Source organism: Lissotriton vulgaris, chromosome 6 (assembly GCF_964263255.1).
Source record: "Lissotriton vulgaris chromosome 6, aLisVul1.2, whole genome shotgun sequence".
NCBI classification, from domain to species: domain Eukaryota; kingdom Metazoa; phylum Chordata; class Amphibia; order Caudata; family Salamandridae; genus Lissotriton; species Lissotriton vulgaris.
This window is the reverse complement of record NC_141694.1, coordinates 1,679,106,549-1,679,250,727: the sequence shown is the minus strand read 5'-3', so window position 1 is coordinate 1,679,250,727 and position 144,179 is coordinate 1,679,106,549. Positions and strand designations below refer to the sequence as shown.

Sequence of the window (144,179 nt, the reverse complement as noted above, 5' to 3'; positions counted from 1 at the left end):
GGTTCTATCCGTGTGGAGGGAGTCCCGTGCAGGTGGCATGAAAGGTTATTCTCAGAACCGTTGCAGGCTCCGTGTAGATTAATACCCTGGCACAGAAGTGTACCACTTAGTGAATTTTTACAATTTTTCCCACTAAGGAATACTTCTTTTCCCTTATTCCAACATTTGTGTGTATATGGTAAAGTCCATGTTGACGTAATGTATTCTTTACCCAACCTTTCATACAGGCCTTCTGGTATAGTGTAGACAATACTGAAACTGGAAAATTGTCACTGGAATCATGATGGTACCATGAATTATCCATTCAATTACAGGTTTCTCAGAAACTGTCAATGGTAATCTTTTTTTATTTTATAAATGCTCAGCACCGTATAGTCTGCTCCTCTTTGTGCCAAAGAGATTTGTTTATCTGTAAGGTTAAACCCAATAAACAATGACGTTGTGTTGATAAGCCTCCATGGCACGAAGCCTGAACGCAGATTTTGCAGTGTCCAGCCTAGCTGCAGTATAGAACGTAATTGAGACTGGCCGTGTTGTAACATTCGCAAGTCCTGTTCCATTAGGTCTATAGCAGAAGATACAATGCTGTCCAGGGAATATATTCTGGAGGACAGAGTAGTTAACCCATTGTCCACTACAGAGAGCGTTTTCTCCAAGTTAATACGATCAATTTCTCGTAATATTTCTGCAGTTTCTAATTGTATTAATTTCCGAGCTTTTTTGTACGTAGCATATATACCGGTGTATATGAAACTTTTTTGCCGTGGTTTGCGAGGTCCCAAGAAGTAATCTCGCAAATCATTGCTTTCTTTAAGTAAAGTCAAGTGTTGTTTAATTTCTGGAAGTGTAGAAGTTTTCAGCCATTCAAGGCATAGTTTCCCTACACTATATGTTGTTACTATCCCTGGATGTTGTCTCTGGGAGTATCTTGGATCTGGCCTGTTAAGAATTAAACCCTGTGTTTTGTTCAGGAATCTATCTGGACAGGTATTGGTGTCTGTGGGCCAGATTAACCATTTTAACCAATTAGGACTAGTTCTATTCAATTTGAAAACATATTGTACGTCTATCTCCCCTTCTGTGGTTTTGTTATTTTCAGGTATGGTGTTTGGTATAGATGGTTTATTTAGATCTTATATTTTTGCTAATCCCAGACAAGATATTTGTTGCACAGTGTCATTTAAAAACATTATTTGTTCAGGTATAATACAGGCTCTGAATAAAGCTTCCAAACCTTGCACCTGCCATTCTTTTATGCCCCAGACAGTTTTTGTCTCTAAATTGTCTTTCCAGAAGTTGTAACCTAATGTGGACAACTTGGCATTAAAGTCTATAGAAAAAAATGTGTTTAGTATTGGTCAACATTGTTTTCATTCCTGTCTTATTCATGTTTTTGAAATAAAACGTTTCTGGATCTGTAACATTAAATCCTGAGAAATAAGGAAACTTTTTAATAAATATTTTGGAGCTGCCTTTTGGTGGCGTTGGACAATGTTCCCATTGATTATATTTTAAAACATTTCTAGAGTTTGCAGATCTGTGCAAATGATGACCAAAATGATTAAAACAAAACATTTGTTCATAGTCTGATGACCCTTCTAAATAGTCATGTTCAGTATATTTCGCAGACATTTCTAAATCTGACATATTATTAATTGTCTCAGAGTCCTAATCATCAGAGAATGTGCTGGGTGTTACAACGTCATTCAAAGAAACCTTGAACTGATGTAGAATCCTCAGCATCTCTACCGGGCCATAGATATCATAATCAGTTCTATCCCACACTATACCATCTGGTATAGGGACGGCTGTGATGTTTACTGATGACAGTTCTCTTTTTAGGTCTCGCCTGTCGATGCGCATGCGCATCGAGCTTGCGAGACTATGGGGGCTTATCCACTCTTGAACCAACTTGCAAGGAATCGTGGCGATTCCTTGCAGTGCCCGTGACTTTTAAGCAAAAGCGCGTGCACATCAGTTCCCTCCCTCCCCTTATCTCTCTTCACTCCGTCTTGTTTGTTTATTTTTTTACCCGCTCCGCCCCCTCCCCTGGCCGCCGTGTCGCATTTCTCCTCCCCCCTCCCCTTATCTGCCTTCCCTCCGTCTTTTTTTTTTTTTACCCGCTCCGCCCCATCCCCCAGCTCACATCTCCACACAGTGATTCCTCTCAGCGGGAACTCTCTTGCCAGAGCGTTCGGCGGCCTCCCGCCTAGTGTGCGCTCAGCTGTTGGGCCTCAGCGAACGTTCTACCCGCTGTCTTCCTTCTGAGACTGAGTTTTTACCCGTGCAGAGCGGTGTTCTGCACACAGCGGGAGCTCTGTTTTTCAGATTTCTTCAAAGGCAGTCACGAGTTCTTAGGCCACATAATCTTATCTATTTCTCCTCGCAGCTGGAGCATATTTCTTCAAGTGGCAGTCACGAGTTCCTGAGCCACAGAATCATTATCGATTTCTTCGACCTGCAGCACGGTCAAGTTACCTTACTCATGTAATTGCCTGCCAGTTCTACATCGCTGACAGGCACAGCTCATTCTAGAGTGGATAGTTCTTACTTGGCTGGCTATTCTGACACTTGTTTGTATTCTTAGAGGCTCTCTTTAGGTCTCGTGACCTATCATTGCGCACCGCTCTTCCGCAGTACTGCAACCTACACCCTCCCTCACCCTCACCCTCAACCCCTCACCCTCACCCTCAACCCCTCACCCTCACTCACCCTCAACCCCTCACCCTCACTCACCCTCACCCTCATTCACCCTCACTCACCCTCAACCCCTCACCCTCACTCACCCTCACTCACCCTCAACCCCTCACCCTCACTCACTCTCACCCTCACTCACCCTCACTCACCCTCACTCACCCTCAACCCCTCACCCTCACTCAACCCCTCACCCTCACTCACCCTCAACCCCTCACCCTCAACCCCTCACTCACCCTCACTCTCACTCATCCTCACTCACCCTCAACCCCTCACCCTCACTCACCCTCACCCTCACTCACCCTCACCCACCCTCAACCCCTCACCCTAACTCACCCTCAATCACCCTCAACCCCTCACCCTCACTCACCCTCACTCACCCTCAACCCCTCACCCTCAACCCCTCACCCTCACTCACCCTCAACCCCTCACCCACCTTCACTCACACTCACCCTCACTCACCCTCACTCACCCTCACTCACCCTCACCCACCTCAACCCCTCACCCTCACTCACCCTCAACCCCTCACCCTCACTCACCCTCACCCTCACTCACCCTCAACCCCTCACCCACCCTCAACCCCTCACCCTCACTCACCCTCAACCCCTCACCCTCACCCACCTTCACTCACACTCACCCTCACTCACCCTCACCCTCACTCACCCTCACTCACCCTCACTCACCCTCACTCACCCTCACCCTCACCCTCACTCACCCTCACTCACCCTCAACCCCTCACCCTAACTCACCCTCACTCACCCTCAACCCCTCACCCTCACTCACCCTCAACCTCACTCACCCTCAACCCCTCACCCTCACTCACCCTCAACCCCTCACCCTCACTCACCCTCACTCACCTTCACTCACCCTCACTCACCCTCACTCACCCTCACTCACCCTCACCCACCCTCACCCACCCTCAACCTCACTCACCCTCACTCACCCTCAACCCCTCGCCCTCACTCACCCTCAACCCCTCACCCTCACTCACCCTCAACCCCTCACCCTCACTCACCCCCACTCACCCTCAACCCCTCATCCCCTCACCCTCACTCACCCTCACCCTCACTCACCCTCACCCTCACTCACCCTCAACCCCTCACCCTCAACCCCTCACCCTCACTCACCCTCACTCACCCTCACTCACCCTCACTCACCCTCACTCACCCTCAACCCCTCAACCCCTCACCCTCAACCCCTCACTCACCCTCACTCACCCTCACTCACCCTCAACCCCTCACCCTCAACCCCTCACTCACCCTCACTCACCCTCAACCCCTCAGCCTCACCCTCAACCCCTCAGCCTCACCCTCAACCCCTCAGCCTCACCCTCACTCACCCTCACCCTCACTCACCCTCAACCCCTCACCCTCACTCACCCTCAACCCCTCACCCTCACTCACCCTCACCCTCAACCCCTCACCCTCACTCACCCTCAACCCCTCCCCCTCGACCCCTCCCCCTCGACCCCTCCCCCTCGACCCCTCCCCCTCGACCCCTCCCCCTCGACCCCTCACCCTCGACCCCTCACCCTCGACCCCTCACCCTCACTCACTCACCCTCACTCACCCTCAACCCCTCACCCTCACTCACCCTCAACCCCTCACCCTCACTCACCCTCACTCACCCTCACTCACCCTCAACCCCTCACCCTCACAACACATATTGTGTTACAATAGGTGTCACATTTGCGAAAGATAAAACTATTGGCATTGTAAATAACAAAGCTATTAATTCGCTATTTTCAAAACAAGCACATAAATAAAAAATGTGTCCTTTACAATACCAATAGCTCAAACTTTCCTAATGCGAGACCTATTGCATTGCTGTGCTTCTCTCCCCTGCTGCACTCTCCTGCTCTCTAGAGATGTGGCCTAACGACCAGAGCTGCCATCTAAGTCACGTAAATACAAAACATGTTGCATTCCAAATGCTATAGGTGTCACATTCGCGAAAGTTATAACTATTGGCATTGTAAATGACAAAGCCATCAATTTAGCAATTTTAAAAACCAACAAATAAATACAATATGTCATTTACAAGACCAATAACTCCAACTTTTCTAATGCGAGACCTATTGCATTTCCAATGCTTGTTTCAACATGTGGTGATTTGTGCGGTTTTAGGACCAAGTTGATTTTCTGACTTGCTGAGTCCATTGTACTGTATTTTCCATCTATCATTTGTCCCAGGCTTAAAACCAATATTAGCCAGAGCAGGAGAAAAAATGCACCTAAACCAATCCAAAATTCAGTCCATGGTGAAACCAGATATATTTTTTCAAGTTCATGAAAAAGTTCTTTCTGTGAGTTTTCATTGTTGTTGTATCTTCAGGTTCACTTGGATCCTCAGAAAAGTTATCAAAGTTGATGAAATATCCAGATGCAGTTCTGTCAATTGTTTGAATGGCATCGGGGTTTGTTGAAATCGCTGGAACTGATTTCTCCTTTGTCATGTTAGTGTATTCTGGTGCTACGTCATTGTAGACTGGTGTTTCTGATCGAACAGTTATTTGGGTCTCAAGAGGCACGAGTTCCATTGCTTTATTGCATAGTCCTTCTTTTCTTAGTGCAGGTTTATCAAAGGTGATAAGTCTTTCAGTTTGAACCTCTTGGATTGTAGCAAGATTTGGCTGTCTGCTACATATTTGGAGTCCACTTGCCCTCCTACTTATTATTGGTCACATGTTGTGGTTTTACCAGGTCGATGGACACGACTCTGTTCTCCTTTTTACCAGCAGGGGCGGTAGTACTACTGATCTTGTTCCTTGTATACTTAAGACAGGTGCTGCTTTTCTGTAAGAAGACCCAAATTCCTTCTTCACCGCTATCTTTTCCCTGACTAGATCCCCAATCTTTGGAATCCAGACAGGTCTTGCTGGGACAGGTAGTTTATCTTCAGTGGCTGTTGGCTTTTGGGTTGTGTTACTCAGACGACTTCTTGTTTCATCAAGTCCTGTAAGACAGCCAAACGATCTTTGCTATCTACCACTGAAGTCTGACAATCGAGATCCTTGATCATCATTCTTGTACCAAATAGTAGCTCACAAGGAGTGATTCCCCCCTGAGAATTTCTTGGCAGATTGTTAAGACTACGCTGGACACTTATTAGATGTTTGACCCACCCATCACCCGAACCGAATACCTTTGCTGTTATGGATTGCTTTATGTCACGGTTTTTTCTTTCCACTACCGCATTACCCTCAGCATGGAAGGGACTAAAATACTGCAATGCAACGCCCAAACTAACCATGGCCTCCTTGTAAGCTCGAGAGCTAAACGCAGGACCCTGATCAGAATGTAGCGTGCCAATTGCGTACGTGCTGATAAAGACTCACAAATCCTTTATAAAAGTTCTGGCGTCAGCCGAGCGCTGGGGCCATAACCAAATAAATCTCATCCTAGTAGTTGTGGGACCGCATTTGTCTGTAGAGACGCCTGCGGGTAGATAGCCTAATGCTGTCTAACAGAGGTGTCTAAATCTGGCTGGCTACTCTGTAGTCCGGTGTCTGGGACTGTTCATTACTGCAATCTCTGTTGCAGTCTGGGCAATTAATTGCAAATTCATAGCTCTCTAAGCTCATTCCTGGCCACCAGTAAACTTTGTCTAATTCCAGTATGGAATCTATGATCTTTTGATGTCTTAGACCCTCTCCCATGTGTGCTTCTTGTATCAAGAAAATTCTCTGTTTCCTGTTTGGAATCACTGTGTCACCCACTCCAGGGATTTGACAAAAGGAACGGAGTTTGCATCAATTATGTATGTATTTCCGAGTGGATAGTTTAGAGGTAACGCTGCATGATTGCCATCCATTGAGGCTTTTACTGCTAATAGCGTTTCACCATCTATCGTTCTTTTTGAGCACTTAATTGTAGCTTTGGAAGCCGCTTGCACAGCTGACTTCGCGGCTTCATCAGCCAATGAATTCCCTGCAATGTGAACGCCATCACGTTGATGACTCAGTGTATGTACCACGTGAGTCTTTTGTAGTTCTTTCTGCAAAAGAACTACTTGTTCCCAAAGAAAACTTATGCTTCATTGTGCCACCTTTAGCGTCTTTGAATCCGTTTTTAACCCAGTTCTGCAGATACTTATTGTAAGACTGAACGCAGTAATACGAATCGCACACTAGAAGTGTGGGGAATTTGCGATAGGTATTTTCAAGCGCTATCTTGAAAGCCTGTAGTTAAGCTCGTTGAGCTGTACAGTCTCCGAGTGATTGATTTTTTGTGACCATAGGTCTAAATTTGCCTTCGCGCCAGCAATCTTTAACAATCGCGCATGCAGCACTATAGGCATGTTTACCCCCAATTACGGGTTGTGCTGATCCATCTGTATATATTATACAGCCATAATGTTCAAGAGGAAGAATTTATGGTCGGCAGAGGACATTCGTGTTCATACTGGAGAAATTATTGTGTCTTTAGACTAGGGTCAAAAAAGTATTGAATGTCTGTTGCAGCAAGAGAGTTAACCCATTGTATCCATCTCGGATGTAAAGCTTTAGAATTAGGAATGCTTGCTCTTGTTACTGCCTCTAAGGCAGGTACAGGTGTAACGATCATTATGTGTTTACCCTGCGTGAGAGCGCTCTCTTTTGCTACAGCAGTTTGAACCGCTGTCAGAATTTTCTCTGTAGAAGTGCACTTCATTTCTGCTTGTGTGTACAAGTGTGATTTGTAAGCTATTGGTACAGTTTCTCCCTCATTAAAGGTTAGGTACGCGAAGCCGCATCTTCCTGGAATGATTCGGATTACAAGGTTGCGCACGTTTTCGCGTGTGTCTAGTTTGGTTTTTGCTAACATGTCTGTTTGGACTGAACGCAAAATTTCTGTGTGTGTTTGAGTCCAATGTGTTGGTTTAAAATCAGGTTTGATTAATTTGTAGAGAGATTTAACCCTCTCTGCGTAATTCAGAACGGAAGTTCTTCCAAAATTCAGGAAACCTAGAATTGACTAAGTTTTTCAGTGTCTTTGGAGGTTGGAGCAGTGCACATTTCTCTAGAAAGTTTGCTGCTAGGCTTTTGCCTTCACTTGACAACTCATATCCCAAGAATATGACATTGAGGTGGGCAATTCTTGATTTTTTTTAAATTACATTTATACCCCTCAGAAGCGAACCCAAGTATTATGGTGTTCACTCTTTTCAAGTGTTTTTCCAAGTCGTCATCTGTAAGATAAATGTCATCGACATAAGATAATGCCTCATCATCGTACATTTGGAGTAACTCCGTTACTCTTGCTGAAAACAACCCTGGGCTATTCTTGAATCCTTGGGGGAGACGACAAAATTGTTGCTGTGTCACCAAAATTGAGAAAGAAGTCAAATGCCTGCTTTCTGGTGCAATATTTTGACAGAAAAATCCATTTGAAATATCTAATGTCGTTTTATATTTTTTGCGCACAGTTATTTATCAGTGTTGCACTGTGTGAATTCTGTACCGCAAATGTTTTGCAGCAAGAGTTTAAGTATCTGTAATACAATACTAGACGATCTGAATGGTCTGGTTTGGATATAGGAAACAAAGGATTGTTCATAGACGAGGTGCATGTTTCAATCACCCCTTGGTATTCAAGTTGATATAAAATCTCCCTGACCGGTTTTGTAGCTTCTTGCTTAACTGGGTTCTGCCTTTGTGCAGTTGGCTGGTTTTTAGGTCTCGCCTTTTCCATTGGAAAATGGCGAGAATTCAAGTGCTCGATCCACTAGTCAAACCACTGCAGTTTCGACTGCAGTTTCTTCACAGTGCATGTGAAAAGCGGGAGAATCACGTGACCACAAGCCTCTCGTGAACGAGCCCAGTCAGCCCATTTCCCCACAGGCTTCCCCATTGCATCACCACATCAAAGCCAGCCATCTGTTGTTTCCCCAGCGTGGTGCCGCCAGCAGCTTCACTTCAGGCATCCACTCCCCCCGCCCCCTACTTCACACTTCTCACGGTCACCAGGCTGTGTTTCGCATTCCCCCCCCCCCCTCCTCCCCACTATCATTCTGCTATGCAGATTGTTTCTTTTCTCTTAATTCTAAGAATAATAAGCGCAAACTCGACCAACGTAATAGGAGTGCTTTACTTGTCCTAAAATGCCGTGTTGTCTGTCCCTCGAGCTTGCCGTTTTTTTCCTCCGGGTATCCTCCCTTGTTATAGTAGTGTAGCCACGTGTCTCTTCTTTAAGCAACTTCCGGGCCAGATCACATACATTTGACACTGGTGCACAAAAAAGCGCACATACATGTTTGCACCCCTTATCTGCTTATGTTATATAAATTGGAGCAAACGCACTCTGCAGTCCATATTACATAAAGGCTCCTCCTCGCCTTTCGCCGTTCTGGGTTCTCCATCCCCAACATAACCTCACCCCTCCTCTTTTCGCCGTTCCATCTTTGCTCTGCCTCCATTTGCCCTTTCTCTGCCCTCTGCCTCTCCTTCCCCTCCAGTCCACTCCACCTCAGTCTCTCCTTTCACGTATCCTAAGCCCACCTCCTCTGTTTTTTTCCTAAAACCCCAGCGTGCACTCGGCCTCATGCCAGCATTTCTCCTCCCCTAATTATTCACTGCACGGCTGGCCAGCACATCAAAGGCTGCTGCTCTTCGTGCGTCTCGTCACCCGTCCTCCCTTGTAATTATTTACTTCACTTTAGTTTAACAGTTCTTCTTCCTCATCTCTGGTACACGCAGTTGAGTTTCATTGACCTTTTTTCCTCTTAAACATTAGTATAGCGAGAACAATCCCAGTGATTTTCAAAATGTGGGCACTTAATGTTTTGTTCTCGTCAAAATCCCAATTTGTTTTTAGCTTTTACTGATCTAACAGTTGCTTGTTTTAGCTATAAAGCCAATAAAATGGGCTATTGTGGTAATAATTCCTGTTCTTTACATTATGCCACGGTTTTGGATTTGAGGTTTTCTACAGTGTGGTCCGTCGCATCTAGATGCCAGAACACTTAGTTTACACAGTAATTAAACAAAAAAGTATAAGCAAAGTATAAAATCAGAGCCACACCAGTTATATTTACATTAAATTAATATTCTAGAACCCAGTTTATTGAACTTGGTGTATACCTTCATGTTTTAGTGAAGGAGGAAAGTGTTTTTTAAAGGTCTCGTGCTTTTCTTCCAATAGTTAATTAGTTTTTGTTTGATCTTGGCTTATATAATCAAGAACATTTCAGGAGTTAGATTATCCCTTTCAATGAAGGCAGCACACGCAACGCCACTCAGACACGCAACGCCACTAACACACGCCACTCATCCATGCAACGCCACGCAACGCCACTCACCCACGCAACGCCACTCACCCACGCAACGCCACTCACCCACGCAACGCCACTCACCCACGCAACGCCACTCACCCACGCAACGCCACTCACCCACGCAACGCCACTCACCCACGCAACGCCACTCAGACACGCAACGCCACTCAGACACGCAACGCCACTCAGACACGCAACGCCACTGACACGCAACGCCACTCACCCACGCAACGCCACTCACCCACGCAACGCCACTCACCCACGCAACGCCACTCACCCACGCAACGCCACTCACCCACGCAACGCCACTCACCCACGCAACGCCACTCAGACACGCAACGCCACTCAGACACGCAACGCCACTCAGACACGCAACGCCACTGACACGCAACGCCACTCAGACACGCAACGCCACTCGGACACGCAACGCCACTCGGACACGCAACGCCACTCGGACACGCAACGCCACTCGGACACGCAACGCCACTCGGACACGCAACGCCACTCGGACACGCAACGCCACTCGGACACGCAACGCCACTCGGACACGCAACGCCACTCGGACACGCAACGCCACTCGGACACGCAACGCCACTCGGACACGCAACGCCACTCGGACACGCAACGCCACTCGGACACGCAACGCCACTCGGACACGCAACGCCACTCGGACACGCAACGCCACTCGGACACGCAACGCCACTCGGACACGCAACGCCACTCGGACACGCAACGCCACTCGGACACGCAACGCCACTCGGACACGCAACGCCACTCGGACACGCAACGCCACTCGGACACGCAACGCCACTCGGACACGCAACGCCACTCGGACACGCAACGCCACTCGGACACGCAACGCCACTCGGACACGCAACGCCACTCGGACACGCAACGCCACTCGGACACGCAACGCCACTCGGACACGCAACGCCACTCGGACACGCCACGCCACTCGGACACGCCACGCCACGCGCGCACGCCACTCACGCACGCCACGCCACTCACACACGCCACGCCACTCACACACGCCACGCCACTCACACACGCCACGCCACTCACACACGCCACGCCACTCACACATGCCACGCCACTCACACATGCAAATACTCACACCGTGCCACGCCACTCGGACACGCCACGCCACTCGGACACGCCACGCCACTCGGACACGCCACGCCACTCGGACACGCCACGCCACTCGGACACGCCACGCCACTCGGACACGCCACGCCACTCGGACACGCCACGCCACTCGGGCACGCCACGCCACGCGGCCACGCCACTCACGCACGCCACGCCACTCACGCACGCCACGCCACTCACACACGCCACGCCACTCACACATGCCAGGCCACTCACACATGCAAATACTCACACCGTGCCACTTTTGCCCACACAGCACCACTCACACCCACGCAGTGCCACTTTTACCCACACAGCACCACTCACACCCACGCAGTGCCACTTTTACCCACACAGCACCACTCACACCCACGCAGTGCCACTTTTACCCACACAGCACCACTCACACCCACGCAGCGCCACTTTTACCCACACAGCACCACTTTTACCCACACAGCACCACTCTCACACACGCAACGCCACTTTTACCCACACAGCACCACTCTCACACACGCAACGCCACTTTTACCCACACAGCACCACTCTCACACACGCAACGCCACACTCACCCATGCAATGCCACTCACCCACGCAACAACAATCACACATGCAACGCCACTCACTCAAAGGCACTCACACCCACGCAGTGCCACTTTCACCCACACTGTGCAGTGCACAATAGGTCTCGCAGTAGGAAAGTTGGAGCTATTAGTTTTGTAAATGACAAAGCCCTTTATGTTTTTAAAATGAAAACAAAAATAAAAGGCATTGCTATTTGCAATTGTAATAGCTCCAACTTTCCTACTGCGAGACTAATTTCATTCTAAATGATTACCATGATAACCACCTACGTTTTGTCATGTAACTAAACAAACAAGCACTGGCGTTGCCAATAGGTCTCGCATTAGGAAAGTTTGAGCTATTGGCATTGTAAATGACAAAGCTATTAATTTCGCTATTTTCAAAACCAACACATAAATAACAAAATTGTCATTTACAATACCAATAGCTCAAACTTTCCTAATGCGAGACCTGTTGGCAACGCCAGTGCTTGTTTAACTGGATTGTATGGTGAGGAGAATCCTCATCCCATCCTGCGTGATTTTTATATCATGATGGAGCTTGGGCTACTGCCCATTTTTTGGCATATGTATATTTTTTATGAATTGGAATGTGATTAGAGAAGGCTGGCATAATTATCTCTTCACCATGTGGGCACTCCCTGACAAATTCAGGTGGCCAGTCTTGTTCAGCTAGAAGAATGTCATAGCCCTTAGAAAGTTTATCCCAAAAGAGTGCTCTTATTTTTCCAGTTATGTCCCCCTCCATCCGGAGTGTTACTTCATATAACTTATGGGGTACACTAACCCTGGTGTCTGCAGTTTCAACCTGAATGCAATCATTCAAGTCCACTGTCTCCAGATGATCGTTCAGGATCTTGCGAACTATGGTTACTTGTGCTGCGCTGTCTAGCATTGTCTGAGCCCACTCCCCCTTCTTGAGTTGTGTCCTCAAGATCCTCGGAATGTCTGACCTTTATGCTTGCTACCTTCTTTTTCGAAAATTGCGCCTTTTTATTTTGGTGAACTGGTTCTTTGTCTTTGGACTTGACGCGTTCTTCTTTGTGTTCTGATCGTCCTCTTCTTTCTGATTTCTGCGAGTAAGTCTGAAAAGATCGAGAGGGACGTGTATCATTATCTTGATATCTATCAGGTTTTTTCAAATAATCCCTATTTCTAAGATTATATCTTTTTTCAGAGGGCTCCCTTTGGGGAGACCTGCCTCCCCGTTGGGGAGATCTCCCTCTGGGCTGAGAATATTTTTCTCTAGGAAGAGACTGTTTATTACTCTCCCACTTCTTCTTTGGAGACGTGAGATTATTTTTAAACAACCCCTTTTCTGGATTTTCTGTTAATTCAGGTTTTACTGGTTTTCCACCCAAACTATCTCTACCTAGTTCTTCATAGGATTTTTCAATAATTCCTGCAAATTCATATGGTTGGTCTACTATATCTTTTTTTTTTAACTTCTGGCAGCAGGTTGGATTGTCAATTGAACCAATTGTCTATATGATTTTTTTAACTGTTTTAGTTCAGCTAAAAGTTCTCTATCTGACATTTCTTCAATGTCAGGATGTGGTGTATAGCTGGCTAGTACCGGCCATGTAGCTCATGGTCTACCTAGTGGACCGAGCCTGGTAATGTGATTTTTGATGTTTTAGGGCGCCATTAAACCAGAGCTGATGCTCCTGGTAAGTTAGTGGAATTTCAATGTCCTCAAAAGGAACATATTCCTCTGGAGGTTCCACTGCTTTGTAGTAGTGGAACTCTTTTGTTACTGGATTTGCTTGTGGAAAAGTAATCCAAGAGTAGAATACCTCTGTCTGCCGATATTCATGTGCCTCTATCACAAATATGACCTTACCACCTCTCGATGATACCCCATGTTCTATGAGTTTTATAGTTATGGCTTTTCTTACATTTGCCGGGATGCCCCTAGCATCCGGGTCTGTTTCTAGGATGGTTGTGTTGTCTAACATTCTTTGAGCTTCTATTCTAGCTCTCCCTTTCGTCGTCACTCATTCCTATTTATTTTGAGTATTTCAAGGAGACAAAGATTAGGTGCACAATATTTTTGGAACACTGTATCTTTGAATGTTGAATAAACCGAAAACTAATACATAGGATTCTCGTCCTACTAAGTTTAGGCGGATATTTTGCCCTTTTACCCACTCCAGACGTCTATTGGAGTTTTTACGGGAAAGAAGGGTCTGTGTGAAAAGCACGACTGAGTTACTCTAGTATCTAGCGTTAAATTATCGCCTTACCAAACTTTGGGCGCCATGTAGTGTAGTTCCTATATTCCCAATAGGCTCTGCGCATTGGAATAATATATCCTGTAGCTTAGATGTAGGACTGAGGTCTACTAGGTCTCTACCGGGTATATTAGACATAATTGTGAGTGCCAGCTAGCTCAGAGGTCACTAGAAATTGTCTTGAATAAACAAGAAGGGATTCGTTTCTGACAACCGCATAAAACATGACAACTTTGTTTCCCAAGAATAAGAAATCAAATCTCTAGAGTCGCGGAAACAATAGATAACTATTTCACTCAGTCAATCATGCATGCTTAGTTTCACCAGAGGTGCGAGAGGAATAGAGAGACAGGCCTTTTCAATAAAAAGGTATTTATTGAACAGTCTTCTTTCTCAAGCATTGAAAATGAACTGCTACAATATTAAAGCTTACTATGAAGTACAATGCATATAATACGAACAGTATTATAAAGTAGTACTGTAAAAGCATGATATGGTTTCTAAGCCATAAAGTGCATAAAATGTATAAAATACATACAGTGATAAAAGGAAGACTAAAAGTACTCAACTGGTGCTTCTAAATACGCCTACCCCGGTGTACCTAACTTTTATGTCTAATACGAGGGAGGATGTATAAGAGGAGTAAGTTAAGTTTTAGGAGTTCTCTTCCAGGAATCTGATTCCAATAATTTTCTAAGAGGTCTAATCCGCTCAGTACCTTTGGTTCTGGAATGAAGGAGGTCTTGTTTCTCGCTCTCGGGACTCGATTTCCCAGATACCCGCAAGGGTAGCCTGGAAACACTGGAGCTGGATTTCTCGGCAAGAGAAATGACAGAGTCTCGCAGTGCGTCTGCTGGAGGGTCGGCTTCCTTCGGCACTTGCTGCTGCAGGGCGTCGGGCAAGTAGATAGTTGATCTGCTCCAAACCACTGTGTTTGTTTTAGGCAAATCAAGGCATATTTATACTTTGAAGGTGCTGGGTTTGATGCATGTTTGGACTTAATAACGTCACTCCAAGGCTCATTTCTTGGAAAACACCGGGAGTTCTAGGAGAACTTAATATTCAAGCAGGGGAAGTCCGGGGCTGCTGAAGGCGGGTTTTTCCAAGAAAGCGTTGTTAATTCTTGGAGCTTAGTGGAAGTATCCATGCCGTATTTGGGCTGTATGGTTAAACCCAAATAGGGTAATGATTCTATGCCTATATAAGGAAATGATAGAGGATACCTATATAAGGGCATGAATCGGGAAATTTATACTAGGGTCCGAGATTTATTTACAACAGTAGCTTCTGCAGCGAGGGGGAGCAGTGTGTAACTAGGGACTGGTATATGCGTGATATCTTTTTTGTCTCCAAATCACCCATAAACACATTTGCTTCCAAGGGGCAAAACTCGGGAAGGGATTCCAACCCCTCTAGGCGAGGGCGTGGCGGAATTGGAGGTATCTAAAAAATTGAGATCGGGGCATACCATACTCCCGTCTCATATCCTGAAAAGACTCCTGACAGTACATCCCCTAGTGTTGATATCCCAATGCTATCCCATCCCCCGAAGCCCTGCAGACTTGCCAGTCCAGGCAGGCGCCCATTGCACTATAGGGGGGTTTCACCTGTCAGTGTTTCACCAGCCCATACGCCGTAAAGCCTGTCTCCAGACCTGGAACACTGTCTGTGTGACGGGTGGTAGTGTCTTCCGCACCTAGGCTGCGTATAGTATTGTGTGTAGCTTGTGAGAACCCATCAGGTAGCGCTCCAGGGCATACCCGGGCTCCCCTGTCCCCATACCACCACTCATTTAATACTAGGAGGTGAGAAGCCTGGTAATAGAAGGGGATATCAGAGGTCGCCAATCCACTGCAGTAAATCGACAGGAAGCAGGTGTGCAGTGCCACATGTACTGTGCAACGCACTGCTTTTGACCGCACATATTACATCACTCGTGACCTGGTCAGTGACATCACTGATGACATCTCAAATGCCATTACTGATGACCTCATCAATAGAATCACCTACAAACCCACTCGCACCCCATAGAACCTTTCATACACCGACTCCCACACAACCATTCATAGACCCATACCAGTACTTGCACATCCACTCACTGATTCAAAGGTCTACACACATCCACTCACTCACCCATACAGCCACTTGTACACTCACTAATACAGCCACTGAAATATCCACCCATACAGCCGCTCACACACTGAGCTAGTCACCCATAGAGCTACTCACACACCTAGTCACTCACCCATACAGTCAATCAAACAGCCACTTACCCATATAGATACACACACACACACACACACACACACACACACACACACACACACAAACACAAACACACTCACTCACCTATACAGTCACTGGTGCAAGCACATACTCGCCCATACCGCCGCTCAAGCATTCACTCATCCACACAGAAACTCCTCTACCCCATTTCTCACCTATACTGCCTTGCACATACTCAGTTACTCACCTATAGACCACTGACACAACCACTTATTCCCACACAGCCATACACGCGCTCACTAACCCATACATCCACTTACTCACTCACTCACCCACCCACTCATAAATGTTTTTAAAACACTTGGTCCCCAGATGATGTTACTGACCATGTCATGAGTGATGTAATATGCGAGGCCATAAGAAATGCATTGCGGGGGTGTGAGTTATAGTTACCTCAGCTAACTATAACTTGCTGAATTTCACTGTTTTTGTGTAACCTTTGTTTTTTTTCCGTGAAAAAATTAATTTATTTGCGCACTGACTTTTTTTGGGTTTAGGATTGGTAGGGATATTTGGGTGGGAAGAATAATTTTAGGATTTAGAGTGGATAGGGTTATTTGAGTGGAAAGGGTAGGTTTAGAGTTTGTAGCAGTATTTGGGTGGCAAGGGTTTTTTTGGGGTTGGATAGCGGTGTTTGGGTGGCAAGGTTTTTTTTAGGGTGGGTAAGGGTATTTGGCTGGCAAGGGTATTTTTAAGGTCTAGGGTGGGTAGGGTTCAGATGAGATATATATTTACAAATCCAATAAAGCGATCACTCAGAGGTTTTGCATTTCACTAGAAGTTGGTTTTAATCCAGGTAACGTTTTGGTCACAAGCTTGGTCACACACTGTATTGTGGGTAAAGACTTGCAATACATAGGAAGTATGGAAACCAAAAGGGGACAAAACATATGAACCACTTATGTCACAATGGCATCCATTTTGTAACGTGCAAAAACGTGGTTAAACTGTATTATAATTCATACAGATATACCCACAGTGAGGTTACGTGTATCCCCATATGAGCAAACATATTACTTATTCACTATGCATACAATGCAAATTCTTAATATGTTACTAGAGAGGAAGAAAGGAATGGTACAGGCTCATGTATCTATAATTGCGGTGCTGGCATAGTGCCAAAATCCATTTTTGTGGCTTAAAACCTGCTCTCCTCGTTAGTCTCATGTGGTGGTATTACTGTTTAGAACTCACGATAATGCCAAGTAGCCTGTCGAGAGTTAAAGGTCAGTTGCTGAATACGTAAACTACTTACTGTGCAGTCATGAATGCATAAACAATTCAATATCATTGGTCCGCCCCGGGGACATATGTAGAGCCTGATGAGTCTATATATGTACCCCGGTACCCCGGTGTCCCAGCTTGACTCGTTAAGTCTTGTCACCTTCGCCCCCACTTCCTTCGCTACCCGGGCCACCCTCAGCTGAGCATTGACGCTGAGTCGGCAGGTCCCAGGCAGGCGAAGCAACATAGCGGGCATATTGGACGGGGGGGAAGCGTTCTGACGCGGTCTAGTTGCCGCATAAAAAGAGCAATTTCCAACCAGCCCGAGACTACTGTGTGATTGATTTCCCTCCTGAGGCGGAAACCGGGAGGTTGCTGTTTTGTATATCCTTGTGTTTTTAACCGCTTGACTTACTAAGCTCTTAAAACTTTAATCGTTTGCTTGAATTAATAAGCTTTTTACTCGTGTGTACCCTCACCCTTATTGTTGGGTGATTCTCCCCGCATTGTAGCGCCTCACCTGTTCATTGCTTGATTTAATAAGCTTTTAAACTTGTGTGCACCCTCACCCCCATTGTTGCGTGATGCTCCCCGCATTGTACCGCCTCACTTTGATCCTCTTCCCCGGTACCCCGGTGTCCCAGCTTGACTCGCTAGGCCTTGTCACCTTCGTCCCCACTTCCTTCACTACCCGGGCCACCCTCAACTGATCATTGACGCTGAGTCTGCAGGTTCCGGGCAGGCGTAGCAACATAGCGGCCATATTGGACGGGGGGGGGAAGCGTTCTGACGCGGTCTAGTTGCTGCATAAAAAGGAACGGTCATGCCTCCGCGCAGCGGACGCGCATGGCGGACGGGCCGGAACTGCGCCGGAGTCGTGCCAGAGTCCTGCCCGTCTGCGCCCGTCCTGGACCATGGCGCTGCTGTGGCCTGAAACTCTGGTGTGATTGATTTCCCTCCCTCAACTAACATCTTATACAGTAAGGAGACGCTGCTCAATCTACAACCGAGCCGCTGCACCTTTCAGGATTCACCACAACTAAACTTAATTACACCTCCCTACCCGTGTCTCCCATGTTCCTTGGGAAAAGATATAGGAAAGCCGGACACTCATTGCCCCCTCCTTAAGGCACCCGTCCAGCCCGCTTCAGCTCACAGAAATTTCAGGCTAAAAGCTGTATTGATCAATTGCCGCTCCCTGGTCAAACACTCTCTTGACATTGCCCAGACTTTGATGGACAACAAGTGGGATCTTCTCGACGGAAACCTGGCTGGGAGAGGAATCCAACCCTGCCTTGTTTGGCCATTCCTCTTGACTATAACATCCTCTGTGCCAATAGGCAGAGCCATAGCCATGGCGGAGGGGTAGCCGTCATTTACAGGACACAGTGGACTATCTCTTCCTTTCCCTACATTCCAGTTGAATCCATAGAAGCTCTTCCCTTCTGTATTAAACTGGCCCCTAATGTTACTTATTGTGGCCTGCTAGTATACCGTCCCCCTAAATCCAAGCCTTCTTTCCTCCCAGTTCTTCTGGACTTTGTGCTCCAAGCAAGCTCTCGCTCTACTAATTTCACCTTGCTTGGTGACTTTATTATTCACGCGGAGGACGCCTCTGATCCGATTAGTTCCAACTTTTTAGCCACCTTAAATGATGGTGGTTTAACTCAACTGGTCTTTCACCCTACTCATAAGGCTGGACATACACTTGATCTTATTTGTTCCAACATCCCTGATACCCTCACTAGTGAACTCTACCCAGTAATTTGGTCTGACCGTTTTTTTTTAATCCCATTTGCCATTTCCCTCCATCATCAGAACAGACCTATACTTCCGGCCAAGACGGTTGGCCGAAACTGGACTAAGATCTCCCTGGACAAGATCGCTACCCAACTCTCTGCCTCACCCCCCATGGAAGGCCTCGACCTAGACACTAGGCTCTCCAATTTTAATAGGTGGATATCTACCGCCATTGACCGCATTGCCCCTATCAAACCTATAAAAACCTTCCGAGCAGCCCCCTCGGCACCATGGTACTCTGATGAACTACATCAGATTAAATCCTCCTGCAAACAGTTGGAGCGCCAATGGAGACTTTCTTACGCCCTAGATAGCAAAAACAAATATAAACAAGCCTTAAAAAACTACCGGAAGAAAAAAATTGATCACAAAAGAAATTTCTTGGAGGACAAAATAAATAAAGCACAAGGCTCTACAAGAGAAATCTTTAGTACGGTAAGAGCCTTTACTGATCCCATGGCCCTCAAACGCCAATCTCCGGTATCCCAATCCCTTTGCACTCGGCTTTCCGATTACTTTGAGGAGAAAATTGCCTCTATTTGTAACACTTTCCCCAATAAGAATCATTCATGCACCACTGACAATCTTGATGTCCCTTCTGATTCCCTTCTGGTATTTTCTGATTTTGCAGAGATCACCCTTGATCGCTCCTTGACGGAACTCCTGAAATGCAGATCTGGTTCCCCAGACGACCCATGGCCGGCCAAGCAGTACAAAGCTTTGGCTCCGCTCCTCAATCCCACACTAAGCGGCATCTGGAATGATTCTCTAAAGACAATCTATCCTGACGCTTGAAAACATGCCAAGTTGGTCCCTATTCTAAAAAAGGCCAACGCAGACCCGGAGGAACCAGCAAATTATAGACCCATCTCCTTACTGCCTGCCCCGGCTTAGGTCCTTGAAAAGCTGGTACAGCAGCAGCTAGCATGCTTCCTTGAAACCCATGACCTTTTCCATGACTCAACACGGGTTTAGATCCGGCCACAGCACAGAGTCAGCCTTGATTGAGATGGCTGACTCTGTGCGATGGAGGCTGGACGGGGGGTCGAGGGCGGTGTTGGTGCTGCTGGACTTGTCGGCAGCATTCGACACCGTCTCTCACCCAGTCCTGCTCGATCGTCTCCGGTCTAAAGGTATCCAAGGCAAGGCACTGGATTGGTTGTCCTCCTTCCTTTCAAATCGGACACAGGCGGTTTTCACCCCTCCCCCTCCCCCTCCCCGCTACACCTCTGACAGTCGCCCGCTCAAGTGGGGAGTCCCTCAAAGTTCCTCACTGAGCCCCCGATTATTTAATGTTTACTTTTCCCCTCTTACTGAATTGATATCCCAGTCAGGAATAAAGGCCACCTCTTACGCTGACAATATTCAGCTTTTATTTTCCTAAGATACCCCCATTCACTCCACGTTTGACCCACTAAAACACTGCCTAAGAAATATCGCCCGTTGGATGGACGATAACTTCCTGCGCCTAAACACCGGGAAAACAGAAGTCCTTTTCTTGAACTTGAACTTGAACCAACCCTCCCCGTTAGACTCAAACCTCTGGTGGCCCCTCGATCTGAGCCTTCCCCCCAACCCTAAGGAATCAGTGAAAAACCTGGGGGTGAGATGGGACTCCCACCTCTCATTCCACAATCAAGTGCAGACCACGTCCGCCGCTTGTTTTTCAAAAATCCGGATGATAAAGAAATTCATTAATTTCCTTAGATGCAACACCAGGAAAACCATAGTGCAGGCATTAATAACTTCACACCTGGACTACGCTAATGGCCTGTACTTAGGGCTCGCCTCCGGATTGTGTCACCGTCTGCAGACAGTCCAGAATGCGGCAGTCCGACTGGTCTGTGGTGTCTCTCTCCGAGAACACATTTCTCCTCACCGTCGTAGACTCCACTGGCTCCCCATCCAAAAAAGGGCCGAGTTCAAGGCCCTCACCCTGGCCCATCGCGCCATCAAGGGGAAAGGGTCCGCCTACCTTTCTTCTTGTCTTCGCCCCTATAGCAACGCCAGATACCTCCGGTCCAACTCAAAAAACCTGATTGCCACCCCGAGGTTTAGAAAGGCGTGCTCAGGAGGAAAAACATTCCAGGTATGCGCCTCCGCTCAATAGAATAAACTTCCACTCGCCCTCCGGATGATCCATGAAGAGATGTCCTTCCGGAAAGCACTGAAGACTTTCCTCTTTTGTTAAGAATCACGTTTGTTTGAGACAGCAAACCAGCAGAAGTGCCGGGACACCCCGTTGGGGTAGCTGTGCGCTATATAAAACACACTAAATAAATATGTAGTGGCATAGTATCTGAATGTGTGCCACGTGACAGTACTACGGTTGAGGGGGGACTCAAGGCATCAGGATGGGAATTCAGAGTTTCTGAATCTATTATGTTTTTTTACGGTGGGTAAGGGTATTTGGCTGCCAAGGGTATTTTTAAGGTTTAGGGTTCAGGGGAGATATATATCGGAATGTGTGGGTCAAGCCTGTGCTAGGCTTTAATGGGTTTAAAAATAAATTAACTTTCAGGAAGAAATCGGCTGGTGTTGCGGCTTAATTGTCTTCTCAAAGATGTTGTTCATATATAAATATATATAGAAATATTTTAGTTAGGACTCCATGTGTGAGCAATCCTTTCATCTGTTTTCGGGCCTGAAAGTCAGCTCCCAGCGAGCGGGAGCAGTTTTCCTGCTGCTGGGAGCGGACTTCCTGTTTGCTATTGCTTGGCGGGAGCTGTCATAGTTCCCGCCAAACGACAGCAAACAGCTATGTCCAGGGGATGTGCCCCCTGGAACATAGGGAGACTGCTCTGTGGGGTGGCGGTTCCCAGGGACCATTAATAGCTCCATGAGAAGGGCTGCACTGCCACCCTTCTTTCCTTTGTCTTTATTCAGCATGACCCTGGGGAGATGGTGGTCACAGGGGTTAAATGGCCGGGGGGGGGGGGGGGGGAGGGGGGGTGCACGCAGCCCCCCTCCTTCCTTAATAATTGTATTGGCCCTGCTTCGGGTAGGTGGTGCGAGCCCTCCTAGAATCATACCGATCTTGTGCAAAGATCTGATTGGCTGCCAACACTGCAATCAGGAAGTGTTGGCAGCTATATTGTCCCAAACAAAAACATCAAAAAAAGAGGATGCGGCTGCGTAGGAATTCCCTGACCCCCTAGGCCTGGTGGTGGCATCCCTGACAGGGTTAAGTCCTTTTTTTTTTGTATTGCGAAGGTTTGCAAATTCCTGTGAAAATTTAAATTTTAAAAAGTGCAATCTCGCGCTTGTTTAAGCATCGGCCCTCGGGTGGGTCTTGTCCGGGGGTTTAGTTATATAGATAATATGGGGGGCACAAGCGGAGCCTTACCAGCGACCCACGGGTGTTCACGAAGTTGATGGCGGTGGTCCCAGCTCATCTGCGCAGATCGGGCGTTTCAGCTTTCCACTATTTCCACGACTGGTTGTTGAAGGCGGTCTCGCCCCAGACATTTGTCTCCGACCTCCAGACTACGGCCGACCTACTGCAATTGCTGGGGTTTTCCATCAACGTGCTGAAGTCGCACTTGATTCCCTCACAGAAGCTCCTCTTCATCGAAGCGGTTCTGGACTCTGCGTAGTTTTGGGTTTATCATCCCGAATAGCGAGTCCGTAATATTCAGGCTATGATTCCGATCTTTCACCCTCTATCCCAGGTTTCGGTCATGATGACCCTCCGACTATGGGGCTGATGGCCTCCTGCATCCTGTTAGTGTATCATGCCAGATGGCATGTGAGGGCTCTGCAGTGGGACCTGAAGTTCCGGTTGGCACAGCATTGGGACCACCTGTCTGATCACGTACAGATCTTGGCGGGCACTGCACGACAATTGCAGTGGTGGCTCACGAATTACGATTGGGTCAATGGCAGATCCCTCTCCCTTCCCCAACCGGAGGACACAGTGGTGACGGACACGTCCCTTCTGGGATGGGGCGGACACATGAAAGAGGTGGAGATTAGAGGTCTCCGGCGGAGGCCCGACTCCATATCAATCTTCTGGAGCTTTGGGCACATCAAACAATTCAACCTGCTTAACCAATACCAATCAGGCTTCAAGGCAGGTCACAGTACTGAAACAGCCATGACACACATAATCTACAACACTCTAAAAATCCTGGACCAAAATGAAGCCTGTTTACTAATCTTACTCAACCTGTCATCTGCTTTTGACACCGTTAAACATGACAACTTGCTAGAGCTCCTGAAATTCAGAATGGGATTATCTGGATCTCTGCTGTCCTGGTTTACCTCCTTCCTCCAAAATAGATCTCAAAGATTCAAGGTCAATCAATCCTTGTCCAACCCAGTGCCATTCACATTAGAAGGGCCACACGATTCTTTCCTTTTCACCTACTCTTTTCAACCTTTTCGTTTAACCACTCACCGATCTTCTCAGTCTCTCCAAGATCAATTTCCATATGTATGCAGACGACACCAAACTCTACATAAAAATCCACTCACTTGAGGACATCAAATCCCTCAACACAACGCTACAAAAAACTCAAACATGGTTGGCCGAAAACCACTTGAAACTAAACTTCCTCAAAGCGGAGTTCCTCTTAATCGTCCTCACTCCCCCCTTTCCCCCATACAAATCATCCCCCATCTTGAATGGTTGTAGCACCTAACAGCACTACAAAGGGCAACCACTCATTGTTGAATCCGCAAAATCGCTAGGTGTGACACTAGACAGAAACCTAAAGATACAGAAGCACCTCCACAAAAGGTGTAAATTTCCACAAGAACACCATACGAAAACTGAAACCCTTCCTGACAGCAAACGATTTCAAACAAGCAGTTCAAGCCCTTGTAATTCCAAAAGTGGAATATTGGGCTGTAACCCCATGTGGCCTCCTTAGGTCGGCGACAGCCACGCTAAGAGCTGCTATCAACTCAGCTGCAAGACTCATCACAGGTTCAAAAAGAACCTTGCATATCTCCCCAGACCTTAGAGCACTATAATGGCTACCATTTGAAGCCAGAATTCATCTGAAAATCGCATGTATAACACACAAGGCCTTACACTACAACTCTCCGATCTACCTAGCTCAGAAATTGCTTCTCTCCGCTGGTAACAGACTCTCCAGGAGCTCCAAGAATCGAATACTGAAACCACACGATTTGCCAAGGAAAAAAACTTACAACCGAACCTTCTCTGGAATGACAACAGGATCTGAAATGCTCTGCCCACAGAAACAAGAGTGAACTCTTCTCCTGCCTCCTTCAAAAAAGAAGTGAAATCAATCCTCATGGCTAAATTCACGTGAATTACTTACCTAATATTGTATTTTAATTTCTAGTATATTTTATGGAGCACCTTATATCTGAAGCACCTATACTTGTACTTCACTAGACTTCTACTTGTTTCCAATATTGGACATGTAAAGCGCTCTGATACCCGCCAGTGCTATATAAAAGTTTCAAATAAATAAATACTGAAGGCATTCCTTCCCTCTCTCGTGGGGAGGGTAGTGCAGGTGTTCAGACAACACCACTGCCATGTGGTACTACAACAAACAGGGCGGGTGGAGTTGTGGACCCTATGTCAGGAGGCTCTGCGCCTCTGGACATGCCTGGAACATCAGGGTATGTCTCTGGTGGTTCAACACCTGGCAGGTTCTCTGAAACGCCAAGGCGGGCAAACTCAGCTGTCGATGCATAATGGATCACAAATGGCGTGTGTACTCTGACTTGGTGCAAGGTCTCTTTCAGAAGTGGGGAGAGCCTTGGTTAGATCTATTCGCCACAGAAGAGAAAACGCAATGCCCTCAGTTCTGCACATTGAAATTTCCAAGTTGGCATTCGCTAGGAGACGCTTTCCGCCACGAGTGGAGTTGCGGTCTACTATACGCCTTTCCGCTTATACCACTTCTACCCAGAGTGCTGAAGAAGATCAAGCGCGACCAGGCCCAAGTTATTCTTGTGGCTCTGGACTGTGCTCAAAGAGAATAGTATCTAGAGCTGATCAGCATGGCGATCAATCCCTGCTCTGCCTGCCTCTTAGGGAGGATCTTCTGTCGCAGCAGCAGGGGGGGGTTCTCTACCCGAACATGTCCAGCCTCCACGCGTTGAGATTGAGCAGCAGCAGTTGACGTCTTTCGACCTGCCTCCTGAAGTCTGTGATGTTGTTCTGGCAGCCAGGCGTCCCTCCACTTAAACGGTGTACGCCTACAGGTGGAATAAATTTGTGGCCTGGTGCACAGTAAAGGCTGTGGATCCCATTTCTGCCCCTCTTTCAGAGGTCCTTCTATTTCTTCTATCTTTGGCCGAGCAGGGCTCTGCTCTGGGCACTATCAAGGGCTATCTCACGGCCATTTCAGCCTTTTTACGGCTTCCGGAACAGCCTTCCCTTTTCAAGTCCCCTGTTGTAAATAGATTCTTGAAAGGCATTACTTGCATGTTCCCTCCTGTCCCTTTCGTGATGCCTCATTGGGATTTGAACCTAGTTCTGACTTATCTGATGTGTGCTCCTTTTGAGTCACTTCACAACTGTCCTCTTCGTCTTCTCACTCTAAAGACTGCTCTCCTGGTTGCCATCACCTCTGCCGGAAGAGTGAGTGAGCTCCAGGCTCATTCTTCTAAACCTCCTTTTCTCTGTCGATCCAAACAAAGGTGTTCTAAGGGCTCGTCCTTTCTGCCAAATGTTGTAACTGCCTTTCACATCAGGCAGACCATCACTTAGCCCACCTCCTTTCTGCCTCCGCATACCTCAAAACGTGCGCTCTCTTTCTATCTGAACCGCACGCAACAGTTCCAGGTGGATGGCCAGCTCTTTGTTGACTACGTGGGCACCAAGAGAGGTCAGGCCGGGCACAAGCGGACCATCTCAGTGGGTCGTCCGGTGCATTAAGGCTGGTTATTCTTAGGCTAAGCTGGGGTATTTATTTTAAGATAAGGACTTTATCACTAAGTTTTTCTTTCAGATGCACAAGTTACTTACCTTCGGTAACGATAGATCTGTAAGAAACATTAGTAGTGATAGCTTCCTTACCGCCCCACTCATCCTCCCCGTTCTGCGAACTGATTTCTAGGGTTAAGGTAATCCCTTTCAGGGACCAGTGGTCAGTTTCTTGCATGGCTCTGCGTTCCTGGCCCGGAAAGTAGTGTACAGAACCGACGACCACGCGCGTGGGTGCGTCTAAGTAGCTCCAGCGACGTCATCCCGGCGCCAACGACTCAAGCAGAGCCGCATGACGACGCGCAGGGATACTGACGAAAACTTTCCGGAACCAGTCTAATTGCTGGGGTCATTCTAAGGTAAGGAATCTATCACTACTACTAATGTTTCTTACAGATATATTGTTACCGAAGGTAAGTAACTTGTGCGTCCTGTGCAGTGCACGGAGAGGGCAGAAGCCCAATCCTCTTCCTTGAAGCTTTTTCAGCTGTGATGGGCGGTTCAGGTGGTGGTAGGTCTGTAGTGGTGTGAAATGGGTATAATGAAACTGATGAGGGAGTGGTTAGTCCAGGTCATAGTTGCTAGCTTGTGGATTGATGTTGCTGATTGAGGGGAAAATCTTGTCCAATAGTGAGCAGAACATAACTGCTATAGGCGACAGGTTATCAGTATTTGTAACTTCATATGTAACAAATATACTGAACTCTGAGCCAGTCCGCAGTGTTAATTATTGTCCCTTGCTATCCATATGCACCTGAAGCTTGGTCCCATACATCCAGTGACCAATAACTGAAATTACCGACTGTGGTGCTGAAAAGGCATAAATGTAAGCAAACGTTTTGAATGAGGCTCAGAGAAAATCCTCATTGTTTATAATGCTAAAATTGATAATATTTCAGAATTTCTTTTTTTCTTTTGCTTCACACTTGTTGACTGACACATGTTATAATGCAAACACAAGGAGATGATGGGCTAAATGCTGGAGCTTTTCAGTCACAGATCTGGGTTGAATCCATCATCATTCTTTAGCTCACTTCGCCACCTCAGTTCAGATCCAACTATATGGAAATCAGTCTTGACCCTCTGCCTCATGGGAACAGTCAAGCCCGAACTGCCAAGCCAGGTCTTCCCTGAAACGGGAACAAGCATCCTGGGACCGATTTTGGGGTAACCCCATTCATCAGCCAGGCTAGCTTGAATCCAGTGGGGCAAATATTATAATGCCTAAAAGAGGAGTAGCACGCAAACTTGTTCACTGATCCAAATGAATACTAAATGTAGATTGCTCCACTTTAAAAACGCTGGTATGTGTTTTTTTAAAACATTTTATCTAATGTAGATGTTAATGTTATGTGTATATTGGTGGTACATGAAGGATACGTTTGTTGAACCAGGACTTCTGCATTCTACACTCAATGACCGATAATCATATGGCATTGCCCCTTTTGAAAAGAAAACAGTGTGGTGGACGAGGTTTCAGTCGGCTCACTGTCAAGCTTTGGAATGACATTCCATGTTCTCTTAAAGTGATTGAACAGTATCTGTTTAGAAAACAGTCAAAAACCTTCCTCTTTGAATGACGCTGCATTCTCACCTTTTCCCATTTACTGTAGTAATTTTGACTTGCGCGCCAGAATGCTTTTTTTGGTAACTATTTTCTGTGAATTAATACTACAGTGATATAAATAATATGGTATCCGTTGTGGAACCCTTTGATGAGCGTTCTAATATTTGTTAAAGTTTTGTTTTTATTTGTTATTATTATATATACATATATAGATTGGTTTTGTTGTAACTTTGTTTTACAATCTTACTTCATAGGAACCACAGTGCAACGCAGGGGCTTGAAACTTCTTGGCAGACTCTCCCTTCTAACAGAACATGATCTTTGGACTGTTAATGGCCTTCCCAATGAAACCATTTCTTCGGATCACTTATCATTAGTATCCAGGTTCCGCCTTGAACTCTAATATTAGGAGTTATGTGACAAGTGGGACTTCAGACAAACACAATAGCTCCGTTTTGCCACTGCTACTAAAACCCGTTTTCTTACAGGCACCAAACTACTAAGCCACTCAAAATAAAAACTGGTAATATTCAGGAACTTCTAGTTTACATTTGTTGAAAAACGAATTTTTAAGAGATTTTATTTTTTTCATAAAAGACCGCTTTCAGGATTCTTGTAAAAATGAAATGAAAAATTGAGTTTGAAACTTATTTCTGATAAAGGATTGTGCCATATTGAAAAAATGTGATTTCTTTTTTCACCGAGATACTGTAAATATTTGTTGCCAGCATATTTTCCCAGGAAAAATACTGTTTAATTATGAGGTGAGTTTTTCTATGTTTGTAAGCCAATTTTAACTTTGTAGTTGTATTTGTAGCTGTGTTTCATCATTCTTTCCTACGGGTTTTTGTTTGTAATTGAAGCAAATGTAAACTGCTCTCTCTGGTAGGAGTCCTGTCCTTGTTACATTTGTGCTCATACTCTTCAATGTAAGCATTTTATTTAAGCTTAGTCTTACTGATTTGTTTTAGGATTCTTTATTGTACTATTGCTTTCCAAGCATATCTTTGACATTGTGTTGGAAATTAAACCTAATTTGAAATTCATACTGTTCTGTAGAATCAGCTGCAGTGAGTGACAACACAAAAATGACCTTCAAGTTAATTGTGTCTACCTAGAGGAAGTGTTGACGTACAGCACCCTCATAAAAATACTTCTTCATGAATAGACTATGCATACTTGTTTTCCTTTTTCAATAACGTTGCTTAAAACATGACACCTTTTGTGCACATCATCCTTATTTAAGGGTAATTGACAGCTCTGTTGCAAACATCCACTGCCTGTATCTTTCTATCTGACATTACTGATTTTAGGTAATTTGACATAATTAAAAGCCTCAGCTAGACGTCAGCGATGAGCACTTGGTGAACCCCTGAATTATCTAAAGAAATGTTTAATATTTCTCATAGAATTAACCAACTCAAACAGGACAACAAACAAATCTATGATTTTTTTGGACTGAAAATAGTGAAAAACTAGAGAATCTATACTTCCCTAACTAGTATCGGACGCCTTTATCACCACACTCCCGCCCCCACCAACCACCCACCAAGAGAAAACCAAGGTTACCGGTTTCCAATCGGTGGAAGCAGAGGACCGTTTGACCTTTGTTTAAAACAAGCACTGGCGTTGCCAATAGGTCGCGCAGTAGGAAAGTTGGAGCTATTACAATTGCAAATAACAATGCCTTTTATTTTTGTTTTCATTTTAAAAACATAAAGGGCTCTGTCATTTACAAAACCAATAGCTCCAACTTTCCTACTGCGAGACCTATTGGCAACGCCAGTGCTTGTTACACGGAGCAGCCAAGCATCAGAGCCGCTTGAAGTGTTAGAAAACAAATAAAAGTTCACCTCCAGGCTTGTGTTTTTCAAGGCGGACTTTCTTGCCTGCTTCCCTGGGCTGACGTCGTTTTAAATTTGCGGAACAAAAGTAATTATTAACCCCTTTGTCATATTTAAATAGAGAAGACTTCTTTTTAGTATTTGTAGGTCATCATACCCGGCCTCGGAAATTAGCCTAATTTATTATTTAAAACGCTGGTGAGGCTCCTAATTGCATTTATCATTCGCTATGACACGCTCAGAACTGAGAACCAGACCCGGCGAGATTTCCCCCCAGTTTGAATTTTGAAATAAAAATATTGTTCGCGTGATCCCTAGCTATCAGCGGTTGCCATGGCGACAGTCCTATTTGTCTGAGAGCTCTGTCCGCTGCCAGTGAGAGACACAGCGGCGTCAACTAAACATACGAATACATCAAAGGTAAATTGATATGCTCAATCTGATCAGCTCAATTAATATGAGAACAGAAGCTGAAGGGGGTTAACAGAGGGCACCCATTCATGGTAGACGGAGCCCCTTTTAGCTGAAGTTGTGCGCCGGTAGTCGGGGTGGGGGTGGGCGATTTAGCGCACTGTCAAAAACATTATCAGAGGAGAAGTACCAGGCCTCCCACACCTAGCAGATATGAAGCTGTCAGACAAAGAATAGCACTATTCATTAAATGACACTTATTTTATCCCACTTTACAAGAATACAGCGAACAAAACAAGCAAGGGGAGCAGCTGAGAAAAGCGCTTTTTTCCCTTTTACTAGTGATGACAGACATGCAGCAATTATGGTGATAACCAAGGAATACTAAGCAAGAAGCAGGCTTTGGTCTGTTTATCAGCTAATTTTTTTTATGTAACGACGTTTGCAGCACATCCCTTGTATTTTTTTGTTTTGATTATTTATGTACGGCGGAGTAAAGTACGTCCTTTTTATCTTTCAAATGTGGTGCTTTGTGGGTGGCCTAGAGGTCCGTAAATTATACATATTCTCGAGTTTTCCCCCAATTAATAGCGACGCGCGGTGTAATTACATGTAGAATTAGACGTCTGTATGGAAGAGTAAAACGCTCCAGTAACTGTAAGCATGGAATATCGGAGTGGGGTGCCAGGGAGCGTGCTAGGGAGTGCCAGTGACTGGGAAGGCGAGACGAGGATTGTAAATATGTCTGCATTTATATAATAAATGCAAGGGTGCAATGGAAAGCGTTACCGTGGGCCTGCGCTTGCTTCCATCGAATAAACATACGAGCACCTGTTATTTTTGAAAGAGCACCTTCTGTCGGAGGTAGGAGTTGCCTTGCGCACTCCTGTGTGTGCAGTTTTAAAGAAGCGCCCGGTCATGGCAGCCCCCGGGGGTGCCACCGCCCTTTGAACATGCAGTCCTTGCAGTGAGCCGTTTTCAGGCCTGTTATCAATAGTCTGTTTATATCTATCTGCACGAGCGCGGGCTGATTGATACAGACTGTGCACCACGTGCTCCATAATGCGCTGTCAGGAAATGCTGACAGACGCAATGAAGGAGCAATAAATGTGGGGCAGCAGTAATGGAATGGTCTGGCCTGGCTGTATGAAAACTGAAAGCTGCGATATTGCTTCCCATGTTACCTCACACTTGCCAGTCCCTCCGAGAATTTACTAGGTGAGTGAATTAAAATGGTCTCCTGATATGCGGAGAAGAGAAACAAGACGGAGGGAAGGCAGAGAAGGGGAGGGGGGAGGAGAAATGCGACACGGTGTGAAGCAGCAGGGGCCTTTGAAGTGAAGCTAAGCTTCACTTCAAAGGTGTGGGAGGAGTGCTGCTACGTCCTGGGGGAAGCTGGCTGGGAAGGGGGAGGAGAAATGCAAGTAAGGCTGTGTTTGCGGGGAGAGAGAGGGGAGGTGCTGGAGCTGGGGAACAGAGTTTATGGCCCAAAAGCGCGTGCCTGTGGCCACGTGAACTCGAAGAAAACCGCACGAACTAAGCCCTTGGTTTCACGAGTATTTTGAGCACTTGAATTCTCGCTCCGCTCAATGCGCTTGCGTGCATTGATAGGTCACGAGACCTAAAAATGCAGCACACAGCGGGAAAAGCCGCCGCAGCGATGCGGATATTTAACTATACTAATTCACCACTAATCCTTTATGGGTTCCGGAGCAGCGTACTACTTGCCAAAAAAGCACTTCAACGCCTCATCGGGGATAGCAAGCACTATATATAAATGCAATTTCAATACAATATAGTGTAAAACTGCACACACAGGCTCTGGAGACCTGGTTAAGAGGCTTTCTAAGTGGGTGACACAACCAGTGCTACAGGCCCTCTAGTAATATTTACTTTACAGGCCTTGGGCACGATAAGTGGTTTTCCCTTTTTATTTTCCCTCGTCGTCTGTCGACTCACTCAAACCTTCCTGTTTCTGCTGCCACCTCTTCACCCTAAATGTTTGGGATGCAAGAATGATTCCTTTCCCTTTCCACACTGCGTGCTGGTCATTGTGATAACTTGCTGATATGTTCGAACACTTGTCTTCTCACCTCGGGCGGTGATGCATAGAGCACAGATAACTGCATGGGGCTGATGTGCAACGTGAGTGCTGGGACTTTAGCATCATGAAAGCTCACAGGAAATGTCTGGGTCGACCGAGACTAGCCAGGTCACCCTTTGTGTCCCGTCTTTAACTGGATTATAAGCGAACTGGAAAGTGTCTCAAAGATTGTTGCTTCACTGTCTCGATGGCAGTTGTGACTGCACGGGCAGCAGCCTCACCTGCGAGGTTGTGTAGTGCTGCTACTTTCGAGGGAAGCCGGACTTTGTTTCCTGCAAAGCACAGCGCAGTCCTCGCTGACGTACACAGGAGCTGAAAGGCGCGCGACTGCAGGAATGCGCATGACGCATTATTTGCAGAAGCAGGAGGGTGTCCCTGCTGTGAACATTTGTAGGACGCCTGTAATGCAAACAAGCCGGAGAGAACATAACCGTGACACGGCTGGCTGATAGGTGTGACACAGCAAACAGATCTATGAATAGATACTGGCGGAGTGCTGCATTCAGATGTCAGTTTCTGTAGCAGGAGGAGCTATACCTAGCAGTATGTTGTGATGTCAGTCACCCACCACCACAGCGGCACACCCTCGTTACCAGTAGGTGTGAAGGGCTCTGGGTGATTACACCCTCCCACCACGGGCACATTGCTATACACTGAGCTGTGTGGTTGGCAAGTTTTCAGTGTGAATCCATGTTGGACAGAAAATAGAACTGGGCACCGAAATAAAACGGACTCCCCATTAGTGAATTTGCTTTAAAAAAAAAAGTGATCCATGTTTGTACATTGGGGCAGTTTTAATCTAGTACAAACGCACGGCGTAAGTGTTCCGCGTGGTAGTGTGCATGGATTTGAGCTTGCTGCAGACTGTTTGTTTTAATATCGTGGAAATCAAAGGAAAGACTGTCCCAGCAGACCACAACCCGGCCACACACTGTGTCGGGCATTGCCCGATTGCCTCAGTCCGGTGGGGGTATTTAATTGCCTTTTGCGATTAATTCTACTTCGGATGGTTTGACCGAATTAAATTAATTCAGTCAAACCATCCGAAGTAGAATAGAGCAGTTCTGTCCGTGTAATTGATTACATTTTCTAAATTCGTCCATTATCCAGAATGGTGATGAACTGGATTTAAAGCAGCTGCCTGGTTTTGGAAGTGCTTGGTCAAGGCCTTTAGCGTGATTCTGATTTATATGGCACGGTTTAGGATTTAAATCACTCCCTTTAGCTTTATGTAGCAGATCGGTATGGATTTTAAGTTGATTTATTTCTTGTGATCTCCGACATTTGATCAAATTCCGAAAGATAGCTCAGGCAGGAAATGACTGCATAATTGGAGCCTTCGGAACTCGACCCAACATTGCTCTGATATATGTCCATGTATTCCCTTAAAGCGTCACTGACATCCCAATGCATCACTGCAGAGTATTTTTAGCAGTGTTTTAGTGTTGGCAGAAGCCGTGCCTTTCATTAACTTGTACAGTGTGGTTGTAAAAATGTTGACTGCTGCTGCCATCAGCAAATCTTTTGCCAGGTTTTCCAGCTAACTCCATGTTATAAGTACACCATATTTCCAGTTCTGGACTTCAATTTGACAGCCTTGCGTGTTTTGGGGTGTTGTAGTACTGGGCGGAGCAAGATGGCAACCCTACTTGTTAATCGTGTGAAAAGCAGTAGCGAGTGGTGTCGGAGAAATATGGTGGAACAGCGCGGGGATGAGGCAGGGCAGGGGGGTGGGGGGACTGTAACAAATAAAAAAATGCGACACGGGGTGAAGCAGCAGGGGCCATTGAAGTGAAGCTAAGCTTCACTTCAAAGGTGTGGGAGGAGTGCTGCTACGGCCTGGGGGAAGCTGGCTGGGGAGGGGGGAGGAGAAATGCAAGTTTATGGCCCAAAAGCCCGTGCCTGTGGCCAGGTGAACTTAATGAAAAACGCAGCAAAAAGCCTGTGGTTTCACAAGGATTTTGAGCACTTGAATTCTCGCTCCCTCAATGCGCTTGCGCGCATTGTAGGTTACGAGACCTAAAAAAATACTAAAACCAAACCGAAAGACTCCTTGCAAAACCTTGTACATTACTGTAAGCATTGCATTGTAAGCAGTTTATCCTAAGGATAGTTGAACTCCCAACCCCCAACAACATGTTGTGTGGTACACAGTGCTTATTTATAATGGCATAACCATTATATAATTCTTAACTGTGATATGTCCAAACTCTTGAACATACAATAATCACCCCTTTCATGACAAAGGCAGGGGCAAGTCAACTTTAGGCATACCGGGAACTAGTCATCAACATTTTAACTACAAAATATAGAACAAAGACTCTAATGTCAGAACCATATCCCTTACGTCTTTTACAGGTTTCCAGTGACCACACATAAATTGAAACATATATTCAATTACCCAACTAACTGGTTGGTAAGCCATTGTTCTCATATTTTGGATGCTTAGCTTTGTATCCAAAATATTGTGCTTTCAGCAGCTGCACGGTAGTCCATGCGTCCATTCTAATCTTCCAATTTAGGGGGGCGTTAGTTTTACCTTTACCCACAGAAGGCTATGCCTCGTTTGTACCTACAAAGCCCACCCCAGCCAGTGCTGTCGGCACCCTCGTATTCAACTAACCATCCGTACTTCCCAAAATCACCACCTTAGGGTCTGGACTAGGCAGCATACCTATGCTTTCTGCCAGGATATCCTACATCCCCACCAAATCAGAGGATAGAAGGACATTCCCAGATAGCTTGAAAGAAGGTTCCTGTTGCTTCTTTACAATGAACACAGACCGGGCTCTACCCTCTGTCCATCTTTCAGTTCCTTTCTGGGATTGAGATCGGTCCTATGGAAATAATTAAACTGCATCAATCTCCGATTTGAAAGGTATCAGCAGTATCCTAGATGCCATCTTGGCCTTCTGCCACGCGTCCTATTCCGGCTCGTCCATCTGTTGGTCCCAAGCAACTCTTATTCCCACAAGTTGGTCCCTGGTGTTTAGTATTAGGGACCTGTAAAGTTGCAATATATCCTTACAACCGAAGGGTTCCATCACTAGCTTGACTATAGTCTGAGACCTCACCTAGCTCCTCTCTGTATTTGGATAAGGCATTTCTTAGATGTAGGTACCTGTAGAATTGGGACCTGTGTGGCCCAAACTCTACAGTGTGCTGTTAAAAAGACTTGATATGTTTTTGCTCCCAGAATTCTTTCAGGGAGGATATCCCTTGACAATCCCACTCCCTAAACCAGGAAAGCTGTGATACATGGTTCAGTCAAGTACCAGTCCAGAGCAGTGATGTTTAGCCAGTTTAGTTAGCCATTTTGTGGGCTTCTTGCCGACCCGAGAACTAGGACACAGGTACCCTATTCGGAGGGAGCCCACTGTACAGAAGATGAGTTTAGTTAGCCATTTTGTGGGCATCTTGCCGACCAGAGAACTAGGACACAGGTAACCTATTCGGAGGGAGCCCACTGTACAGAAGATGCTGAATCAACCCACGGATTCAAACTCTACACCAAGAACAGGATGCTATCTGGCCATCTGCGTCCAAAAAGCCAGTCCGTAGTTGGCATCAACTGGGCTGTCCATTAATAAAGCCTCGGATCTGGCACTCCCAGTCCCTGGTTGTATACTAGAATGATGCATTTCCAAAAAGAAACCCTGGGTAGTCTCCCTCCAAAGGAATTTTGTCTCTAGCGCCTGGAGTGCAGCAAGGAATGCTCGTGGGAGAACAAAGGGGTAGTTCTGCTATATGTAGAGGAAATGAGGAAGTGTAAACATTTTGTGACAGTGCTACTTGTTTCTTCAATGAAACAGGTAGGTTGGATCATCCCTCCAATGCCTCTCAAGGATGCCTCATGAGAGGAACAATGTTCAAATCCCATGCCAATTGATGGTAGTCCTTCAGCATTGAAAGTAATCCTCTACTGCCCGATCTAGCATTTTAGCAGGAAACTGCGGTATAGGGCCCTCAAGCTGGATATGAGCCAATTTGTCCAAATCACCACTAACCTGGAAGCTTCCCCATACACATCAAAGACTTTTAATTAGTTGCTGAAATGAGACTGAGTTGTGCCAGAATAGAAGAAAAGTGTCCGTACAAAGGGACACTCTGTGTCCTCTCACTTGGCTGTCTGAAACCATGAATGTGGGTATTTCACCTGATCCATTCCACAAAGGACTCTATGGTCAGGGCGGAAAGGAGTGCCGATAGAGGACACCCCTACTGGGTTTGTCGTTCTATGGGAAATAATGGGGAAAAGACACGATTGACTCCTATCCGTTCAGTCAGTCTAGTATAGAACCTGCACGTATCGCAAGAATCTTGTGCAAATATTAGTGTTTCTTGAGCACTGCAGGCAGAAAAAGGGCAGTGGACAGAGTTGACTGCCTTCTTGTAGTCGAACATTAATATAGCTGCCCACAAATGCTAAAAAGAGATATTGGCTAATGTCACTTGCACTCTGTGCAGGCAGTGCCTCGTGCTTCTGGCAGGAATAAAAACCGTTTTGGTCCTTGTGTAATAATTTCCAGATCACCATGGCCAATCTAATGGCCAAGCTTTGGGAAGCAACTTTTTTGTTAAATCCATTTTTATTGGTTTTCTGGAAAGCAGTGAATGCATTTATAAATGGCAGTCGATTTTACAAATCACCAATGTAGGAAGAAAAACGCATTTTTGGCATAATCAACATCTCTATGTGACCCTTACCCTGCGACTATCAGTGGGTACATGTCAGTTAGTATGCAAGAATATATGCACCATAGGTTAGATGAAATCCACTGGGGACAAAATCATAAGTGATAATAACTACAAAACAAGTAACAAACTGTCCCAGGCCTGGTCTATATGAGTTAGGAGCATGTACAAGGAGGAGCCTATGACTGGGCATGCTCATTTGTACATTGTGGTTGGTGCACTATGCATTATACATAGGTCAAGATCAGGAACTATATTTCGGAGAACAGTGTATGACTTGTTAGTGATTAGGGAGTTTGGTCATGTCTTAGGTTGGTGAGTGGCGCCTTTTGTTTTGTTGAAGGAGAATAGCAACTCGTCCCTCTGTGTTGCGATTAGGTGTTTGTGGAGGCCCATGGCCTCTTATTGTCTGAGTGCCACCACCTTAAAGTCAGCCCAATGGTTCACAGCGGTATGCCAGTGGATCAGCCCAGGGAGATAATTTGCCTTCCACCGCATTGTAATGGATCTTTTTGAACGGAGGAGGGCTAGATCCAAAAATCTGTTCGCTACTCTGCTGGTTTTCGGGCGCTTGTATAGGCACATGATGCACCCTTCCAATGTGTGCAGTGCGTTGTGAACGTTATCGCCCGAGAGTCTTCTACATATTGCGTTCCAGAAGTGTTGTACAGCAGGGCACTCCCATAACGTGTTTAATAGCCGCTCGTGGGGTTTCGCATCCAGACAGTCTGACAAGGCTGTCGTGTAAATCCTTTGTATGGTGTGCAGGCCAGTGTTAAATAGGCTTGGTGTAGTATGTTGTATTGTATATATTGTATGTATTCTGAGAGATTTTGTGTGTAATGGAAATGGCTCATTCCCACTCCTTGGCTGTGAAAGGTTCCTGACATCCTCCTCCCATATAGTGGGGAGTGTTGCCAATGGGGGCGATGTGGTGTCCAGTAGAGCTCAGACCAACAAGGAAATCAATATCTTACATGCCCCTATCATGTATATGGTATGTGTTAATGGATGCGTGGGGGGTTCATTGGTGGGAATGCCCCAGGCTTGTTCTAGTTGAGTCGGAGATGTTTGTGGGTTAAGAATTGTCCTGTCAGGAGACCAGTCTCCATCAGTTTTTCAAATGGGAACTGAACTTTATCCTGAAACAGATCACTCAAACCAGTATTTCCGACGTCAGCCCATACTGTTTCTGTGACTTCCAAGACAGCCCTCCTGTACCTACACAGTCCTAAAAGTATCCCTGGTACATATGATTTTTATTTGGGTGTGACTTTTAGGGCTGTGCGGTTGTTGTCGTAAGCAATCTGCACCAGTTTGTTGGAGGCTTCAGGTAGGGGCAAGTGAGGTATAAAGAGCCCTCGAACTGCAGTGTGAGAGAACCGACCCCCATTATGCCCCGCCTCCAGTAGGCTACGTCCCTATAGCCAGCGTGCAGGCTATTAGAGTCTGGGAGGTCTAATCTGCCCGTTCTGTGGGGCAGATTAGGCCTCCCAGACTGCTTCAGCATGGCAAGCACGACTTAGCGCTATCCATTGCTCTAGATTAGGTTGCTTAGCATTGTGTCAAGGGTGTGGAAAAGACTCCTCTACGCTGCCATCAGTAAATTTGAAGAATGGTAAAGCAGTATTGGCAGTAGCACCATTTTAGACAGAGCCTCTTGATCCTTAACCGATAGTGGTAGGGAGCGCCAGAATCTGATTTGGGCTTGCTAAAAGATGACAATCTTCATTAGGTTCCCATCGAGTAAGTCTTTGCTGGCATGGTAGATATTGATGCAGAGGTAACCAAAAGTAGTGGTGTTTCACCAGATCATCGTTCACTGACAGGCTCTGTTGGAAACATTCCGAGCATAGGGGAAGCAGGCTCGACTTGTTCCACATGACCCACTGTCCCGATAGTGGCTTGAATATGTGAAGGGTATAGGATAGGCATTAATGTGCACTCTTACCGCGTGTGAATGGAGAAGGGTTCAGATGTGAGCTTGCCAGCCATGACCCTAGCTATGGGCTTCACGTACAGCAGACTAATAAGCCTGCAGCATCTTGCGAGCCAATCCCACCTTACGTAGTACCACAAACCTATAGTTCCAGTTTATCGTATGTAAGGCCTCTTCTCTAGGTCCAGTACTAGGCAAGTAGCATACCGCCATATAGGCGGCACCTCCACAGAAGCTAGTGTAGTCGGTGTATATGGAGTAAATTGGGTCTGCCCGGTATGAACCTGTTTTGGTCAGTGTGAATCCGCTCCAGCTTGGCGTTCATCCATTGCTTTGCAAGGATCTTACTTAATATTTTGTAATCGCTGCAGAGCATAGCCTGCCAATATCCGATATGACATAATGTCCAAGGGGTCGCAACCTGGCTTAGTGAGGGAAACCAGCAGGGACTCTCACATAGGTGGAAGCTCACCAGCCTTGAGCGCTACTTTACATACCTCAACCAGGCTCAATGCCAAGAGACCGATGTAAGTTTTGTATAACTCTATTGGTAGGATGTCGAGCCCAGGGATTTTCCCTGTGGCAACGTCCTGCCCAGCATCTCAAATTTCCTGCTCTGTGATTGCACACTCCAGAACAGTTGCTAGGGCCGCAGACAACCGCAGCATTTCAACTCCATCCATGAAATCAGCTATCTGGGAATGAGAAGTGATGCACACAGGTCCATACATCTCCTGTCCGGATAATCTCTTGGATCTTGGTTTGTGAGTAGGCCGAGTCATTAGTTGGCATGCGAATCACTGTGATTGGAGCATAAGCATTATCATGTTTAATCAGCCACGCCAGAAGTCTCCGTGACTTGTCTCCTTCAGCATGAGTCCTAGCCAGGTGTGCCTTATAATCTATGCAGTGAAGAGTCTCAATCCACTGTGCATGTTTTTCCCTGACTGTAAGAGCTTTTCATTTGGCAGGGTCACTTGTAATTACTACTTGCTGAAGGTACGCTGGAGGACTTTCAGGAGCAGCCAATTCTTGATTCACTGTGCTGTGCTCCTCATCACATGCAAATACATTGACCTCTCTCCATGGTTTTGAAGGCATCCCATTCGATAAGGTGGTTGCTAGCACTGCCTCTGATCACAACAAAATATTGTACTATAGTTTCCCGGATAGTCGTCATGAAGTCCTGGTCCTCCAGTAGAGGGTCGGAAGTGCCAGGTCGAGCCAGGAATGTATCCTGTCTAGTTTCAAGCTCTGCAACAGGGGGTTATGGCCCGAGATAGTCTTGCCAAGGTATTCTGCTAGCCTTGTTATAAGCTGAATGGATTATGAGCCCAGGAAACGGTCAAGGCATGCATGTAGGTCATGTTGGGAGGGGGAGTAGAAGAAGAATTCTTTCATATTTTGCAAAGAATCTTAGTCTTACACATTAAGGAATGAACTGGGTGCTCATCGTTGGCACACGTAGGCCCCTCGTTTGTGAGGCTGTACGCCCGGTCTTCTCCAACAGTTTTACAGATGTGGGGACAGTATGGAGGAGAAATTTTTTTAAAGTTCTGTTGGGAGTCCATTTGGGCCAGGGTTCTCCCAGAGGAAATCTATTATATCCCACTAAAACTCTTCTCGTAAAATCAGTTAATCTAGCTCTGTATCCTCCTCCTCTGCAAGTGCTCCAATTTTCAAATCATTTATTATGAGGTGCAGTGTTTCTGATGCAGGGGTAATCCTCTACGGTAGAATTATTGTAATCCGCATATACTTCTGAAGTGCCCAGGGAGTTAGCAACTCTTCAACCTTCTGCGTTGTTCAGTATTCCAATAATGACTAACACCACATGCTTGCATGGATAGCACATAAAGCGGCGTGAAGGCTTTGTTCCCAGCTTAGCTTAATTCAATTATTAAACAATCATTAAAGGACAACAGTAAGAAATTGAGAAATTAAATTGACTAAAAACAATGTATAACCGTGCACAATCATAACATGTCTTAATCATCAAGTACTTCATTTTACATGGTCTTCCACGTATGGTAAGCTCAGTGCGTCATGGAGAAAAAAATGAGTTCTCTTCCAGGGGATCCTCATCAAAGTCATAAGCATTAGAATATATCCAAAACTTGCAGTTCCCAAATGCAGGAAGGACCAGTGGAGACCAAATGATTGGCAGCAGATGAATTTATTGAACAGCAGCCTGCTCGCCGGGACTCCAGGGACAAGAAAACAAATACACCATCTGTCACAGCCAGACGCGTTTCGAGTAATGAACCTCTTCATCAGTGGCTTGGTGGAGTGGCAAGGGAAAAGCGTCTATCAGGCACCAAACACTTTTTATACATTTGATTGTCTTCCCGCCCTCGTGGGTGTGGCCCTCGGGCCTCCTGGGAGATGTAGTCTGTGCGTGCGCTTAAACCTGGCCAAAATGTCCTGTAATCTAGGTGTCCTGTCACCCAGTCCCTGCTCCGCTTTGTGGTTGCTGTTCCCGCTGTGCGCAGACACCTTTACTGCATAGGTGTGTGCTCATTCTCCCACCGCTCGTAGCCAGCATTAGTGACGGTGCTGCGGCCCCGCTCACACAGCGGTCGGCTCTTCCTACGACCTAGGCAGGCTGTTGAATATCCAAAACTTGCAGGGAACAGCAACCACAAAGCGAGGGCGGGAAGACAATCAAATGTATAAAAAGTGTTTGGTGCCTGATAGACGCTTTTCCCTTGCCACTCCACCAAGCCACTGATGAAGAGGTTCATTACTCGAAACGCGTCTGGCTGTGACAGATGGTATATTTGTTTTCTTGTCCCTGGAGTCCCAGCGAGCAGGCTGCTGTTCAATAAATTCATCTGCTGCCAATCATTTGGTCTCCACTGGTCCTTCCTGCATTTGGGAACTGCAAGTTTTGGATAGTCAACGGCCTGCCTAGGTCGTAGGAAGAGCCGACCGCTGTGTGAGTGGGGCCGCAGCAGCGTCACTAATGCTGGCTACGAGCGGTGGGAGAATGAGCACGCACCTATGCAGTAAAGGTGTCTGCGCACAGCGGGAACAGCAACCACAAAGCGGAGCAGGGACTGGGTGACAGGACACCTAGATTACAGGACATTTTGACCAGGTTTAAGCGCACGCACGCACTACATCTCCCAGGAGGCCCGAGGGCCACACCCACGAGGGCGGGAAGACAATCAAATGTATAAAAAGTGTTTGGTGCCTGATAGACGCTTTTCCCTTGCCACTCCACGATGCCACTGATAAAGAGGTTCATTACTCGAAACGCGTCTGGCTGTGACAGATGGTGTATGTTTTCTTGTCCCTGGAGTCCCGGCGAGCAGGGTGCTGTTCAATAAATTCATCTGCTGCCAATCATTTGGTCTCCACTGGTCCTTCCTGCATTTGGGAACTGCAAGTTTTGGATATAGAAAGATTGTTTAGAAACTGTTTTAATGCTCAGAAAGCAGTAGAAAGTCTCATAACTCATTGGAAGCATAGAAAGCTCCCAGGCTGCATTGCAAACACAGTCTAAAAAGACTGAAAAGCTAGCCTGTAGCTGCATAGCAATAAACTGACACCGTGCCTTTTAAGGCACCCATGACCCCCAGTATCCCATTATGCCTCAGGGGTGACAGTTAGGTCAGTTGTTCTTTCCGGCTCCTTCAGGAAGGATCCTGGTTACACAGCTCCACTATTGTTCTGTTTTCTGACAGAAAATTACCTCACTTTTAACAACTTTTTGACTTACTTTGACATTTTACACCTAGTCAAGTAAGAATTTCTTTTTCAGTCAGTTTAGTGAGCATTTTCAGCTGAGAATGCCTTCACTTTTTGACAAATGTCCTTCTTGTGGCAACAAGAAGGCAAAATCAGACAACCACGACGTTTGTAACCTGTGTCTGCCTGAGGAACATGATCCAGGCACCTGTCCTCATTGTGAGCACCTGTCAGGAAGAACTCTCAAAGACAGGGAAAGGATTCGCATTCATGGCCTGGCTCACAGGTCATCCAGTGGAAGGTCTCCGGTGAAGTAGGGCTCCAAGAAGACTAAAACATCTTCAAAAGAGAAGTCTTCACACCCTTCAGCTTCAGCGTCTGGCTCGGCGCTGAGAAAAGAACCACCGGTGGGTCATCTATCTTCAAAACTACAGTCGACGGCAGGCTCGCCGTCGAAGAGAAGACAAGGTACGTCAACGACGTCGAAGAATCCAGTTCAGTCGTCGAAATCCCCTCCGCCGTCGTCAACCAGGCAGCGAACGGCGTTGAGGGAGGTCACTCCTCCGCCGTCAACCGGGCGACGTCCAGCGTCGAGGAATGTGACTCCGCCACCGTCAACCAGGCGACTGTCTGCGTCGAGATCTAGGACCCCTCTGCCGTCGTCAACCCGGCGACGATCGGCGTCGAGGGAGGTCGTTCCTCCGCCGTCGTCATCCAGGCGACGACCTGCGTCGAAGTGTGACCCCTCCACCGTCGTCGAAGAAACGACGTTCGGCATCGAGGACCAAGACCCCTCCGCCGTCTAAACATCGATCTGTGTCGAGGAGGCAGTCTCCGTCGACGCTCGGCGTCGAGGGTGACCAATACCCCTCCGCCGTCGTCGCGCAGACGAGAGAGAGGGCTCCGTCGACTGCTGGTAATCGCCATTCAGCGTCGAGAGAGAGGGCTCAGTCGACGGCTGGTCATCGCCGTTCGGCGTCGAGGGATGCTCCGCCGTCGGCTGCTCATCGCCATTCGGCGTCGAGGGATCGTAGATCCTCGCATCGATCGCCGTCGAAGCATTCGACGTCGAAATTGTTGCTCCCGCCGACTCCAAAGAAGCATTCGGCGTCGAGAGAAAGACATTTGACGCTGGAACGCTCGACGTCGAGGCATTCAGAAAGAGCTCGATCGTCGTCGAGGAACTCTGTAATCATGGTTACGGAGTCAGCTTCTCGCCATTCCACGTCAGTCTCCTGGATCTTCGACAGCATCTTCAAGATCCAGAAGCTCTGTCCGCAGATCTCCGGTGCAGCAGCCAGATCCCTCGGCTGCGGAGGTCAGACTTTCACCTAGATGGTACAGGTCATTGGATCATTGGCGAGAGTCAGGGGCTACCAGACGACTTCAAGAGTATGTCAGTCCTCAACACAGATCTCCTCTCCAGAGGCTGGTGGAAGAAGCAGACAAAAGCAGTCCTCCCAGGTGCCAGGCAAGCAAGTCGCCTGTAAGAAGGCCAACCAGATCTCCCAGAAGAGAAGATCCGGTTAGATCTCATTCTCCCAGGAGGTCGCGTTCACCCAGAAGGAGAGATTCGATCAGATCTAGCTCTCCTAGAGGCGAGGAACACTCAAGAAGATCACGGGAGAGGAGGCACGGTGCGCACCGTAGACGTCGAAGAACTCCGTCTACTTCATCTACCTTTTCGACCAGGTCCTCCAAGAGGAATTACTCTCCTACGATAAGATAGTCCTGTTTCTAGATCCTCTCCAGTAGATGACATAGGTACTTACCTAGATTTCCTACAAAGAGGAGCACAGAAGCTGAACATTGAGATGTCTGACCCCCAGGTGGCTACGACAGTAATTTTTGAAACTTTGCACAAAAAATCTGTCTCTCGCCCACTGCTGCCTTTGGTTCCGGGGATTATGGATCCGGTCAAGGACGTTTTCCTTACCCCAGCAGCCATCAGAGCGGTACCAGCCCGCATACAGAAGAAGTACAAACCTGCTTCATCAGACCCAGTTATTGTACAATCGGACCCTCCAGCGGACTCTGTGATAGTGGCAGCTGCAAGGAAGACGCATGCAGTTGCTGCTTCCTCTTCTGCACCACCAGATAAGGACAGCAAATCACAGGACTCGTGGGGACGCAAATTGTGCAGTTCAGCTGCCTCCACACTGAAAGTCTCGAGTGCGGCCGCGCTGTTGGGCAGATACGACCGAGCCTTATGGGACTCAATGGAGAGGTTTAAGTCAAAGCTTCCAAAAGAAGACCAGAAGGACTTCGAAAAAACTATGACAGAAGGATGTCTGGTGGCGAACCAGTTGATAAGCACAGCAGCGGACGGTGCAATTCTTGCGGCACACTCCTACTCACATAGGGTTTGTGCCAGGAGGTCAGCTTGGTTGCGTCTCACAGGTTTGAAGCCGGATGCTCAACATCGCATCCTCAATCTTCCATTTTCAGGGTCCTCTCTCTTCGGACAACATGCTGACTAGGAGATGACTCGTAAGAAGACAGAGCTGGATACAGTAAAGGCGGTACGTTTGGATAAGAAAAAAGAGTTCAAACGCCGTTTCAAGAGCAGCAAGGGAAGAGGGGCTCAACAGAGGGTTCAAACCCCTCAGTGGTCCCAAAATAAGAACCAGGGGAAATCCCAGTTTCGAGGAAAATCCAACAGAGGTAGAGGTGGTCACCAGCAGTCCTCTACCACAACAAGAGGAGGAAAGGCCTGAGCAGTGGCTTCCTCTGGCGCCGTTGCCCATTCCAGTGGGAGGAAGTGCTTCACAACACCTGGCAGAGTGGGTCAGCATCACAAAAGATCGGTGGTTGCTGAATATACTGCGCAATGGATACATGCTACGTTTCCGTAGGCTTCCAAGGAGCATTCCTCCAAAGAGCTCTTGCCCTCACCAACTAAGCTTGCTCAGGAAAGAGGTCTCAATCCTGCTACAAAAAAGAGCTATAGAGGAAGTTCCCCCCCCTCTCAAAGGGGAAAGGGGGTTTACTCCAGATACTTTCTTGTCCCCAAAAAAGATCAGGAGGACAAGTTCAGGCCCATACTCTATCTTCGTCTCCTGAACAAGGTCATCGTCAAAGAAAAGTTCCGCATCTTAGCTCTTCACATAATATGCCCACATCTTCAAACCGGAGATTGGATATGTTCGGTGGATCTGCCAGATGCATACTTTCACATTCCGATTGCACTGCGGCATCGCAAGTACTTGAGGTTTGTCGTAGGAAACAAACACTACCAGTACAGGGTGCTACCCTTAGGACTCAAGTCCGCACAACGAGTCTTCATCAAATGCATGGCAGTGGTGGCGGCTTTTCTTCACTAAAAGTGCCTCTTCATCTATCCGTACCTGGACGACTGGCTCCTAAAGGGTCCATCTGTGGTACGGGTAGCACACGATCTGCAACTTTGCCTGCACCAGTTGCACAGGCTCGGTCTCCATGTAAACCTGGAGAAGTCAGTCCAGCGGCCGACACAGTCCATCCACTACCTAGGCTCCGTTCTGGACACAAAATTGGGGAAAGCGTTTCCTTCGGAGGAGAGACTTTTTTCCATGAAACAGAAATGTGGGATTCCGCTAGAGTCCCGGTTTCCAACAGCCCGACAAGTAGCATCCCTGCTGGGTTCCATGGCGTCCTGCATTTTTCTCATCCCAAACGCCAGGCTGAGAATGCGGCCTCTGCAACAGGCTCTCGAGGACCAGTGGGACCAAGCGACAGGGCGTTGGGAAGATCGTATCACTCTTTCCCAAGCAACGAAGGATGCCATCAAATGGTGGACTCTGACGAGGAATGTGCTGGTGGGAGTGCCTTTCCACCAGCCTCTTCCATCCCAGTCGATAGTGACGGATGCCTCTTTGCAAGGCTGGGGAGCGCACATGGGTCCACTTCAAATTCAAGGTCAGTGGTCTGCGCAGGAGCAGACATACCACATCAACATGCTGGAGCTCAGAGCGGTATTTCTAGCTCTCAAAGCTTTCTTTCCAGCGATAGAGTCCAACTCAGTCCTAGTTCAGACGGATAATACGACCACCATGTTCTATCTGAACAAACAAGGAGGCACGCGGTCTCGCCCACTCTCCCGAGAGGCTCAAACCATCTGGCACTGGCGTCTCTCTTGAGGCCTCTCACTAGTGGCGGTGCACCTTCCAGGCGAATTGAACGTAAAAGCAGACGCACTCAGCAGGCACTTCGAAGATCAGCCAGACTGGGTGCTAAACGACGAAGTGGTAGAGCTTTTTCGTTGCTGGGGTCTTCCAGCCATAGACTTGTTTGCAGACGACGAAAACGCCAAATGCCACGCCTTCGCGTCCAGGTTCCACCGGCCAGGGACGCAGAGGGAATGCTCTCCTGATGGATTGGTCGGGAACATTCGCTTATGCGTTTCCTCCCCTGGCTCTGATTCCGAAGGTAGTCTCCAAGCTCCTCAGGTCGGACATGGAGATGATCTTGATAGCTCCGGATTGGCCACGGCAGTGGTGGTACCCGGACCTTCTGCATCTGTCTGTGAGTCCACTCAAACGACTTCCTTGCAGGCCGGACCTGTTGAGCAAGATGAACAGGAAGATACTGCATCCCAACCTCCCATCACTGAACCTAACAGCATGGCACCTGAGGTCCTGCAATATGGACATCTGAACTTGCCTCCCGAATGCACGAACATTTTAAAGGAGGCTAAGAGGCTCTCCACGAGAGTGTCCTATGCGTTCAAGTGGAAAAGGTTTTTCTTATGGTGTAGGGATCATCACCTGGATCCTACTAAAGGGCAGGAGGAGGTAATTCTGCCTTGCCTCCTTTCCTTGAAATATGCTTCCATTAGAGTGCATCTGTCAGCTATAGTAGCGTACAGGAAATCTCCTCATCAGATTTCTTTCTTTCAGGTTCCGGTGGTTAAGGAATTCCTCCAGGGGTTGAAAAAAGTCTATCCTCCTGTGCGAAATCCTTCTCCTCCTTGGGAATCGAACCTGGTTCTATCCAGGTTAATGTCACCTCCTTTCGAACCTATCCACAAGGCTTCTTTGCAACATCTATCTTGGAAAGCAGCCTTTTTAGTGGCAATCACATCAGCGCGCAGAGTAAGAGATACAAGCGCTTTGTGCGAAGGAACCATATACTGTTTTCCACCACAATAGGGTGGTCCTGAGGGCTCACCCATCCTTCTTGCCTAAGGTGGTTTCTGATTTTCATATAAATCAGTCCATCTCCCTCCCTTCTTTTTTTCCAAATCCAGCGACCCCAGCAGAGCGGTCATTGCACTCCTTGGATTTGAAGAGAGTGCTCAAGTTCTATTTGGAAAAGACCAAGGGAATCAGGAAGTCGGATCAGCTGTTCGTGAACTATGGTTCGATGAGAACAGGTTTTCCAGCGGCCAAGAGGTCCATCTCTAGATGGATTGTCTCCTGCATTAAATTGGCCTACCAGCTTGCAGGCAAGCCTTTATTGGTGTCACCCAGAGCGCATTCTACCAGAGGGAAAGCGGTCACGGTGGCTTTCTTGCACGACATTCCAATGTCAGAAATATTCAAGACTGCAACCTGGAAATCAGTTCATACCTTTACGAGGCATTACTGTCTAGAATCTGATTCCAGGGCCGATACTCAAGTAGGACAAGCCTCTTTGAGGAATCTATTTGGTTAGCCTGCGGCCTGGACGAGCTTAGTTGTCACTAGGCTTAGTATAGTTATTACTGTATTGTTACTCCTTTGCCCGCAGGGAGATGAGGTGAGGCTCGCTATTCTATTCTAATGCTTATGACTGTTGATGAGGATCCCCTGGAAGAGAAGGATTAGTTACTTACCTGTAATCCTAGTTCTCTTCCAGGGGTATCCTCATCAAAGTCATAAGCAACCCTCCCGCCTCCCCGGGCAAAGGACATTCTTTAATAAGGAGATATCGTTAACATATTTGTTACTGGGTTTTTTCAGTCTCCGAAAAGAACTGACCTAACTGTCACCCCTGGGGCTTGATGGGGTACTGGGGGTCATGGGTGCCTTAAAGGCACGGTGTCAGTTTATTGATATGCAGCTACAGGTTAGCTTTTCGGTCTTTTTAGACTGTGTCTTTGCAATGCAGCCTGGGAGCTTTCTATGCTTCCAGTGAGTTATGAGAATTTCTACTGCTTTCTGAGCATTAAAACAGTTTCTAAACAATCTTTGGTGTTTCTCATGTTTCTAATGCTTATTATTCATGTATAGTAGAAATTCTTCACAGCATATTTCAGCTCTGATGTTATTTGGCTGCTATTGCATGTTTTTATTTATATATGTTTATATATATATGTATATATATGTGGGGCACATATAATATAGTGTTTCCGGGGTCCTGCGCATGGGCGGGAATATTCTAATGCTTATGACTTTGATGAGGATACCCCTGGAAGAGAACTAGGATTACAGGTAAGTAACTAATCCCTACTTGCGTCTTATGCAAAAATGGTCCAGCTCCTTTTGGAGCTTCGAGCAGTCCTGGTAACCCCAAAAAGCTGCTCCCGTAAGTCAGAACTGGTAGGCACTTGTGTCTATAAACCTCCAACAGGGGCAATATAGGCCTGCTTCCCACTCTAGTGGCTAACCCAAACAAAACCCTGACTGATTGGTTAAATCGTCAACAACGGTTTTCCAAATATTGTAACAAATTACTCCTTGAGTCAAAGGTAACCCCTAAGTAGGAAAGCTCACCCTCATGCTATATTTCCCATTAATGGAGATTGGCTGTATTTTGCTTCCCTAGAACCATATAATGGGTCTATGCAATGTTAATTTGAAAATCTAGATTGTCCATAAAGTCAACAAATGCATCAATCTGATAGACTACTAGCCGCAGATTCCTTAACTTAGAATTATCCCCCAGGCGTGAGACTGGATCCGGAAAATTTTCTTTGCCCCAGCATCTCTGCTCGCTGGGGAGGCGGCACTGCGTGACCACGCCCCGACGTCCGCGGGCGTGGCATCTGCAAGATCACATAAGCCCCACCCCAGCACGCTGACGTCAGTTTTTCTCTTTTCCGCTTGCAAAGCAGATCCGCATCGTGCCCTGACCGGTTTTCAGGCTTCCTTTTCATGTTTTGTTTCGTGGAACAGTGTGAGAATACCTTCGGGCTTCAAGTCGTGTACGGATTGTGCACGTTGGATGTCCGCGACGGACCCTCACCCTATGTATGTGGGGTTTAGGTGAGCACCATGACTCTACGGACTGCAAAGCTTATCTGAAAGAAACAAGTTAGTATTACGTTCCTTACCTTAGAATATCCCCAGGCGTCAGACTGAATCCGGAAATTTTTGCGTAGCAATACCCCTGCGCGTCGTCTCTGGCTCCGCGTCCGTCATCGGCGGCGTCTGCGCCGGAATGACGTTGTCGAAGTACTTAGACGCCGCCCATGCGCGCTGATGTCAGTTCTTCTTTTTTCCGCGCCAGTTAGCGCAGATCCGGAGAAGCTCTACCCCTTAGTCACTTTTGACTAAAACTTTTTTGATCATTTTTGATATTCTTCAAGTCGTTCTTGACTCTTCAGGTGCTCGTAGGGATGCCCGGGTTCAAACCCTGCTCGAAGTGTGGTTGACTTATGTCGAATACCGACCCCCATCGCCGGTGTCTGCAATGCCTAGGCCTCGACCACGACGACCGTTCCTGTTCCGACTGTCGAGCTCTGACGTCGAAGGCTAGGCGAGAGCGGTCCCGCAAGCGGCTCGAGCTCCGGCAGTCGGCCCGTGCCATTCGAGGTCCCGGTCCCATGGGAGGTCGAGGGATCGGTCGCGGGGATGGAGCCCTCGCAGCTCCGGAAGTCGGCATTGGTCTTCTGGTTCCTCCTCAGGTAAGAGACATGAAAGGTCGGAGCGGCGTCATCGCTCCTCCGACCGCCCCCGACGCTCGCCCGACGCGGCCGGGGTTTTGGGTGGCACCACCCACGCGGCTCCGCAGAAGTCGCTAGCGCCGCATCCTGCCCCACACCTTCAGGTCCCTGAGCAGGGTGCGACGCCGGAGGCGATCAAGTGGTACCTCATGGCCATGAGGTCGCTCTCTTCTCCACCGGACCCCACGGCGCCTTCGGGCCCAGTGGGTCCGGCTCCGGGGCCTAGCGGGTCGCGTGCTTTGGCACCGGCGCCGCAGGCGGCTTCGGCCCCGGCGCCACCGGCGACTTCGGTCCCGGCGCCTCAGGCCCCGGCCGGATCCGGCTCCGGATCTGGGTCGACGCCGGTCGACCTTACGACCTCACCAGCGCCGCCCCCAAAGGTGTCCCCACTGGCGCTGACTTCGGTCGACGCCGGCCCCAGTCCTTCTATCGATCCCGTTCAGCCGTCGACACAGCCCCGTTGGGCGCCGTACGAGACAGCTTTGGGTACATTCTACTTTAACGAACGGGCCCCGATTGTTGATCCTGGCTACCAGGCATTGGGTGACGAAGAGGACTGGGAGGTGTCGGGACCAAGCGGACTGGACAGAGGAGCTTGGGGAGGCCAGCGGCCTGGATCTCTCTCTCCAGACACTGGTTTTGTCTCCCCTCCAACCGTGGCTACGGAGGAGGGGGCAGCCTATAGCGTAGTACTGATGCGGGCGGCTAAGGCCTTAAACCTTACGCTCCCCTCAGCGGCCGTGAGGACTAATCTCCTCACCGAGGTCCTCAAACCGCAGTCAAGCTCGGTCGAGCCTCTGCTGCCGTTCAATGAGGCCTTATGACGTTCTGCTGGGCACCTGGTCCAAGCCCGCCTCAGGACAGCCTGTGGACAGGAACGTGGCCAGACGCTACCTCCCGGCTCTGGGCGACCCAAGCTTCCTGTCGACCCATCCAACCCCGAGAGCCTGGTTATCCAGGCCTCTAACTCCCAGACCGCATTCCTCTCGGCCCCGCTCCAGCAAATGGGTGCCTTTCGCTCCTTTCGTGGCCAAGGAAGGCCCCCACGGACCGCCAGCCACACAACAGAATTTTCAGCGCGGTGGCGGCCGTGGAAACCGCCGGGGTGGCGGTCGGGGTCAAAGGCGAGGCCAGTCTGCGCCCGCTCCCGCGGCATCCGCCTCAAAACCTTCCTAGTCCGAGTTTTCAGGCCCATGTGACGCCAGTGGGGGGCAGGGTCCGCCATCACCTCTTCCACTGGCGCACAGTCACATCAGACAGGTGGGTGCTGCAAATCGTCCGAAGGGGCTACTCCCTCCCCTTCGAGGCGACCCCTCCAGCCATGCCACCGCAGTACCACCGCGTGTCGGGGGACCACTTGCGACTTCTGCAGGAGGAAGTTACGGCCCTCTTGGCCAAGGGGGCCATCGAGCGCGTTCCTGGGCCAGAAGTAGGGGGTGGTTGCTACTCCCACTACTTTCTGGTACCCAAGAAGGGCAAAGGGGGCCTACGCCCTATCTTGGACCTACGGAACGTCAACGGCTTCCTCCGGAAGGAGAAGTTCAAGATGTTGACTTTGGCTCAGGTCTTGGCTGCCCTAGACCCGCAAGACTGGATGGTGGCGTTGGACTTGCAGGACGCCTACTTTCACATCCCCGTCCTGCCGGCCCACCGACGTTAGCTGCGGTTCACGGTAGGCCTCGTGCACTTTCAGTTCACCGTGCTCCCCTTTGGCCTTACCAGTGCCCCACGGGTGTTCACGAAGGTGATGGCGGTGGTCGCAGCTCATCTGCGCAGGTTAGGGGTTTCAGTCTTCCCCTACCTCCACGACTGGTTGTTGAAGGCGGGCTCGCCCCAAACATGCGTCAACCACCTCCAGATTACGGCGGATCTCCTGCACCTGCTGGGGTTTTCCATCAACGTGCCGAAATCACACCTGTGCCCCTCCCAAAAGCTCCTCTTCATCGGAGCTGTTCTGGACTCGGCGCAGTTTCGGGTTTATCCTCCCGAGCAGCGAGTCCAGGATATTCAGGCTCTGATTCCGATCTTTCAGCCGTCATCCCGGGTTTCGGTCAGGTTGACGCTGCGGCTCCTGGGGCTGATGGCCTCCTGCATCCTTCTGGTGCATCACGCCCGGTGGCGGATGCGGGCTCTGCAGTGGGACCCGAAGTTTCAGTGGGCCCAGCATCAGGGCAACCTGTCTGACCATGTCCTGATCTCGGAGGGCGCTGCGAGACAGCTGCAGTGGTGGCTCACGGACCGTGATTGGGTCAACGGCAGATCCCTCTCCCTCTCCCTTCCCCAACCGGAGCACGTGGTTGTGACGGACGCGTCCCTCCAGTGCTGGGGAGGCCACATGGGAGAGGCGGAGATCAGAGGCCTCTAATCTCCGGCGGAGTCCCAGCTCCATATCAACCTTCCGGAGCTGCGGGCGATTCGTCTGGCACTGAAAGCATCCCTCCCCTCTGTCCGAGGGATTGCAGTGCAGGTGTTCACGAACAACACTACCGCCATGTGGTACTGCAACAAACAGGGCGGTGTGGGGTCCTGGACCCTCTGTCAAGAGGCTCTGCGGCTCTGGCAGTGGCTGGAACATCAAGGAGTGACCCTGGTGGTTCACCACCTGGCGGGTTCTCTGAACGCCAGGGCGGACGAACTCAGCCGACAGTGCTCGATGGATCACGAATTGCGTCTGAACTCGGACGTGGCGCAAGGCATCTTTCTGCAGTGGGGAGAGCCTTGGTTAGATCTATTTGCCACTGAAGAGAACGCGCAATGTCATCAGTTCTGCGCTTTGGAATTTCCAAGGCGGCACTCGCTCGGCGACGCATTTCGTCGCGAGTGGAGTTGCGGTCTGTTATACGCCTTTCCGCCTATACCACTTCTGCCCAGAGTGCTGAAGATCAGGCGCGACCGGGCCCAAGTCATCCTTGTGGCTCCAGACTGGGCTCGAAGGTTCTGGTATCCCGAGCTACTCAATATGTCAGTCGGTCCCCCGATCCGTCTGCCTCTTCAGGAGGACCTTCTGTCGCAGCAGCAGGGGACGGTCCTCCACCCGAACGTGTCCAGTCTCCACCTCCATTCTTGGAGATTGAGCGGCGGCAGTTGAGGCCATTTGACTTGCCTCCTGAAGTTTGTAATCTTATTCTGGCGGCCAGGCGCCTGCCGGTGGAACAAATTTGTGGCATCGTGCACAGCAAAGGCTGTGGATCCCCATTCTGCCCCTCTTTCTGAAGTTATTCTCTTCCTTCTTTCTCTTGCCCAGCAGGGCTCTGCTCTGGGCACTATCAAGGGCTACCTTTCTGCCCTTTCGGCCTTCCTAAGGCTGCCTGATCAACCTTCTTTGTTCAAGTCCCCTATAGTAACTCGTTTTCTGAAGGGCATCACGCACATGTTTCCACCTGTCCCTTTTGTGATGCCTCAGTGGGACTTGAACCTAGTTCTTACTTTCCTGATGTGCGCTCCCTTTGAGCCAATTCACTCTTGTCCTCTGTCTTCTCACCTTGATGACAGCTTTCCTGGTTGCCATCAGCTCTGCCAGGAGAATGAGTGAGCTCCAGGCTCTATCTTGCAAACCTCTCTTCCTGTATGTGCATCTGGACAAAGTGGTGTTGCGTACAAAACCATCTTTCCTGCCCAAGGTAGTCTCTGCTTTCCACATCGGGCAGTCCATCACCTTGCCCTCCTTCTTCCCACCTCCGCATCCCTCAAAGGATGAAGAGCGGCTCCATCGTCTGGACCCAAACCGTGTGCTTTCATTCTATGTGGATCGCACACGCCAGTTCCGGGTGGATGACCAACTCTTTGTTGGTTACGTGGGTGCGAAGAAGGGACGGGCGGTGCATAAACGGACCATCTCTCGGTGGGTCGTCCTCCAGGACTTCCTGGTGTGAGTATTGGTTCGCAGACCCACCACCGGGGTGTGTATTGCTGGGGTATCTATTCTAAGGTAAGGAATCTAATACTAACGTGTTTCTTTCAGATGAACAAGTTACTTACCTTCGGTAACGATATATCTGTAAGAAACAGTAGTTAGTATTAGATTCCTTACCGCCCCACCCAGCCTCCCCGTTCAGCGAACTGATACCTAGGGTTAAGGTTATCTCCCTTTCAGGGCCCTAGTTTCTTGGCGCCAGTGTTGGTTCTAGCATGGCTCTGCGTATCTGGCGCGGGAAAAGCTGTGTCTAAGAACTGACGTCAGCGCGCATGGGCGGCGTCTAAGTACTCTGACGATGTCATTCCGGCGCGGACGACGGACGCGGAGCCAGAGACGACGCCTAACGACGCGCAGGGGTATTGCTACGCAAAAATTTACAGATCCAGTCTGACGCCTGGGGTTATTCTAAGGTAAGGAATCTAATACTAACTACTGTTTCTTACAGATATATTGTTACCGAAGGTAAGTAACTTGTTCGTCAGCACCTTAAACCGAAGTCCCGGCCGTAGGGCCGGATGAAATTGCTGTCTGCCCGCTTGTCCAGGTCGGTGTTGTCCGAACGTCCGTCCCCTACCTCGGAGACCAGGAACCGGCGATTCAGTGTGCGGGATCGCCCCATGCTATGGCCCCAAGGGCGTCGCTCGCCAACTGGTAGGTCCTGTAGTTTGTCTCAGAGGTCTTTTCCTCGTTCGGCAGAGGGCCGGGTTCCCCCACCAGTCGCCACCCTATCCGCCGTTTCCTGGCGTCGGGGCGACTAGGGCCCAAAGGACAGCCTACGCTGCGGCTCTGCAGGCTTCTTTGGCACCTCCTGAGACGTCCGCGGATCCCTTTCCTCGCGCGGGGCCTTCCGTGGAGTTGTGTCGTCGAGAGGTAGTTCTTCGGGGCTTCGCTCTTCGGCCCGTGGCATCCCTGCCCCGCTGCAAAGCCCTACGGGGCTCCCTGTGGCGTTGCAGGAGGTCGCCGGAAATCTGGGCTTGTCCCAGAGTCGCCCTCGGAGCAGGCGGCAGCCTCTCCAGAGGCCGAGCTGGTGTTGTTTCAGCGCCAAAGGCTTTCCTCCCCAGCCCTGGCGGTACCGCGGCTGGAGGCCGGGCCCTGGGGTGCTTTCCCGAGTCCCTCTCGGTCCTCTCCGCGGGCGGCTGCCCCGAGAGGTTCAACCTGTGCCGTTCCTTAGCCACACCGGCTCCGGCCCCATTCTCCTAGGGTTACTAGAAAACTATTAAGGGGTTCTGCCCAAGTTACCCTCCCATACCTGTGCAAGGGACATCAAAAAGATGAGGAAGTAGAAAAGAAAGGTACTGAGGAATCAATTAAGCATTTACTTTCACAACAAGATATATTTAATGATCCTGTTTTTTACAATTATTTGTATCTACATCAAGTTGTACAATTTAATAAGGACATATATACGAGTCACAGGACAATGTGGCACTAAACAACCTAGTAATCAAAACAATACAATATATACAACCTACATATACAATATATACACTTTCTCTTCCAGGGGATCCTCATCAATAGTCATAAGCATTAGAATATTCCCGCCCATGTGCGGGACCCCGGAAACACTATATTATATGTGCCCCACATATAAATACACATATATATATAAATAATATATATATATATATAAAAAACAAGCAATAGCAGCCAAATCACATTAGAGCTGAAATATGCTGCGAAGAATTTCCACCATACATGAATAATAAGCATTAGAAACAGTAGAAACAACACCAAAGTTTGTTTAGAAATTGTTTTAATGCTCAGAAAGCAGTAGAAATTCTCAGAACTCACTGGAAGCATAGGAAGCTCCCAGGCTGCATTGCAAACACACAGTCTAACAAGACTGAAAAGCTAACCTGTAGCTGAATAGCAAAAAACTGACACTGTGCCTTTAAGGCACTCATGACCCCCTGTATCCCATCATGCCCCAGGAGTGGCAGTTAGGTCAGTTGTTCTTTCCGGCTCCTTCAGTGAAGGACCCTGGTTACACAGCTCCACTATTTTTCAGGTTTTTTACAGAAAAATTGCTTCTTTTTGACAACTTTTGCACTTACTTCGACGTCTTACATCTAGTCAAGTAAGATACTGCTTGTTTTGAGCAGTTTGGAGAGCATTTTCCTCTAAAAATGCCTTCACTCTTTGATAAATGTCCTTCTTGTAACAGCAAGAAGGCCAAGACAGACCGCCACGAGGTCTGTATCGTTTGCCTGCCTGAAGACCATGATCCAGACACCTGTCCTCATCGTGAGAACCTGTCAGGAAGGACTCTCAAGGACAGGGAGAGAATTCGAATTTATGGCCTGGCTCACAGAGCTTCGAGAGGGAGGTCTCCAGTGAAGAAGGGCTCCAAGAAGACCCATTCCTCTTCAACGAAGAAGTCTTCACACCCTTCAACTTCAGCGTCGAGCTCGGCGCTGAGAAAAGATCCACAGGTGGGATTTTCCTCTTCGAAGCTGCTGTCGACGGCGGGCTCGCCGTCAGGAGGAAGACCAGGTACGTCGACGACATCGAAGGCACCGGCTCCGTCGTCGAAATCCCCTCTGCCGTCGTCAACCGGGCGGCGATCGGCGTCGAGGAAGGCTACTCCGCCGCCGTCAACCGGGCGACGGTCGGCGTCGAGATCCATTACTCCTCCGCCGTCGTCAACCAGGCGACGACCGGCGTCGAGGGACGTCACCTCGCCGTCGTCAACCAGGCGACGACCGGCGTCGAGAAGGGTGACTCCTCCGCCGTCGACAGTGGCTCGTCGATTGGCGTCGAGGACGCGGTCTCCGTCGGTGCGGCAGCAGCGCTCGGCGTCGAGGGTGCCCAATACCCCTCCGCCGTCGTCGCACATGCATTCGACGTCGAGACATGGATCTACGTCGGCGGCTGACCATCGCCGTTCGACGTCGAGGCAGAAAGCTCCGTCGACGACAGGGCGAGGCTGTTCGACGTCGAGAGAGAAGCCTCCGTCGGCGACAGGACATCATCGTTCGGCTTCGAGGCTGAGGTCCCCGTCGGCGACCGGACACCGCCGTTCGACGTCGAGGCAGAAAGCTCCGTCGGCGGTTGCTCATCGCCGCTTGACGTCGAGAGACTACGAACACTCTCATGGACATTCAAGGTAGAGATTGTTTGATCCTCCGACTCCTCGAAGGCGGTCGGCTGCGAGAAGTGAGCGCTCGACGTCGAGACACTCGGATACGATCATGGTGACAGAATTGTTGCGTGCTTATCTAGGTTCCTGATCGATACTGTGACCTTATGCCCCTATTCGGCTATAAATCCATTTATTCCCTATATTGGCATAACCGTTCAAGTGCGATTTTCTGAAAAGTCATCTCTGGCCTCACACGAACAGAGCCACATTCCAGCATGACTCTCTGCTACTTCCTTTGCGACCAATTAGTGCAATGACAGAGCAGCAGTCACTATCTGATATTCCTAGATAACACTCCGAGTTCTTCAACAAGATAAAAACTTAGCAAACCTGGAAATCCCCGCTTGCTATGTTTTGATTAGTAATGGAACTCTAATGAGCAACTGATAACTGTCACTTCCTAGTGACATCTTTAATTGACGTCTTATGTCCAGCAAACTTGCGTCAAACCCGGCACCTGTCAGGTATAAATATTACCAACGTTGCCTTAAGCAATGAGCGAACCTGTTGCTGATGCCAGCTGCCTGCATGACCCCGTGTTGGTAAAAACTAGCACTCTGTCGCTGCAGCCTGCTATCCTGTGGTGGTGAAGCTGCTGATTACCATTATCGCCGCTACAGCGCGAACTATGGTTCAGTACGCTTGAGGAGCCGTGCAGCCGTCCTCTGCGAAGACATCCAGCCCAGCTGCCCGCGGACGCTGTCACCCCTCCTTCCTCGACGCGCTGAGAGAAGCCGCTGCCTTTCTCGTGCAGAGAAATCCAGTCCCGGCGCTTCCAGTTTACCCTCGCAGGTGACTGGGATATCGAGAGAGACCCCTGAAGGAGATACCAATCCTCCATCATTCTATTCAGAGGTATGGTGTTGACTAAACCCTTAGACGAGAATTCTTGAAACAAACCTTGGCAAAACCAACTTAACTTAAGCTACTTACTTACTCCCCTTCTCACGTGTTAGGCTTAGGTCAGGCACACTGGGGTAGGCTTAGTTAGAAGCACCAGTTGAGTACGTTAGCCAAATGTATATATGACTGTATATATGTTTTATTACTTTTAAACCATTGTATGGCTAAGAAACCATATCAATGCTTTTACAGTTCTATTTCGCAATACTTATCTTACTGTACGTACTTTTTATAAAAACAATTATTGCAATTGTGGCAATACATTTCTCTTGTACGAGAAGAAAGACTGTTCAATAAATGTTAACCCTTTATTGACTAACGCCCGTCTCTCTATTCTCTACATCTCGTGAAAGTAAACTGCACTAGACTGACTGAGTGAAATACATGTCTATTGTTTCACACGACCCTAGAGATTGACTCTTGATCTGAGGAGCATAGTTGTCATGTTGCACGGTTGTTGGAAAGCTGAATCCCTTCTTGTCTGTGCCAAGGAAGCTGATCACTTCCTATGCAGAGAAGAAAGTTTCCAGTGACCTCTGAGCTAGTTGGTAACACAACCCAATTAAGTTTAGCATAGTCAGTGGAGGCCTGGAATATCCGCAGTTCCACGTCGATACTACTGTTTATGTTATTCCAATGCGCAGGGCCTAGTGGGAAACTAGGAACTACACTACAGAATCTGCTTCTCACTATTCATCTTATCGGTCCTCGGGCTTCTCTACTGCGCATTCAAGATCCAGAAGCCCTATACACAGGACTCCTGAACGTCGTCCAGATCCTTCAGCGGGGCGCATCAGACTGTCACCTAGATGGTACAGGTCCTTGGACCATTGGAGAGACGATGGGCCTACCAAGCGTATGCAGGAGTATGCCAGCCCACACCACAGGTCACCTCTCCAAAACCTGGTGGAGGAGATGGACAAGCGTAGCCCTCCCAGGCGCTCATCCCCTGTGACGCTACCCACCAAAGCGCCAAGAAGGTCCCGTTCGCCTACAAGGGAAGCTAGACGGGAAGGTCGGGGAAGATCTAGATCTCCTGCAAAGGAACCTAGACTGGAAGGTCGGAAGAGCTCTGGACATCCCCGGGGCAGATCTCCCGTGCGGTCGCCGACCAAATCCCCCAGGGCATCCCGATCCCCTAGAAGGGAACATCGGACAAGAGATCGGGTCAGGTCTCGCTCCCCTAGACGGGAGGAGCGCTCCAGGAGGTCGCGGGAGCGGAGACGCAGTTCTCACCATCGACATAGACGTACTCCGTCTACCTCCTCCACCTCATCTACCAGATCGTCCAAGAGGGACTACTCACCGACTTTGACAGACAGTCCAACGTCCAGGTCCTCCCCAGTGGATGATCTTGGCACGTATCTGGACGTTCTGCAGAGAGGTGCGCTTAAACTGAACATCGAAATGTCTGTCCCTCAAGTGACGACGACAGTCATTTTCGAAACCTTGCACCAAAAGGCCATCTCCAGACCTCTGCTGCCTTTGGTTCCGGGGATTATGGACCCTGTCAAGGAAGTTTTCCTAACCCCAGCAGCAATCAGAGCAGTGCCGGCACGCATTCACAAGAAGTACAAACCGGCGACTTCTGACCCGGTGTTTGTGAAGTCTGACCCTCCGGCAGACTCTGTCATCGTGGCAGCGGCGAGGAAGACACATGCGGTTGCTGGTTCATCTTCAGTCCCGCCAGATAAGGACAGCAAGACCCAAGACTCCTGGGGTCGGAAGGTTTGCAACTCTGCTGCTTCCACTCTTAAGGTCGCCAGTGCAGCTGCGCTCCTGGGTCGGTATGACAGAGCCTTATGGGGCTCGATGGAAAGATTCAAAGCCAAGCTGCCGAAAGAGGACCAGCAGGACTTTGAGGAAACTGTTACGGAGGGGTGTCTGGTGGCAAACCAGATGATCAGCACGGCCGCGGATGGGGCGGTGCTTTCGGCTCATTCCTATTCCCATGGAGTTTGTGCCAGAAGATCGGCCTGGTTACGCCTTACAGGTCTAAAACCGGATGCTCAGCATCGGATTCTAAATCTCCCCTTTTCGGGTTCCGCTCTCTTCGGGGAACACGCGGACGAAGAGATGACCCGAATGAAGACTAAGCTGGACACGGTGAAGGCGGTGGGCTTGGAGAAGAAAAAGGAATTCAAGCGCCGCTTCAAATCCAACAGGGGCCCAACAGAGGGTTCAAACCCCTCAGTGGTCCCAGAACAAAACTCAGGGGAAGCCCCAGTTTCGTGGCAAGCCCAGCAGGGGCAGGGGGGGCCACCAGCAGTCCTCCAACACCACGAGAGGAGGAAAGGCCTGAACAGTGGCTTCCTCTGACGCCGTTGCCCTCTCCAGTGGGAGGAAGTGCTTCACAACACCTGGCAGAGTGGGTCAGCATCACAAGAGATCAGTGGGTGCTGAATATACTGCGAAATGGATACAGGATACGTTTCCGTGCTCTTCCAAAGAGCATCCCTCCGAAGAGCTCTTGCCCTCACCAACTGAGCTTGCTCCAACGAGAGGTAAAAATCCTGCTGCAAAAAAGAGCGATAGAAGAAGTTCCTCGCGCTCTAAGAGGCAAAGGAGTTTACTCCAGATATTTCCTTGTCCCCAAAAAAGATCAGGAGGACAAGTTCAGACCCATACTCGACCTACGACTCCTAAACAAGGTTATCGTCAAGGAAAAGTTCCGCATGTTGGCGCTTCACCAAATATGTCCTCATCTACAAGCCGGAGATTGGATGTGTTCGGTGGATCTACAAGATGCGTACTTTCACATCCCGATTGCGCAACAACATCGAAAGTACCTGAGGTTTGTTGTGGGACACAAACACTACCAGTACAAGGTGTTACCCTTCGGTCTCAAGTCCGCACCACGAGTCTTCACCAAATGCATGGCAGTGGTGGCGGCTTTTCTTCACAAGAAGGGTCTCTTCGTTTACCCATATCTGGACGACTGGCTCCTAAAGGGTCCATCTCCGGTACGGGTAACGCAAGATCTGCATCTGTGCCTGCAACAGCTTCACAGGCTCGGCCTCCATGTGAACCTGGAGAAGTCAGTCCAGCTGCCTACGCAATCCATCCACTACCTAGGCTCCGTTCTGGACACAAGCGTGGGAAGAGCGTTTCCTTCGGAGGAGAGACTTTCTTCCATGAACCTGAAATGCGGGATTCTGCTAGTCTCGACCTCCAACAGCGCGACAAGTGGCGTCTCTGCTTGGTTCCATGGCGTCCTGCATTTTTCTCATCCCACACGCCATGCTGAGAATGCGTCCTCTGCAACAGGCTCTGGAGGATCAGTGGGACCAGGCAACAGGTCGTTGGGAGGACCGAATCCATCTTTCCCAGGCGACAAAAGAGTCCATCAGATGGTGGACTCGGAGACACAATGTGATCGTGGGAGTGCCGTTTCATCAGCCCATTCCGTCCCAATCTATAGTGACAGATGCCTCCCTGCACGGCTGGGGAGCACACATGGGTCCGCTTCAGATTCAAGGCCGGTGGTCTGCGCAGGAGCAGACATACCACATCAACATGCTGGAACTCAGAGCGGTATTCCTGGCTCTCAAAGCTTTCCTGCCAGCGATCACATCCAACTCAGTCCTGGTTCAGACGGTTATACGACAACCATGTTCTATCTGAACAAACAAGGAGGCACAAAATCTCGCCCACTGTCTCGAGAGGCTCAGACAATATGGCATTGGCTCCTCGCTCGAGGTCTCACAGTGGTGGCGGTGCATCTTCCGGGCGAGTTGAACGTCAAAGCAGACACACTCAGCAGGCACTTCGAAGATCAGCCAGACTGGGTGCTAAACGACGAAGTAGTGGAAGAGCTTTTTCGTTGCTGGGGACGTCCATCCATAGACTTGTTTGCAGACGACGAAAACGCCAAGTGCCACGCCTTCGCGTCCAGGTTCCACAGACCGGGGACGCAGGGGAACGCTCTTCTGTTGGATTGGGCAGGGATGTTCGCATACGCGTTTCCTCCCCTAGCTCTGATCCCGAGGGTGGTTTCCAAGCTCCTCAGGACGAACATGGAGATGGCCCTGATTGCTCCAGACTGGCCTCGGCAGTGGTGGTATCCGGACCTTCTACATCTGTCTGTGTATCCACACAAACGACTCCCTTGCAGACCAGACCTGTTGAGCAAAATGAATGGGAGGATGATGCATCCCAACCTCCCATCATTGAACCTAACAGCATGGCTCCTGAGGTCCTGCAATACGGACATTTGAACCTGCCTCCAGAATGCATGAGCATTTTGAGGGAGGCTAAGAGGCCGTCCACGAGAGCATCCTATGCCTTCAAGTGGAAAAGGTTTTACTTGTGGTGTAGGGATCATCATTTGGATCCGATTAAGGGGCAGGAGGACGTCATCTTACCATACCTCCTTTCCCTCGCAACAGCTGGTTTGAAGTACGCTTCCATTAGAGTGCATTTGTCAGCTATTGTGGCTTATAGGAAGTCCCCTGACCAGGTGTCTTTCTTTCAGGTTCCAGTGGTCAAGGATTTCCTTCAGGGTTTGAAGAAAGTGTATCCCCCTGTGCGAAATCCTTCTCCTCCGTGGGAATTAAACCTAGTTCTATCTAGGTTAATGTCTCCACCTTTCGAGCCCATCCACAAGGCTTCCTTACAACATCTCTCTTGGAAGGCAGCTTTTTTGGTGGCAATTACCTCTGCACGCAGAGTCAGTGAGATACAGGCGCTCTGTGCAAAGGAACCTTATACGGTATTCCACCATAACAGGGTAGTACTAAGGGCTCACCCATCTTTCTTGCCTAAGGTCATCTCTGATTTTCATATAAATCAGTCTATTTCCCTCCCTTCCTTTTTTCCAAATCCGACGACCCCGGCCGAGCGGTCACTTCACTCCTTAGATCTTACAAGAGTGCTGAAGTTTTATTTGGAAAAGACTAAAGGGATTAGGAAAACGGACCAACTGTTTGTGAACTATGGTGCAATGAGAACTGGCTTTCCAGCAGCGAAGAGGTCCATTTCCAGGTGGATTGTCTCTTGCATTAAGTTGGCCTATCAACTAGCAGGAAAACCTTTGTTGATGTCTCCAAAAGCGCATTCCACTAGAGGGAAGGCGGCTACAGTGGCTTTCTTGCATGACGTTCCCATGTCAGAAATATGCAAGGCCGCGACCTGGAAATCAGTGCATACCTTTACGAGGCATTACTGCCTCGACTCTGATTCCAGGACTGACACTCAAGTAGGGCAAGCCTCCTTGAGGAATCTGTTTGGGTAGTCTGTTTTGTCTACTCACGCTTATTGATGAGATTTCTGTCTTATCTTTCCTTTGCCCGCAGTGATGAGGAGAGGCTCGCTATTCTATTCTAATGCTTATGACTATTGATGAGGATTCCCTGGAAGAGAAGGATTAGTTACTTACCTGTAATCCTAGTTCTCTTCCAGGGGTATCCTCATCAAAGTCATAAGCAACCCTCCCGCCTCCCCGGGCAAAGGATACTCTTTAATAAGGAGATATTGTTAACCTATGTGTTATTGGGTTTGTTTTTCAGTCTCCGAAAAGAACAACTGACCTAACTGCCACTCCTGGGGCATGATGGGATACAGGGGGTCATGAGTGCCTTAAAGGCACAGTGTCAGTTTTTTGCTATTCAGCTACAGGTTAGCTTTTCAGTCTTGTTAGACTGTGTGTTTGCAATGCAGCCTGGGAGCTTCCTATGCTTCCAGTGAGTTCTGAGAATTTCTACTGCTTTCTGAGCATTAAAACAATTTCTAAACAAACTTTGGTGTTGTTTCTCCTGTTTCTAATGCTTATTATTCATGTATGGTGGAAATTCTTCACAGCATATTTCAGCTCTAATGTGATTTGGCTGCTATTGCTTGTTTTTTATATATATATATTATTTATATATATATGTGTATTTATATGTGGGGCACATATAATATAGTGTTTCCGGGGTCCCGCACATGGGCGGGAATATTCTAATGCTTATGACTTTGATGAGGATACCCCTGGAAGAGAACTAGGATTACAGGTAAGTAACTAATCCATATGTACAACAATATACCCTACAAAAAACTAAAAATAATAAGGGGATCCATTTTTTTACACAATACCCACTCCTAGCTTATCGTGAAGTATCACAGAAAAGGAAATCCTTGCAGCGCCTGAGTTGTAAATTCTCCTTAACACAAGAAATATATATTGATCAAGGCGCCTGACCTCAAAAACAAAATACAAAATATGGGGGACTCCTTATCACAAAGGTGTTGACGCGGTCGCGTTTCCGCCAGTTGTCTCTTTTGGCTTCTTCAGGACAAGGGTACTAAAATAATATATTAAACATAAGTAATACTAAAACAGATAACCAATGCCGGTTCAGCTCTCACCTGTCTGTGATAATGCAGTGCCAAGCACAAAAAGGAAACACACACGGGGACCGTGATAATGCAGTGCCAAGCACAAAAAGGAAACACACACAGGGACCACGAATACATTTTAAACGGTCCACAAGAGGTGGCAAAAAACAGAATAAGTAAAGAAATTACAGACACCATATCCAAGATACACCCCTAGGTGGCTAATACTGACACCGTGCCTAAGTTTAAAATACCAGAGTGTGCACTAAGCAAAGGTGTAGATGGCCAACTAAAGAGGCACCTGAGGTACCAAACTACAAAGCAAAAGCTAACTCAAAATACCTTCAAAGAGTGTGTAATCCACACAGGGAAATTACTCCTGGGGACAAGGAAAGCTTCCTCGTCTAGTGCACACAATGCGGACCCTGAACAGAGGAAAAAGCAAAAAGGGAATATTTCCTTAATCAGAGCCACAGCTATAAACACACGCCTATTACTCATGGGGGCTCTTGCTCTCACATACCTCCAATGGGTAAGGGCATCCGCTAAAAGGTCCAGATGTCCACTCGCTCGTCCAGCTACTGGGGGAGATTATATCAAAGTGAGTGCAGTCCTGAGACCTCCTGGTGTCGTCATGCAAAGAGACCGAAAACAACACAGGGCAACCCCCTGTCAGTCACAGAGGCCCAGGGACCAAAAAATTATCTATCAGGGTATAACTCGCAAAGCTAAGTCCCAATCCTACCTTATTCCTAAATCAAGGCCGCAAAGCAGAGTCATACCGCATTCCAGGAACTACAGGGCAGCACAACCATCCGTGTATTCGAGTGAAACCCGGTTCCCTGGATGCACCCTAAAGAGCGCAATGACGTCACACGTGATGGGTCTCGGGGGCGGGCGGGTAGGATGGGGGCGGATTCAACAGCAACGAAGCACTTGGAAGCGTCTCAAGGAGGCAACAGCAACAAAGGACTGGTTACCTGGACATTGGTTCGATTACACGGCCCTCACAGCAGGCAACAGAGAAGAGGGACTCCGAATTACGTTGCACTCAGTCTCTCTGGCAACCATAACACTGCTGCACTCGAGCAATAAACACAGGGAATTAATCGCCCTCAAATAAGGGACCGGAGAGGAGGGGCTCTAAAAGTATGTACCAAACTTATTTTACTCAAAAGAATATAAATGCTGCATTAAGGCAAAAGCGCATGGAGATCCAGCAATGCCCACTCCAATTGGGGGGACAAGTCCCGACATATAAAAACCAGATACCAAAGGAACCCTGGTCCTTCAATTTAAGCAGTATTTAAAGGAAACCTAGAGTACATGAAAGTAAAAAAGAAAACAGAGTTCTATTGAATATCCCATCACCACAAAAGTGTGAAATTAGTATATTCCTCCACCTCCTGAGACGTCTGCGGGTCCCTTGCCTCGCGCGGGGCCTTTCATGGAGTTGCCGGCATCTTCGGCCCTGAAGGTTTTGGCTTCAGGTTGTAGGAGGGTGGTGTCGTCGAGGGGTAGTCCTTCGGGGCTCTGCTCTTCGGCCCGTGGCATCCCTGCCCCGCCGCAAAGCCCTACGGGAGGCCGGGTCCTGGGGTGCTTTCCCGAGTCCCTCTCGATCCTCTCCGCGGGCGTCTACCCCGAGTGAGGTCCAACCTGCGCCTTTTCTGCGCCGTTCCTTAGCCACACCGGCTCCGACCTGCTCCCGCCCCATTCTCCTAGGGAGCGCGTGGCCGATGCTCTCGGCTGTGCTAAGGCCACTTCTGTGGCTCCCCGGCGCCATGCCTGGCTGCGGGATCCTGTTTTTCCTGAGAATATTAGGGAGCGCCTGGTTGACCTGTCCTTTGATGTGGATCCTCTTGTTCAACACTCATGTGGACTCCGCCATTCAGCGTCTCCTTGCGTGGCTCTGTCCTCCATCCCCTCCGTAGGCTGGCTTGTTGATCCTCCGGGGCTTGATAGGAGGCATTATCCCACCTGCTTCTAGAATCTGGTGTTTTTGAGTGGGCCGTTTATATATTCTGTGTGGTTTGACATGCCTTCGGGTCCCTTGGTTTGACTCTTTCTCTCTCTCTTCTGGTGGCTGCTGGTTCAGCCCTTTTGGCAAGTGTGTATTTTTTTGGCTGATTGCTACCGCAGGTTTTATGTTCTTGTTCTCTGAAGCGGGAGTTTTTCCCTAAGAGTGGTTCCCATTAGATAGCTCTGTCCTACGCTGGGTGGGTGTGGACTCCCTTTTGCGGGTTCCTCGCCTCTCCTGGCGTCACTGTATTCTGCTAAAGCGGTTTCTTTGATCCTGTCTGGGCGTAGCTTGCGCTGCTCCATGTTCTGTCATTCTCAGTATCCACTGCATCGCTAGACCAGCATTGGCATGCCGTCTGCGGCGTTGTGCTAAGGTGTTTACACCCCTTTTTTTGTCCGGCATTTTGGCCTGGTCCTCTGTCTGGTGTTTCAGGGAGGGTATTTTCCTGTGTTCTGGTTGACTGCTTGGTTCATACTCAGTCTTTCTCTTCTTTTCTAGCTGGTCCCGCTTCTTTTGTGGTCTGTTCCTGTCCGGAACGGTCTCCTTGGGGTCGTTCTGGATTTCCCTGGCCTTGCTTTCGTCTGAGCTCGGCTTCGTGGTGCTTGCCAACTGCCGGCTGCGCCCGCCTACTCTTTATAGTCCACAGTTGGGGGTCCTGGCGTGGTTCCTTATGCTCCTACCTCTTGTTCTGCTGGAGCTTTGTGCGACTGCGTCTTTCTTCTCCTACCTGCCTTTCTGGGCTGTGGGGCCGTTCAGCCTTGTCCGTTGTCTCAAGGCAGTGGCCAGTTCAGCTATCCCCCTTCACTGTGTGTGTGTGTGTGTGTCTTCCAGTGGAGGACTCTGCCTCCGTTTCTACTTCTTCTCCTTGGAGTCTTGAGGTGATTATTTCTTCCTCAGTAATCCTCTGCCGTTGTCTGTCCCTTTAGGGCTCTCTGTCAGATGTCCTGGGTATCTTGGCTGAGCTTGGGGTGTCCGGACCTCCTTCACCTCGTCCTTGCTTGCTTCTGCTTGGTGGGGGCTGGGCCACCCTTCCTGTCCCCTTCCTACGTCTCCTGCTGGGGCTCTGTGTTCTTCCTACTGGGGGGTTCTCTCGCAGGCCCTCCTCCTCCCTTCTGGGTATGGCTAGGGTATCTATTCTACGTTAAGGAATCTGCAGCTAGTAGTCTCTATCAGATGTACGAGATACTTACTTTCGGTAACAATGTATCTGGTAGACACGATTCTAGCTGCAGATTCCTTCACGACCCACCCTTCCTCACCTTTAGCTTGGTCTTCTGCGCTCGCCTGCCTCTGGGTGGTTTGTCTTCTGCGAGTGCCCTCTTTCACTTCCTCCCTAGCGGGATATTTTGTTCTGTTTGTTTGCGTCTACTCCTTCCTTTCTGGTAATTGATCGCTAGGTTCATGTGTACTTCTGCATCCCTACACCCTGGTGTTTCCAGTGTGGGGCCTACTTATACTTTGCTCCCTTTTTCACTGCTTGAATTTTCTGACTCATGTACAGTCCTTTGAGTTGGGGTCTCTCGGCTGGGACTCGACCTTTGCTCTTTTCAGGGGAGGTGACTTTCCTTAATGGTGTTGTCTTAAGGTAATTTGTCGTTACTCTTCTGTTCAGGACTTCTGGTCCTTCATTGTTAATGGACTGTGGTTGCAGGCTTCTTTCATCTGCTGCAACGTTATTTCACATGTTGTTTCTATCTCCAGGTGGAATGTCGTATTTCCATGCGAGGTTGCCTTGCAGAAACTGTGCTCTGCTCTTCCTTCTATGTGTTTAGGTGCCACAGTGCCTGGCACTTCCCCGAATGGTGCTGTTCCTCACCATTTGCTTCTTTCCTTTCTGTTTCTTTGTTTTTTCGCACACTATTCCCATATCCTAACAGTTTTATTTGTGATAGCTCTGCGTTGTGGTGCGGAAAAGTTCTCGGTAGAAAACTGACATCAGCGTGCCGGGGTGGGGCTTATGTGACCTCCCTGACGTCACGCCTGCGGACGACGTCCGGGCAGAGTCACATGGTACACCCCCGGCACGCAGAGTTGCTGGGACAAAAAACATTTTATGAATCCAGTCTCACGTTTGGGGATAATTCTGCGTTAAGGAATCTGTGGCTAGAATTGTCTCTACCAGATACATCGTTACCGAAGGTAAGTAACTCGTACATTAGACCCCTACCCATTTGGCGTTGAGGAAAGAAAGACCGCATCATCAGCGTAAAGTAAGTTTGGACTAAAAGCTGATTTCACCTTGGGCATGTCCTTCCCCCTTGATACTAAAAACTAGTTTAAACCATTAATATATAAAATAAATACAATAGAGGCCAGTTCACAGCCCTGGTGGACTCCCTCTGACAGGCTAAAGGGATCTGTACATTCCCCTTTCATTCCCTATCTTACAGCAACCCTGACCCTGTAGGTGTTAAGGAAATCCACCAAGGATAAAGGTAGACCGATTTTAATTAAAATGTTCCAAAGCTTGAATCGATTAACACGATCAAAAGCGCTGCTGACGTCCATGAACGCTAAATAAAACGGACCCCCCTTAGCAACCACATATTTCCCTATGGTAAGGTGCAAATTTAAACACTTCTCACAAATCCCCAGGCCAACACTAAGCCATATTGAATGGCACATAAGGAAATTGTTCTCCTACACCCAATCCTCAGTTCTGTGCAAGATGATGCCCCACAATCTTAACCACAGAATCTAAGAGTGAAATTGGCCTGTAGCACCAAGGGTCCTGACACTTACTTTTCTTGAATATGGGCACAATTGTAGAAGTCTGCCAGGAGTTATGGATACCAAAAGAAGCTGCTATGTTGAAAACATTAGTAATTAGGGGGGCTCACAGTTCGGGTTTCTCCTTATAAAGGTCCATAGTCAATCCCTTCTGGGCCTGGTGTATTTGAAGGGCTTGCCAATATTGCAGCAGAACGTCATCCAACCCAAACCTAATCTTCAGTGGAAACTGTTGCACTATCCACATTACCTGCCAAGATCCCCCCCCTAAGAATAGATTAATTTAAAATGAGCTACCTATCTATCAGGGTTGATGTTGGATCCGAGCACTTCTGACATGGCCCACAATCCCTTTGTGTCCTTACGTTTACATGTATAAAGTAAACGTTCCCATGTTTCCTCTAAATGCTTATTTCCGATTTTTAATTGATTGTTTATCAAGTAATCTTGCCTCTGCAATACGCTGATCATTCCTGGGATTATCAATAAGGGCTTAGTGTAATCTTAGGTTGATATCTCTACTGTCATTGTCAAACCATCCTGAATTAGGGACCCCTTTAACCCTTGAATGACCTGCAATGATGTTTCTAGTGGCTAAGTTCAAGTCCCTAAATGTGTCTAGAAGATCAGAATGTAAAGGGTTAAAGGCTGCCAAACAATTGATAAATCCTTATTGGACCCAACACGTAAAACTAGAAAAAGTGGGATTATCTACAGCTCTACAACTTAGCCTTAGCCTGCTTTCCTTCTGGAAGAGACCAGTCACACCAGGGAGGATAGAGAGTCATGACAGTTGTGAGAAAGTGGCTCTATATATACTGGACTAGAATGAAGTACAGTGTGTTTCGAGTCCACCAACCCCAGAGGTTAAAGGCAGAACTGACCTTACACTCCAAAGTGGTCGAGCAGTAAGACAGTACCAGAGGACAGTGTAAAGCATTTGTTGTACACACTCAGTCAGCAAAAGGTTTCACACACTCAAGGACTGAACTCCAGGCCAATTGTTTTTATATCCACTGATATAGTTGTTTTATTTTTAGAACCAACAGTTATAAAAATATACTATTCTGGTTATGAGTACTCTCAAGTAAATACTTTGCAAGGGAGCAATAAAGTTTGTGCACACAATGATTACAGTATTGATAGTAAGCAACACAATCCTAAAACATACTCTAGCATTGAGCTCAATGGGTTTTTTACATATAAGTACAGTTGATAATTATATGGATTGCTTTGGTAGTTCCAGGACTAGATCTGAGATTCAGTCCTGGGGTCTAAGATGAAACCAGATTAGCAAAAACGTTTTAGTTACTGTAGTGAATTTTCATGAATATAAAGCTGTTTTAAAAGTTCACACTTAGAAACTTTTCAATGTAAATCTGACAATGTTATTCAATGGGAGAAAATTCAGGTAAAGTACGATTGCATTACTTTTGTAGCCCAGCACTGGTCTCCTAGGGCCAGCACTGGGAGCTTAACTCAAAACAGGTAGGTAAGTGCGTTTCAGTATTTTGTATGATTTTTAAAGAATATTATCAGTTTTCAAAAATAGACACTTAGAAGAAATTTCATAGAAAAGTAGACAATGGGTTCCTATGGAGAAAATACAGATTACTAGTGCTTTTGCGGTTCAGTACTGGGCAGAAAAGAAAGGTACAGTAGTCTTGGTTCGGGTTGGCCCGGCCTCTGCTGGTGCAGAGTGGGCTGGTCCGGAGCTTCCAGGTGGGCACCAGGTGGGTTGTTGCAGCAGTGCCTCTGCTGATGGGAGTCCCAATCTTCAAGAGGGTCAAGGCAGGCAGGTCCTCTGGGTGTCCTAAGGATGCTGTCCGCGGGGATCGCCGGGTTTAGGCAGAAGCAGCTTCCAGGGTCAACAGGCCGGTAGGGCTGGGGCCAAGGCAGTTGTCCTGTTGTTAGCAGCTGCACGGCAGGTCTTCTTCTTGATCTTCTTTATTCTTTTTGGTATCAGGATCTGAGGAAGGAAGGTTCAGGGAGCCCCTAAATACTAAATTTAGGGGCCTTACAGGTAGGGCAAGGGCAGGGACCAATGGGTCCCTGTCCTGGGGTGAGTACAACCCCTAGCCTGCTCCTCCCCTGTGGGAGGAGGGCAGGAACCTACCTGGGTTTGGGCAGGGCTCCCCATCTACAAGATGGCCGGAGCCCGGGGTCGTGCTTCACCTCCCTCCTCCACCCGAGGGGTGGAGTTGGTAAAGTTGGCACACATCCCTTCCTGACGTTGTTTTTCCCACCAGTCTTCCCGCCAGTGTGGGGGTAGAACTGGTGAGGGCCAGTTGCTTGGTACAGCAAATGGTCTGGAGAAGCTCTCAGAGGTGGCATGCCTTTGAAGCTTTCCCCTGTCCATCCTGGGGGAGGAGACATAGCACCTCGTCCAGGATGTGCATTGTTGCAGGCCCAGGAGAGCGGGCGGGCTCTCCACCCAGGGTTCCAGCAACATGCCTTCTGTGTGGCAGCCTCTGCAGCCACTCAGCCCAGACGTGGATTGTAGGTTCGGGTTTTGGAGGGCATCTCTAAGATGCCCTCTGGTGCATTTTACATTAAATCCCACACTGGCATCAGTGCGGGTTTAATGTGCTGAGAAGTTTGGTACCAAACTTGTCAGTCTTCAGTGTACCCATTATGGTGCTGTGGAGTTCGTAATGACAACCTCCCAGCACCATATACTCTTAATGGTATCACTGCACTTACAGTGCCCAGGAATGGCCCTGGTAGTACCCAGGGCCATTCCTGGGTACACAGGGCCATGAACCTGTGCCCTCACCTCTGGCATAGGGCACCCAGCTGGAGGGCTGACTGAAGTATGCCAGGGCAGTGGGTTCTGTGGGCATTGCACACAGGGATGTGTGCCATGACGACTCTTATTTTAGTTCTGTACTTAGCCACTCAGCCTGCAAAGGCAGTGTGTGGGTTCCAGGGTACAGGGCCCCTGAGGGTGGTCTTCTCTAGTCACCATGCCCTAGGTACCTAGGGTACCATTTACTAGGGGCTGACAGGTGGCCAGAGATGTTAATTGGGTCTTTTGTTTCAGCATAGTTTTAGGGAAGAAACACAGGCCCTGGGTACCTGGATGGCAGGAACCCAGGGCACACTCAGTCAAAGCACATCTCAGCAGTTCAGAAAAAGTACAACCTTCACCTGGTGGATCAGGTGATCCTGCCAGGTGGAGCTTAAGACCGCAATATCATTAAGATAGGCTGCACTAAAGGATTCCAACCCAGTCAGGACTTGGTTCACCAACCTCTGGAAGGTAGCAGGGGCATTCTTTAACCCAAAAGGCATTACAGTAAACTGATAGTGCCCATCAGGGGTGGAGAATGCTGTTTTCTCTTTGGCTCCTGGGGCCATGCCAATTTGCCAGTACCCTGCAGTTAAGTCAAAGGTGCTTAGGAATTTGGCTGCCCCTAGTTTATCTATCAACTCATCTGCCTTTGGAATAGGGTGATCATCTGTCTTTGTGACAGAGTTGAGCCCTCTATAGTCCACACAGAACATCATCTCTCTCTTTCCACCCGGTTGATGAGGTTTGGTGACCAGAACCACTGGGCTCGCCCAGGGGCTCTTAAAAGATTCAATCACCCCTAGCTCCAACATCTTGCTGACTTCAGCTTAAATGCTTTCTTTGACTTGGTCTGATTGTCGATAGATTTTGTTTTTGACAGGGTTACTGTCACCAGTGTCCCCATCATGGGTACACGAGCTGGTCAGACCAGGGGTCAAGGAAAAGAGGCTAGCCAACTGTTGCAAGGCTTGCTTGCAGTCAGCCTGCTGTTGGGGAGTGAGGGTGTCTGAAAAGATTACTCCATCCACTGACCCATCTTTTGGGCTTGCAGAGAGGAGATCAGGGAGAGGCTCACTCTCTGTTTCCTGTTCCTCGCCAGTCACCATCAGCATGGTGAGGTCAGCCCTGTCATTGTAGAGTTTGTGGCGGTTCACATGGATAACCCTTTTTGGGTGTCCTGCTGGTGCCCAGATCCACTAAGTAAGTGACTCACTCTTTTTCTCCAGGATAGGGTAAGGGCCACTCCATCTGTCTTGTCGAGCTTGTGGTGCCACTGGCTCCAAAACCCACACCTGTTGCCCAGGTTGAAAAATAACCATGGCTGCTTTTTGGTCATACAAGTGCTTCTGCAGCACCTGGCTGGCCTCATGATTTTTGGATGCCTTATCCATTTACTCAGCCATTCTGGACCAATGTCTTGTTTGGGCTCTTTGAGAGGCCTTTCCCAACCCTCTTTCATAAGACAAAGTGGTCCCCTTACAGGGTGGCCAAACAGAAGCTCAAAGGGTGAAAACCCCACTCCCTTCCGAGGCTCTTCCTTATAAGCGAAAAGCAGGCATGGCAACAGGACATCCCATCTCCTTTTGAGTTTTTCAGGGAGTCCCATAATCATACCTTTCAATGTCTTGTTGAACCGCTCAACAAGACCATTGGTTTGTGGGTAGTATGGGGTAGTGAACTTGTACTGGACCCCACACTCCTTCCACATATGTTTCAGGTAAGCAGACATGAAGTTGGAACCTCTGTCTGAAACCACCTCCTTAGGAAACCCTACCCTGGTGAAGACACCCAGGAGGGCCTTAGCAACTGCAGGAGCTGTAGTCACGCTAAGGGGAATTGCCTCAGGGTACCTAGTAGCATGATCCAGTACTACTAGAATTAATTTGTTGGCTGTGGAAGGTTCCAGTGTACCCACAATGTCCACACCTACCCTTTCAAAGGGTACCCCCACCACTGGTAGTGGTATGAGGGGGGCCTTTGACTTGCCACCTGTCTTGCCACTGGCCTGACAGGTAACACAGGAGCTCACAAACTCCTTTACTTTTTGGTTCATCTGGGGCCAGTAGAAATTATTAACTAGCCTTTCCCAAGTCTTGGTCTGTCCCAGATGTCCAGCTAGGGGGATGTCATGAGCTAAAGTTGGGAGGAACTCCCTGTACTTCTGTGGCACTACCACCCTCCTGGTAGCTCCAGGTGTGGGGCCTCTTGCCTCAGCATACAGTAATCCCTCTTCCCAATGGGCTCTGCGGGTACCACTGACATCTCCCTTGGCTTCTGAAACAGCTTGCTGCCTCAGGCTCTCAAGAGTAGGGCATTCTCGCTGGCCCTGGCACAGCTCTTCCCTAGTGGGTCCCCCTGGGCCCAGGAGTCCAACCTGGTAAGGCTCAAGCTCCATGGGCTCAGTTCCCTCTAGGGTTTCCAAGTCCTCTCCCTGGGGAGAGGGGTCCTGAGAGGTTTGCTATGTAGAAGCTGGTTCCCCAGTCTTCTTGCTTTTTCTTATGGTTGGGCCATATTTTTAGGCTCCAAACCGACTTGTTCACCCTGCTTTTTGCTCTGTGCTCTGGTTTGCACACACACCAGTCTAGGGAAACCCAGCATGGCTGCATGGGTTACTTGCTCAACCTCCGTCCAGGCTGAGGTTTCCAGATCATTTCCAAGCAGACAGTCAGCTGGTAGTTGTGGAGAGACCACTACTAGTTTCAGGCCAGTAACCTCCCCCAATTCAATATCACCATAGGCATAGGGCGTTGGGTGGTAATCCTGTCAGCATTGGTGACTAGGTACGTTTTCCCAATCAGGTATTGCTCTGAGGAAACCAGCATTTCCTTCACCATAGTGATGCTGGCACCTGTATCCCTCAGTGCTTCTACTTTAGTTCCATTAATGGAGGGGTATTGTAAGTTCGAGGCATGTGGGCTGCTGAATTCATATCTGTGCATAGATCGCCACCTAGTGTTGGGTCCGGATGATCGCACATTGTTGTCCTGGAAGAGTCTTCGAAGTATCCCCTGGACTACAGTGCGCATGGGCATCGACTCCATCCTCAGATTGTTTTTTTCCGCCATTGGGTTCGGATGTATATTGGTTCACTCTAGTCTGAATCAATATAAAACTTTCTTAAGGCCAAAAGGCCTTTAGCTTTTCGTCGGTATAGTCTTGCGTTCGGTGCCCGATTCTTCCAGCTCCGTTTCGTGCCGGATTCCAGGGAGCCGCGTGCTTTCGACGCTGAAGGCCCATTCGACGCCAAAGACCTTATCGACAGATCATAATGGAACGGAGTCCGTTCAAAAGATGTCCCGTGTGCAACTCTAAGTATCCCCACATCGACGTCCACCCGGTGTGCAACAAGTGTCTGTCGCCGGATCATGATGAAGCCAGCTGCATGGCTTGTTCACGGTTTCGATCCAAGAAGACTCTTAAGCATCGTCGCGCTGCGCGCCAGGAGGCCCAGCAGACTGCACCGGCGCCTGTGAACATATTCGATGATGAGGGAGCTGACCGGGAACTTAGCGAGAACCTGTCGAATCCTGCGTCTGAAGTCTACTACAACTACGACGCGGACGTTGAAACGCTCGAAGCTGAAGAAGTCGTCGACGAGGTAGGAGACGACGATGGGACCTTTTGGGGCCATGGAGGATAGCTCGAGCGAAGAGCTAACTCAGACTGACTTTGGGGCCGAAACGCTTCAAAAGGCTCAGGTCGAGGGATCGCCACTAGGCCTTACCCAAGATCTTCCAGTGGGTTCTACGGCCCCGCCTTCGGGCTCGGCTACGGACATTGCTATTGAGCCGCACCCTGCAAAATCGAAACCGAAAGTCAAGTCACCGGTCTCGACGCAAGTGAAAGCACTGGTGCCACCCTCGAAACCAAAAGTACGTATAGCTTTGGTCGGTTCGAAGGCCTCGGACCTGTCGGCACCGACGAAGCAACAGGGTGTTGTCGACCCGAAGAAACAGGTCAAGGGCGTCGAGATGAAGTCTAGCGCACCGAAGACGAAGGTCAAGGCAGTCGAGCCGAGCAAATCGGCGCTGAAGACTGTCGACACCAACAAGGGGCTCGGTGATCCAAAGGTTATCGAGACTCCATGTCAACAAGACAAGGCCATGGGCGGCACAACCCACGAGTCCACACCTAGTGGTGCCTCGAAGGATTCTGTCGACTCGGCGCGGCCATCCGCCGCTTTCTCCAAGCAAGTGGCGGACTCCCTGAAGCGCATCAAAGACGAGGCCTCTAGTGTCGGCCCAAAAGATCCTCCACCTTCCAAGCCTGTCGAGAAACCTCAAAGCGTAGACGCCCATTCACTTCAAGCTGCCGCCGAAAGTGGCGCCGAAGGCTTTCACCCCTAGGATGGTCGCCAACGTGCCCGAGAAGGTGCCCTCGGTGCCGAAGTCGACAACGGTGGTCCCGGCCTTAAAGCATCGACAATCTTCGTTGGAAGAACAGCAAGAACATTTTATCGATGCCGAAACAGGCAGACTTTCCCTTCATAAGCGGAAAATTGCCCCGGAACAGCCAATAGAGTCCTATAAAATTTCACTTAAGAAAAAGAAGGATTCCACTTCAACTCCTGTTCTTGTGGAATCTCTTTCTCTACATGGCCATGATGTCTCACCCACTTATTCAGACGTGGACGTTGGGGAAGGTGATGATGATGATGATTACAGCTATCCTGTCTACACTGAGCCAGATGATACCAATGAACCCTGGGCTGCTGGTGCTGATCCAGGTGATCCTCACTCTACCGCAGACACTCAATATGCCGTGAAGACGTCGCCTACAGAGGATTCGGCAGCGTTTAATGTCCTCATTCAAAGGGCAGCTAAAAATCATGACGTCCAGCTCCATGCTGACTGCATTGAAGTGGACTTTCTTTTTGACTCCTTTTCCGTCTCAGAGAGGACTGTCAAGACTCTGCCTATGTTGAAGGGTGTCTTGAAGCATGCTGGGGAGATCTTTAAAGAGCCTACAAGAGCCAGGGTGATAAACCCTAGAATTGAGAAGAAGTATAAACCAGCACCTACTGACCCTACTTACATCAAGGGACAGTTGCCTTTGGACTCTCTTGTTATTTCTAATGCCCGGAAGAGGCCTAATTCACAAACAACGGGTGATGCTCCTCCCCCAGATAAGGAATCTAAGGTGTTTGAGGCATCAGGGAAAAGGGTGGCAGCTCAAGCGGCCAATATATGGCGCATTTCAAATACACAAGCACTTTTAGCGAGGTATGACAGGGCACACTATGACACACTGGAGACCCTGTTGCAGCACCTGCCAGACGAATACAAAGAGGCAGCTGAGATGCTCATCCAAGAGGATAAGCTAATATCCAATGCTTCTATTAAATGTGCACTGGACGCGGCTGACACCGCGGCCAGAGCTATCAACACTAGTGTCATGCTGAGACGACATGCCTGGATCAGAATCTCAGGTTTTAAGCCGGAGATACAGACCACTATTCTTAATCAGACAGTTAACCCAGATCATCTATTTGGCCCAGAGGTGGACACCACCTTAGAGAAGATCAAAAAGGACACTGAAACTGCTAAGTCCATGGGGGCTCTGCAGTCCCAGCAGTTATGGGGTGGTTCTTTTCGTCGCTCAAGCACTAGAGGTGTTTCCAGAGGCCAGCTCTCCCAAACCACACAGTACTATAAAGGCAACACGCAGACCACATACACCAAACAAAGTCGAGGTGGATATCGTGGAAACAGCGCCAAAGGCAGAGGTCGTGGAAACAACAACTCCAGATCCTCCGCCACTAACAAACAGTGATGCCTTGTCACTGCCCCCGACCACGCAACACCGGTCGGGGGAGACTTCAGCAGTTCCTGCCAGTCTGGAAGTCCATCACCACAGACAGGTTGGTCACACAGCTTATACAGTACGGTTATTGTCTGGAGTTAACATCCACTCCACCCAACATACCCCCAAGACACCGTCCTATGTCTGCCGAGCATTTGCACTTATTGCAGCAGGAGGTGCTCGTCATGCTGCAAAAAGGGGCAATAGAGCTCAAGCCTGTGAAAGAAAGAAGCACAGGAGTTTACTCGCTGTACTTCTTGATACCAAAAAAGGACGGGTCCCTCAGACCCCTACTGGACCTCAGACCCCTCAATCTGTGCATTCTATCGGAACACTTTCACATGACCCTGCAGCAAGTCCTACCGCTGCTCAGTCAGGGGGATTTTCTCGCAACTTTAGATCTAAAGGGTGCGTATTTTCACATTCCGCTGCACCTGTCACACAAAAAATACCCCCAGTTCAAGGTTTTGCCTTTCGGGGTCACCATGGCACCCAGGGTGTTTACAAAGTGCCTGACGACGGTGGCGGCATACCTAAGGAGACAAAACATTCACGTCTACCCTTATCTGGACGACTGGCTCATCCAGGCAAAGTCAGCCCAGCAGTGTGCTGCCCACATGTCTCACACCATTCACCTTCTTCACGATCTGGGATTCTCACTGAATTACCCAAAGTCCCACCCGCAACCCGCCCACGTACGGCAGTATCTGGGTGCGACCATAAACACTCTGGCAGCCACAGCACAGCCAAATTCAGTGAGGGTCAGCAGCATTCAATCGCTGATACAGAAATTCAGACCTCAACACTCGCTTCCAGCGCGAGTGTTCATGCAGTTGATAGGCATGATGGCCTCCTGCATCTCCATAGTCCCGCACGCGAGACTACATATGCGTCCGCTTCAGGTGTGCTTAGCACGTCTGTGGACTCAGGCTCACGGACAGTTGAAAGACCTAGTGTTGGTGAGCGGTCGGGCATACAACTCTCTGCATTGGTGGAATCCACAAAACCTTTGCAAGGGACGACCGTTCCAAGAGCCTGTGCCACAGATCATCCTGATGACGGACGCTTCTCTCCAGGAATGGGGGGCTAATGTACTCCACTACACTGTGCAGGGACTATGGACGCCACAGCAAAGGAAGATGCACATCAATGTTCTGGAACTGATGGCGATCTTCATGGCACTGAAAGCCTTCAAAGTACATCTGTGCAACAATGTCGTGTTGATCCGGACGGACAACATGACGGCCATGTACTACATTCAGAATCAGGGAGGTACACACTCTCCACAGTTGTCTCATCTGGCTCAGAGCATGTGGAAGTGGGCCATTCAGAGAAACATCTTCCTCATGGCAGAACACCTCCCAGGCAAGGACAATCAGATGGCGGACCTGCTCAGCAGGTACAGCCACCAAATGCACTAGTGGGAGATCCATCCATCAGTACTCCACCCGTACTTCCAAAGGTGGGGTCATCCAGAGATAGACCTGTTCGCCACAAAGGAGAACGCAAAATGCCGAAGCTTTGTCGCCAGGTTTCCACACCCACAGTCGCAAGGCAAAGCGATATGGATGAACTGGTCGGGCAAATTTGCGTAGGCTTTTCCCTCAGCACCTCTAATACCGCTGGTGGCACGCAAGCTGAAGCAGCACTCGATGACTCTCATCCTGGTTGCTCCAACGTGGGCTCGCCAACCATGGTACACCACGTTTCTGGAACTGTCCATGGTACCGCATCAAAGGCTGCGCCTCACACCCAGGCTTTTGACGCAGAGCCATGGCGACATTCAGCATCCAGATCCGCAACAGCTCAACCTGGCGATCTTTCTCCTGAAGTCTTAGAGTTTGGCTACCTTAACTTACCTCCTGACTGTATGGATATCATACGGGAGGCAAGAAAGCCCACCACCAGAGCATGCTGTGCAGCGAAGTGGAAGCGGTTTGTCATTAATTGTGTAGACCACAACATTAACCCGCTGGATGCATCTATTCAAAACATCATTTGATATCTCTTACATCTGTACAAATGTAATCTGGCCTATGCTTCCATTCGTATACATTTATCCGCAATGGCTGCTTATCTCCAAAACAGACAGCACCTTTTACTTTTCAGGGTGCCTGCCATTAAAGCCTTTCTGGAAGGACTCAAACGAGTCATTCCTCCGCGGACGCCACCAGCTGCGGAGTGGAACCTCAATGTGGTCCTCACCAGGCTGATGGGTCCCCCTTTTGAACCACTGCATTCCTGCGAGATTCAATTCTTGACATGGAAAGTGGCTTTCCTTATAGCAATTACGTCGCTACGACGAGTTAGTGAACTCCAGGCACTAACTATCCAAGAGCCATTTATTCAAATTCATTCTAACAGGGTGGTGCTTCGTACTAACCCTAAATTCCTTCCTAAGGTAGTGTCTCAGTTCCATATCAACCAGACTATAGAACTACCTGTGTTCTTCCAAAATCCAGTCACTTGCGGAGAGAATGCTCCACACACTTGACGTCAAAAGGGCCCTAATGTATTACATTGATAGGACCAAAGATTTTAGGAAGACTAAACAACTATTTGTTGCCTTTGCGCCACAGCACAAAGGTCACCCCATTTCCAATGCTGGTATAGCCAGGTGGATCGTTAAATGTATTCAGATCTGCTATCAGAAAGCCAAGCGCACTCTCACCATTCCACCACGGGCCCACTCCACCCGAAAGTTGGGGGCCTCCATGGCTTTCCTTGGAAATATTCCTTTGGGAGACCTATGTAGAGCAGCCACATGGTCTTCCACACACACATTTACAAAACATTACTGTGTTGATGTGCACTCCAAACAGCAGGCAGCTGTAGGGCAGGCTGTTCTAAAAACACTTTTCCAAACTGCTGCAGCTGGCACGGGCGGCCGCCGTTAATGGAGGGACTGCTATGTATTCTATGCACAGATATGAATTCAGCAGCCCACATGCTTCGAACCGAATATGCTACTTACCAGTATGCTCTGTTCTTGGCATGTAGGGCTGCTGACATTCATATCGCCCGCCCTCCTCCCTGGCGCCTGTAGCGGCTGCAGCATTCACACATACTTCTAGCATGGTCATTATTCTCTTAGTTTCACTCCATCTTGGCCACAATGGTTAAAAACAATCTGAGGATGGAGTCGATGCCCATGCGCACTGTAGTCCAGGGGAGGAGCCACTATCTTGTGATACTTCGAAGACTCTTCCAGGACAACAATGTGCGATCATCCGGACCCAACACTAGGCGGCGATCTATGCACAGATATGAATGTCAGCAGCCCTACATGCCAAGAACAGATGCATACTGGTAAGTAGCATATTCAATACTTTTTACAGTTGGGTGGCCACCCAGCTACACTGGCAAACTCCATGTCCCCCAAGGAGACTAGACTAGCTTGAGTGTATTCCTAGATTTGCTGTGCACACTCCTCTGATCCCATTTGTAGATTTCATTACAAGACAGGAGGCTACATTATGCATTAATCCTTTAATGCATCTCACAAACAGCCGCTTACATCACAAAGACTAAGAATAAGAATGAAGTGACATCATGGTAACAATATAAGGCATGTGCCAGAGAATATTTGCCACTTTTAAATGCGGCTCGCAAACAGATAAGTTGTTTTGCTTACACCTCTGACGCTCTTTGATATTGATATTGCTTATTTCGTGTATACTTGATAAGTTAGAATATAGTTGTTTAAGTGATAATTACTTATAATGTTTCCATGGTTACAACCCTTCTCTGACTGTAACTCAAGCACCAGCTTTTCATGTCTCCTTTCAGGTTACCCTTATCGTAACCCCCTCCCTTAAGACTTCCAATTTATGGTAGTCTTCTCCTCACCTCCCCCCCCCCCCCCCCTCTTCCCCCTTCTCCTCACCCATGTCCGATTTTCGGAACACTTCTATTCTCCGTAATTTTTCATTTCGCGATCCGAGTAAATCAAGATTAACATCTTCACACACGCTTGGAGATCGAAGCGCAAGGGGAATCAAAGCTGCCCTGCTTCCTCTATTTGTATTATTTAGATGCGTTCACTCTCCAACTGCGCGTCACGTGTGCTCCTCATTGACCCGCATTTAGAGGAATGACCCTTGGCAGCGGCAGCGCAACGCACCCTGCCTTCGAAGGGTCATTCCTCTATCCTTGGAACAGTGTGTGCTTCTATCAAGAGCATTTCAGACGCGACGAACAGCTGTTTTTTCCCTCTCTAATCGTTTACTCAATAAAACAACATTTCTGGGCCAGAATTGTATGCTCAACGAGTGTATTTTATTTATACATTTTTAGCTTGTCACTTGATTTAAAAATAAAAATAAAATTTTAAATAAGAGATTTAATTTTAGAATTAATATTTAGCATAGATAATTGGTAATTGATCGTTGTCATTTAGAGTAGATTAAATCGAATTCTAGACACTATTCGACAGGCAATCAATAGTCATATACCTTTTTAATAATCTATATCTAAAAAGACATATATTGGCACTATGTCTGACATGGAGTCAGACGACGCAGTCGCTAGCTCCCCTAGCCACACTAGTGATTCTTTTTTAAAAAATTCTGAAAAAAGAGATGCCATGCATGCTAGATACACTTAAAGAGGTGATGTCCCACAAAAGAGCATTGATTAACGATGGCGACACTCCTCGTGAGCCTGAACCTTCATACTCCAAAGCTCATAAGAAAGTCAAACACAACGAAAGCACTACTGGGGTCTTACTAACCTACTTGACCTGGGAGGTCCTAGCACCTCGCGCAGTTTGGGAGGCCTTAGCGCCTCAAGAGACATTGGTGCCCCTCGCGGCACAAACCGGATGGGTGTCCCTAGCGGCACAGTTTTGGCGGGTGCCCTCCGCAGCACAATTGGTGATAGTGCAAGTGTTGACTCAGACTCTTACTCTGATGAAGACGTCTATAATGAGCCTTACGAGGAGTTCGTACTTGACCTTAATGACAACGACTTAGACGACATGGATCTAAATGCCCTTTTTGAGGCTGACTCTTCCCCTTCCTCAAAAGACGCAATCCTTGATCCCCTGGGCGGCGAGATGTTCTCCTCTAACAACATTTCCCGTCCTAACCGCTCGAGATGGTTCCCTCACGACCATGTCGTTAAGTTTGTTACCAATGGCTAAGGAACTCTCTCTCTCTCTCTCTAGAGAGAGAGAGATAGTTATATATATATATACATACACACACACACACGCAATACCATGCGATCTGAATGCCATAGGCCATGTATGGATGATAAGGTCTGCCAGACCCCTAATCTCGATCCGGACCTAATTACATTTTTATTCAAATTGGGAAAGGATCCCAGAAAAGGTCTTGAAAGGGCCCTTAAGGCGTGTCAAGATCGCCTTCTGGATGTCCTCGGCCCACTTACCAGAATCCTCGACCTAGCAGAGGAATCACATATTTCAAATACTCCCCTAGACATTAATCTAATTAGAGGCTGGAGCCAGGGGGCGATTCTACTCCTAGGTATCGCAAATTCTGGTCTTAATATAGAGAGAAGAAAGACTATCCTTAACAGGATTAACCCCAAACGTGGTGACCTCGCAGTGAAAGAACCCTCAAACAAACCCAAAGGTCTCCTCTTCATGGAAGACATGATCAAGACAATCGGAAAATATGTTGCCACCTTCACCGCTCTGGATAAAGCCCAGAACAACATGAGAAGAGTCTTCCCTACAAACCTTTTTGGACAGGCCGCTCTTCCGGCCGTGGAAACTTCCGGCCCTTCTCATCCGGTAGAGGAAGAGGTGCCACTGGTAGCGGCTTCTACCCCTCCAACCGACAATTGTATCCACAGAGAGGACGAGGTTCCCTTGGCAGAGGCTTCCCTTCCCGTGGGGCTTCAAACAACAACACTCAAAGTAAGTGCTTTTACTTCTCCTTTCCCTCCCAGGGTCGGGGGGAGACTCAAACTCTTCTATCATGTTTGGAAAAGATTTACGCAAGACCCGTGGATCCTAGAGACAGTCCGGGGATTCAAAATAGACTTTGTAGACATCCCATTTCAGACCATTGCACCCGGGCCTCTGGATCTTCCATTAGAACATCTAGCAATTGTCAAAGAGGAAGTTACCTCTATGCTCAAGAAAGGTGCCATTATCGAGGTACCTTGGACCCAAAGAAAATTTGTAAGTACCCTCTTCTTAGTCGAGAAGAAGGACAAAGGTTGGAGACCAGTGATAAACCTTTGGGAAGTAAACAAATACCTTGTTTATCGTCACTTCAAGATGGAAGGGATCCATCTTCTCAAAGACCTTCTCCTTCAGGGAGATTGGCTGGTCAAATTGCACTTAAAAGACGCCTATTTTACCATCCCTATGGCCAAGGAACATCAACTCTTTCTCCAATTCATTTGGGACGGACACCTCTTTCAATTTCAGGCCCTCCCTTTCGGTCTCTCATCCGCCCCTTGGTGCTTCACCAAGGTCATGAGAACGATCGTATCCATCCTGATAGCAAGAGGTATTCGTCTCATTATCTATTTAGACGACATCCTCATCATGTCTCAAACTCATTCCCAAATATTAGAAGATCTCAAAATCTCCATGAACCTCATAGAGGACCTCGGCTTCATTATAAACAGGGAAAAATCCATTCTTTCCCCCACCAAATATCTAGAGTTCCTAGGTTTCACTGTGGACACCTCCAGTTGTCTCCTCTTACTCCCCAAAAAGAAAATTGCCAAAATTCGGAAAGAGATCAGGATTGCTCTGAGACAGCAATCCCTCTCTCTCCAAGAATTGGCCAGACTCCTTGGTCTACTTTCTTCTTCGATCCAAGCTATCTTCCCAGGTCCTCTAAACTATCGCGCACCCCAGAGAGTGAAAGCCAATGCACTCCGGTCCGGTCTTTGGTTCGGGGACCATGTTTCATTAGATCAACAAGCGAGACTGGAACTCTCTTGGTGGCTGGACAATTTGGACGCATGGAATGGAAGGGCTATCTTCGGCTCGACTCTGGAATTTGTTTTAGAGTCAGACGCCAGCCTTCACGGTTGGGGAGCACGTCTCCTCGACCAAGACACTGGTGGAGTATGGTCCCATTTAGAGTCTACCCACCATATAAACTTAGAAATGACGGCCGGTCTCTATGCCTTAAGGAGTTTCAGACACTCTCTTCAGGGCAGATCCGTTCTTCTGAAAATGGACAACGTATCCGGCAGTCTCTTATATCAACCGACTCGGTGGTACGAGGTCTGCATTCCTATCAGATCTGGCAAAGAAACTCTGGATGTTCTGTTTGGAACACAAAATTTCCTTGAGGGCAGAATATCTTCCTGGGAAATCCAATCTCTCAGCAGATTGGAACTCGAGATTCCTTCAAGATTTCAGCGATTGGAAACTCAATGTAACAGTTTTCAATTCCCTGGCTCATTACTGGGGAGCTTTCAATGTGGACCTTTTCGCCAGCCGGTTGACCTTCCAACTCCCTCAGTATTTCAGCTGGATGCCAGACCCGGGCGCTCTGGCCGTGAACGCTTTTCTCTAGTCTTGGGCTCCTCTCCGCCCTTATGCCTTCACGCCATTCGCAATGATCCAAAGGGTTCTGCAGAAAGTGAGACAAGAACAGTGCTCTCTTATCCTGATAACTCCTTTCTGGCCGTCTCAAGCCTGGTTCCCCACAGCTCTGGAACTTTCTTGCGACGTTCCCTCCCTGATTCCCGCAACTCAAGGCCTCCTTATAAACTCAAACGGAGAAGATCACCACCTGGTTCTTTCAGGAGTTTATACATTCTTGCCTGGAAAGCGTCAGGCAATCTAACCAATTGTCTGGACTTTCGTCATCTGCTCTCTCTCCTTGGAGAATCGTGGGCACCAGGAACTCACTACAGATATAATAACATCTGGAAAAAATGGTCTTGTTGGTGCTTGGAGAGGAACTTGGATCCCGTGGAGGCTCCTATCGTTAATATATAAATTCTTTGGTAGAACTCTTTGACAACGGTCTCCTATAGATCAATCAATTGTTTTAGATCTGCAATTTCAGCAGGACATTCTCTCGTCAACAGTAAGACGTAGGTAAGAAAGTTATCATTTGTAGAGTTCTTAAAAGTATTAGGCTTAAAAGGCTTCCTCGCCCTAAAAACCAATCTGTGTGGGATGTTAAACTTCTGCTTGACCTTTTTTGTTCTTGGCCTGACAATTCTCTTCTTAACAGGAAATGTCTTTCAATTAAGCTTGCCTATCTTTTGTGCCTAGTTTCTTGTCGCAGAGTTTCGCATGTCAAACCTGTGGACATCTCTAATAGATGTTATTACATGTTAGGTGTGAAATTTGAAATCTTTAGGAGAACTAAAACCATGTCTGACTTTATCTTTTATCCACGTTTTGATTTCTGCAAAACACTGTGTAGTTGATTGCATGAAGGAATACGAGTCGAGGATGGCAAATCTTCGTCCTCCTGATGCCAATCAACTTCTTGTTTCCTACGTCAAACCCTTTAAACCCATCTCATCCTGCTCTATCGCCAGGTGGGTTAAATTGGCTATGAACTTTGCTGGTATTGACCTGTCTAAATTTCAAGCTCATTCTCTGAGAAGCGCAATGGCCAGCAAGTCATACTGGTCTGGTGGTAAGTTGGATGCCATCCTTAAGGCTGCTGATTGGTTTAATGCCTCTACCTTTGCCCATCATTATTGTAAACCAATTGAACATGTTTCTGACGTTGTTATTCAAGGCAACCAACATGCATAATGTAGCCTCCTGTCTTGTAATGAAATCGCGATTCTCCTTTTAACATGACCAGAGAATCTGGATTTCATTAAAGACACGGAGGCTAACATTATCCCTCCCTTCCCTCCCTGGAGGAAAAATGTAATCTTTAATTTCTGGAATTAATTTGGTTTACAATGGTTTATGCCTTTATTATCTCATGTTATCCAACTCTTAGTGTTCTACTCTTTTAAAGGATTTTGTGTTCCTTTCTTTATTTTCTCTACTTTTTTTTCCAGACCATTCGAATTGATGGATCTCCATGGATTTTGAGTCCTTGTTTTCAACGTTCACTAATCCCTCGTTCAAGATTACAGATTGATTCTTCGTTTGCAGCTTGATCTGATGTTCGAATGCATTTAAAAGAGGCAGATATTCTCTGGCCCATGCCTTATATTGTTACCATGATGTCGCTTCATTCTTATTCTTAGTCTTTGTGATGTAAGCGGCTGTTTGTGAGTTGCATTAAAGGATTAATGCATAATGTTAGCCTCCGTGTCTTTAATGAAATCCAGATTCTCTGGTCATGTTAATAGGAGAATCGCAATTTACTGCCCCTGGAGTAGCTGGAATGGGTGCCTTAGGAGCTTTGTTGTAGGGGCAGTTCTTATCTACAGTTAAATGTCTCACCTTCTTACAGTTGTTACAATAGGCCTTGTTAGGATCAAAGTTTCTTCCCCTATAGGGCTGAGGGACACAGGGAGTAGTTTGGGACCCACCAACCCACCTTCACAGGTTTTTGGGGCCCTTTGGAAGACTCAGATTTGTTATCTTGGGGATTCTCACCACCTTTCCCCTGGGGAGGTTTTGTGACCACTTTCTTTTGGGTCACCCCCAATGGCTGTCCTTGTCACCCTAGTCTTGACCCAGTGGTCTGCCTTCTTTCCCAATTCTTTGGGAGAAATTAGACCTAGGTCTACCAAATGCTGATGCAACTTTTCATTTGTGCAATTACTCAAAATGTGTTCCTTCATAAACAAATTATAAAGTCCAGTAAAATCATGCACATTGTGTCCAGTTAACCAACCATCCAGTGTCTTTACTGAGTAGTCTACAAAATCTATCCAGGATTGGGTCTGGGTTTTGTGAGTCCCCCTGTACCTAATTCTATACTCCTCAGTAGTGAGTCCAAATCCCTCAATCCGAGTTTTCTTCATGAGGTCTTAGGACCCTGCATCTGGCCCAGGGAGGGTCAGAAGTCTGTCTCTGCAATTACCAGAGAACAGTTCCCAGAGAAGTGCCCCCCAGAGAGGTCTCTTTAGTTGTCTGATATCACAAGCCCTCTCAAAGGATGTGAACCACTTGGTGATGTTATCACGTTCCTCAAATTTAGGCGCAATCCCTTTGGGGATTTTAGGATCATAAGATTGCTCTCTATCCTTGTTATTGGTATTGCTGCCACCAGAGATGGGGGCTAAGCCCATCTCTTTTCTTTCTTTTTCTAGAGCCAGGAGTCTGGTCTCTAGGTGTAATCTCTTGGCCAACTTTGCTAAGAAGATGTCCTCTTCATTAGGACTCTCCCCAATGTATTCCCTGGGGCCCAGTCCACATGTGTGGTTCCCAGGCTCCCAAGGCTGACTCTTGGAGTCAAGGGTACAGAGACCCTTTCTTCCCTAGGAATGATGGGGGGTCGTCAGTATTCTCCTCCTCATCCACTCCGTCTCCCTCTGGCTGGGTATCACCCTGCTCAGAGGGGTGGTCTTTCGCATACTCAGCCAGGAACTCCTGGAACCCTTGTTTGGTTTGATGCAGACCTACAGTTACTTTTTTTAAACTTTGCATAGGGTCCTCAATTCCTTGAAGTCCAAGTGCAAGTAAGGTGTGAGGTTGAGTTCCTCCGCCATGTTTATATTATCTACACTACTAGCTGGGTTCTTTTGAGACATTCTAACCTGATAGTTCTAACCCTCTACCCTAGCTTGCAGTGACTTTTTTATTTTAAAAAAATTCTAATGGGACTTAAGCAAGGCCCTATCAGACTTTTAACTAATTTCAGAATTCTGAAGGCAATTTATGAGTTCTGTTGTGTGATCAGATGGTAACCAAGTAGTCCAACAAATGCAAGTTTGTATCCTACCTCTGATCCACCAATGTGAGAAAGTGGCTCTATATATACTGGACTAGAATGAAGTAAAGTGTGTATAGAGTCCACCAACCCCAGAGGTTAAAGTCAGAACTTACCTTACTCTCCAAAGTGGTAGCTTGGTAGAGCAGTAAGGCAGTACCAGAGGACAGTGTAAAGCATTTGTTGTACACACTCCGTCAGCAAAAGTTTTCACACACTCAAGGACTGAACTCCAGGCCAATTGTTTTTATATCCACAGATATAGTTTAATTTTTAGGATCAGCAGTTATAAAAATATACTTTTTTGGTTATGAGTACTCTCATGCAAATACATTGCAAGGGAGCAACAAAGTTTGTGCACACAATGATTACAGTATTGGTAGTAAAGCAACACAAACCTAAAATACACTCTAGCATTGAGCTCAATGGGTTTTCTACATATAAGTATAGTTGATTACTATATGGATTATTTTGGTAGTTCCAGGACTAGATCTGAGATTCAGTCCTGGGGTCTAAGCTGAAACCAGATCAGCAAAACGTTTTAGTTACTTTAGTGAATTTTCATGAATATAAAGCTGTTTTAAAAGTTCACAATTAGAAACTTTTCATTGTGAATCTGACAGTTATTCAATGGGAGAAAATTCAGGTTGCCGGTAAAGTACGACCGCGTTACTTTTGTAACCCAGCACTGGTCTCCTAGGGCCAGCACTGGGAGCTTAACTCAAAACAGGTAGGTAAGTGCGTTTCAGTATTTCGTTTGATTTTTAAAGAATATTTCCAGTTTTCAAAAGTAGACACTTAGAATGTTAATGTGATAGGGTATTTGTACAAGCGCACGGCTACTTCGAAGAGTGTCCCGGCGCTTAGGAATTTTAAGCAAAAGAACCTAGCAAGAGAGCCCAACGTTCCCTCCTACTCCTACTCCACTTAGATTATTGATGGAACAACCAGGTTTTTAGCTGGCGTCGGAAGCTCAGAAGATCTACTTCTTGTCTTAAAGACAGCGGGAGCCTGTTCCATATTCTGCTCACTACCAACTGGAAGGAGCGTCCGCCCCTCCTGGTCCGGCAGAATTTAGGCACCCGCAAAAGATGTTGGGTAGATGATGTCAGGGCCCTGGCTGGGTAATAGGGCACAATTCTTTTCCTGATATACTTGCCCCACTGTTATTCAGCACCTTAAAGGCCAACACAAGTGCCTTAAAAGCCACTCTGTTTCTTACTGATAACCAGTGGTGTACTTTCAAATGATTTGTCATGTGGGTTCTAGGTCCAGCCATAGAAACTGCTCCAGCGGCTGAATTCTGAACAATCTGAAGACTGTTTAATAAGTACTCAGGAATGCCCAAATAGAGTACATTAACCTAGTCCAGCCTAGACATTATCAAGGCCTGGACCACTGTCTTTCTATGGGCCACTGGTAGCAATGCTAGGAAATCCCTCATCATTTTTAACATCCTAAAACACGTTCCAGCCACTGACTGCACCTGTGTCTTCATAGAGAGATCAGAGTCTAACATCACTCCCAAGTTCTTAACCGTCGTGACGGGGCTAACAGGAGCCGATTGATCCGATGGCCACCATTTCCGCCATTCATCTGCTGGGGTATGACCGAAAAAGATAATTTCCGTTTTAGCGGAATTACAAGATAATTGGTTCTCCCGGAACCAATTGAACACATCACTTAAACATGTATTTGGTTTTCATCAAAGGGCTCCCCTTTTTCATAAGTGAACAGAAGTTGTGAATCATCGGCGTAAGTAAGAACTTTGGCCCCTAAGCTCTCAACCAGCGGCGCCAAAGGAGACCTATAAATATTAAAAAGAGTAGTGCTCAACACTGAGCGCTGGGGCACTCCCACACTCAGTGCAGGGATGTCCACTGTAAAGGGAGGTGTCCAAACCGCCTGCTGACGGTACTCCAAAAAGGAAGAGAACCACCTTAAAGCTGTGCCCCCAATCCCGCATTCCTCCAATCTCTGAAGGAGTCGTCCATGGGGCACGGTATCAAAAGCTGCCGAGAGGTCCAGCAGTATCAAAACTGCTTTACCCCCTCGATCCAGCGTACCTTTGATCTTTTTCTGAGACCTCCAGCAGAGCGGTTTCTGTGCTATAATTAGCCCTGAAACCCGATTGGCTTGGGTGCAGAACATTGGTGTACCTGGATGGCAGGAACCCAGGGCGCGCACAGTCAAAGCACATCAGCAGTTCAGAAAAAAGTGGGAGCATACCAATGCAGGAAAGATGGTTTTTTCTCACAACAGTCTGGAATTTTAAGGGCAAGTTCAAGAGGGTTCTGCTCACTGAAGCTATTCTCAGTCACTCCTTCCAAAATAGCAAATGGTGCCATGTTCTTAGAAATAAAGATGTAATCTATAACTGAACCGTAGCCCTAACCAACAAAGGTATTGGGCTGTTTATGGAGATCTCCCAAAGTTCCACAGTGTTAATTAGGCCAGAGTTACATAGGGTGTTAAAACAGCTTCAGACCCCTACTCTCAGAGGCTTGGGTACATAGAAGGTTATCAGCTTTCAGAAAAGGGTCATGGAATGTAGAATTAAAACCAAGCTTAGCATTGAAAATGGCCACCCTACCACCACCACATAGAAATTATGTGAAAGGCTTAATGAACACGATTTGAGAAGTGATACTACCTTAAACAGAATATCTATTTGATACCCTACATCAAAGACTGCTTCCTAGAAATTGACAAGAAAAAAATGGAACTCATGAAACAACACAATCCACAAAACCTCAATACCATCATGGTTACAAACAATTGGTTTATAAAGTTATAAATGTTATGAACTTTGAGGGTCTAATCAAAGTAACTAAGCCTCCCTACCATTTCTGACCAGGTGAAATGATAGCAGGAATTAAGAAACTTTCAAAGCCATCCCACACAATTTCCTCTGACGTCCAGGTCTCTTGTAGTAATTTAATGTCGAAATAGGTCCTGCTGCTTTGATCAAAATACCAGCGTTTTTCCATCTAATAAACTTTGTGGCAGGCCCATTTTGGGGGACCAAGTCTGTAAAAGAGGGTCCAGCAGGGGCGAGATAGGCCTTTAATAACTTAGTTACGGTCTTAAATGGAACAGGAGTCTATGCAAGTCAATCATTAGATTCAAAGTCCGACAAAGGGGAAAATCGGTTAGAAGTGGGGATCTGGCAATCCCACAGACTGTAGAAGGAAGGCGCAAGAGGCTGTGTTGCATTCTGGTGTAGCAGGGATTCTGCTCCTATACAGAACTGTGCATAGAGACTTGGAACCTCAGTGAATTAGGGTGTGCCAAAACTCACCTCAGCATCCAAAATCCCCTACCAGACTAGCTATCAGTGTCTCATTGGTGCTTACAAAACCCCAATTATTTAGACAACCCAGAACATGAACTTAGAACACCTCAGGTAACGTGGAACACATGAACACTCTTTCGTTATACTAACATATCAATCCAGAACGAGGAGTCAATGAGGACACGTGCAAGTTTGAAATGTTTATTTCTAATGCAGTGTTCTCAAACGCAGTATCTTAGCAAGTACAAGCAAACATATTATAAAGATCAAGGTTAACAGCATAGTTACTATTCCATTAAATACAAAGGGTGAAAGCATGTTAAAGTGCTAAAGGAAACAGGTCTAAATAGAACCTAGGTTTACCCTCCCTAGCTAATATATTATATTATATCTACAGATGTTCTCTTTGGGTTTAGAAGTGCGGGCCCATACCTTTGGGTTCAAAAGAAATGGATCACATCCTCTCCTGCACCAACACTCTGCATATGGATATTCATCAAGTGTGTGTCTTCTGCCTTGCACAGTGCATTATTAATCCCGCCTAAAACCAAAGTTGGCCACATCTGCATGTATATTATGTCTAGCCAATGCGCTGATCAAACTGAACAACAAGCGCTGTGTGAAAATGGCCTTGGAGGCTTCAGCACTCACTGTACAGACATAGCTTACCAAGCCTGGCTGATATTATTTGTTTGGGAGTTAAAACCCATCATTGTAAAAAACACTAGGACCGGCTGGTCCAGTATTTAGAAAACTCATAAGTCATTGAGTTGCTTATATTTTTCCTCCCAACTCTAGTTTCTCTCATTTGTCGTTTGTAATAATTGTTGTTTGTGATGAAACCATTATCATTTTTTTGTAATTTTGTTGTAAATGCTTGATATCAGAATGTTTTCTAATGTGTAAATAATGTTTGTCTTTTAATGTTTGTAGAACGTTTAATTAGCCTTGTAAATATTTGAATTCATTGTCTTTTCCTTCCATGAATTTTTTGAAAACTTGAAAAAGGTATAAAATAATGAACACAAAGTAATGTGGTCTAGGGAAGCGACAATAAATTGGTTTCTTACCCTTCAAAATACGTATTGAGTAATTGTGGTGTGGGCACTGTGTGCTGCTTGTTACTTATATAGGGTCTAGCCCCCACCACGTAAAGGACCTAACCCCTGTTGTTCACAAAAATGGCTGATGTTATAAGCAGTATAACACAAGAAACACAGGGGGTCGACCAGCTTAATACTAGAGCTGTACTGTCAAAACCGAGTCCACAAGATCTCAGAGTGTGTATATCACAAAGACAGTGTGTTTGAGAGAAATAGGTGAACTATACATGCATAGAAGGGACCGTTACATCATAGGGTATTGATAAATGGCTAACCAGTCCAAAACAATTCAGATCGGGTTTCCATCAAACAGACTTAATGATCAGTCATATCATTTGGCCAAACCCTTGTGCATAAAGGTTGATCCCTTGATCATAGGGACAGTACCCGCACCTTATCGCTGTTTTGGGATTTGGTCCACCAACATAAACAAAACGTCCATGATGACTGATCTTTTGATGGTATAAAAGACAAGTGCAACAAAACAAATAGTGAAATCAAAATAGGATGGGATGCCCTCTTTCTGACAACTTTATTCTGCGGACAAGACACACCTCCTAATTAAAAACCAGAACAGTGCAAAAAAGACAGTAACAGATATCTGCCTAAAAAAGGGCCAACATGTTTCTGCCTAATGGGTGTAAATCCCTTGGCATTCATCAGGGCCTCTGCTCTTATAATAGTTACACTCCTAGTAGTGAAATAAACAGGATCACCACCATCACCAAAGAAATAAAGATAAAGATAAACCTGGTTAGATACGGTACAACCTGTAGTAACTACAGACTTTCACCCTCCGAATCACTTTGGCTACAGTGAATTTCCTTAATGGTAGGGGAAAGGACCTCAGATGCAAGCTTGTGGCACCGACGGATAGTGCGGGGCCTCCTATACCTGTGCAGAGTCCATGTGAGGTGAGGTCCTTTCCCCCTACCATTAAGGAAATTCACTGTAGCCAAAGTGAGTCGGCACTGTTCTGGTTTTTAATTAGGAGGTTTCTTGTCCGCAGAATAAAGTTGTCAGAAAGAGGGCATCCCATCCTATTTTAATTTCACTATTTGTTTTGTTGCACTTGTCTTTTATACCATCAAAAGATCATGGATGTTTTGTTTATGTTGGTGGACCAAATCCCAAAACAGCGATAAGGTGCGGCTACTGTCCCTATGATCAAGGGATCAACCTTTATGCACAAGGGTTTGGCCAAATGATATGACTGATCATTAAGTCTGTTTGATGGAAACCCGATCTGAATTGTTTTGGACTGGTTAGCCATTTATCAATACCCTATGATGTAACGGTCCCTTCTATGCATGTATAGTTCACCTATTTCTCTCTTTTTTTTCTCTCAAACACACTGTCTTTGTGATATACACACTCTGAGATCTTGTGGACTCGGTTTTGAGAGTACAGCTCTAGTATTAAGCTGGTAGACCCCCTGTGTTTCTTGTGTTATACACTAAGGAGGAGCTGGGGATATGATCAGGTGTGGGTCTCTAAAAATTATATATCCCTTGGACCCTTTTTTCAAATTTTTGTGGTTATTGTCTGATATTATAAGCAGACATGTTATTCTCGTGTAACGCAAAATATTTCAACTAGGCGAAAAGCTTTAATAACAAAATGTGTCGTGTGCAGAGGCTGCGAAAAGGAAAATGGCATTTAACTTCTAACAAGCTCATGCTAACATAACACAGTGCAAAGGGAAACCCAAACCGCCTGACACCCTCCCTTTGATCCGAGCATGGATAGGACAGAATTAAAGGGGCAAATTTAGGAATGCAGAGTTCAAGATCGATAGTTCGAATACAAGTCTCCAATTTGATACCTCAGAACAGAGATAAAAAAGAAAAATAATTGTGATGAAAGGGGAAAAAAGAATTTCTCATCCTTTGAACATTGACAAAGTCAATAGGTTAGGGCACCAAAAAAATTGTGTGTAAAAGAATTCAATCATCCAATGAAAAAGTCTCGATCAAGGAAGCCAAACTGCAAATACATCTCATCCTAATACTGAATATGCAAAATATGCAGCAATAGCCTCCAGCAGGAAGTCACTGTTATCATCCGAAAATAACTTGGCCATCCAATTTAATAAAGGAAAAGAACATACATGTTCTTCAATTACCGGAGCCTCTTGCACCATCAGAGGACAACTCAGTGGGTTCTCGAGGAAGCTGCGAGCCAAGAAATCTTGCGCCGCTGCGAACACATTCCAACGTCCCAGTACTCCATGCATCACTGCAAAGGCCATAATCCCTCCATCAGAACAAAGCAATTCATGAGCAACTAAGGGGCTCATGAGCTGAATATAATCCGCATCGGGAGACACCACATTGCAGAGACACAAATCCAGGGCCCATTCGAAGTCGCAACTCAGGCAATGGAAAACAGGCTGAACGCATGTTAAGTAGGAAAATCGAAATGATAATCCATAAGCTGCACTCAGCGTGGCAAGAGGCAGCGCACCATAGTACTCAAGCAACCGGACGCGAAGAAGCCCTAGCTGAGAAAGCCCGTCTTGTAACACAGGATGTGCATCCATTTTGAAATAGACAGAACAATATAAGCACGCCAGCAGCAAGAGCCAGTAGTAAGGGAAATCCACCAAACAGGGTGGAGAAAATAGAATGAAAGAAAGCTGGAATGACTCCGAAAATCTTTTGAGAGGATGTCACTAAGCCACTGCTCACAACTTTAAAAAAGTAAACCAGCCCCGAAGTAGAGGATGCATTGAAAATAGTATGAATCAATTCCCCGAAGTGCAAGGGCAAATCCGTATTTAATAAGGCATGCACCTCTGTGCGGGTGTTAGCCTCATGAAGGACAAATGTTTCACAAACAGATGTGAGGGCAACTTCTTTTTGGGACAATAGAGCTCTTATTCGACTCATTTTACTGAACTCTGCTTTCAAGGTCGGAATCTTAGGCCAGATGGAAACATCAAGTTTCCCATGCGGGGTTGGATACATTACATTCTTGCAACAAACTACACGTTCACTGACTGTAACAACATAAGCGATCCCTTTTATTAACCCACAACAATCATCATTGTTTAAAAGTAAATAACTCCTGTTAGCCAGCAATGTAAATGTGGGAACTATTGCAGGGACGGGTGCACCTTTCAAAACACAGGCTAAATTAGGCTTGTTTTGGTTGCAAGAGCCATGTATTTGGATATGTCGACACATTAAAGAATGATCCGGTGTTTCAGTGCATTTCTCACCATTCAAATAAACTTCTCTACCTTCCCTAAGGCATCTATATGTAAGAGGAAGCGACCAGGCTTCATGGAGATAAGAACTTCCAAGAGGCTCGTATCTGCCAATGGCAAAGTATTTTACACAATTTTTAAATTCAAATAAAGGAAAAGGCAGAGTTATTAAACCGTGAATAAGCCATGTAGCAGCATTGCATTCTGCCACAGAAAATGGTAAAGGCTCCAACCTCTCAATGTGCAACATGGAAAAAGAAGCATCCTTCATTGACAGTAAGCGTTGTTTCTCAGCCTAATTAAAAGGGGCAAATAAGGATGACGTATTCATGTAATGCCACAGCACTTTTCCTGCCTTAAGGGTCTGTAATGTCCATGCAAATTGCATAATGGAACGCAACTGATTCTGACCGTGGTACAAAGCAGACACTTCATCTTGCACAATATGTACAACAGAGGACACAATATTATCTAACGTGTAAATGCGGGAAGAGAGCGTGGTAATGCTATTATCTACAACTGCTAGCACTTTTTCTAAATTAGCTTGATCTATAGCTCTAAGGCCGGTAGCCGCCTCAACCTGGGAAGCTTTCCAGATTTCGTTATAAACCGCATATATCCATCTTTTAGATCTACCTTTAGCCGGGCCTTTAATAAAATCATTCAGATCAACATCATCAGTCAGTTTAGATTAATGCAGTTTAACTGATGCCAAGGTAGACTGTCTGAGCCAGTTCTGACACAATTTGCCTACAGAAAAGGTAGTCACAGAATGGCCACTTTCAAAACGGGGATCTACCCTGACCTGTGTAAAGCCATGAGCTAAACCCAGAAAACGATGCTGGCATGAATCAGCACTTATGTGCCAGAGCAACCAGCCTTCGGGATCCAAACTGGATATGTTAAAGGAGGAATTCAATAACCGAGTTTGTAACTCTCTCATGGAAAATTTAGTAAAATTACCCCAACCGGAATATTCCTCTGAATCAGGAAAAGGAGCATTTAATCTTTTAGGAGTAGCCAATCCAAAGCATGTTGTCTGTGAAATTGTAGAATTCAAAAGCAACATATGGTTCGGGATGAGGCAAGCACGGTGCAAAGCCTCAGTGCCTTGCACTTGCCAGCTTTTAGAACCCCAAACTGAATTAAGGTCAATTGTATCCTTCCACAACTCGTAGCCCCCAACAGCCAACTGGTTGAGAAAGGACTTCGAATACAACAATTTAGTATCTGTAAGTCTATCTTTGGAAATTGACTTTTCAGCCATTTTAAAATAAAAGGCCTTCGGATTAGATTGATTATAATCTGTAAAGTAAGTGAACCTTTTTAAAAAGGTAGCAGAACTGCCTTGGATAGGAGCAGGATAGTGTTCCCACTGGGTGTAAATAACAGTGAGCCTCCTGGTATTAGTTTTATGTAGGTAGTGATTGCCAAAATGTTGATAACAATACACATCACCATAATTAGCAGACTCCAAGTACAAATCTTCAGCATCAAAGGCAGCATAATATTTCAAATCAGAAAACAATGATTCTACGGCCTGAACATCCTAATCATCAGAACATATATTTTGTTTAACTACATCCCCCATTGACACTCTAAGCACATTAGGGGCATTTATAACCTCAGTGGGCCCATGAATTTGAAATAGAACAGCATCCCAAACTATCCCATCTAAGACTGGCCAAGCAGTGATGTTAAAAAAAGCCAAGTCTCTCTGCACTCTGTGTGAAGAGGAATGGGGAGCCAATGTTCCATTAATATGTCGAATGCAAGTTCTCTCCTAGACATAGTGTCCATTGACGAGACGGAAAAAATAAAACACAAAACCAATTGACATAAAAAGGTAAATTTAAAATAGCACCATCCAAATATAAGTCCAAGGGGGAATTAAAAAATGTTTTTTAAACAGTCTTGCTAAAACAGAAAATTTCGAGGGCTTTTTAGATGTGTGGGAAACAGTGTCAAATGAAAATCTGGATTCTGTAGCCAAGCGAGTTTGCAAATCAGGCATCGATAAGTCAGTTGGGTAAGTATAGTCAGTGTCATCATGTTGAGTACCATGCAGTATATTCAATAAAGGACTGGAAACTGCAGCCATCTTGAGAGCAATATCAGCTACAGGACCGGAAACCGGAGCCAAAACAGAATTTCTCAAAATCAAGACATGAGACTGCTGGTGTCATACTAAGAAGAATCGGCCACTTTGTGTATCTTGACATTGTCAATGGAGATATACCTGTTCTCCTTACGACCTGGAAGTGGTGGTAAAGTGACTGTTCTTGTGCCCTTCACTCCAAGCACTGGAACTGGACCTCGATACGAGGGACCAAATTCTTTCTTGTTCTCTATCTTCTCACGAACCAGTTCTCCAACTTTGGGTAGCCAGCCAACTACTGGGATCTGCAACGCATTATCCGAGGTGAAGGGCAAATGTTCCTTTGTAAGGCTGTCTCTGGTCTTTTGTAGATCCTGTAAAGCATTGCAATGTTCATCTACATCAAAGGAGGCAGCTTGAGCCACCGAGTCTAGACCGTCAAGGTCCGGGACATACATCTTGTTCCCAAAGAGCATTTCGTATGGGGTCCGCCCACCCAGAGACCTTCTAGGGAGATTATTAAGCGCACGCTGCATGCCATTGAGATGGGCCAGCCAGTTCCTGCCAGTGCCTATAACTCGAGCCGTCAAAGACTGCTTTAAATCTCCGTTCATTCATTCCACAACACTATTACCCTCAGGTCTGTATGGAGACGAAAACTTGACTTTGACCCCCAACAAATTCATGACATCCTTATACGCCTTAGAGGCAGGCGAAAGCCGGACCCTGATCCGAATGGAAGGTACTACAGGCAAAAATCCCTACAAAGATACGCAAGTCTCTTATCACAGTCCGTGAATCAGCGCTGCGGTACGGCCAGACCCACACAAAGCGTGTGCATGAATCAACTGCTACTAAGATGTACTTATACGCAGAATCAGAAGAAAAAGGACCGCAGTGATCTAAATAAACACATCCAAGAGGTTTATTAGAAATGAACAACTGTGTCTGGGGCGGACGCGCAGCAGTTGAAGGCTTAATCTGCTGGCAAATGTCACATTGAAAGACATAATCACGCGTCTGTTTGTACAGTCCCCGCCACCAGAAACGTTGTAACTGAGCCACTGTAGCCGAAGTGCCCCCATGCGCAGACGCAACACCTTCATGGGCTGCAGTAATCAGAGTAGGCCTTTGGTCCGCGTTGGGAAGCAATCTCTCACCAACGTCAGGAATTTTCACATAAGGAACTTTATCAGAACTTAAGTGGTATGTATACTTCGAAGGGAATCCTTTTGGATATTTACTTCCCTTCTCAGTTGCAGCAACAGCTGCCAAGATATCATCATCCATCTTACTTTTAGAACGTGTAACTGCTGAAACCAAATACGTCGATACCGCTGATTTTGCTGCCTCATCGGCAAGCGAATTGCCAACAGCGTGGACTCCCATGCGCTGATGACCGAGAGTATGAATCACAAACACGAGGGGCAACTGCTCTTTAAGCTCAGCCACTCGGACCCAGATCATTTTATGTTTTATTGTGCTACCCTTGGAATCACTAAAATCATTCTGAATCCAAAAGAACAGGTTTTCATTGTAAGAATGGACACAGTAGTAAGAATCACTCACAATTAGAGTTGTCACACTAGGATCATCGTACTCTAATGCAAGCATCAAAGCACGAAGCTCTGCCAATTATGCGGTGCAGTCCCCAAGAGGCTGCGTGTGCACGACTCTGGACTTGAACTCATCATTCACCATGGCACCTACCACAATAGCGCAAGCGGAAACGTATGTGTGTTTAGACCCATGCGCAACCTGCGCCGAACCATCAGTGTATATGATGCAATGAAAGTCCTCCAAAGGCCGCATAGCCAAAGGAGCAGGATGAACAAATTCATACTGCAAAAACTCCTGCAACTGTAAGGAGGCATCAAAAACAAACGTGACATCCGGAAACGTCAATGATGCTGCCCATTGTATCCACCGGGGGTGCAAAGCTTTAGGATTTGGCACACTGGCTTTCGTTTCTGCCTCTAATGTAGGAAGCGGGGTAACAACCAACATGTGTTTTCCCTGCGACAGTGCATGTTCCTTAAGAATCGCTATTTGCACTGCTGTCAAAACCTTTTCCACAGAGGAAAACCGCATTTCAGCTGAAGTGTACAAGTGTGACTTGTCAGCAATAGGTACTGTGTCACCTTCGTTAAAAGTTAGGTACGTGAAGCCCGACACCCCAGGGATGATTCTAATCACCAGGTTGGTGTGGTTATCACGAGTCAGTAAGAATTTAGATTCTAGAAGATCAGCCTGCAATGATTTTAAGTTAGCTGAATGTTCTGGCAGCCATCACAATTTGGTAAAATTTGGTTGTATCAAAGCATTGCAAAGGCTAGATACGCTGGGCATATTCGGGAATATATGTATGGCCGAAATTCAAAAAAACCAGAAAGGACTAATTTTTTCAGAGTTGTAGGAGCGCGCAGTTGTGCGCATTTCTCCAAGAAGTGAGGAGCCAATCCTCGGCCTCCATTGTTGAGCTCATAGCCCAGGAACAACACTGTGTACTCCGCAATGTGTGACTTTGCAAAGTTGAATTTGTAACTAAAGTCCGCAAAGTTACAAATTATACGGTCAACTCGACACAGATGCGCCCAAAGCTCGTCATCTGTGAGATAAATGTCATCCACATATGAACACGCATCTGTGTCTATTCTCTCCAAGAGAGACACAATACGGGCAGCAAACACGCCTGGATTATTCTTATAGCCCATAGGTAAACGTCGATACTGGCCCTGTTTGCTGCCACAGGTAAAACTGGTCCACTGGGAACTCAGTCCGTCCAAATTGTGGGCAAAAAAAACGTTGGAAATGTCAAGTGTGGTTTTAAAACGTTTCCGCACGAGACTATCAACTAAAGCAGAGCTGTGCGTATTCTATACTGCACAGGTACGGCAATGCGAGTTCAAATGCCGGTATTCCAATACCAAACGATATGAACCGTCCGGCTTGGTCACAGTAAAAAGAGGGTTATTCATCGGTGACACACAAGTTTCAATCACTCCTTGATATTCCAATTGTTCAAGTATTTCCGCGACGGAAGCCTTAGCTTCTCGTCGGATGGGATATTGAGGTTGAGGCTGTGGCATAGACCGTAAAGGAATCTCGTGGTGTGGAGAAAATTTATCGCAACCACACTGTGTACGGTACAAAGCCGGCGCAAGAGCCTTAGCCCACTCTTCTGCAAAATTCAGCGCATGCTCTTTCGAGTCTGTGTGCGCAAAACTAGGGAGGATCACCTCCTCCCCTCTCGGAGCTGCGAGGACAAAAGGTGGGGGCCAGTCAGCCTCCGCTAACAAAATGTCATAGGTAGTCGTAAGATTTTCCCAAAATACCCCCTTGATTGTACGTTGTATGTCACCTTCAATTAAAAGGACTATTTCATAAAGTCTATCAGGGGGAGCTACTCTAGTATCAGCTGTCTCCACAACAACACATCGATCAGTCGCTGTCACCTTCAGTAGCGGACCCAGGGCCTCTCGCACTATGGTAATCTCCACTGCGCTGTCCAGCAAGGTCAGAGCCCATGTCTGATTCGAAGCTGCGTTCTCACTATCTGTGGCATATCTCGCTGTAAAGCTGCAACTTTCTTTTTCTGAAACTGGGGTCTCTTCGGGGTTGAATCTTCCTGCTTGCCTTTAACGTCTCTCGGGCGGGGCTGGTCGCGTCCCTGCTGGCCACCCCTACCTCTGCCGCCTCCTCCACCACCGGTCGATGAGGCCGATGAGTCCTGAAAAAAACGTGGAGAGCGTTGTTCAGAAACCTGAAAACGATCAGGTGATTTTATCGTTGCGCGATCGCGCAAGTCATAAATACGTTCTGTAGGCGCAGGCACTGGTGATGCAGGACGAGACTCCTGTTTCTTCTGTTGTTGTTTACCCTGTTTCTGTTTTTTCAGCCAATTTTTTTTGGGTCTTGGGCTGATCGTCAGTCTCTGACTTCAGCCCTTTTGGTTGCTTTTTCTCTTTAGTGGAAAATGGCTTGACACCCACGCTATTGCGGCCCACGGTCTTATAAGCCGCCCCAATAATCCTTGGTAACTGTCGGGGTTTCTCGACATTGGGAACCGCCTGCAATACATTGTACACCTGAAAGTTAACCGCATCTCCCTTGACATTCGCAAGTATGAGATCGGAAACTACGTCAAAGGAGCATAGGGGCATACCCAATTCAACCGCTGCCTCAGGTCTGTGCTCATCTTGAACACGTTTAATGACCATTGGAAGGACAGTCATGGACGGAGTGCCGAAGCACCTCGCATAAAAAACTCACCTCCGCATCCAAAATCCCCTACCACACTAGCTATCAGTGTCTCATTGGTGCTTCCAAAACCCCAATGATTTAGACAACTCGGAACATGAACTTAGAACACCTCAGGTAACGTGGAACAAATGAACACTCTTTCGTTATACTAACATATCAATCCAGAACGAGGAGTCCATAAGGACACGTGCGAGTTTGAAATGTTTATTTCTAATGCAGTGTTCTCAAACGCAGTATCTTAGCAAGTACAAGCAAACATATTAATAAGATCCAGGTTAACAGCATAGTTACTATTCCTTGAAATACAAAGGGTGAAAGCATGTTAAAATGCTAAAGGAAATAGGTCTAAATAGAACCTAGGATTACCCTCCCTAGCTAGTATATTATATTATATCTACAGAATATCTCTTTGGGTTTAGAAGGGCGGGCCCATACCTTTGGATTCAGTAGAAATGATCACATCGCGGCTACCGGCACTGGCGTCCTTACAGGGATTCCACGGCTGGGATGCAATCGGTATATCGGCGTTGGGCCATGTCATGAAAGGCACGACCCTCAAGTCGTTCCAAGCATTGACAGAAGAATACGATATGCCTCGAACCCAATTTTTTAAAATCTGCAACTCCGGCACGCCTTATCCCCCTCCTTGGTTGGCTTAGACTCGTTGCCCGAATTTAGTCCCCTTGAGGCTAAGGTGTTTATGGGGGAATTGGAAAATATCCAATATATATCAGACACTGATTACACATTGTTCTTCTCCACTAGACAAGCTACGATCGGTGTGGGAGGGAGACATAGGTGCCTTGGAGGAGGAAGACTTGAGGGAGGCCCTGGAGGCTCCGAGAGGGGCGGCAATTGCAGTGCACCTGCGTTTTATTCAATTTAAGTATCTACACAGAACCTACTATACTAGGGATCGATTGTGGAGAGCTGGTCTAATTGCCTCCCCTGAGTGTCTGCGGAGTGGGCGTGCGGTGGGCACATTCATACATACGGTGTGGTCGTGCGAGAAACTGACGAGGTTCTGGACTGGTGTGTGGAATTGCTTGTCTGAGGTGTTGGGCTGGGACCTCCCCTGCTCGCCACAACTGGGCCTTCTTCATGTTATGGAACAGATTGGAGGAAATATTTATAAACGCCATCTATTGTTTCTGGGCCTCACGGTGGCCAAAAGAGATGTAGCTGGGCCTGGAAGGACCCTAGGGCTCCTTTAATTGAGGTGTGGAAGAGGGGTTTGGTCTTTTGTATGGGGCTGGAGCGCCCGATCTTCGAGGCCAGGGGATGCCCTCGGAAACATTTTAAAATCTGGAAGCGATGGGCAGACTATATAGGGCTGTGGCTGGAACCACCAGTGCAACGGGACGCTGATTCAGAACAATTGCTTGTTGACCCTGGGTGAAAAGGGGTACACACTGACTGTGAATTTGATAATTTTTTTACTTTTGGACCATGTAGACACTGTGCGGGGATGAGGGTGGGATCCGGGAGGGAAGGCAAGGGGAGGGCATTGGGGGGGAAGGGAGTTCGGGAATGTTCATTTATTTCAAAATGTTGATCGAACAGCTTGTATGTGATGGCTGTTTATCTGCTCACTGGCCCCCCGGTTCGTGGGGAGTAGTGTCCTCTTTGTAACTCATCAACAACATAATAAATTTGTTCTGAAAAAAAAGAAATGGATCACATCATCTCCTGCACCAACACTCTGCATATGGATATTCATCAAGTGTGTGTCTTCTGCCTTGCGCAGTGCATTATTAATCCCGCCTAAAACCAAAGTTGGCCACATCTGCATCTATATTATGTCTAGCCAATGCGCTGATCAAACTGAACAACAAGCGCTGTGTGAAAATTGCCTTGGAGGGCTCGGCACTCACTGTACAGACATAACTTACCAAGCCTGACTGATATTATAAGCATTTTTCATGGAGTCAGGACGCACACCTGTGTTTCAATCTTAAATCCATAGTTTTGTCCAACCTTTGTCTTTGCATGCGTGCAATTAACTGAAGTGCCCCGCCCGAGGGCACTGGGTACTAACGTCAATAGAAGTGGGACTGCATCCAGTCCCCAGCGAATGCACAGCGTTGTGCCGTCTTAGGCCGTACTTTTTTACATTATATCTTTTTCAATCCAATTTATCCATTTAGTCATGTTTTTATCCACTTTTATAAGGACGGGACCCCATGCTCCGTGTACATGTTATTTGCAAGTTTCTACTGTTCAAATGGTGTCACTCCGGACTTTCCCAAGAACATGATTGATACATGAATTCTTTAAAAGCAGTGTTTATTCAAGAAAATCACCCAATGCATTTCGGGCTGTCATGCCCTTCTTCGGGGGTCACTGTAAACAATCACAAAACAATGCAATTACCCAACTGTTAACACTAAGCTTTCACGTTTACCAATATAACATTCTGCTAAAAAAACGTATCACGTCTGCCACTTTAAATTAATCACTGTGTTATGATTATCTGATGAATCAACATAATGTACCTTTCTTTCTAACCCTCCCTTTCAGGATCTCTCCCTTTCAAGATCACTCCTTCCCAACGTCAGTATTGTGCTATGCCCCCGGTTCTGGCTAGTGTCCTTCATCAATTCCCCATCGTGCAGATTTTACATTTCTATATATCTACGATGACATATTTTTCGAAAGTTAAAGAATCACTGTCTGTCTATGCCCCTAGATCCTAACGAAAACCCGATGTAATGACACGTTTCATTCACTCGTTTTTAACTCATTTTTCAACTAGCGGTATAAAAACCTTCCAAGTTATTTTCACAGTGCCAAACTTACGCCAAAAATTCCATCCCTCCATTACTGAATTCGTTAGTCTAATCCCTCAAGTGTCACATACCTGCCATTTCACACTCGAAAGTGAACAAACGGAGTCTGCCACTGCTTCCTCCGCCAACCTGTTACATCCCACAATCCCTCCCTGTATTTCACCTACGTGCCTGTGACCCTGATTGGTCCGAAGATTTTTGAAAAAAGGTATCATTCTAGCCGCAGACGACGCCTACCGACGCGCAAGGGTACTGCTACGCAAAAATTTCCGGATCCAGTCTGACGCCGGGGGATATTCTAAGGTAAGGAATCTAATACTAACTACTGTTTCTTACAGATATATCGTTACCGAAGGTAAGTAACTTGTTCCTTAGGATGTATGCTGGAACCAGATACAGCATTTAGTTTGATCTCTGGCAATAATTAATATTCTAGTCTGGACTTACATTTATGAGGGGCTGAGTAGTGCGTGGATTGTTTCTTACCTGGATGAGTGTGTGGCCATACACCTCCCTGTCCAAATGAGGTCGCCCATTTGAACAAGAACAGCATTCCTGAGGCTACAACCATGGTTTCTACATCAGAGGTTGCATTCATAACGCCATTGAACTCTCCCCCTATAACTATAATGGCCATTGATTTGTGAAGAAGGGCCTCCGAGAGTGCCCTCCATGTACTACTACCAAGTATAGGTATATAGACACTACCAATAGCTCATGGGGCTTGCAATAGACTACCTTGAATCATAGCAAATCTACCCAAACCATCAGTGCGGACCCCAGAAACCAACAAAGAAAATTACTTGTGTAATAAATTGGTGGTCCCCCTGGAACCTCAAGCAAATCCTGGACGGAACACTCTGATATAATCATGTCAGCCTAGGAAAGAACATCTGTTTCCCAGCAAATGTCTCTGTAGTAATAGAATCCCCTGGGGTAGGGAAACTTGGCATAAGATAAGACCGTTCCTCACTTAATTATATCAACTAGGTTATTCACATTTCAAGTCGGTATTTTATACCTTCTGTGGGTTCTGCTCTTTAACCTTATCAAATGGGTGAGTGTGGATTGCTAGCTCCACTTAAACCCCGACCTTTCAAATAACATTACTACTCTTTTTCCAACAACCCCCAGTTGCTTCCTACATTTCTTGTTGCCCAAAAAAACCCATCTCCTAGCTAAAAGTCTAAGGACTGAAAGAGCTACCATCCTACATAGTTCTGCCACCAACCCTCATCTAAACTTTGGGCATCCTTAACCGAAATAGTTATGATGCTGGTGATCAAATAAGTGGAATGTGCAGCCCCCTTGGCCATATCCTTTGGCTGGGAATCTGCTGTGTCCTCACGGATATCAGTATCTGTGGAGTTTGCGTCTATGTGCATCACTTCTTCTCCGAGGGTCGGTCTTCAAGTGTGATCTCAACATGGTCGCTCATTCTCCCACATCGAACCCAAGACATGAACGACCTCCCTTAACACATCAGAGGCACTGCCTCACTTCTTGAGTTCCGCAAGAGGATGAAGACCAATTTCTAGGTATTAACGCCTTGGGGACCTCACGCGTGGAGAAGTGTGGCTAGTGGAGAAGTGTGGCTCAGGGGTTAGAGGCGGCAGACCCGGAAACTGAGATCGGTCCTGGACCAGGGTTCAATTCCCCGCCTCGGCGGGTCTTGGGCTCAAAAATTCCACGGACTCGATAATTCTCGTTCCGGTGCCTACTCGACTCACGGGTTCACACTCTGCGACTCTGGGCAATAGCTTGCTTAATCTCCACTACGGCCCCTCGCCGCGGGATGCCTGGCTTTCACCTTGTGGATACCCTGCTGGGGTTATCTCACAGGGGAATACCAGGACGGGTTCCCAAGGCAAGCGCCTTGATGCCTTCGGGTGATACGTGCGCTATATAAATCGCAATACATTTACATTTACATTTACACCTGCCCAATTGCCTGTATACCCTGTTGGGTGATCAGTTTCCTACAAATCAATACAAAAGACACAATTGATGGACAGAATGCAGAACAAATGAAAACATTCACCCCCAGTCAAGGGATCTGGGTTAAATTCATCATTCCTTTGCTCACCATGCCACCCTTGTTTAGACCTGGCCATATGCATATCAGTCTTGACCCTGTGCCTCATGGGAATGTAAATGTAAATGTATAGGCATTTATATAGCGCACTACTTACCCGGAGGGTCCCAAGGCGCTTCGACCGCTGCGAAACCCTTCCTGGCTTCCCTGAGAGATGGTCCCTTAATGGGTATCTCCAGGGTGAGACCAGGCATCCCCGGCGGTCTGGTGGGGCCGTTAGTGAAGATGAGGCAAGCTAATGCCCAGAGTTGCCGAGTGTGAACGCTGATCAGAGTGGGCACCGAGGCGAGAGAATTATCGAGTCTGCTGACCCTGGTCCAGAAACCTGCCGCGCCGGGAATCGAACCCTGGTCCCGGGCCGTCCTCTGCTCTCGGGTCTGCCGCCTCTAACCAGTGAGCCACACTACTTCACTCCAGTCCGACCTGCCAAGACAATCAAATCAATACATCATAACATCTGCCTCAGATCCTGGCGGGTTAGCCACCGGCTCCTAATTTGATCCTTTTTTGTCATCGTCTTGATGGGGCCCTCTAGGCCACACAAATCCAGGAAAGGTACTGGTGCCTCCACCCACTTCCATAATCTGTCCGGGTAAACCAATACCAGTGCCTTGTCCTGATATATTATTCGAAGTTTGACAGGATACAACAACATATATTTTATGTCCATTGCCCGCAATTTTTGTTTCACTTGCTCATAAGACTTAAATTGCTTCTGAACTGTGAGCGAACCCAACTCGGGAACGTTGCACTGAACATTATGAGAGACGTGAAATTTAATTCTCTGCATTTAACCTTGAATGTGTAGAACTACTGGGGAAACTGCTGTCTTAATACTATCTTTTTAAACTGTTTATGTTTTTAAATTGCATGCAAATTGAATCTGTGGTAACCGGACTCCGATATATGCTGTTAGTCTCTTGCCTATTTTTAGGAGCTTTCTCTCTCCCCTCATGCTCTCTGTGTTTCCCTCTCGTGCTGGGTGTTGATTGCTGCCTGCCCGCTGTTAGAACTGGCTATTTCTGGTTGGCTAAGGCTGACGCCAAAGCTAGGCAGAAACCACCATTCTAGTCAGGGCAAGGGAGTCACATGCCAAGATAACCCCTGCTCACCCCCTTGGTAGCTTGGCACGGGCAGACAGGCTTATCCCGGAGGCAATGTAAAGCATATGCGCACGCACACAACAGCAACAACATTCTAGGCACACCACAAAAGGAACTCCACACAAGGTTATATAAAAAATAACTTTTGTATTGTCAAAACACATCAGATAGTAATCACACAATATACATTGTGCCAACTGGCATGGGCAGTATTCACAATGGATTATTTACAGGACAGGGCCACATGGGCCACTGTCAGAATCAACACTTTTAGAACTAGAAATACTGTTAGAAATAGCACTTTGTAGATCATAGAACAATAAGCACTTTAGCACACAACCAGTAACTACTGGTACCAGGTAAGTACCACCTACGCAACCCTAACCACCTTAGGATAATTTTACGCAGGGAACCTGGGCTTCACTACCACCACCTGTACTAGGAGACAAACAACCACCTAAGTATCACAATACCTGTAGGGGTATAAGCATGAACATTTTACACATGATGCATCACAACATTCAGAGGTGTAGGGAAGGAAAACACATGATGCATAAACATACATTCAGCGGTGTGATGACAAGGCACATGACTCATTAAAACACATTCAGAGGTGCAGCACAGGAAAACACATGATGCCTAAAAACATTCAGAGGTGTAGGTAAGACACATAATGCATAAACCACATTCAGAGGTGTCACAGGCATAATGGCATAGCACATTACGCATAACTCACATTTGGGCCTAACCGGTAAAAATACAGTAGGCAATCTCCTCACCAGTCTAAACACATTAGACTCTGCCTCCTAAGAATAAATCATATTTAGGGGCGTAACTCACATAGTGAAAACATCTCACTAGCATAAACCTACATAGGTAAAATAATCTCTTAATCACAGTAACATCACATTGCGCAAAAATCACATTAGGCAATTACCATTATAAACATAGTAAAATCACATTGCGCAAAAATCACATTTGAGCCTTACGCCCTACCCACATACCAGCCCCCTGGCCAACTGGCCATCCAACAAGGGGACTCAAAAAGCCCTGTGTCCAAAATGTCAGGGCGCGCTGCCAATGCAGCGCCAGTCAGGGGTGCGCCACCGGCGCAAAACCTAAACGTTGCAGCTGCCCACTACTTGCTGGGCAGCTGGGAGCAACAACAGGGCCTAAATGTTGCAGCTGGCACTAAGTGCTGCGCAGCTGTAGCAGGCCTGGCACCACTGTGCTATCTCTGTCCCGCTCAAGGACTCGCTCTCTCACATTGCGCCTAAACGGTGCAGCTGCCCACTAATTTCTGGGCAGCTGGAGACAAAACTGCGACAGGGGGTCTCACTAGCCCCTAGGACAAAACGGCGCCACCCTGAGCCATCTGGCTCTGCAAGTACAAATAGGCGCAGCTGGAGCCACATGGGACTCTGCACAAAATATGCCCCCGGGGAGCACACTGGCTCCTAAAACAATCATGCCCCTTGTCAACCAGGCATCGGCACCACTGCCCGTGGGGACCCCCACTGGGGCTCTTAAACAAAAAATGTGTCCCAACGTTGGAGCGGCCCACTGGGCAAACGGGGCCGCTCTGAGTCGGTGCCAGTTCTGGCACCACCATCATTTGCTCCCTTGGGGGAGCGGGAAGGTCACCATTGCCCCCCCCCCCCCTTTGCTCCGCCCTACTCACTGGCTCGGTCCTCGAGTCCCGGTCCAGCTCCAGCATCGGGCGGGGGATCCGTGGGGCTCTCGCCCTCATACGAGGGCCCCGCCTGTACTCAGGTTCGGCGCGGGGCTCCCTTCTCGCACTGGGAGCCCCGAAGGACCATGGCCGCACACGTCTTCCCCGGGCCCCCTCCTGGGACCTGGTATTCCTCGTGGCCTCTCAGGGGGAGGCGGAGTAGGCTCCTGGCCTCCCCTCGCAGCACCAGCTTCACTTCTCGGGCATCCACCAATCTGGGCCGGCTCCACAAGACAAGCTTCCACCAGCGGCCCAATTGGAGCGCGGCCCCTTCGGTTCTTTGTCCGCGGCCCTAGGCGGAGAACGGCAATTTTCGGTTGATTTCAGACCCCCGGCAGCGGCGGTGATCTCACGGCAAACAAGGGGTAGGCTCCCTCTCAAATTTAAATATAACGCAAGGTGGCACTCGGTACGATCGGCAATCCTGGGCAAATGCCGGGTGGGCACCGGCTAAAGCAATCAAGGCGCTCCCAGGCACCAGGGGGCCGTAAACGTGCTCTCAGGCGCTAGATTACCAATAAAGCGCTCCTAAGCGCTATAGGGGATAATTGAAGCGCTCCCAGCGCTATAAGTAAAAGACAGCGCTCCCAGCGCTAAAGGCAAAAATAAAGCACTACCAGGCGCTAGGGGAACAAAAGTCCAGCAACGGGTCCTTCAGGAATCCAGGACACCAGCAGTCCAGGACATAAGGTGGAGCACAGCAGCTCCCAGAAAAGGAAAGTCCATCAAGTATCCAGGGGCTGGGCAGGGCCCAGGGAGGCAAGCCTTCCCCTGGGCCCAAGCAGCAGCAGCACATCCCTGGCAGGACTCAAGTCAGAAACAAGAACATTTTGTATGGGGACACATCCCCTTTTTATACCATAAAATCCTTTGTCTAGCAGGGTGCAGGCAATGTGAGAACCAGCTACAACTGGTTATAGGGAACTCCTTTCACTGGCCAGGCTGGGGACATCAGATGCACCACAGGGGGTGGAGCCAGCATTGTATGGGGAAAGCCCAGCCCTATTCAGGCCCAGGTGCACCCCTCCCCTCACATCAGCATGCTAATCACTCCATTCACCACCGGGGCAGACCCACCCATACTCTTGGAGCCAGGCTCCCCAGCCAGCTTCAGCCAATCACACGCCAGACATAAATATGCCAACTTCTAGAAGTGGCACTTACACACTAGACACATTCATGCCGCATATATCATTGTGCAGCATTCAATCTCACGAGTTCGCACATACCAAACTCGACCCTGCACTCCCCACTCATCAGGAACTACCATGGGCATACATATTCCCCATTCATTCCTATGGGAGGGCAGGTCACTCACCACACATACACAGAGAGCGCACGCACTTTACACTGGACCACAGTGAAAAAGTGCGCAGAGGCCTAAGATCACCAATACCAGGTTACAGAAACAGGCTAGGCAAAAGCAAAAAGTTTCGGGGTGAACCTGCCAAAAAGGGCCAGGTCCAACACAACCCCTTCCAGCCAAAACGCAGGGTAGACCAATCACTCCACTGATGGGCTTCCCTGCTTTGGGCGACAAAACACGGACACGTGCCCGCACGGCAGGGACACCCTCCGGTTTTTCGCCACTCTGAACCCACATGTATTTCTCTCAACAAGAGCTCTCTGGCACAACTTGGATACCCCACTGGTACTCTCTAGTCATCCATGGCCAAGACCAGGCCCTAGGCCATCCAAATGTCACAGGTCCTGACCAATCCACAGAGTGGGGGCAGTAAGCCCTGGCACACAATAGCCATTCTGCACTCTCCCTCTCAGTGTAGCTACAACTACCACTGATCCTTCAACCTAGGGACCATACCCTCAGGCTGACCAGAGGTCACGGGCAAGAATGCCCCACCCTACCTCTACTTCTGGGGTTCCGCACCCTCCCAGGGAAGCAGCCACCAGAACACATCTCTCCCACCAGACCAGGACCTCTCTCCATCAACTGGTCTACCACCTGGGATCTGGAAACTATTTCACTTCGGAGGTACAAAGCACACAGCTCAGTCCCTCTTCAAGCAGGTGGGGGGATACAGCACACAGCAAAATCCCCTTTCCTCTACCTTAGTGGAAACAAAAAACTGCAGGTGAGCCCCAGATCACACAGCAAGGGCAGCCCCTCAGTCTCTTCAGCTGATTTACTTTGGCAGAGATTCCTTCTTGACCTGGAAGTTCCCTAATCTCCCAACCTAGTGTCTAAACCCTCAGGCTGCACCGGGGTCAGAGGTAAGGACACCGTCCTCTGCACCCCCTTCCAGAGTTCTACACCCTCCCACCTTGGAGCGGTACCCCTGGAAGCCAAATCCGGTCAGGACACTGATTACAGATGCCCTTCCCTCCAGATCAGGCTGAACCTGAACCTGGCCTCCCCCCTCCTCGGGGAAAGACCTCCAGAGGCCCCACAAACGGTCAAATGCCCAGCGAACCAGGACTTCTGCACCCTCCACTTAGGAGCGGTACTCCTCAACACCAGGACCGCCGGAGTTCTGGTTACAGACACTCCCCGTCCTCTAGACACAGGAAGATCCTCCTCAAATGACCTGTAAGTACAGCCTAGGCCCCTGACCTGGCGCTCTCTTAGGGAACCCTCCAGGCCCTGAGACAGGGTTTCAGGCCAACGTGGGACACACCGTCCCACACTCACTCCGCCTCCACTGAGACAGGATGTGAGCCCCTACACCCCTACCATTCGACTGGGACCAAGCTGGGCTACACATGAACCTCTTCCCCTACACAGGATCATCAGATACACAAGCCACTCCTTTTAGAATCACTTCCTAATGCCTCTGCAAGACATCTAGCACACCAGATGTCCACATTCTTATCCAGTGCCTCTGCAGGACCTCCTGCACACCACCAGAGGTACACCTCCCGTGCAAGCTCCTAAAAAAAAACTCACACCAACTCCTCCAGTTCAACACACCACTCATCCACACACTCCCCTCCCAGACTGGTGAGACAGTTCCTCACTGCCTCTGACTCTCAACCTGTACCCCTCTTACTGAGTACCAGCCACCATACTCTGGGAACTGGGAATGGGACTTCACGCACTGGACACATTTTAGCTGCCACCACTGGATCATACCATACTGGGGAATCCAGACAGACACTACACTTAGGGAATAACCACCCTCCCGAGATAGCCATTCCTCCTCCACACTCCCTCTCTTCCATCTACCCACACAGGGACAGGAACAGGGATTGGGCACTGGACCCAGCAAGGGATTTCTGATCTAGGGGAACCGCCCCCACTACTGGCGTCCCGCCCTGTCATTTTCTCTCTTCTGCCACTAAACATAAAGCGCAGGAAACACCATTTGAAAATGACACTCTTGAGGAAAAACAAAATCAACAACAATAATCCCAAACATGTGACTATCTCAAAAAGGCAGAGTTTTGTAATGTAGCCAGCTTTCGATGTGGCACTGCACAAACACAAGTCCTAATCCTCACCGCTGTCCAACAATGCTAGAACTGGCTATTTCTGGTTGGCTAAGGCTGACGCCAAGCTAGGCAGAAACCACCATTCTAGTCAGGGCAAGGGAGTCACACGCCAAGATAACCCCTGCTCACCCCATTGGTAGCTTGGCACAAGCAGACAGGCTTATCCCGGAGGCAATGTGCAAAGCATTTGCGCACGCACACAACAGCAACAACATCCTAGGCACACCACAAAAGGAACTCCACACAAGGTTATATAAAAATAACTTTTGGATTGTCAAAACACATCAGATAGTAATCACACGATATACATTGTACCAACTGGCACGAGCAGTATTCACAAGGGATTATTTACAGGACAGGGCCACATGGGCCACTGTCAGAATCATCACTTTTAGAACTAGAAATACTGTTAGAAATAGCACTTTGTAGATCATAGAACAATAATCACTTTAGCACACAACCAGTAACTACTGGTACCAGGTAAGTACCACCTACGCAACCCTAACCACCTTAGGAGAATTTTACGCAGGGAACCTGGGCTTCACTAGCACCACCTGTACTAGGAAACAAACAACCACCTAAGTATCACAATACCTGTAGGGGTATAAGCATGAACATTTTACACATGATGCATCACAACATTCAGAGGTGTAGGGAAGGAAAACACATGATGCATAAACATACATTCAGCGGTGTAAGGACAAGGCACATGACGCATTAAAACACATTCAGAGGTGCAGCACAGGAAAACACATGATGCCTAAAAACATTCAGGGGTGAAGGTAAGACACATAATGCATAAAACACATTCAGAGGTGTCACAGGCATAATGGCATAGCACATTACGCATAACTCACATTTGGGCCTAACCGGTAAAAATACAGTAGGCAATCTTCTCACCGGTCTAAACACATTAGACTCTGCATCCTAAGAATAAATCATATTTAGGGGCGAAACTCACATAGAGAAAACATCTCACTAGCATAAACCTACATAGGTAAAATAACGACATAATTACAATAACATCACTTTGCGCAAAAATCACATTAGGGCGTTACGCCCTACCCACATACCAGCCCCCTGGCCAACTGCCCATCCAACAAGGGGACTCAAAAAGCCCTGTGTCCAGAATGTCAGGGCCTGCTGCCAATGCTGGTCTTATTAGGCCTATCAGCTGCTTTTGACACGGTCTCACATGATCTCTTCCTGGACCAGTTATTGTGTTCTTTAGGGATCCGCACAGCTCCATGATGCTCCTTGGAGTGAAAGCATGCGATTTACAAAAACTCTATAACATAACTAATTTAGTATAATTTGGGAAGGTTAGGATTTTCCAAGAGTCATGAGACATTTCTCCTAACTCGCTAACTGTCAGGATAAGATCCCTGTCTCTAAAGTCCCTGGGATGGGGCATTAGAACCTGGTGTGCTCGCTCTATCAAAATTATATTTAGAGAGCTTGTCCGCTGGCAGGAAGGTTTAAATCGGAGGTTGTTATGCTGGGAGCGGCCTTCCACATCTGTGATCCTCGCCGCCATCTCTCCAGCAGAGCATCTCTCAACTTCGGGGCAGTTTTGTGGAGCTTCAACACTGTCCTCCAGCATCGCCATGCTAGTTTTCACTACAGGCATACTGCTTGTAGTCTTGCATAAGTCTGGGCTAAGAAGTTTCACATCAGTCCCCAGCTCTCCTATTTTTGGTTTCTAGGGCCAAGTGGGCTGTTTGGATTGCTTTCAAGATAGCTTCAGCACCTGGCTGGATACACTTAGCTACCTCTGGCCATGTTAACTTGTCAGTATCCGTCAATGAGAACGCCTCATTTATCATGGGGAGCAGTTTTGCAAACATGTCCATTTTGCCTTGCTTAGGCGGGGCTTTGTATTCAACAATTAGTGCAGGTCTATTTTTGTAGGTGTAAGCACCTTGCCCTTCTTCATTGTCACTTGACCTACTGAACCCATACACGTGCATGGAACAAGCCGTCAAGGCAACCATCAAGTGTCCTGGCTTCAAATATCAGGAGTTCGGACTACATTTCAATTCCACTATTTAATTCCATAATATCACTGGTGTTCCATTTGTTGTGAAGGTCTCCCCACTGTGGGGCTGTGCATGGGACCGCATCAATCCACGGTAGGGTCTCAGTCTAGCGCACATCTATCAACAATGCCTCAATACCAAGCCCAATGATCAAGATGGATACTCTGATCCATTCACCAGCTCAGTGAGGGGCATTATAATCCTCACTCCACCGTCTAGGGACAAACCCAAGCTGCTTCAGCGCTGGTGGCCTGCCACATTCTTTAATATCACCTACATCAACAGGATTACTGCTTCTCCTACGGGGACAAAAGCAAAAAACAAATAAGGAAACATGAAGCAGCACCAGGGGCCCGTAGCATGTACTTTACTCAAGAATTTGCTGCAGGGGGTGCTCTCTCGCTTCTCGTCTCGCACCAACTCCAGGTTGCTGTTGGCCAGCAGGGTCCGTGAAAGGAGGACAAGAGCCTTTAACACATGTAGAAGGTAAGTTTATTACCAATAAATTAAAGTACAGTCATCAGGGCAGCTGGGAAGAAAGCAACTGCCTACACATTCAAACATTGCACTTTGCATTCCACATTCAGGGAAGACATCACTGAATGCCACATTCCACCCAGGTTGAACCTAACACATCTTCCCCTTATATAAAATACAACACTATCATTGTTCACTAAACTAAAGACAGTATATGCGAAGTTAGATACATAAAAATGTCATGATACATAATCACTTAGCCATACAGATAGTTTTCTCTCCTTAGAGCTTGTTGTGCATGGCTTTCGTAAAGTAGGAACTCTTGCAATGTGGGCTCCTTTGATGCTGCTCCAGTGTCACAGCTAAATGTGTCTGTACAGACAATCTCTTTGTTCCACCACATACCAACCTCCAGCATGATTCCACACACCTCTTAACACGTAACAGTTTTTTAGGGTCAGAAAACTCAAATGACCTTTTGAGATTACTCCCAGCAATTTAACCCATTCTTTGATCAGTAGCCTATCTTCACCTTTCTTTCACTCCTCAGCCACGTACTTTCTCTGAGCATCTTTGTGCCTCTCATTAACTTGTGCCCTTCTCGCTTCTGACACCTCCAAACCATTCATCCATGGATGCACCAACTTAGTTGCAGCCAACCTGTTCTTAAGCAACGCAAAGGGTGACATTCCTGTAACTGCTTGGGGGTGGTGCGTAGTGCCCACAATAAATCCTCCAATTCTTTACTCCAATCCAAACTGTTAGCCAAAGACAATTGTACATTATCCTTAATCAGTCTATTGCACCTTTCCTGGGATGGTACAAGGACGATGTTCTCCACAATCAGGATCTAGAGGGATCTGTAAAGCTAAGAGTGTACCGATCCCCAAAACAATAACAATTTCACACTTTGTACAACTTGCTATAGGTGAAACAGATAAGAACTGTATAGTGGAAATTAAGTATGTTGTGAAGCTGTCAGAACAGAATAAGAGAGAGGGAGAACTCCTTTCAGGACGAGAACCCTCACTCACCATTTGGTGACATTCTTCATCAAATTGGTTCCCTGTTCAACCTGGATCGGAAGGTCCAAAGTGTGGGCTACAACTCCCCAATGGGGAGGAGCTGAGTTGTTTTCTCAGGGATGAGCTGTGAAAGCAGGTGAATGATGGGCAGAGTTCTAAGAAAAGGTGATTGGGGTGAAACAATCTCCAGGAGTCCACTTCAACTTTATTGGGTGGCCTCTGGGATAGAGTCTAAAAGAGGACTAGGGATTAATCAAATGTATCCTTCACAAAGACGTCACATGTGTAACACCCCAGTGGCTCATAAATGTGCCAAAATCGTAATATTGCTCTCCGTTGTCTGTCTCCAATTCAGAAGGGGCTTCTTCCCTCAAAAACATGTGCAAAAACCTTACAACAGTATTGGCTGTTCTTATAAATTCCACCTCCGGCCATTGGGATAAATAATTGACCAACACAATGCCATACCTCCAACTCTCCTTAAACATGTTCAAGGGCCCAATGATGTTCATGCCTTACTTAATCCAAGGTTTTTCTGGCACAAGAACTACAATTGGACTTGATACTGTTACTTGGGATATATCACTGATGGCACATACTAGACAATCCCTTACAAATTTCTCCACCCCTCTATCCATCCCTGTTCCCCAGAAAGTGTCCCTGATCCTTCTCTTTATTATCCTCATGCCTGCATTACAGTTGTGCGCCAATTACAACAATTTCGCACACAGACCTAGTGGAACCACCAGTAAATTTGCCCGTCTCAGAATTCCTTAGAAACACTGAGTTCCAAGAAAACCTACTAGAAAACACTAAAAGAATCATCACCAATCTTCCCTTTGTGCCATTTTTTATTCAAACAAGACAACAGTACTTGCAACACGTTATCATGATCAACTGCCTCTCTCCACTCCTCTATGCCCATGCATTCCTTTTCATCAGCGGATGCAAAAGCAACAACAACAAAATCATCGCCATTAGTCTCTTCCTCAATTTCATCTGTCTTCAGAGGTAAACACGACAGTCAGTGAAAACATTCTTCACCGCAGGAATATACTCTAATCTAAACCTGCAATCTATAATGCCGTTTGGCAATTCTTGGAGTAGTTTTACAAGCTACTTTTGTGGTAAATTAATTACTCAAAGGCTTGTGATCCATGCACACAGTAATTTCAATTCCCCACAGATATTTTCAAAATAGATCCACACCCCACCAACAGTCTATAGCTTCCTGTTCAATCATATAATGGATACTTTCCGCTCCATGAATGGCATGTGAAGGAAATGCCACCACTTCATGTAATTGCATCAACATCGCTTCAAGGTCATACTGACTACTTTGTGTGGATCACGGGTATCAAAAGGTTTGAGGGGAATGGAGTCAGCTATTTCTCCCTTAATCAGATTGAACTCTTGGTCCATATCCTCACTCCACACACACCTTTCATTTTTCTTCAACAAAGACCTCAGCATCCTCCTTTCTGCACACTCGGTAACAAAATGAGCAGAACATTCTAGCATGCCACAAAAGAATGCAGCTGATCTTTATTCTCCAGTGCAGGACATTTCTTAATGGCTTTAACTAGACTCTCTTTAAGCTACGCATCCCTAGCCAACAGCCTGTGCCCCAATTAGTCCTCACTTTACACCGCAAATTTACATTTACTGGCTTCCAAAGTCACTCCTTTTTCTTTTAGAATAGACAACACCAATGCAAAAGGTTTGATTATGTGATTTCACATCTTCCCCAAAAATTAGTGTCCTCTTGAAAACATCTTCTGTTAGCTATTCCTCTGAACATAGCCTCTATCACTCGCCGAAACACAGACTAGGCAGAGGCCAATCTAAAAGGCATAAATTATATTAAATGGTGGGGATCCCCATGTAACGCAATTTGGCGGCACACTGAGGACATATCGACTGTAGTAAAAACGTTTGCATCTTTCAGAGTAGATAACATTTCAGAGATGTTCAGCAGGGTGTGCCTATCAACCCATATTCTCCTGTTTAGATCTCTTAGCTCGATGCACATTCTCAATGAGCCACTACTTTTCCTATCTAGCACTACCCGAGATAGCGAATCCGAGGTCTGTATGGGCTCAATGATCCCTTCATCATACATATTTTCAGTTCTTCATTCGGCTCCTTCCTCATGGAAATGGGAACATGTTTGGCTTTGTGAACCACCACTTCTACTCCCCCTTTCAACTGGATTTGGTGTGCAAATACTTTGATTTTCCCAGGTTTCTTACCAAATACTTAAGGAAAAGCATCCATTCATACACACTTACACACAACCATCACACCCATTCACTCCTCTTTTTTTAAACATGACCTGTTCCGGACTGTTGGGATCTAACACAATCCAAAAATGTCTTTGATCCAACAAACATGAACCCCATTTGGCCATATACTCCGTTCCCTCCGCCATATTTCCCTTGAAATTTAAAGTGGCACAGAACTCCCCCACCAGCTCAATGGGTTTGCCCCATACGCTACAGGTTTCACTTTTGACTTTCTGAGGTCCACATTGTGAAATTCTTTCCATTCCTCCAGTCCTAATAATGTAAACAGTGACCCTGAATCAGCCATCATTCTCATATTGATATTGCAAATATCCACAAAGCATTTAGATTTCTTAATGGCAGGGCCACTTACAAGCGATACTTCTTCATTGTCACTTCCCACCCTGCCATCCACCTTTTGCTCCACATCCACCGTCAATACCACACTATCCTAATCTGAATCGGATGGGGTTTACTTCCTGACTGTAGGAATGTACTCCATTTTGACATGGTCACTCCCACTTTTTGACTGGCACATGATGTGATTTCGACTGGAATTTTATTTGTGTTTTATAGAGCGCGCTGACTTGACCCGTTAGAGTATCAGAGTGCTTTACAGGGTTAACCAGTTGTATACAGTATGAACTTATGGAGAGGGGTGGAACATTTGGGATAAAGGAAAGTACAAATAATTTACAAGAACGATATGAACTTAGGGAGAGGGTGGAACATTTGGGATAAAAGCAAGTACAAATAATTTACAAGAACGAAGGTCCAGGAAAAAAAATTGAGGTGAGTGCAATGCAAGCGTTAGGAGAGGAGTTTGCCCATTAGGAAGGTTTTGGCTTCCTTCTTAAAACATGCCAGAGTTGGAATTCTTCTAATGGCGGGCGGGAATGAGTTCCAAATTCTTGGTGCGGCCCCAAAGAATACACGGTTATAGTTTTTTTCTATTCGAAAGCGCGGAGGCTGGAGTAAGAGGTCTTTAGAGGACCTGGAGTTTCTGACACCTCCGGATACCACGATTTTCTGAGCGAGAAATGCAGGGGATTTAATGTATAGAGCCTTGTGAGTGATACATGCCAGTTTAAGTTGGATTCTGGCTTCAAGAGGTAGCCAGTTCAGAGCTTTGAGATGTGGTCAATTTCTTTTTTAACCTGTCAGGAGTCTTGCGTCCGCGTATAGCCAGGCTTTTAAAGGGACCAGTGAGATCTTAGGAAGGCCAGAGAGGGTAGAGCATTCATATTCGATTTTGGAGAGAAGTAATGCCTGGGTTGCCAATTTTAGGTCAGGAGTGTCAAGGAAAGGTTTAGATTAGTTTTCTTAGATCGCTCAGGTGAAACCTGGCGGTTTTGGCCATCGAGTTGATGTGGTCACACATATTCAGGCTCCTGTCCAGTCCACAGAGTTGGTGGTAATTTTAGGGCTGTGATCGATTTAGACCATTCCCGAATGTCAGGGTTGGTTTTGGGTGGGGAGATTAGCAGGAATTCTGTTTTCTGTGCATTTAGTTTGAGCTGGTTGGAGGTGAGCCATTGGAAAGTCAACTTCAAGGCCTCATTCAGGAAAAAAAAAAGTTTGTGCACTGGGTTCCAGCTAATCAGGTCCCCAGTGCCAGATCTGTTTCCCAAAACTATGCAATTGTTCCCCCAATTGGCAATTCCTTTAGTACCCTTCATAAGTCCTTCGTACCCCTAGTACCTAGGGCCTGAGGTTACTAAAGAGGGTTCCCCAAGGGCTGTAGCATGAATTGTGCCACCCTAAGGTTCCCTCACCAAACTCATGCAAAGCTGCTATCGCAGGCTGCAGGTTTTAGTTCAGACTAAACTGAAAACATGACCTGACCCACATCCCTGTCTGCCAGATACCCTAACACTGCACGGAGTACTTGTAAGTCACCCCTACAGCAGACATCACAGCCCTAAGGCAGGGGAGAGGATTTGACCTAACGACTAGAGTGGTCAACTTTGAAGCAGGGGTACTGGGTTCAAGTCTCGGTGGGGCACTCGACATCCTGTGACATCCTGTGATTGTAGGCAAATCACTTACAGCCTGATTCATCATTGTTAAATCCGGTCGCAAAGGGCCAGATTCTGAGAATCTGGCCCTTTGCGAGCGGTATTTTTGCATTTGGGATTCATCATCCCAAATGCAAAAATCGCTATTTAATAATTCGCATATTTGCGAGGAATAGCATTTAAGGAATCTCTATTAGAGATTCCTTAAATGCTATTCTTGAAACATTTTTAAAATGCGAATTCGCAAAAATTTCCTGCTATTTACCGCGAGGTCAAACCTCGTGGTAAATAGCGGAAACTTAGAAAAATGCATTTAAATGCATTTTTCTAAGTTTCATGTTACACACACACATGTCCTTGGGACATGTGTGTGCGCAACACCAATGTAGCATACATTTCAGGGGTGCTACAGGGTGTCCTTTGGACACCCCTGCACCCTTGAAATCGCAATTTCAATATGCGAATCGCTAATTGCGATTCGCACATTGAAATGTCTTCCCATTCATTCCTATGGCCCTTTGGGCCCATGGGAATGAATGGGGAGATATTCCTTAATTGCGATTAGCAATTTCCTAATCGCAATTAAGGAATAATTAGGAATCGCAATTTATTTAGCGATTTCTTGGTGAATAGCATTTTGCTATTCCTTAATAGCGATTCCTTAATAATCGCTATTAAGGAATAGCAAATACTCACCTTGATGAATCAGGCTGTTAATCTCCCTGTGCCTAACAAAATTAATGTGTCTGTCTGTAATACAACTGGTGCTCATGTTAAGCGCTCTGATACCTTTTGGTTGAGTTTGCGCTTCATAAAACACCCTCCCCCCCATATATACATTGATGAGGGTATATCTGCATGAGCAGATAAGCTCCTGTGCCGGTCAGTTCCATTACTGTCAATGCAAGCAGAGAAGAAATCCATTTTAGAACATGTGCTGGACACTTGTGAATACAATAAACAAATATTGCTCCTGAGCACAACACAAGTAAAGTATTTATTCGAATATATCAGTTCAAAGAAAAAACAGTCCAAGAATCTATCCGATCTTTTAGATATTCAAACTGTTAGACGGGACCTGGAGGGTCGGCCGAGGACAAGGGGAGAGGTCTCCGGGGAGAGCCGTCTCCAGCGATCGTACAGACAAGTAACTTCCCCCCCACAGATGTACACCACACAAGGATAAGGTTCAACGTTCTTTATAAGCAATTCTTCAAGTACGGTGAAATGGTACAAGGAGGTCTGGAGTCAGAGGTCCCCTCTATTCTAGTCTCTTGGTTGGGAAAAGGGTAGCGGGACAGTCTCGTTACCAATCTGGTAGATGGAATAGCTCACAATCCTCGAGCTCGGCGTTCTAGATGGTCGGGCCGCGGCGGAGCCAGCAGGTCCCGGGATGGTGGAAGGTAGCGACGGTCCGCGGCGGAGCCAGCAGGTCCCGATGAAGGTGGTGGTTACAACGGTCCGCGGCCACGCCAGCAGGTCCCGACGACGATGAAGGTTTCAGAAGGTTGCGGCAGCGCCAGCAGGCAGGTCGATAGTTCGTAAGGCAGGGCTACGGCAGCGCCAGTAGTCCGTCAAGGATGAGTTCTTCACTGCGTCTCTCGACTCCAGGATACAACTGCCTTCCTGCTCTGGAGCTGCCCCAGTTATAGGTCTGGCGCCCTTTGATGTCCGGACCCTCGCACTTGGAGGTCGGGAGGTCCAGGATGAGGGAGTCCAGACACCCAGCAGGGGGGTGGAGCCAGCGCCCGGGGGAGCTGGGGCGATCGGCACCTGGCGGGGGAGAGACATCGACACCTCTTTCTCCCATTGACCTGCCAAGTAGTCCGCTCACCTCCTGGGTGGATGGTGGTGCCGGGATGTCGGGGCCTGGCCAGGCCCAGGGTTGGGGTCGATCAGAGGCCACGCGGCCTCGTGGTGCTGTGTCCAAGATGGCGCCCGGGCCGGGCGAGAGGGCCGGTAGGGAATCGGGCCCATGATGGGGAGATGTCCAGGGGCAGGGGTCCCATATGAGACGGGAAACGGGTGGTTGTTGCGTGTAACACCTGAAGAGCCAGGCTCGGGCCTGGTCGTGCGGGGAGGGAGCAAGCCTTTCACGTGGCCTGTCCAACATGCGTCCCCCCCAGCTGAAGGCGGGGAGAGTCACCCATCCTCTTGGGGACTCTCCTCGTCGAGGCGGAAAAAGCGTGACAGGCCATCTGCGTTGGCGTGGTCTTGCCCGGGTCGATGTTCCACAGTGAAGTCCATCCCCTGCAGGGAGATGGACCAACGCAAGAGTTTCGGGTTTTCCCCCCGCATCTGCATTAGCCACTGCAGGGGCCGATGATCGGTCTGTACCCGGAAGTGGGTACCGAAGAGATAAGGCCGGAGCTTTTTGAGGGCCCACACCACGGCAAAGGCCTCCCTCTCGATGGTGCTCCAGCGTTGTTCTCGGGCCAGGAGCCGTCTGCTGATGAAAGCCACTGGCTGGTCAAGTCCTTCGGGGTTCAGCTGGCAAAGGACTGCCCCAATGCCATGGTCTGAGGCGTCCGTTTGGACGATGAATTCCTGACTGTAGTCGGGGGCCTGGAGCACAGGGGCGGAGCACATGGCGGCCTTCAGCTTCTCGAAGGCCGCTTGACAGTCGGGGGTCCAGTTGACTTTTGTTGGTTGGTTTTTGGATGTGAGTTCCGTGAGGGGCCCCACAATGCTGCCATAGTCCCTCACGAACCGCCGGTAGTAGCCTGTGAGTCCCAAGAAGGCACGGACCTCGGTCTGGGTGATGGGGGGCTGCCAAGCCTGGATGACAGCGATCTTGAGTTGCAGAGGGGCCACCAGACCGCTTCCCACCTGGTGCCCGAGATAGGTCACGGACCCCTGGCCAATTTGGCACTTGCTGGCCTTGATCGTGAGGCCAGCTCGTTGGAGGGCCTGCAGCACCTCTCGGAGGTGGTGGAGGTGGTCGGACCAGTGGCGGCTGTATACAGCGATATCGTCCAGGTAGGCGGCGCTGAATTCTTCGAGTCCCGCCAGGACCTGGTTTACTAGCCGCTGAAAGGTTGCTGGGGCATTCTTCATGCCGAATGGCATGACCTTGAAGTGGTAGTGGCCATCAGGGGTGGAGAAGGCAGATCGTTCTTGGGCCCGGGGTGTGAGACCGATCTGCCAGTAGCCCGCTGTCAGGTCGAAGATGCTGAGGTAGCGGGCAGCTCCCATGCGGTCGATTAGTTCATCTGCTCGGGGAATGGGGTGTGCGTCTGTTCTGGTGACCGCATTCAAGCCCCGGTAGTCGACGCAGCACCGGAGCTCAGGCGTGGTGCCGGGGGCGGCCGCTTTGGGGACCAGTACCACCGGGCTGGCCCAGGGGCTGTCTGAGGGCTCGATGACCCCGAGCGTGAGCATCTTGGCCACCTCCTCTTGGATGCAGGCCCGTACCCGATCTGGTACGCGGTAGGCCCGATGGCGAACAGGGGGACTCTCTCCGGTGTCCACGTCGTGTAAGCACCAGGGGGTGACCCCTGGGGTGAGGGAGAACAGGGTGGCGAACTGCAGCAGGAGGTCTCGGCAGCCTTGGCGCTGTTCCGGGGTGAGGGCCTCCGAGAGTCGGACCCCGTCCACGGAGCCGTCCTTCTCCTGAGTCCGTAGGAGGTCGGGAAGTGGTTCGGAGTCCTCCTCGGCTCCGCTGTCTGTTGCCATCAGGAGGCTGAGCTCTGAGCGCACAAAGTGGGGTTTCAGTCTATTGGCGTGGAGGACCCGGAGAGGGTTCCGTGAAGATTCCATATCGATGAGATAGGTGACAGGGCTCTTGCGCTCGACTACTTTGAAGGGCCCCGTCCATTTGTCTTGCAGGGCGCATGGTTCGGTGGGAGACATTACCCACACTTGTTGGCCGGGTTCAAATTCGATGGAGGAGGCATTTTGATCGTACCACCGTTTCATGTCTTCCTGACTGGCCTCCAAGTTTGCTTTTGCCATCTCCCTGAACCGTCTGGTCTGGTTGCGGAGGGTTAGGAGGTACTTGAACACATCTGGAGGGTTCTTTAGAGGGGGCATTTCCCAGCCTTCTTTGACTAGGCTGAGCGGCCCACGCACAGGGTGTCCATACAAGAGTTCGAACGGGCTGAAGCCGAGGGACTTCTGGGGGACTTCTCGGTAGGCAAAGAGGAGGCACGGCAGTAGCACATCCCACTGGCGACGGAGGGGCTCTTCCAACCCCCCAATCATTCCTTTGAGCGTGCGGTTGAACCGCTCAACCAGTCCGTTTCCTTGGGGGTGATAGGGGGTCGTGAATCTGTAGGTGACCCCACACTGTTGCCAGAGGGACTTCATGTATTTTGAAATAAAGTTTGTGCCCCGGTCGCTGACGACTTCTCGGGGGAAGCCCACCCGGGAGAAGATCCCCATCAAGGCCCGGCCGACTACCGGGGCTGTCACAGTTCGCAGGGGAACAGCCTCGGGGTAGCGAGTGGCGTGGTCCACCAGTACCAGGATGAACCGATGTCCTTGTGCTGTACGGGGGTCCAGGGGCCCCACAATGTCTATCCCCACCCTCTCGAACGGGGTGGTGACCACCGGGAAAGGTTGCAGAGGTGCTTTAAGCTTGCGGCCGCTCTTCCCGCTGGCCTGGCACGTGGGGCAAGACCGGCAGTGCTGGAGTACGTCGTTCCTCATCTTGGGCCAGAAAAAGTGAGTCACCAGGCGACTGTAGGTTTTGTCCTGACCCAGGTGGCCAGCTAGGGGGACATCGTGGGCCAGGTTTAGCAAGAAGTCTCTAAAGCGTAGGGGCACCACTAGCACTCGACTGGCCCCTAACTCTGCGATTCTCTGTTCGCTGTACAACAGGTCATTGTCCCAATAGACCCAATGGGGGTGGGCCCCCCCTCCTGACGCCACTGAGCCAGCCGGGAAGGTCCTGAGGCTGAACGAGCTCCTCGGGAGTTTGCTCTGGGGGGACGGCGCGGTCGGTGTCTTCTACTGGAGCGACCGGGGGAGGAGGTGCCGGCCATTCATTTTCTTCGGGTCGAGGGGTGGCACGGGCAGCCATGGACCGGGTGGTTACGCACGCCCAGTCCGGGATGCCCAACATCCCCAGGTGCTCTCTCCTCTCTACGGCGGCCCACGGGGAACTCTCAAGATCATTTTCCAGGAGACAGTCTACGGGGGCATCATCTCGGACCGTCACCTTCAACATGCCGGAGACTCCTCCCCACTCGAAGGGGACGCAGGCCATCCGACATAGACTCTCCGAATTGTCGGCTGAACGGACAGGGCAGAGAACGTTTGGCAGGATCTGTTCTGGGGTTACCAGGTGACAGCGGACGGCCGTTACACTGGCCCCGGTGTCACGTAGGGCTTCGGCCCGGTGTCCATTAATGTTCACCCACTGACTGTACTTCCGGGTGTTGGCGGGTAGGGGGACCCGCGGGACCATGTCTCTTCCCCCTAGGCACGCTAGAACCATGGCGGCGGGTTCCCATTCTTGGTGTTCTTGTTCACATTCCTCGTGTTCTTCGGAGATTTGTTCTTCCCCCAGGGCGGCGGCAGCCATCTGGCGGGGTCTCGGAGTCTGGCTCTGTGGACAATTCGGGTCGTTTGCGTAGTGGCCGACTCGCTGGCATCGGTGACAGGTGACATTGGCTCTGTATCCCGGCCGCGCCGGGGTGTTGCCCCGGTTGGCCGGGGGTGGGGTGCTGGTAGCGGGAGCGGCCGGGGCGTTGTCTCTTCCTCGGCCCTGGCCCCCTCCTCCTCCTCGGGGACGGTGCTGACCGTGGTTGTTCCGGTTCTGTTCATGTGACCCATTTCGGCCCACTCGGGTAATTTCCCACCGGTCAGCCTCGGCGGCGAGCTGCCGCGGATCAGTCAATTTACTGTCGAGGAGGTGCTGCCTGAGCTCGACGAAGCAGTTGTTTGATAGATACTCCCATACTATGAGATTGAAGAGTTGCTCGTAGGTCGTTACGTTGCTCCCCTTGATCCAACCCTCGAAGGCTCGGCTGAAATAGTTCACGTATTCCACCCAAGTTGTACCCGGGATCCGGGTGCAGTCTCGGAACCTCTGGTGGTACATTTCGGGTGTGAGCCCATAGCGGGTGAGGAGGGTAGCTTTCATGTGGTCATAGGAGGTCATCAGATGATCGGGAAGCTGTAGCAGGGCATCGCGGCCCTCATTGACGAACCTCCCCCATAGACCGGCTCCCCAGTCGCTGCGAACGATCCGGTGGGAGGTCATAGCGATCTCATAGGCCTTGAACCACTGCTGTATGTCGTCATCTCGGAAATATTCTCGAACGACATCCTTGGGGATGTGTACCGTCTTTTCTGTTGCCCCCGGGGTGCGCGGTTGCTCGGGCACCCCTAATTCTTTGTTCTGCTTGCGTAAGTCTATCTCAGCTAGTTTGCGCTCGTGTTCATACGCCAGTCTCTTCTCTTCGAGCTCTCTTTGTCTCTGTTTCTCTTCCCGTTCTTCTCGGAGCCGCAGGTGTTCCAGGTTCAGTTTTTGTTCGGCTAATTTGAGTTCGCCATCCATTTTGAGCCGGGCCATTTCTAGCTCATGTAGTCGGTTTCTTTCTCGTTCTTGGATCTCATCTTGCGAGAGACCCGTTCTTTGCTCCTCGGAAGCCGTGGTGTTTTTCTCTGCTGCTGCAACATTTTGGTCCGGGGGTCTGACGGCCCCGGTTTCTGCCCATGACTCAATGGCGTGCTTGAAATCGTCTTTAGTACTCAGACCGGTGGTAGCGATACCTAGTTCCATGCAGAATTGTTTCAATTCACGATGGCTGTATTCTTCCAATTTCTCCATCTGGAATTTCTCGGTGGATCCGCTTTCTTTGGTTGACATTGTGGTTTTGTCGTGGGGTGAGCTACTCTCTGTACGATTACGCGTTGATTCGGATCGCGCCGCTGGCCACCAATGTTAGACGGGACCTGGAGGGTCGGCCGAGGACAAGGGGAGAGGTCTCCGGGGAGAGCCGTCTCCAGCGATCGTACAGACAAGTAACTTCCCCCCCACAGATGTACACCACACAAGGATAAGGTTCAACGTTCTTTATAAGCAATTCTTCAAGTACGGTGAAATGGTACAAGGAGGTCTGGACTCAGAGGTCCCCTCTATTCTAGTCTCTTGGTTGGGAAAAGGGTAGCGGGACAGTCTCGTTACCAATCTGGTAGATGGAATAGCTCACAATCCTCGAGCTCGGCGTTCTAGATGGTCGGGCCGCGGCGGAGCCAGCAGGTCCCGGGATGGTGGAAGGTAGCGACGGTCCGCGGCGGAGCCAGCAGGTCCCGATGAAGGTGGTGGTTACAACGGTCCGCGGCCACGCCAGCAGGTCCCGACGACGATGAAGGTTTCAGAAGGTTGCGCCAGCAGGCAGGTTGATAGTTCGTAAGGCAGGGCTACGGCAGCGCCAGTAGTCCGTCAAGGATGAGTTCTTCACTGCGTCTCTCGACTCCAGGATACAACTGCCTTCCTGCTCTGGAGCTGCCCCAGTTATAGGTCTGGCGCCCTTTGATGTCCGGACCCTCGCACTTGGAGGTCGGGAGGTCCAGGATGAGGGAGTCCAGACACCCAGCAGGGGGGTGGAGCCAGCGCCCGGGGGAGCTGGGGCGATCGGCACCTGGCGGGGGAGAGCCATCGACACCTCTTTCTCCCATTGACCTGCCAAGTAGTCCGCTCACCTCCTGGGTGGATGGTGGTGCCGGGATGTCGGGGCCTGGCCAGGCCCAGGGTTGGGGTCGATCGGAGGCCACGCGGCCTCGTGGTGCTGTGTCCAAGATGGCGCCCGGGCCGGGCGAGAGGGCCGGTAGGGAATCGGGCCCATGATGGGGAGATGTCCAGGGGCAGGGGTCCCATATGAGACGGGAAACGGGTGGTTGTTGCGTGTAACACCTGAAGAGCCAGGCTCGGGCCTGGTCGTGCGGGGAGGGAGCAAGCCTTTCACGTGGCCTGTCCAACACAAACTATAAATTCTTTTAACACAAAAGTTGGCAAAATCTCGGCGGGACTATAAAATAGGTCCAGTCCAGAGGAAAAGTATTTAATTTCTGGGAGAGTACTCCCATCGCCTTCTTCGGTGCACAGCTTGTAAGTGACACCACTGTGCACCGAAGAAGGCGATGGGAGTACTCTCCCAGAAATAAATTACTTTTCCTCTAGACTGGACCTGTTTTATAGTCCCGCTGACATTTTGCCAACTTATTAAGATATATGCCTGAATGATATGTGACCTATATGAAGAATACCAATTATATTTAGTCTCATGTTGTATGGGATCACAGACCGGTTATACCTGGAATGTGGAGATTCTTATTGCAAAGATTTATTGTGCCCTGATGAAGTCCTCTGGTGATTGTTTCCCGAGACGAAACACAGGTCGACTTTCTGGCTACATTGTTTGTGATTCCAATCAACTTATCAAGAATCATCATTCTTTTTGAAATCTCTGCAATTGTGAAGAAAAAAGAGAAATAAAAGAATTTATTGTTTGAATATCTAAAAGATCGGATATATTCTGTTTTTTCTTTGAATTGATATATTCGAAAAAATACTTTACTTGTGTTGTGCAAGGGAACAATATTTGTGTATTGCTAATTCACTGTGTTTGACACAGAGGATTTTCTGGAACGTGGGTGGCCGTTGCCTTTTAGTTCCCTGGAGCAATCTGTTATGGGATTTGATACTTGTATATTGGCTTTGCGCAAGGTGTAACCTAGCCAATTCTCGCAGTTCACTTGTGAAAACAAGTTCCCCAGCTATGATGGCTTCACTGAAAATAGGGCTGTTTGGTATCCAACATCTCGTATTGATAAAGCCATGCTGATTCCAGTGTTGGATTTACCAATACATGCCCACAGGGCATCTTAGAGGTCATGCTCACTGACTGGTTTCTGCCAGCCTGCCACCCGAGCCACTGTTCTGACCTCTAGGGTGAGAGACTGCTCTCAGGAGAACAGAACAAAAGCCTGTCCATGAATAGGGTGTTGTGTTGACACTCCTCACAGACACTGTAGATTCACTGCCAAAACAGCCTTTACATGTCTTTTTTTTCTTACATCTCCAACAAAATTTGTCTACAGCAGGACAATAAAATAATTTCCTAAATGTTTTTTGTTACCATGTCTACAGCAACTTCTTCCTATCCTCATTTTTCTTCCATTTCACCCTTGACTTATTCACCTGCACAGCATATATTTGTGTATTTATGGACAGTAGTTCTGCAGGTGGAGGAATTGCTTTCTGTTGCATTGTAGCGACCAAACATTAGTACAAAGGTGAACTGATGTTCTAAATTTCACCACCACGTACCACACAGTTATATTGGAGATCAATACAGGTCACCTCCCATTATGTAGTTAAAGTGTAGGTGTGCAGATCACAGTGATTCACACTTTTAAAACAAGTTGTGCAAATCACTGGACAGTTGCTTCCTCGTGATAATCCAATGTACTGGATGATTGCCGTATATTGAAATATCCAAATGCTTAAGTGTGCCTCCCTTAAGGATGAGTAAACTCTGGCACGCTATAAAGGTAGAGGTAATCAATTGGGGTGGGGAGAAAGAGATAGGATCCTTTCAAACTCCTGTTAAATTGCTTTTTATCAATGGGGAAAGGATCACTTGTCCTGCGAAAAACTTAGGTCTGCAGGTTGGTAACTGGGTGTCTCCCAATAAAATGACCCTCATACACGTGTGTTTTTGATTCGTTTGCGTTAGCGGTATATGAGGTGTCCCCGCTTATATCACACGTGCGTGCGTAATCATAGGGTCAGTTCATTTGTGTGCACCCTCCACCAGGAGGTTTTACCTTATTTTTAAGGCAGTAGTGATCGTGGAAATGGGGTGATCAAGGTGGTGATAAGTGATTAGATAAAAAAGGCTGGACTCTCAGAACAAGGAATTTATTAAGTCTGGATTCCAGCTTTTGTTAAAAGAAAATTCGTGCTGCTACTGAATCTGTTTATGGATTCAAGCGCACTCAAAGGTCATTTAAAATGGTCGACATGTTTCAGCTGTGATAGACTGTTGGTCAAATAGCTTTCTTCAGGACCAGGGGGTGAAAATTGTGAATTAAGTGTTAGAATAGGTAAATTATAACCTGATTCTTGAAGTGAAGATAGGTCTCATTGTACCTGTAAAAGAAAGCACACAACAAAAAAAGGACAAAAGGGGAGACAGAGAAGGGGGGTTTGGGGAGTGGGGGGAATGAATAAGGTACAAATTTGCACATATTCAATTAAGTAACTGTAAAATGGCAATGCTTCGCACAGAATCACTCTCATGTCAGGCGTCAACTCACCCATTCTCATATCAAAAAACGGCGTGAGGTGGCTGTGCTATACTGTATTGTGGTGCTCTTAGATCTTGCCGGTCACTGGTGTAGTAAAATTGCTCTCATACGGTGATATGGCATGCTAGTAGCTCAGAATATAGGTGCTACTGGTGTGAAGTTTGTCAGAAGTTGCTTGGTGCCGTTTATGATTGCGACATCTTTATCACGCGGTGTTTGGCGTGATATTCGGCGTGAGGTGGCTGGGCTATACTATATTGTGGTGCTCTTAGATCTAGCCGGTCATTGGTGTATCAAAATTCCTCTCATGCGGTGATATGTCATGCTAGTAGCTCTGAATTTGGGTGCTACTGGTGTGACGTTTGTCTGAAGTTTCTTAGTGCCGTTTGTGACATCTTTATCACGCGGTGCTTAGGCGTGATATTCTGGCTTAGTTATCAGGGGTGGGTGTGGATGGCTATTCTGAATATCGGATTGAGCCTACCTCTTAGTTCTAAGCTATTCGCTTCATCAGGAGGTGGAGGTTGTGAACAGGACGGTAGCGCTAGGAGGAGGGAGATGATTGTTAGCTTTGAAAGGTAATACTTGCGCTTCGCGTCTGGCGGGGAGTCAGAGCTTCCGTCTTGTACCTTTTGCAATCGCGTCCTCGCTCGCAGCATGTGCTGTCTCTGCCTCCGTCCACCCGGAAATGGTGGCGGTCGGCGAGGCGGATGTTTTTGAGGGCAGTGATGTAGAAATGGAAAAAAGACTCGGTGTTGCGATAATTCTTTTATTTTTCAAAACTATTTTCTAAGTTGGTTTTTTGTAAATTATTATAAAAGGGAGATATTTATTTTATTGAACTATGGAGAAATTGGTGGATATATTGGCAGATCGTCAATTGGCTGCCTGGACTTGTTTGTTTATTCAGATTTCGCCATGTGGTATGGTGTGGCTTGTGGCTGATTAATAGGCCGGGTTTGGGAGAGGGTTAATAACCCTTGTTAATGAACGTGAGTAACACTAAGAGCAAGTTATGAGATGAACGTGTTTAATTAAGAGCGAGCCAGGGGATAGAGTCATTCAGTCCTTGGGTGTCAGTTCTGAGTCTGTGCACCCAGCGTTGTTCTTTTTCGAACAATATTTTTGAGGCATTTCTGTCTATGGTGTCAAGGGTTTCTAGAATGACCCACTGCAGATCTTTGACTGTGTGTCCCAATTCTTTAAAATGTGTTGACATTTTTGTTGTTGTCCTCTTGCAGTTCACATTGCTGCGATGTTCATACATCCGTTTTTTGGCCTTTCGACAGGTCATGCCTATGTACTTCATCTGGCACGGACATGTTATCATGTATATCACATGACTCGTATTACAATTGGTGTGTCTTTTGAGTTTCCAAAGTAGGTCTGGTAGCAACTGTAGATCTTTAGTAGGTTTTGTCGTTTCACAGGCTAGGCAGGTGCCACAGGGATAGTGTCCTGTTATGGGGGTAGTGTTCCATAAGCCTGGTTGTTCTTTTTTCTTTTTCGGCGGTGGTCTAGTATGTACTAGTAGATCTTTGAGATTCCTGCTTCTTTTGTTTGCAAAAGGAGGTTTTGGCCAGTCAAGGTTGTTTGATGTAATAATTTTCCAATTTCTGTTAATTATCTTTTTCACCTTATTTGTGACAGGACTGTAGGTGGTGACACATGTCGTTCTGTTATCTGGTGTTTTTGGATGTGTTTCCAGTAATGCTTCTCTTGGTTGGTTCTGTGCACGTTTCTTGCAGGAGAGGATTATTTTCTTGGGGTATTCGCGAACTGACAGTTTCTCACAGAGATCATTGGCTTGGTCCTTGTAGTCACTCTTGATACTGCAGTTTCTTCTGAGGCGAAGAAATTGGCTATAAGGGAGATTTTCCCTTAGAGGTCGTGGGTGAAAGCTTTTGAAAGAGAGTAAGCTATTTTTCGCTGTAGGCTTGAAAAAAGTTTTAGTATGGAGGGAGTTATTTTTGGCAAAGATGGTTATGTCCAGGAAATCTAATGTTTTGTTATTAGCAGTGTACGTGAATTGTAAACAATCATCCTGTTCATTTAACCATCGATGGAAATGCTTGAGAGTCTGTTCATCCCCTTTCCAAATTAGTATGATGTCGTCTATATACCTTTTCCAAAAGGTAATATTTTTCAGGAAAGGGTTGCTTGTATTTTGGATGAATCTGTTCTCAAAGTGGCTCACGTACAGTCCGGCCACGCTAGGGGCGAAGGTGCTGGCCATCGAAGTCCCATGACGTTGGACAAAGAGAGTGTCTTTGTACATGAAGAAATTCTCCATCAAGGCCAGTCTGCAGCATTCTAGCACAAAGTGTCTCGGGGTTTTATGAGACCACTCTATGCTGAAAAGAATTTCTTCTAGAATGTTCAAAGTTTTTTGCTGAGGGAGGCTTGTATAGAGGCTCTCTACGTCTAACCCCACCAAGAGCATGGTATATTCATTTGAATACTCTGAAGATACCATGCTCTTGGTGGGGTTAGACGTAGAGAGCCTCTATACAAGCCTCCCTCAGCAAAAAACTTTGAACATTCTAGAAGAAATTCTTTTCAGCATAGAGTGGTCTCATAAAACCCCGAGACACTTTGTGCTAGAATGCTGCAGACTGGCCTTGATGGAGAATTTCTTCATGTACAAAGACACTCTCTTTGTCCAAATTCATGGGACTTCGATGGGCAGCACCTTCGCCCCTAGCGTGGCCGGACTGTACGTGAGCCACTTTGAGAACAGATTCATCCAAAATACAAGCAACCCTTTCCTGAAAAATATTACCTTTTGGAAAAGGTATATAGACGACATCATACTAATTTGGAAAGGGGATGAACAGACTCTCAAGCATTTCCATCGATGGTTAAATGAACAGGATGATTGTTTACAATTCACGTACACTGCTAATAACAAAACATTAGATTTCCTGGACATAACCATCTTTGCCAAAAATAACTCCCTCCATACTAAAACTTTTTTCAAGCCTACAGCGAAAAATAGCTTACTCTCTTTCAAAAGCTTTCACCCACGACCTCTAAGGGAAAATCTCCCTTATAGCCAATTTCTTCGCCTCAGAAGAAACTGCAGTATCAAGAGTGACTACAAGGACCAAGCCAATGATCTCTGTGAGAAACTGTCAGTTCGCGAATACCCCAAGAAAATAATCCTCTCCTGCAAGAAACGTGCACAGAACCAACCAAGAGAAGCATTACTGGAAACACATCCAAAAACACCAGATAACAGAACGACATGTGTCACCACCTACAGTCCTGTCACAAATAAGGTGAAAAAGATAATTAACAGAAATTGGAAAATTATTACATCAAACAACCTTGACTGGCCAAAACCTCGTTTTGCAAACAAAAGAAGCAGGAATCTCAAAGATCTACTAGTACATACTAGACCACCGCCGAAAAAGAAAAAAGAACAACCAGGCTTATGGAACACTACCCCCATAACAGGACACTATCCCTGTGGCACCTGCCTAGCCTGTGAAACGACAAAACCTACTAAAGATCTACAGTTGCTACCAGACCTACTTTGGAAACTCAAAAGACACACCAATTGTAATACGAGTCATGTGATATACATGATAACATGTCCGTGCCAGATGAAGTACATAGGCATGACCTGTCGAAAGGCCAAACAACGGATGTATGAACATCGCAGCAATGTGAACTGCAAGAGGACAACAACAAAAATGTCAACACATTTTAAAGAATTGGGACACACAGTCAAAGATCTGCAGTGGGTCATTCTAGAAACCCTTGACACCATAGACAGAAATGCCTCAAAAATATTGTTTGAAAAAGAACAACGCTGGGTGCACAGACTCAGAACTGACACCCAAGGACTGAATGACTCTATCCCCTGGCTCGCTCTTAATTAAACACGTTCATCTCATAACTTGCTCTTAGTGTTACTCACGTTCATTAACAAGGGTTATTAACCCTCTCCCAAACCCGGCCTATTAATCAGCCACAAGCCACACCATACCACATGGCGAAATCTGAATAAACAAACAAGTCCAGGCAGCCAATTGACGATCTGCCAATATATCCACCAATTTCTCCATAGTTCAATAAAATAAATATCTCCCTTTTATAATAATTTACAAAAAACCAACTTAGAAAATAGTTTTGAAAAATAAAAGAATTATCGCAACACCGAGTCTTTTTTCCATTTCTACATCACTGCCCTCAAAAACATCCGCCTCGCCGACCGCCACCATTTCCGGGTGGACGGAGGCAGAGACAGCACATGCTGCGAGCGAGGACGCGATTGCAAAAGGTACAAGACGGAAGCTCTGACTCCCCGCCAGACGCGAAGCGCAAGTATTACCTTTCAAAGCTAACAATCATCTCCCTCCTCCTAGCGCTACCGTCCTGTTCACAACCTCCACCTCCTGATGAAGCGAATAGCTTAGAACTAAGAGGTAGGCTCAATCCGATATTCAGAATAGCCATCCACACCCACCCCTGATAACTAAGCCAGAATATCACGCCTAAGCACCGCGTGATAAAGATGTCACAAACGGCACTAAGAAACTTCAGACAAACGTCACACCAGTAGCACCCAAATTCAGAGCTACTAGCATGACATATCACCGCATGAGAGGAATTTTGATACACCAATGACCGGCTAGATCTAAGAGCACCACAATATAGTATAGCCCAGCCACCTCACGCCGAATATCACGCCAAACACCGCGTGATAAAGATGTCGCAATCATAAACGGCACCAAGCAACTTCTGACAAACTTCACACCAGTAGCACCTATATTCTGAGCTACTAGCATGCCATATCACCGTATGAGAGCAATTTTACTACACCAGTGACCGGCAAGATCTAAGAGCACCACAATACAGTATAGCACAGCCACCTCACGCCGTTTTTTGATATGAGAATGGGTGAGTTGACGCCTGACATGAGAGTGATTCTGTGCGAAGCATTGCCATTTTACAGTTACTTAATTGAATATGTGCAAATTTGTACCTTATTCATTCCCCCCACTCCCCAAACCCCCCTTCTCTGTCTCCCCTTTTGTCCTTTTTTTGTTGTGTGCTTTCTTTTACAGGTACAATGTGACCTATCTTCACTTCAAGAATCAGGTTATAATTTACCTATTCTAACACTTAATTCACAATTTTCACCCCCTGGTCCTGAAGAAAGCTATTTGACCAACAGTCTATCACAGCTGAAACATGTCGACCATTTTAAATGACCTTTGAGTGCGCTTGAATCCATAAACAGATTCAGTAGCAGCACGAATTTTCTTTTAACAAAAGCTGGAATCCAGACTTAATAAATTCCTTGTTCTGAGAGTCCAGCCTTTTTTATCTAATCACTTATCACCACCTTGATCACCCCATTTCCACGATCACTACTGCCTTAAAACTAAGGTAAAACCTCCTGGTGGAGGGTGCACACAAATGAACTGACCCTATGATTACGCACGCACGTGTGATATAAGCGGGGACACCTCATATACCGCTAACGCAAACGAATCAAAAACACACGTGTATGAGGGTCATTTTATTGGGAGACACCCAGTTACCAACCTGCAGACCTAAGTTTTTCGCAGGACAAGTGATCCTTTCCCCAACGCTATAAAGGTAGCATAATATGAAGCACTGTGCTGCGCCCATTACTGCCAACCAGGATACATCGGAATCTGCAGTTTGCAAATGTATCAAGCCAAACTAGAACGGCACCTAAAACTGAGATCCGCCAACCCAAATACTTTGCGTTATCCTCACTTTAAATGGCAGCATTGCTCCCCAAAAGCCACAACCCAAGGCAAAATGGCTCTAATGCTGCGCAGGGGGAGGCAGGATCTTGCAGTCACACCAGTTGCTCAAAATGGTGGCATGCAGTGCGTGAGAGATGCATACAACGCCCATACATCACCTTAGTGGGAAATGTCCGTCCAACATGAACCTCAACCGCAGTGCATTTTACTGTGGCTAAATTCTGAATGCTTCCTTCACTGCTATTTTCTTGCTGCTCTTCCCCGGTTGGTGCCAATAAATTGCCAGGTACCACTTCCACTGCTGATGCTCACACTAGGCCTGTGTGAGCAGGAAACTGCTAGACTTGTTAATTTCGGTGTGTTAAATGCTACCCTGCTGTTTGGAAAAGCTTGTGAATACACTTTCCACTCTTTGCCACTGAAGTCTTGGTTGAAAGGAGGAGAAGAGCCTTTAAGATATATATATATATATATCTCCAACAGGCCACTCCTCAAAGTAAACCACTAGGACACAGCGGGGAATTCTTTGGAAGCTCTTTATTCAACAGTACAGCAGTGCACAATGCATTTCGGATTGTCCGCCTTCCTCAGGTGCTGCTAATACCCCGCAATCACCTATTCCCTCCTTTTCAATTTACTCAGACACTCCCATTGGCTGGAGATCAGCTGGCCCAGCTGCACTAGGACCAGAGGAGTCTAATGGGAAACTACTACTCCCAGCATGCATCACGAAGGTAAGTGCAGCAGCTGGATCCTTGTAACTTCAGTAAGCGCTGTGATGTGCCAAGCAAAAGGAGGGGGCTATATGCCAACTGGTGATTGCTTGCTGAATGGTGCTGAGAGCTCCCTCCGGTCCCCAATGCCCCAGCCCCAACGTGGAGACAGACCGGGCTGTGAGGCAAGCAGTAATCTCACTGGCCTCCCCGTGCAGTCACAGGCTGCCAAAGCAGCAGCCACAGGCTTAATTCCTTGTCGAGGCGGTCCTGGAAAATTCAATCCCTCGAAAAACACACCCATTGCCAACTGTCTCCAGGACGCTTTGCAGGGCGGATTCTATTACAGGACCGGAGGCTTCGGATTATGCTTCTCTTTCTTATATTTGCTACTCACAGCAGCCAATGAAAAACGTTTTGTATGCAAATAAAACTACATTTCCCATGATGCTTGTACATACATCACATCCTGTATAGCCCCATAAGAGCTGCTGTATCCTGTGTCTCCTCCTCTTTCTTTGCTGCTCACGCAGACAGTTAAGTGCTCACAACATTTTGCCATGATTAATGTCTTAATTGACTGTTAGATTACCTTTGATGTTATTGCTTAATTGACTGTTAGATTACCTTTGATGTTATTGCCTGTATGTTTGCGCTCATATCGCGCTATTTTGAATGCTTTGCGCTCATATCGCGCTATTTTGAATGCTTTGCGCTTATATCGCTCTATGTAAAATGCTCTGCGCTTTTATCGCGCTGTATTTACTGCTTGTGGCACGAAGGTGTTTTTGTTACTACACGTGTGTTTTTGACAAATTAAATCAGGATTGCCATGACTGTGTCTTGAACAACTCTCACGGGCGCCTTTGGTGTTATGGTTAGAGCGGAGCAGCTCCCGCTGGGAGCGGCGTACTCCGTACACGCTTTGGATTATTTGACGGTTCGGCCTCTCCGGTCGAGTTTTCCGTCCCCCGATGGCCTGCGGGCATGGCAGTGTATTATCGCGGGGAGCGGCGTACGGGTGTTGAGCCTCCTCCCGCAGCGAGTCTGTGGATTGCTCTGTTGGCCCGTTCGGGCGCGGCTTCAGTCCCTGTTGACCGCTGAACACCGCGCAGCTTCAGGGCTTTCTTTAATAAAAGGCAGACGCGTGTCGCCTCGTGGGCACAACCTGGGGCTGTGGTTGCGGCGGTGTAGCCACTACGCGGGTGGCCTTATCGGGCGTTCTGTACTCCCGCTGATTCTCAAATGCCGCGCTTCCCTGCCGGGGTCTTCAGGCCTCATCAGCTTCGCCATGATTGGTTTACACGTGGCCTAGGGGGAAGGCTGTTGCCTCTCATATCCATGGTGCAGGGTTCGAGCCCAGGTGCCCCGAGTCATGTTTTTTCCATTTGTAAAATGATATGAAATGTTAATAATTTCTATTTTCGTACTTTACTACAATTTAGGTTTCATATTCTCCTGGTGCATGTTTTCATTATTTATACTGGAAAGCAGTAGTGTGCTTGGTAGAGTTTTTCTTTCACACACCGATACAAGTTCAGATCGCTCCTGCAGGAGTGGTGAGGTCGCTCTGCTCTTGCTGGTGACATTAAACCTCATGGGAGGCCTGGACTCGGCCACAAACTGAATCAAACGCTCCCTCCGGAGCTGAAATGCGGCGCCATGATGAACAATGGTTGTGTCTAGTTGTTTGCTCCTAGATTAGGTTCCAACGTTGCTGTTTCCACATTGCAATAGATTTTCCTGTCACTTCCATAGGGTTGGTTGAATTATTGCGCGGTCTCGCGCTTTCTCCGCCAAAGGCTTTCCCTAGTAGCCGAGTGCGGTTATGGAGTCATAACGCTCCGGTGTGCGTAACCCACTTGGGCACAATTTTGGGCTTAATTTTGGGCACTTTGGCCTACGCACGTCGCATGCGTCCCCTGTTTTGTTTTGTTTCGAGGTCTCAGTGCCTCCTGCTTTACCTGAGCAGATTGCCTGGTAGCCTCCAGGTTTAACAATAGGCTGGCCCTCGGAGTGCGCACACGCTCCTTGTATTTTACAATGACTCCGACGCCCTTTGGGCTGGTATAATGACTACAGCTTTGCTAAGGAGCCGATACATTATTCATTCTCTGTTTTAGTGTGCATAGGGTTGGCTCCCCCTCTACTCCTCCATTGCACGGTGCTCTGCACTACCATATATATTGAATACCGATATCCCGTGAGGGTGATGATGGGATATATATATATATTGGAGGATGACAACTAACTGATAGGAGCGCAAGAGCCTCCTGACCTAATTATGTTGACACCCAGGTTCTTCCCGTTCTTGTGTGGTCAACAGGGCCTCTAGTATAACGTTACCTAACTCAGGGTGACAGGGCTTGATTGACGCCCATTTTCGTTCTGCTACCACAAATCCTTCAGCATGATTTTGTTTTCTATGTACTTATTATCTTTATTATTTTTATTTATTATTTTGATTTCATATTTCCTTTTCGCCAACACGTAAGGCAGCCGCGCGCGTGTGACGGGATTTAGCCTAGGGCGTTGCGACCCCCTTTTTGGGGTATAGCTGAGGAATTGCCCGACGGCGTCGCCAGGCTTCTTCTTTTCTAGTCGTCTCAGAAAGGGATTCCCAGATTTGACAGGCTGCAAATCAATGTCGTAGTCAGCGGCGATAGGCGTCGGCATGACGCCATTTGCGCCAGATCGTCCGACAGGCGCAAAGCCTTTCATAAGGTTGGACGCCAGATCCAGGTAGGCCTTTCGCGACAGGCTCCTATGGGACAGGTTTATTATCGTTGAGTGTATAAAGGGTAGACGTTTTTGCTTGTGGTCACATTCATACTAGTTGGTCGGTTCTTTTTCCATCGTTTTTCCCGCAGCTTCTGGTGCTCTCCTCCCCTACAATGGCAGTTGTGGCGGTTCTAATGGTTGATGAGAGGTATAGGTTATCCCTAAGCTCTCAGCTCTCTAGTACCCTCCGAGTACAGAGTTATTTTACCTTTCAAGTTAATTGGATACATATATGTATGGATAGGTCTATCTTAACAGGCCTTGGCCTCACATTTCCAGACATCGGATTGATGTGCTGGAATGGACCGGTTATAACCTTCATACATTGGTGGCTCTTAGTTTAGGTTTCCAGGTTTATCTCAATCCTACGCGACTCAGTGGTTGTACGACCCAATCTACAATGCGAGGATGACTTTCCGATGGTGTCAGTACAAGAGTTTCCCTTCATGGGAGGGCCACGGTAGCAGTGTGTTGGGCACCGTCATTCAAACAGTTTTTTACGAGCCTTCGGTCATTCGGGCTCCTTATCGTGCACGCCTCTGGAGGCTTACGGTTCACCATGCGCAATATCTCGACGGCGTGAACGATCAGCGGATATGGGCATATAGGTCATCTTCTTAGTGGACTTGTTCCAGGACTCAGGCCATTCTGTTGAAACGTTCATATTTAGGTTGTTGCGGTATACCTCCTTAGCCTACTTGGCAGTAAAGGTTTGTTCCATCCGGTTTCCTTGTATTTCTGGCGACTGGGTCGCAACTTTCGTGCAGGGTGGACTCCATTTTTGAAATTCCAATGCCCCTTGGGTCGGCGGAGGCCGGCTCGGTTTCCTGCCTTACCTTACAATTTTCCCTTTTCTCATGAAGTAGAACTCATGTAGTTCAAGGCAGATGCCTTTATGGTTCACCAGGGAGCTACGACCCGCAGATTCTTTGTTGCCGTTTAGTAAGCACGGGTCTGGGTCTGACACATGGCAATGTGGTAAGTACAGTTTTCACTAGGTGTATGTATTCCGACTTTGCTTTATTTACGATCAAGTTCTGGTATTCTACAATACTTCCTGGTTTTCGAACGCGCTGAGGGCGTTCATTTCGTATTCTGGGTCCTTCCATTACCGACATACGTTTCGGCGATAGAGGGTCGCTTTGTTGATATGTACGCCATTGGCGGCTTTGTGAGGACTGATTTCTCTACTTGTGAATTATTTACCAAATAATGTACGGGGTCTTCAGTAACGTTCATCTTATAGCATCCGTTTTGGCCGTTTTTCCGCGGCTCATTCTCGGTTCAGGGCAGGTTGCTGAACTTGCGTCGGGTTTTTCTTTCGAATTCTTTTTGGTGGCGTAAATATTCCAAACCGGACTAATTCTCGTGATTTCCTTTTTATTATTAGACATATAATAGTAGGTCGACTGGACATTAAATATTGTCAGGCTGTGTTATGAAGCATTCCACCTTCGGGTGTTCCTATGGCGAGGCAAGTCCGCCTTTTACAGGTACAGTATATACTTTAGGAAGTTGCTCTGTCAGCGAGGTCTGAACTGCATGTGGTCAGGGCCTGGTCACACGAATTCGAGATAATGCACTTTATGGGTTTCTTCACATGCCTCATGGCTTACAACGATGATTCTCGGATTTACTATTTGAGGTTTTCGCATATATGTTCATATGATTGTTGATGATTAGTGACATTTATATGTGAGTACGAGGCTATTACAGCCGATGGTTGAGGGCCTTTGGCCGGAATGGGTGTTAGAACCAATTGTGAGATGCAGTTGCTCAAGTACCATACTTATCATTCTTGTTTTGATAATTACCATTGTTGTGAAAGTTTTAATTCTTCTGATGGAGTTTTCTCTGACTCTATTTAAACAGTGTATTATGTACCGGTGGGAGATTTAAGACTGTAGTTGTGTTTAATAAGCGTTGAACTAGCATAATCCGAAGCCTCCGGTCCTGTAATAGAATCAAAAATTAGCTAGCATTCGCGCCAAGAATTTTCAATTCTATTAAGGACACGGAGGCGAGGATTATCCCACCCGGTTTATTACAGTATTGGTAATAATTACCCACCCGCATGTTCTTGATATTCTGTATCAGCAGAGGTTACGGGTTTTTCCTGTCTCATTCCTTTCAGCTTCGAGTAAAGAAGAAGGAGCAGGTGTTCTTCTGGCTTAGAAGACGTAATCTTTCCAGTTTGACGATGGTTCTCCATGTTGAAGGATGTTTATTGAGACTCATATTCTGTGGAATGGACTGGATTTATTAATGTGTGGACTGTATATGTTCGAGCAAAGAAAGAGGAGGAGACACAGGATACAGCAGCTCTTATGGGGCTATACAGGATGTGATGTATGTACAAGCATCATGGGGAATGTAGTTTTATTTGCATACAAAACGTTTTTCATTGGCTGCTGTGAGTAGCAAATATAAGAAAGAGAAGCATAATCCTCGCCTCCGTGTCCTTAATAGAATTGAAAATTCTTGGCGCAAATGCTAGCTAATTTTTGATCCTTGTTTCGCGTAGTTGGCCACCACGACAAATATCTCCAACAGGCCACTCCTCAAATTAAACCACAAGGACACAGCGGGGAATACTTTGGAAGCCTATATATATATATATATATATATATATATATATATATATATATATATATGTGGATTTCACAGCGGGCGCTGTGTGACGATTTCCAGGATATCGCAGTACCGAAGGCTTTCATGGTACGAGCTTGACACCTCCCCGAGCAAGGGCAACGCGGCAGGAAGTAACTGATCCGGATTCCTTCCGGGTGTCAGAACGTTATGGTCTCCGGTGAGGAGCAAGCCGCCAAGAGACCCCTGAGAAGCTGTGTTTCGTCTGCCTGGGGGTAAGAAGTCAGAGTGTTCCGTCCTGGGGCTCCGGAGCGGATTCCTGGCAATTGGACCCAGGTAGGACCTTCGGAATTATCAGTGGGAAGTGAGCGCGGCACTGGGCAGAATATTTGTTAAAGTCCCGGCAGCCGTTCAAGGTCCAGCAAAGAACATTGCCAGATATTTAAAGCGCATAAAATCATGTTCGCTG

The 144,179-nt window shown here is 47.6% G+C and overlaps 1 protein-coding gene and 1 pseudogene across 5 annotated transcripts in view; one reads left to right on the top strand and one right to left on the bottom strand.

The window, feature by feature from the left end:
• ANGEL2 (angel homolog 2) overlaps positions 1-28,840 on the top strand; it is a 387,853-nt gene extending 359,013 nt beyond the window's left edge. For all 5 annotated transcript variants that reach the window (XM_086927870.1, XM_086927871.1, XM_086927872.1 and 2 more), the window contains one exon: positions 27,930-28,840. In XM_086927870.1, coding sequence (XP_086783996.1) covers positions 27,930-28,078 — 149 coding nt within the window. In that variant the 3' untranslated portion in view covers positions 28,079-28,840. The remainder of the gene's footprint in view (positions 1-27,929) is intronic.
• A 62,470-nt stretch (positions 28,841-91,310) lies between these two features.
• Positions 91,311-143,333, bottom strand: LOC147709310 (uncharacterized; annotated as a pseudogene).
• Positions 143,334-144,179: the final 846 nt, after the last annotated feature.